We start from the raw sequence: 144,179 nt of genomic DNA, 5'->3' as shown, positions 1-144,179 counted from the left end.
CATTTGAGAACTGCCAAAATGTTTTCCAAAGTAGCTGTACCATTTTAATTTCCTACCAGCAGTGTGGAAGGGTTCCAATTTCTCCACATCCTTGTCAACATTTGCCTATCTTTTGATTTTAGCCATCCTAGTGGGTGTAAAAAGAAATCTCACTGTGGTTTTGCTTTGTATTTCCCTGTGACTAATGACGCTGAGCATCTTGTCATGTACTTATTGGCCATCTTTGAAGAAACATCTATTCAAATCCTTCGCCCATTTTAAAACTGGGCTATTTGTATTTTTATTGCTGAGCTTAAGAGTTCTTCATACTCTGCACGGGCAACAAAAGCTAAAATAGGCAAATGGGACTCTATCAAACTAAAAAGCTTCTGTACAACAAAGGAAACAATCAACAGAGTGAAGAGACAACTCGTAGAGTGGGAGAAAATATTTGCAAACTACTCATCTTACAACGGATTAATTTCCAGATTATACAAGGAACTCAAAAAACTCAATAGCCAAAATAAATAAAATAAAATAAAACAAAATAAAATGGATTTTAAAATGGTGGTAAGAACAGGTATTCATGTCTGCTTCCTGCTTCCTGATCTTAGGGGGAAGGAGTTTTCTCCAGTAAGTGTAATGTCAGCTGTGAGTTTCGTGTAGATACCTTTTATTGGGTTGACATATATTCCTTGTATTCCTAGATCGTTGAATAGTTTTATTATGAAAGGTATTGGATTTTGTCAAATGCCTTTTCTGCACCTATTGAAATAATTATACGGTCGATTATCTTTTATTCTGTTAATATGGTATATTACATTGATTTTCATATGTTGAATCACGCTTGCATTCCTGGGATAAAATCTATTTGGTCATATTGTATAATTCTTTTTGTATGATTCAGTTTGCTAGTATTTTGTTGATAATTTTTGAATCCATATTTGTAAGAGACATTGGTTTATAGTTTTCTTGTGATGTCTTTGAGCTTGGCATCAGGATACTGGGCTCATAGAATGAGTTAGGAAATGTTCCCTCCTCTTCTTTGTTTTTTTAAAAGAGTTTGTGAAGGATTGTGTTAATTCTTCTTTCAATGTTTGATAGAATTCACCTGTGATTGCCATAGAAGCCTAGACTTTTCTTTGTTTGAAGCTTTTTTTAAAAAAACTAATAATTCAATCTCTTGATTTTCTTTTTCTTCTTGAGCCAATTTTAGTAGTTTGTATTTTTAGAAATGTGTACATTTCATCTAGATTATCTAATTTGTTGGTGTATAATTGTTCATAGTATTTCCTTATAATCCTTTTCATTTCTTTGAGATTGGTGGTGATGTCCCCTCTTTCATTCTCGATTTTAGTAATTTGAGTTTTTTTCTTTTTTCCCCTTGGTCAATCTAGGTGAAGTTTTGTCAATTTGGGTGATTTTTCAAAGGAATAAAAATTCTTGGTTCTGTTGATTCTCTCTATTGATTTTCTATTCTCTATTTCATTTATTGCCACTCTAATCTTACTTCCTTTAGCTTGCTTTGGATTTAATTTGCTCCTCTTTTTAAGTATCTTAATGTGGAAAGTGAGATTATTGATTTAAGATCTTTTTTGTTAACAGGTGTTTATGCCTCTAAGCACTGCCTTCGATGCATCCTGTATGTTTCAGTGTGTCATGCTTTTGCGTTTTTGCTCTTATTTTTAGAAACTTATCTAGTGTATCACCAAATCCTCTTGTCTGTGCTTCTAGTTGCCTGTCTTCAATATCTTTTATGAAACCCTTTGGAATAGATATGTTTGGAAATTCAAATAATTTGAACTTTTAAAGGTAATATAGCACACTAATGCCCCCAGTGGACTTGGTGGCAGCACCACATAATCAGACACATTTATATTTCTGTAGCAAAACCTACAAATATTTACTTCAAGTGAGATAAAGACTGTTAAACAGCCTCAAATCAGTTCAGGTTGTTTCATTGCCAAGTGAACGTGGCTCAGCCTTATTAAAAGAAATTCAGTTGTCGGGACTTTCTGAAGTTTGGAATTGTGCATAAGGGATTGTTAATCTGTGTATCCAGAACCAAATCACTCTCCAGCTCTCCTGAGGCCACCTTGTGCAAGCCAGTGTCACCTCTCACTCAGGCTGTTGCAGAAACCTCCAGACTACTCTGTTGTTTCAGCCCTGGCCACCCTATAATCTATTAGCAACACAATACGATGAGAGTCTGTGAAAATGAAAATCATATCATGTCACAAGAAACAAGAAACAAAACCAAAAACAACAAACCAAAGCCCTTAGCCAGGCCTCTACCACCCTCTGCAATACACCTCCTGCATACCATCATGTTTCCATTCGATCTCATCTCCTCTCGACTCTCACCTCAGGACCTTTGCACTCGCTGGTTCCTGTGCCTGCAACACTCTTCGCAGATAAATACATGGCTTGCCCCTTCATTTCTTTCAGACGTTTTTGTATATGTCACCTTACTGTGGTCATTCCTGACCAGCCTATTAGAAATAGGAAACAAATTTCCTTGCTGCCTCTCTCCCCCACTGCCTGCCTTACTGCCATAGCACCTGTTACCATCTAACATACTATTTCCTTGATTTATTTTACTTATTTTCTGCCATCCCTTCTCCATCCCTCCTCCCCACAAGACTGTAACCTCCATGAGAGCAGGATATTTTGACTATTTTTGGGTGTGCTGTATCTCCCATTCCTGGCACATGTTTGGCACACGGTAGACATTCAGTAGATATGTTGAATGAATGAATAAATGAATCAGGCCTGCTCCTTGTGATCGCAGACTAGGCAAATCTATTGCATTAGTCTCCTAGGCTGCCATAACCATCTGGGTGGCTTACACAACAGAAATCTATTTTTTGCACAGTTCTGGTGGTTGGAAGTCCAAGATCAAGGTGTCAGCAGGGTTGGTTTCTTCTGAGGCCCTTCTCCTTGGCTTGCAGACGGCAACAATGTTCTTGTCTTGCAAGTCTTCTCGCTCTTCACATGGTGGCTCCTCAGTCTGTGTATGTCCAAATTGTCTCTTCTTATAAGGACACCAGCCACAGTGCATGAGGGGCCCACTCTACTCCAGTATGACCTTTGTTTAACTAATTATATCAGCAATGACCTTATTTCCAAATAAGGTAACATTCTAGGTGCTAGGGGTTAGGACTTCAACATACGTGTTTTGGGGAGGGAAGACATAATTGAGTCTATAACATCTATGAATCATTTATGATGTGAGTGGTCAGTGAGCTGGCTTCTGTATCTGTACAAAGCAGTGATATTGATCTTCCTAAGTATTCCACATTCCGTTGATTCACTCCAAACTCCCTCCCTCCAGCCCCATGACAGTCCGGAATAGAAGGTGGAAAAGTTAGGAAAACTTGTCATTTTCATTAGAAAAGCATGTGAAATGATAGCTGAAGCAGATCAATGAGACTTCTTTTTGTATAAAAAATAGTGCACTATGGCAGTCACAGGGTTACCAAATTTTAGAGGTGGACAGGATCTTAGGTGTGAAGAGAGGTGGAAAGGCAAGTGAAATCAAGACGGTAATATTACTCCCTCCAGGAGGCTCAGAAATTCTAAGCCTTACAAGTGACACTTCAGAAAGGGCCCAGTTGCCATGTGTGTTTTTCAAAATAAGGTGATAAGCAATGGTGGTAAGGGCCACTGCCTCCCTGAGGTCCCATCCCATCCCCAGCAACATTTCTCCCTCCTCCAACACACACTATTGGGACTATTTGGGACAGGGATTACTTGCACAGTATGCATACAGGGCCCTAAATCCTGCAGAGTCCACTCACCCCGACACAAAACACCTGGTATGGAAAGTTCACTGAGAGTTCAATTGCCTGCATATCCTCTCTTTGCAAAGCAATCTCACACAGGTAAATACCATTTGAGTATCTACTGAGGCAGAGGGTCCTCAAACTGTCAAAGAGGGGAAAAGGAAAATATGAAAAGGAGACCTTCCCTATCTGAACCTGTCTTGGAGGATGCACCAAAACACAGAAGAGGGAATACCTTAATCGTATTGTTGGTGGACATGGAAAATATTTTGTTATCCTTACCAGATACGTGGATGTGGATCACTGGGGCTGTGCAGCTTCTCAGCATACCTGTTGGTTTTCTGGAATGGAAAAAGAACAGATGGACGCGAGGCAGCTCTATCTGCTATTTCTAAATAAAAATGCAAGACTAAACTTGGCCTGGATCTGGCAGTTCTGTTCAGCCTGGAGGAGGGTTACGTCTCCTTCTGAAATTACACAAGTATGTCTTGTGTGATAAAAGGACTGAAGCAAATAATACCCAGCTATAGCAACATAACTCAGGGTGAGATGAAGCCTTGGGCTTTGTTTCTCCAACTGTTGACAATAATCACTATAAAAGGAATACACGAGGAAGAGCCTAGGGTGTGGTTGGAATGGATTCCGTGGTAGTTTGTTGTCACTTTATGCAGGCCGGAGTGAACAGTATTAAAATCTGGGGGGGGCAGGGGGAGGGAGGGCTTTTTAATGTAAGTTTGTTTCAAGGATCTCTGAGGGATTACAGTGCTCTTGCAGGGTCTAAGGGCTGGGAGGGTTAGAGGTAGGGAGAAGATAAGCAGGGCCGAGGTTATATTTTTAAGAATAACCAAGTCATTGAAAAGTCAGCAAATTGTTCTCAATTACCAGACAAATGGGAGTTTTAGTAGAAGTGGGCAGAAAATAATTCCTTTCTTATTCTGCATCTGACATTGTGCTGAGTGTTTTTGTGGCTTACCTCATTTTCAGTCTTTATTACTGCTCCGGAAGGTGGATCCTCTTATCACCATTACAGATGAGGAAATGGGGGCTGTAGAACTTGGTCAGGTTGGAAGGCAGCAACACAGTCAGACCCACTCTGCTAACCTGTGACACAGCATCGTCCCGGCACCTCCTGCCACTGCTGAGCACAGGGTCCCTTGTGGACCCCCAACCAATGCCAGGGAGGGAGGCTCTGCTGGGAACTGTGGCATGTCCTCCATGCCTTGTCCTCATCCCTGGTTCCCACTATCAACGCAGGAGAGATCAGCTCCTCATTTCCCACTCTCCTCCCATCTTCACTGCCCAGCAGAAATGACAAGCCTGCGCTTAAACCCTAATTCTGCCATTACTTCTAAGAAGTTATTTCACTTCTCTGCGCTTCAGTTTCTTCATTTCTAAGTAGGGTTGATGGGAGGATTAGAGATACTGTACTGGGTTGTAGAACCCAGTAAAATGGTAGTTAATTGTCATTATCAAGAAAGTGTTCCTGGAGCTCTTGCTCGGTAGGGCACAGGATGAAAGGCAGGGGCTGATTGTAAAGAGAATGATGTTATCTGTTGCGGGTGTGATGGTATCACGCCTTCACTGATTACACTGATTACCCACCCTGCTACCCCAATTCCAGGTTTTCCAGAACAATCCATTTTCTTACGCCAGTTTCACCTGCCCTTTTATGTCAATTCTGCTACACCTTAGGGATGGTAGAGTCTTTCACTGTGACAGGGCTGAACAACCCCAGTGGAGAACTGAATGAATACTCAGGGAGATCTGAGTGAGGTACACTGAAAAAGGTCCACCGATTGCACATCAAAATCCCTAAGTGCTCTGTACCGCTGATCATGGTCCACTGGAGGAAAACAGTAATCTGACTGTATTTTATTTTTATTTTTTTTTACACAGAGTCTCACTCTGTCACCTAGGCTGGAGTGCAGTGGCATGATCTTGGCTCACTACAACCTCTGTCTCCCAGGTTCAAGCGATTCTCATGCCTCAGCCTCCCAAGTGGCTGGGATTACAGGTGCATGCCACCACACTCAGCTAATTTTTGTATTTTTGAGTAGAGACGGGATTTCCCTATGTTGACCAGGCTGGTCTCGAACTCCTGACCTCAAGCAATCCACCCGCTTCAGCCTCCCAAAGTGCTGGGATTACAGGCGTGAGCCACCGCCCCCAGCCCTAGCAATGTGATTTTAAAAATCCTCAGCTCTGGTGAATGATGGCTTCACACAGTCTCTTTGTCCTTGTAAAGTATTTACATTTTAAATGAGTTGTAATAAACACCAAGGAATGAATCTTTAAAGGCCACAACAGGAAGTTTTGCAGGCTGTGCATATGGGGGATTACTTTTGGATGTAAATTCTTAAGTTATTCTAATAGGGATTTAGCAGCCCCGGTCCAGCTTTCGGGCACCTTACTACATCAATGGCACTCTTGGTTGGAGAAAAACAGCTTACCCAGGCAGATAAGCATTCCAGACTCTAGTTGTTTGATTGTTTCCACCTGTCAGCAGCAAGTTCTTTCCCTTACGGAATGAAAATGCCCTGACTCCTTTGTAGATACAAAAGATTGTTTGATCACATTCTGCTCGCCTTTGGGGCAAACCAAGGAATGCTTGGCCTTTTCTTATCTTAACATCTTTTCTAACATTCCTTATCTCTTTCGTCTTTTGCTTGACATTTGTTGTTCCCATACTGCCCCCTAACAATATTCACAGAAAAACAAAATACAGTTTCTTAATATGATCAGTCAATTTCCTGACAGGTTGCTGGTTTTTAAAGGCCTCAGGTTCATTTTCAGCGATGACTAGTGTTTTCTTCTTCTTTCACCTCCAGGTGTTAAGCCACAGATACTCTGAAGGATAAAAGTGATGTGGGTAGGAAACACAAGACGTTTCTCCCTCCTTCTCTAATAAGAGACAAGAAAAGTCACCTGGGAAAGAAAAGTGACATAAAGAAAGTCATTGTATTTGGAGAAAACTTTTATTAAATTTCTACCCAGCGCCAAGGCCTCTCCAAAAGCAATCTTGTTTGAGCCTCCCTCAGTGAGGAAACCATCTTCATCTCCATCTTACAGGTAAGAAAACTTAACCTATAGAGGTTAAGAAGCTTGTCATCAAGAATTGGTGCAACCAATACTCAAATCCAGACTGACTTTTAAATTGGGGCTCATTAAGTTGACCTACAAGTTCCATCAACCAACCAGCAATTTTGTCCTACGATTCTTTTGGCAGATATTTTCAGGCAAATGACTTACTGGCTTATGAATCTACTGAAAACAGAATCAAAATAGTAGCATCAAACAGAAGCAATCAAAGGTCCTCCTATAGGTTTCAAACATCATTCTCACCAGAAGGTCATGAAGGAAATCCTCAGTACACATATTGGGGCCTCTCCCATCTCCTCTCCACACCATCTGGCTTACTCTGATTGCTGACTTCAGCCTTGTCCAAGGGGACTGAAAGTGCCTTGGAGGAAGAAGGTAGAAGAACAATCTTCAGCTTCCCACTCCCTTTATCCCTAGACATGAACTCTCTTCTGTCATGTGTGACTTCAGCTATGAATTGAGGGATAATTGGTTTTGTTTGAGTGTTGTGCCTGTTACTACAAGTTACAATCCAAATATTTTTCAGGAATCATGGAGAAGAATTTTCTATTTAGGAAGGCTCAGTCAGGTGTAGTGACTCACACCTGTAATTCCAGCACTTTGGGAGCCTGGGTAGGAGGATATAGCTTGAGCCCAGGAGTTCAAAACCAGTCTGGGCAACATCATAGCAAGACCTTGTCCCTAAAAAAAGAAACAAATTAGCTGAGTGTGGTGGTGCATGCCTGCAACCCCAGCCACTTGGAAGCCTGAGTTAGGAGGATCACTTGAGCCCAGAAATTTGAGGCTGCAGTGAGCTATGATCATGCCACTGCACTCTAGTCTGGGCAATGGAGCAAGATCCTCTCTCTAAATTTTTTTAAAATAAGTAAATAGAAAAGTTCAACCCAAGTGAATGTATGCTTAATCTGGAAGGATGGGTGCAGCTCCATCCAGTAGACCCTTGTCAAGTAGAGCTCTAACACAGACCTGCTGATTTTTCAAGAGTAGTGGGAAGTCTCTATTTTTGTGAGAAAGTTCCAGAACTTTAAATATTACCCAGTTTCAAAACATGTTTTAAATACTATGCTTATCCATGACTGCCTTAGCTCATGCTGCCTCTTGGGACCCCGGGTTTAGGGGCCTGTCACTATAGTGTAGTTCAGGGATGTGTCCAGGAAGGGAAAGGGTGCTCTCTTAGTCTGTTTGTGTTGCTACAAAGGAATAACTGAGGTTGTATAACTTATTACTAAAAGAGGCTTATTTGGCTCCTAGTTCTGCAGGTTGTATGTGAAGCATGGCATCAGCATCTGCTCCTGGTGAGGACCTCAAGCAGCCTTCACTCTTGGCAGAAGGCAAAGGGGAATCAGTGTGTGCGGAGATCACATGGCAAGAGAGGAAGCAAGAGAGAGGAGGAGGAAGTGCCAGGTTCTTTTGAATAGTCACATCTCACGGGAACTAACTGAATGAGAACTCACTCTTTACTGTGAGGATGGCATCACACCACTCATGAGGGCTCCTCCTCCATGACCCAAACACCTTCCATTGGGCTTTACCTCAACATTGGGGATCAAATGTCAACATGAGATTTGGAGGGGACAGATGTCCAGACTGAAGCGGGTTATCTCATCTTTCTACTTCTCCTGAGCTCTCTTACTGGCCCAAAGCCCTGACATCAAGAGGGGTTGCTCTTTCTTCCATGAGTTCTGATAGAGAATGTAAAGCCATTTCCCAATGACTCAGCTGTGTGATTTCCACATAATTTGGGGCTGCAATCTGAATCTTGGACCACCCCAGCCAGTCTATTGACAGCGACTGGAAGTAATGATGCTCTCTGTAGCGTCTTTCCACAGTGGTGAATGGCTAGCTGGGTAGGGTGGCTGGCTGGTCACTCTGGCCCTGTCCTTCCCTTCCTTCTTCAACAAACAGTAGGAAGGTAAATAGCCTTTAACTTGCAGGTCTTCTTTTGCCAGGCAGTGGGGAGGGAGGATAAGTGGTGAGCGTAATTGCTTAAGACAGCAGAGTGAGCCTGAGACTCCTGGTGAGCACTTAAAGTGTCAAAGCAATGCAATAAACCCTCCTCAAACAGCAGTTTGACACAGTCACCCTTCTTGTTATGAGCAGAGATCTGAAACTTCTAAGCAGGTGTGTCACTTTATTTTTATTTTCTTAAAGGAAGGAGAGAGCAGCTAGTTCATTTGCATGATTTCTAGCAGTTCTTTTCTGAAACAGCCAGACAGAGATACATGGTTAAATGGTTGTCATGGAAACCAGAGAGCATAGCTCTCCTCCAAGGTCTAAAGGAAGGATGATGAAAAGTTTAAGTAATCACCATGGAAACCAAGAGCAGATTCAAGGCGAGTCAGATTCCCAGCACACTAACCAGCAGGTAAGTCTTCAGAAACTGGTGCCCTGGTGGAAGGGTGATGCTGACTGTCCACTGTGGCTCATAGCATCAGGGCCAGCCCAGATGCCACCTCCACGGTCATAGGTCCAGAGCGCCCCAAGGGGTCGGCCGTGAGATGAGTGTGCTCCTCCAATGCTTAGACTTTAACTCTTAATGATTCAAGGTGGATCTTGGAGCCTCTCTCACCTGCCCTTCCTTGTCTCTTACCTCCTTGCATCCACAGTATGATGGGAATCCACGGATCTGTTGTCACAAAACAGAACCCTGTTCAGATTTGCAGGTGAGAAGATGCTTAAGGCACAGCCCTGGTTTCTCTATGGACTTGACCAAGACACATCCCCTTTCATGTTCATTAATAACAAAAATGAAGCCAGAGATTCTGGCATTAAATAAACAAAAGCACTTGAAAGCACTTCCTGACTGTAGAGCTCTCTGTGCAATTGTTGGTTTCTTGTGTCACCATTTCCCCTCCTTGCCTGAGGTAAGCCTATTTGGGAATAGGTGGCTGATCTTAAGCCAAGTTTTAAAGTCTAGGAGTATGTAAAGGAGGTGCTGTGGAAGAGCTGTCACCTGAAGCGGAGACAGAACTCTCCACAGGGAGCCATGGGAATGGGGTGAGTCACCCTCCTTGCTCCTGACAGGATTATGACCCTCCAGTAACCGATTAGGGGTGGGATTCTGATGCCATGGCACATAGTGGACACACACACACTCCTGGCAATGGCAGTGATATGTGCACAGGGAGCTGTGGGGACACACTGGGGGTGGGGAGTGGATTAGATTGTTCTCACATTGCTGTAAAGAATTACCCAAGACTGGGTAATTTATAAAGGAAAGAGGTTTAATTGACTCACAGTTCAGCATGGCTGGGGAGGCCTCAGGAAACTTACAATCATCGTGGAAGGGGAAGTAGGCACATCTTAAAAGACTGGAGAAAGAACAGAGAGCAGGGGGAGGTGACACACACTTTTAAACAAGCAGATCTCATGAGAGATGTCACTATCCTGAAAACAGCATGAGGGAAATCCACCCCTATGATCCAATCACTTCTCACCAGGCCCCTCCTCCAACACTGGGGATTACAACTGGACATGAGATTTGGACAGAGGCACAAATCCAAACCATATCAAGGGGAATGGGGAGATATGAGACGGGCACAGGAGGAAACCCCTGATGGGCTTGTCCCTACCTCTGGCTTTCCCAGAGTGTGCTGCTTCCAACCACTGCTTTGGGAGAGAGATGGGTGTAGCTCTGAATTTTAACTTCACAAACACATTCATTCAATAAGTATTGATTGAGCATCTATTATGTGCCATACACTATTCTAAGCACTTGAGACACAGCAGTGTACAAAACAGACAAGAATCCCTGTCTTTGAGGGAAGACAGGCCATAAACAGCAAACACAATAGGTAAACAATATAGTGTATGAGAAGGCGATTAGATGAATGGATTTAAACAAGGGTGGAACAAGTAAGGAGGATTGGGAATGCCAAGAGCCAGGGGGTGGGCACTTTCAATAGATAATAAAGTGAGCAGAGTCAGCCTCATTGAGAAGTCACATTTGAGCAGACTTGAAAAAGGCAAGAGAGTAAGCTTTTTGGATATTTGCAGAGGGAACCTTATACACAGAGGGGAGAAACTGTGGAAAGGCCCTAAATACATTTAAAGAGACTGGAGTGGCTGGGAGTGAGTGAGCGAGAAAGAGGTCAGAGACAAGGACAGAAAGGGAAGGACTGGGGTGAGTCACACAGGCCCTAGGAGACTCTGGCTTTTAGTTTGAGTGAGATGGGGCCCATTAGTGGATCTGGAGGGCTTGGGCCTGTAGTTTTATGGGAGCTCTATGGCTGCTGTGAGAGAATAGGCTGAAGGGGCAGGATGGAAGCAGGGAGACCAGCGAGGAGGCGCTTGCTGAAATCCAGAAAAGAGAAGATCATGATTCTTACTAGATGGTAGCAGTGGTGCTGGAGAGAAGAGGGCAGGTGCCAGGCATACTATGACTGTGGAACCAACAGTAGAACGCAGGTTGTAAGAGAGAAGAAAAAGGTGGCCACTAGATTTTTGGCCTGAGCAACTGCAAGGATGGATTTAGCCCCACCTGAGATGGGGAAGATGGTGACAGGTTTGAGGGAGAAGATCTGGGTTTGGGGTTTGGACTTCATTTTGACGTCCATTATCTGTCCAAGTGCAGGTAACCATGTGCAAGCCGAGATCATTGGAAACACCAGGCTGAGATTCAGGGAGAGACCTGGGCTAGAGATATAAATTTGGAGCTGACAGATACCAATGATACTGGGAGGTATCAGCAACAGTGATGGAAGCAAGACAGCAAGACATGGAAGCAGAGATGAATGAGGACTGAACTCTGGGGGCTCCAACATCAAGTCAGGGAGATGTGGAGGGATGAGGAAGGGAGACAGAGAAGCAGCAACCAGGGGAGAGAAGGAAAACCAAGACAGGTTGGGGTTTTGAACCCAAGAGAGAGAAGCATATGAAGAAAGCCTGGGTGATTAATGGCTTCAAATGCTGATAGCAGATGAGATGAAGATTGGTAGGTGGATTTAGCAACAGGAGGGGCACTGTTGACTCTTATGAGAGTAGTTTTGGTGGCATTGTGGGGACACAGAGTAGGTTGAAGGAGTTCCTAGAGAGAATGTGGGGAGAGGAATTGGGAAGGGTGAGTCTAGGCAACTTTTGCTAGGAGTTTCACTCCAAAGGCTTTCTGAGCTTCAGTATTTTATCTTAGCATCATGTCTGGCACATGGTAAATACTCAACAAAAAGTCACTAGAGTGATGTTGATCTGGGCATGAATCCTTTCTACAGTCTGATTGTCTAGCTCTCAAGAGAGACTTGTTTAATGAAATCATAGTAGTTTAGAGCTATAAGCAATTATAGTGGCCTCAGGTTTCTGTGATATGAGAAGGAAGAAGAGATGGACAGAACCCTTTCTTTAGAATAAGGAGTCTGCATCTGAGTTGGAAGGGTCCTGAGAGCTCATACCCAATTGTCTGATTGAGCCAGAGGGGAAACTGAAGCCTAACATCACAGCTCTGTTAGTGGCTGAGCTGGGGCTAGAGTTAAGACTTTCTTGTTCTGGAGTCATTGCTTTTGATGTGTCCTAACAAATACTGGATTTTGAGCTGCTTCAGCTTAGGATTCAATTCCATTATATTTCTGGAAAACCGAATTTCTTAGTTCCAAGAAAGCCTAATGAACGTTTCCAAGAATCTTTTTGACCACTGAGTATCTCTTTCTAACACTTTGGTGACTTAAATGTCAGTGAATCAGAACTTTATAAAGGATGCTTTCCTTGAAAGATAATGTGATGTGCACTCCTAGGCCATAAACCAGAGAGCTGGAGGGGGCTCGGAGCAGACTTCTAGCAAGAAAGCAGCAAGGTGATATTCCACGGAAGGCTGACACCTTGGGCACGAGTCATTACAGATCCTCCATGATGTTCAGATATTCAGCGGCAAATGGGACTAGATTTTAAAAGGTAAAAGAAGGAGAAAACTAGGATTTCAGCCTTCTCAAAGGCTCAGAAATGCTCAGGCACCACTAGGCTGGAAGGCATCAAAAAAGAAATGGCTGGCGTCATTGTGTGGGTGGCTGACTGCTGAGTCGCTTAAAATGGTGTTAACTATTTTGTGCATTACAAATGCAACACTTGGTGAGTTCAAACCAGGCCCTTAAAGTCCAGGGGTGGGGCTGGTGAGTGGAGCTGGGAGGAGGAGGAGAGGAGGGAGAAAGGTAACTAAAAGATAGTTACAGTTAGGAAAAAAGGGAAGATAATCCCAGTGAATGAAATATCTGGAGAAGATCTCCAGCAAGAGTGACCCAAGTCATTACCATCCTCTCCATGATGAATACACAACCCTGACCTTCTCTGCCTCCTCGCCAGTGGGTGGGCCTGACCGGGCAGCAGGCAGGACCATCTATGTTTGGGCTCTTCAGGGATTCCTGTCTTCTGTTGCTGCTGCTGCTGCTGTTTCTGCTTTTGCTCAGGTAGGCAGGGAACCCAACCAAAGGCAACTCAAGCAGCTTTCTCAGGTTACACCTTCTCAATGCCCTAGGGATGAATAATAACATTTCCTTTTCCTGGGATCAGAGATTTATTCTGCTCCAGGGTCAGAATCTCCCTTTGATACTAGGCTGTCCCAGTATAAGTCCCAGAACCTGAAGGGCTTTAACAGCCCAAGTCTAGGGGAATGCAGGTGGGATCCTGGCTTTGGGGGTCAGAAAAACTGGAGTCGAGTCCCCATTCCTCCTCTTTCAGCTAAGTGACCTGGTGGGCAAATTTATCTGGGCTTAAGTTTCCTCGTCTGTAAAATGGTGATGGGCACAATTCATACCCCATGGGATACCATGAAGACCAAATCATGTAACGCATGTGAGTAGTCCTTGACCTTGGCTGCAAATGGAAGTCACTGGGAAGTGACTAAAAAATACAGATACCTGGGCTTTACCCCCTTGAATAACAGTTTTGGCTCTTGGCTGTGTATTAGAATCACTGCCAGGGCTTTTAAAAATCTCAGTGTCCAGGCCAACTAGGTCAGAATCTCTGAGCATAAAACCCAGGGAATGAGATGTTGTGAAGTCCCCCAGATGATTCCGGTGGGCACCCAAGACTGAGAGCCACTGATAAACATGAAAATTACTTAAAACTAGTAAGCCAAACACGTAAAGAATCATCATCAGTATCAACTGAAAATTAAATGTGATATAATAGTGACACTGGCTATCTGGATGGGGCTTTCCAGTATACCCTCAAAAGCTTGACAGTATGAATATGAAGTTTAATACAATAAGTGTGAAAAATTAAGAAGGTCTTCAAGAGACAAATTGTTAGGAAACATCATGGTAGATTATTGTGATTAAAGAACGCCTCATGCACACACGAGTCACCCACAGGTCTTCTCAAAGGTACACTCTGATTCAGCAGTTCTGGGGTGGGGCCTGAGGCCCTGCCTTTCTAACACATGCCCAAGTGATGCCCTTGCCGTGGGCCCCAGGGTTAAATGCACAGGCTCTGGAGACAGATGGGGTTCATGTGCCCAGCCTTCCATAGCTGAGTTGTGTGACTCAGGGTACCATTCTCCATATCTTCTGTCATCAGTGAACCTCCCCTCCCTGTCCCCGTTTGTGGAGACAGCACCCCCTCCTGTACTGTAATCCCGTGGCTCGGATAGGCACCGCCTAATATGACTGCCCTCGCTCTTCTGGGTTAGTTGAATCGTCCTTGTCCCTGAGCCAAACTGGTCCAATAGGACCCTTCCTGCGGTGGTTGAGGATCAAGAGCATCAGCCAGTCCCTGTGCAGTTCAGCAGGGCAAAGGCTCATGGCCCTCTGAGGGGAGTGGCATGCAGAGGGAATTGGGTGAGGTAAAAACAGAGATGAAGCAGCACTGGACTCCCTGTTCCGTGGAGCTGTTTTCCCGCCCATCCTGTGTTATATAAGCCATCCAAAAAATTCTCCTTTTTGTTCAAGTCAGTTTGAGCTGCGTTTCTCTCAATGCAGTGGTGCGGGGCGGGGGAAGTCCCCAAGAAATGCTTTAACTATTCTGTGTTTAGTTTTCTTACCTGTGAGATGGAGTGTATAGTAAGTGGGATGTAAATCATAAGGTTGTTATGGAGATTAAATAAAGTAATACACGTAAGGCACTTTGAACGGTGCCTGCCCTTAAGTAAGCATTCCAGTTAGGAAGATCCAGGGCTGGCCAGAGGTCTGCATCCATTTCAGGGATTCCTGGGATCCAAGGAATGGTCCATCGTAAAGGCATTAGATTCCTGGTTCAAATTTGGATCAGTCTGACCTCTTAAAGTCTACCAGGTGCTGAGGGAGTGTGTCCTCAGTCTAGTCCAGACAAACTGACTCCCACATGAATAGCACAGCCTCACCCTGCCACCCTTCCCACTCTGTCAACCCGAGATCAGCTTGGTAAAGTCCATGCCCAGACTTAGTGATTCACTGGGGGCTGTAAGATTGAGGGTGAGTCAGAAGTTGGGTTCTCCCTGGGCCTTTCTGGGAATTCACTCGCTGTAAGTCTATCTTCCAGAACCTCGACATGTCTTCAGGTCTGGGCTCTCGCTGATGCCTCTTACCTCCAGCACGCCTTTCTTAAAATTTTCTTAAAATTTCCAAATTCCACTTCATACAAATACCCCATATCAACTGTCCACATCAATATCACTGTATATTTCACATCACGTAGCACATTAGGGGTGCTCAAACGCACAGCTTGACATGACTTGCAGTGGATTTCGCTCTGATTTCAAGTCAACACACAGTGATGGAGCTCTCAGTGCATGCGAAGCCGGTGGTAGGAGTGCCCTCCCTCACTCTGCCTGCCTGGAGGCCACGTGGTGTGAAGCTTACCAAACTAAAGGCAAACTAAGCAGTGGAGGACGCTACATTTTCGAGCTGCACTGGGAGTTATTAGCAGAGTGTGGGATGCCTGTCGCAATGCTGAAACTATAAAGGTGGGAGCCATCCGAGGACCCAACACCCCGAAAGAGCACATCACACAAGCAAGACAGGCGTAAAAGCAGTACCTATTGGTAGAGCGGGGCCGTGGATGGAGCTGGAAATGACGGCTTTCATAGAATCCTAGTGTAGTTCAGCTAGAAATAAAAAAGTGAGAAAATGCTAATTAATTAGATCACCCCCCAGATTACAAGAGTTTGTAACAATGTCTAAAGCATTCTTTCAAAATGCATTTCATGAGGAAGAAAGGAACCACTTGCTCAAAAGATAGGAACATTTCAAAAAAGCACGCGTCTGTGTGGGCAGACGTGTAGGTGGCCTGGCGGAGTGTGGAGTGGGTGACGGTCTCTTCCCGTTACACTCGCTTGAGGCGAACACTAGAACAGACAATCCCCGGGTATCCTTTCTGACAGACCGTGCTCAAGTTTCTACTGCCTATTTTAGATTTTTCTGAGAAAATCTGAATGTTGCCTGCATAGCTGCAGGGCTTTTACAGAGAAAACAATGTATCCTTCCCTAGAAATCATTTTTAAATTGGAAGCTATGCTGAATCTCAAACCAGGAGGAATAAAACTGCCCTCGACCCCCGTCTTGGAAAATCAAGAGCTGGACTCGAACAAATGTGCGAGAATTCGGGAACCAGCGATTTTGGGCAGGACCCTGAGAAAGGGCCAGGGGCAGTCCTAGCTGCGTGGGACCAGATTCTGTGAGGTCTGAGGAGCTCCTCTCCTCTCCCGCCACCTTTGCCAGCGGAACTCCTTATTAGGAATACGGGTGTGGCTGGGAGCCAGTGGTTCACACCTGTAATCCCAGCACTTTGGGAGGCTGAGGCAGGAGGATTGCTTGAGCCCAGGAGTTTGAGACCAGCCTGGGCAACATAGCAAGAACCCATCTCTACAAAAATTAAAGAAATGAAAAGAATATGAGCATGTAAATTGGATAACGCCATCCTACTGCCAGAAGTGCAACATGTTAGCTGCAAAGGATGATGGACTTGTCACTTAGCTCGCAGGCGTAATGCTAGGCTCAGAGGATGCTGGGAATATAGTAGCTTTTGGTTCTAACCCTCACAGAGTTTGGAAACCAGAGACCAAAAGGAACAGGAAGAGGAAAGGTAAGTAAATTTGGAGCTAAAGGACAACAGGACTGAGGGGCCAGAGGGCCACCTGTGGAGCAGAGTGGTGCAGGTCCCTGGAGCTGTCCTGTGCCTCCTTTTCTCTGTCGGACAGGACTCCCCCAAGGTGGCTCACATGCAGTCCCCTCAGGGAGCAAGGTCATGAACACACTGCTGAGGCAAAGGGCAGAACAGGACAGCAGACCTGAGAACTCTCCTACTGGATGGCTTCTCTCTCCAAGGTCCTTTTCCACACTGCCCAGGCCAACGCCCGGCTTTATTTTCTCCCCGAGATGCACACCGGGCCTCTTGGGCGGCACTGACTCTGCATCTTGGGCTTGTTCCTTCCACCTTCTGAGGCACAAGGGTCTGACTAGGTCCAGGCAGAGGAGGCGCACTGTCTGGGACAGTGGAGTCGGGGGCTGTCAATTCAGGGGGATGAAACATCCACAAGCAACAGAAAGCACAGTTCTGTCAGGCTGAGTGGAAGAAGCCAGGCCAAAAAGGCCACATATTGTAGGATCCCATTCACATGAAATGGGACATAAAAGGGAAATCTATAGAGACAAAAAGTAGATCAGTGGGCCGGGTGCAGTGGCTCACACCTGTAATCCCAGCACTTTGGGAGGCTGAGGCAGGTGGATCAACTGAGGTCAGGAGTTCGAGACCAGCCTGGCCTACATGGCGAAACCCTGTCTCTACTAAAAATACCAAAACTAGCCGGGTGTGGTGGGAGTGCCTGTAATCCCAGCTACTCAGGAGGCTGAGGCAGGAGAATCACTTGAACCTGGGAGGCAGAGGTTGCAGTGAATAGAAATTGCACCACTGCACTCCAGCCTGGGTGACAGAGTGAGACTACACCTCAAAAAAAAAAAAAAAAAAAAAAAAAAAAAAAAAAGAAAAAGAAAAAGAAAAAAAAAGAAAAAAGTAGATCCGTGGTTGCCTGGAGTTGGGAGTGGGGACAGGCAGGAGGGAATCTTATCAGGGTTACGGAAATGTTCTAAAATTGGATTAGGGTAATATTTGCACAACTCATTACACTTACAAACTGTACACTTAAATGGGTGAATGTTATGATATAAATTGTACCTCAATAAAGTTGAAGAAAAAAGAACTCTATTCTCCATTCCAGCTATCCTTGAGAAACACGTCATATTACTATGTATGCTTGTTTATTCAGACGACTGTTTTGTTTTTTTCTTCTTTTTTCAGATTATTGTTTTCTTTTTGTACGCAGCTGTCTTAAGTCACATTTCGGTTCTATTGTAGGATTGGTACTTAATTTTCTTCTCTTCATGTTCGCTTTGTTGGCTTTCATCTTTTAGACAAATGCTATTTTCTTGGCCCAATTTTTCTTCCCCTTTAATTTTCCTTTTCACTTATCAAATGTTTGGTGATTTTTCTATGTTTTTCCTTTCATTGTATTGTATTTCCCACCACTCTTTTCTTATATAAGGCTTCATAATTAAGAAACTTCTCGGCCTGGCCGAAGCCTGATGTGTTTAGACAGAGTTAAGAGGTGTAGGCATGAGACCGTACTCCCCTGCCGGCCACTCTCATCACAACAATCCTCGGGACACTGCTCCCCTCCCGTACCTTCGGCTGGCGTGTCCACTCTGCACGTGGTTTCTGGGCTCTCTTGACATAAATGGACACTGTCTTGCTTCTTTATGCATTTGAGAAATACAAATGTAGCTTCTCAGAGCCAATAGAAGTCTCAGGGAGTCAATCTCACATTGGTAATCACGTTACTGGTCCTAAGACACTCTGGCTATTTGAGTTGCCTCTTACTCCAGCATGAGGAAGGAAACCCTATCTGCTGTCTTCAGACTCAAAAGACACCTGGGATAAGGCCCTCCCAAGCCAATCACAGCAGAAAGCTCAAAACTGATTAATTTCACTAGCTTCAGAAAACCACATGTGTATCATTCTTTATACTATTCTGTGTACACAGACCATTTTTTTTTTTGTTTTCAGCTAGGTTTGAGAAGTTATCTCTAGACCAGTGGTGACTTATTAAAGAATATTTACTATTTCTTATTTATTTGACTGACTGCTTGTGGGATATATCTGGAGAGAGACAGAGGACAGGCTGGCAAATTCTTTTTTTTTCTAGAGATAGTATTTCACTCTGTCACTCAGATTGGAGTGCAGGAGTGTGATCATAGCTCCCAGTAACCTCCAACTCCTGGGCTCAAGTGATTCTCCTGCCTTACTTAGCCTCCCAAATAGCTGAGACTACAAATCTTGACCACCGCACCTGGCTAATTTAAAGACTTTTTTTTGTAGAGATGGGGTCTTGTTATGTTATCCTCAAGAGATCCTTCCTCTTTTGCTTCCCAAAGTGCTGGGATTACAGACATGAGCCACCTCATCCTACCACAAATTCTAACTTACTTTTACTTTTTTTTTTTTTTTTAACCTGAGTAACCCAGTCTCCATGCACTTTCCAATGGATATAGTTTACATTTGGAGAGGTCACGACGTTGTTGATGGTAATGTTTGGCATGTTCTCAATTTTGGGCATCTTCTTCCAAGTTCTAAGGTGAAAAACATAAAAATCTCAAAAGATGAGAATGACTCGCCATCACACATCCTTCTCATTCTAACTAGCAGCCTTTTCTCAGGCTCTTTCAGGTCAGGAATCACCCCCTGTCCCCATAGCTTTCACTCATATGATGCTTCTCATTCTTGGAGGCCTCAGTAATCATCCTTAGGGCCTCTCTGCATATGCCAGACCATTTGACCTCTCTTTTTTCTGGACTCCAGAAAAGTCGAGCATGTAGCTGCCATGTTTGATGTGTGCTGCTCTTATTTTCTCATGAGATGTGTACAGCCTGAAGGCAAGTGTGCTGTCTTTAGAGTCCCACGAGCCCCAACAGCGAGCAGGACTCAACAAACTGACTGGGTGAGGGCTCCACACTGGGTGTGTTCCAGTAAGGGCTCGAGCAGCCTTTCAAAAGATGATATTGCACTTTTGAAGTCAGTCCCGCAAAGAAGTGGACCTTGCTTGTAGTCAACATGCATGAAGGCAAATGGTGGCATCTGTGAAGTCCCATGTCATAAAAGTTCTTGAATAATTGATTAACTCAAATGAGGGCTCTGAGACAGGCTGTCCTTTCCATGGCCAAGGCAGGAACAAAGCGGTTGGTGCAATGAGGAATGATGAACTATGGAAGATGCCGTGGATGTCCACCCAACAGGCAATCTCTGCCTTCTTCCCAACAAAATCAAGGCACAGATCTCCTAATCTCAGGGGCCTCATGTGAACCAGTTCTGGCCAGTGAAATGAAGTGAAATCAGCAGAGGAGCTCTGGGAAAACTTTTTCTTGTCTAATAAAATGTGAAATTAGTGTGATACATACACCCTCTTTCTTTCCCCTCTCTGTATGTATATGTGTGTGTGTGTGTCTGTCTCTCTGTTTTTCCTCTCCCCTGGTTGGCCCTCTTCTTCCTGATTCCAAACACAACTGAGATGTCTGGAGCTATAGCAGCCATTATGAGACCATGAGGCCACAGTGTGAAGGACAAAAAGTCAAGATGCTAAGGATGGTGAAATGAGAGGATGAACACTCAGAACTCTTGACTGCATCATTAATAAGCTAAACCCATGTGGGCAACCACCTATATCCTGACATGTTTGTTAGAAGCAAACCTTTTTATTCTCTATGAGTCATTTTTTCCTGTTACTTAATAATAGCAAACATTTATTAAGTTCTTACTATGTGTCAACCACTGTTCCAAGCACTTTATACCTTTATAGTTATGGATCCATTTATTCGGTTTTTTTTTTTTTTTTGAAACAGAGTCTTGCTCTGTGGCCCAAGCTGGAGTGCAGTGGCAGGATCTTGGCTCACTGCAACCACCACTTCCCAGGTTCAAGCAATTTTCCTGCCTCAGCCTCCCCAGTAGGTGGGATTACAGGCGCCTGCCACCACACCCAGTTAATTTTTGTATTTTTAGTAGAGACAGGGTTTCGCCATGTTGGCCAGACTGATCTCAAACTTTTGACCTAAAGTGTGTGCTCCGCCCACATCAGCCTCCCAAAGTGCTGGGATTATAGGCATGAGCCACCACGCCTGGCCTCTTGATCCGTTTACTCTTAAACACAACTCTATGAGATAAGCATTATTCATTATTCCCTTTTAAGGGATGAGGAAACTGAGGCACAGAAAGGTAAGTATCTTGCCAAAGTTAGCAAGTAGCAGGATGAGGATTCAAACCCAGGCAGTCTGGATTGCAGCTTAAAACATTCATAATGGATGGATTAACTATACACAATAGTCTATAATGGACATTCCCATGGTTCAACAAATCATTGAATTGTGGGACTGTTTCAGAGTTGTGAGGGATCCTTCGAGATGAGTGAATATATTGCAGTAGATACAAGCTGGAATAGTGATGTCTGCCTTATGGAAGCCTGTAGGCAAGATGTTTTTATACAGTTTAGCAGCAATTATGGAAATGCATTGTCTTCTTCAAGGCAGTCCCCATATTGGAAATTCCCCTAGTAATTGTTTTCCCATTTTATTAAGCATTTCATAATAAAGTTCTCTTCCTCTGCACTTTTTAATTGCTATCATGGCAGTACATTCTCTTGTTTAAATTGCTCATTACTTTTGACTACTTTTTTTTTTTGAGATGGAGTCTTGCTCTGTCGCCCCCAAGCTGGAGTGCAGTGGCACTATCTCAGCTCACCACAACCTCTGCCTCCAGAGTTCAAGCGATTCTCCTGCCTCAGCCTCCCGAGTAGCTGGGATTACAGGCGCACACCATTGCACCTGGCTAATTTTTGTAGTTTCAGTAGACATGAGGTTTCGCCATGTTGGCCAGGCCGGTCTCAAACTCCTGACCTCAGGTGATCCACCCGCCTCAGCCTCCCAAAGTGCTGGGATTACAGGTGTGAGCCACTGCACCCGGCCACCTTTGACTACTTTTTAAGTGTTACATTTGTACATTTTGATCCACTACAAAGTTATTTCTTAGTAATCTTCTGTGAACAGTAGTTTTGTCAGATACCCTTGGTTTCTAATCAACAATTACTCAGGACTCACTCCTGATTTCGCTGTAACCCTTGCTAGACTTTCTCGCCTCATGTAGGAGTGAGGGAGAGTCTATGTCAGGACTCACTGTCTTTCCAGATGAACTTCCTGTCAAGCTTCCTCAGGTCTTGGAGATGCCTTTCCATCAGGCCTCTCTTTGCCCGATGAAGTTCTTTACTGCTGAGTTTCTTGAACATTCCACACAAGTCCCTGCATCTTCTCCTCACCCATTCACATAGTCCAGAAAGTTAGTAGCTTGAGTAGATCTCAGTCTTCAGGCTTCAGAACTCTCAGGAGCTATGCTTTGTCTTGTTTCAGCTTTCAGAGGATGGCGCCTCAGAAACTAATGCTGACTACTTGACAACTTCCATTTTACCTGTGGAATTGTCCTTTTAAGATTTATTTTATTGTGTAAATTTACTTGGCTTCCATAACAATACCCCACAGCATTTAATCGCACTGGTTAAATGAAACATCTCTTTTTGAAAAGCAATTTTCAAGAAGCAGTTTAAAAAGTCTGATATCGTTACTTTATGAATTGTCTGTTCTCCAACAATAGAGCAAATAATAAGTATGTCTCCTCAGCCTGCTGCTTCCTTTGTGATACTTTGAGAATCCTTCAACTCATTTTTTTTGTCAATTAATCTTCTCCCAATTGAATTTCCCTCAAATAAATTTTTTTCTGGCCCTCTTCCACTAAGCTGTCCTTCGTAATACCATTCACCACCTCTGTTGCCTTTCTCTAGATACAGTTAATTTCTGGGAAGAGATTTCTGGGACAGAAAATGGGGCAGAAGAAAAAAGCCAGCCAAGATTACAGGCTTAATGAGATTAAGAAGATAGTGACGATGATCAGAAATCAAAGGTAACTGATTTGAAGCATGCATTTGTATTTCAAGAAAGAAAACAGAAAAATCTTTAAACTTCTTGGAATTACAGCATGGAGACATGGATTCAGTCACTTGTGAGTGAATTAATTGATGGGGACAAAGTCTCTAAAATAAGGACTTGATTGTAATTTATATTTCATTCTGATAATAGTTTCTGTATTGCCCACCAATATTTCCTTACTTTAGACAATACTCATAATCTGTGTTTTAACCTCCAGCAAGCTTGAAGCCGATTTCCCGGGAGACTTATGATACAAGCTGTTCTCTTTTGAGGGCATCTACAGGAGAGATTTAAAGTCTTTCTTCTTTTTTATTGTTATATAGATGAAAGCTTCCTATGTTGCCCAGGCTGGTCTCGAATGCCTGGCTTCGCCTCCTTATGCTCCATGGCAACAGACCTGAGCCACCGCGCCTCCCTAAAGTCTTTCTTCTATCACTTTATTTAATCTACTGTGACACTGGTTTGGTCAGATCCAGACAACAGTTCTCCATGACGCAGGGCTGGTGAATTTGGGTCATCAGCCAATTGTTCACGTTGAACTTTATCTTTCAGCTTGTCAAAAAATAATCTAAGATTTATCGAAGCACCAGCATGAATCCCTAAGGAAATAGGATGGAGGAGGTCATCAATGCAACCAGGACCTCCAGTGCTTGCCCCTGTCTGGGATGCCCTGAGAGGCGGTGCAGAGCCGTGGGTGTGGTCTGTGACAGCCCACTCCCACACGCCACAAAGTCAGGGGCATCTGGAAGACCCAGAACCACGGCCGTGAAAGGCCTCTGCCATGTGGGACTCTTGATCTTAGCAGAGGCACTGAGCAATTGTGTGTGTGTGTGTGTGTGTGTGTCGTGACAAGGGCCTGGTCATTTTAGGGCAAAGCTCTAAACAGTTCGTTCTTTTTTACCCAGATGCAACTGACAGATACTGTGAATTGTCCTGCTGTGACTCTTCAGAGGAACAACAATTCCTGAAACTGTTATTATCAGTACCTTTTCTTTTCTATTTTCTCCTTAAAGGTGTGATTGTATTATATCCTTTGAGCAAATGAGTAAACACCTCTACTCAAAGTGAAGCAAATAAAATGAGGGGAATCCCACCCGGAGGGATGTTTGTAGTGACAGGCCACAGGGCTGTTCTCAGCTGTGCCCTATTCAACAGTCTAATCCAGGACTTGGATGAATACATAGAAATACTGCTAAATTTACTGATGACACAATGCTGAGAGAGACAGCAAATCTACTGCAGGCCAATATCAGCAGTGAAAATTAGTTTAGCTTAATAAGATTAGAATGCAAAAAAGTCAATAACATGAAATTTAACATCAATGAAAGCTCTGGATTTAGGTTCAAAACAGGAATTTATAAGTAAAGGATGTGGACTATGTGGCTTGAATATGGGCCATATTATGCCAGTGGACAAGGTGGGCTATAAGGTGCTGTGTGGCATCCAGTTCGGAGCACTCGGGCCACTGTTGGGAAGAAAAAGCCAGGACAGTGAGATATCCTGAAACAAGGTCATATGAAGGACAGCTGAGAGAACTAGAAATGGTCACCTCTGAGAGGGAAAGGCTTAGTAGTCATTTTCAAACTCTTGAAAATTGGACATTTTTGGACATTATGTTTTATTTTTCTTTTGTTTCAAAATTTATTTTGATTTTTATTAAAATTATATGCACTTTTTGAAATCATACGCTTTCCCAATGGGAAAGGGGAACCCTAAAGCCTACGCCATATGAGGACAACCGTAGAAAAACAGATAAACTAGGAGATGCTTATGCAATGCAAAAACACTCCCCATTTTTCTGGAAGGATTTTCCTCAGTACTTTGCCAAACAGAAATCCATCACTTTCAGCTGAATAGTATATCTGACAAAAGTTGGTAGGGAAGGTAAGTACTGGGGAATTTGAAGTTATACCGTGACCTCCTGCTAACTGAATAGCATGTCAAAAAAAAATAAAGCATATCTCAAATAGTATTTAGCCAATGGGCAAATAAGATGCTGTTTATCAAAAGTCCTTTTATATTCGACTTTCCAGCAACACAGTCATCATGTGCAGTTGATGAGTACGTATGCTCACAAGTAGTTACCCGCACATACTCCTTCAGCCATCTCTCTAGTAATGAAGAAGTTAATGTCTTATAATTCATTTCCGAGCATTTTATAATGCTTAACTAATTATAAACTAAAAATAAAACCCCTTGAATTCAATATCTAATGAAAGACTCAGCATCCATCGACCTGCCACCCACCCATCCTCTATCTATCTTGCATTTATTCTCCATCCATCCCCCATTGATTCATCCATCCATCCATCCATCCATCTATTCACCCACTATCCATGCATCCTCTAACCATTATTCATCTATCCTCCATTCATCCTCCATCTATTCATCTATCCATCCTTCATCCATCCATCATCCACCCAACTGTCCAAGGTCTACTAGGGATTCAGAAATAAAAGCTCTAGTTTCTAGGTTCTATTAATAGTAGTGCCCACTCTAGTGAGAGAGCCAGGTTGTGAACAGAATGTTCTGATTCAGGGATAAAATCTCAGTCCCTGAGGTATGTACAAGACTTCATACAGACTGCATTGTATAGAGAGGAGAAGACCTCCCTGAGGAGAAGATGCTCAGTGGAGGCCCAGAAGGGCACTGCAGTCAGGCAAAGGAGGGAACCAGTGCAAAACCATGGGGCCATAAGGGAAGGGGATGCTTGTTTGATGCCCACCTGCTCCAGAACATGGGGGCCACGGGGATGTGAAGGCATCATCAGAGATGAACCAGGAAAAGTAAGCAGAGCCTCAGTCCTGAAAGGTTTTGTGGGTCACACTGAAGAGTTTAGGTTTTTGAGTGGGAGAGAGACATCAGCACCTCTCACAATCTTCTCTGCTACCCTCTGGTCTGAGAGAGCAGCATCATTAGAGCCATCATCCAATAGAGAAGTCACAGCAAGTTGTATACAGCTTAAAACTCTGCAATGGCACCGCCCGCCATAAGGTCCAATATCACCTGACCCCTTCACAGCTCCCTGATCTCATTCCCTCCACTCTCAACCCACACCTATCCTGCCCCAGCCACCCCAGTCCATGTGCTATTCCTTGAAGCCCTCACGTGTGTTCTCACCTTAGGGCGTATCTCTGACTCTTCTGTCTGCAAGGAGTGCCCTTCCCACACATCCTCAGGCGGCTCAGTCCCTCACCTCCTTTGGTCATATGTCAACTTCTCAGAGGCCTACCCTGGCTGCCCTATCGAGAACTCCACACACATGTGTGCACACCAGGAATTCTTGATCCCTTACCCTGCTTTATTTTTTCCCAGCACTTACCACCTTCAAAATTATTATGATATCTTTATGTTTATTGTCTTTCTCCTTCCACTAGTCTGAAGGTTCAGGTCTCTGTTTTGTTCACTGACACCCGAGCACCTAGGACACAACCTCACACGTGCAGACGCTCAATCAATGTTTGCTGAATGAACATGAGATTGGATTCGTTTTCTCTTTTTACAAAAACCACCCAGTGAAAATATGAAGAGTGATGTGCAAGGATTTGAAGTTGGGCCTGGTGAGACCATTTAGAAGTTTGTTGCTGTGATGATGCTGACAGATTGAATGAAGCAGTTGCCGTGAGGAGGGAGGGGAGGGTGGGGAGGGCATGGGCTAGAGCTATTAAAGAGAGAGAATTGTCAGGACTCGGTGGCTAAGTACAGGCTTGTGCCTCATAATGATGCTTCAGTCAGTGATGGACAGCATGTACCACAGTGGTCTCATAGATTTTGCAGCATATATAGAAACGTGAAAAATGGCATTTGATAATGGCATCGCAGATGAAGTAGGGGAAATGACTGATATTCAGCAATGGTGCTGGGACACTTGGTTTCCCATAAAAAATATACATAAATAAAAATACGTATGCAATCTAGGTTCATGTGAGTATGCTGTATGATGTTTGCACAATGATGAAATTGCCTAAAGATGCATTTCTCAGAACATATCTCCGTGATTAGCAGCACACGACTGTCTCTGCATATGGGATATAAGCAGCTAGGATGACCTAGCTGGCATGGACCACAGGGCAGTGGTGGAGCCATTCACAGAGTTGGGGGAGAGAGAAGAGATGCTATTTGGTGGATGGCAAAGACATTATGAGGTTTGTTTCACACACGCTGTCCTTTGGTTCTCCGCAGGACAACTGAGTGGACGCAGAATGTCTTTATATATTACAGTGCACATGTTGACTTTACAATTTATTTCTTTTCTTCCTGGACAGCCACCGCCAAACGCATATAATATGCCTTCAATATCTACCAAAACAAAAATAACCAACCACATTAATTTACTTCTTATCTTACAGTCATTGGCCTTCCTTCTGGTCCTGTTTGAGACTTTACAAAATCACTGTATAAGGTAAAAACCGCGTGTCTTTACCCACTGTCTGTTTTCACACTGACATCCGGAGAGTCTTATCCCACAACACCCTCAGATGCTATCTAACATTTCCTAAAATGATGATGTCCTTAGCTAGTTTACCTCAGACAGAAGCAAATTCACAGCAATCCGATTCTTAGGGAAACCACTAGATTTTTTTTTTTTAACAGAAAATAGCTGGCAAGAATCTGGTTTCTCTGTAGTTTCTCCAAGCAGTAACCTTCTCTCATGACAAACTGTACCCACTTGCTAGAAACTCAGCAACTTGGTTTTTCCCGTTCTGCGTGGCTCCCAGATGGCCACCAGCTGGCCGGAGCTATTTCCTGCATTCTAATCCCTTTCTGCGTCCTCCTGGTTCTCTTTTTGATCTCCCACGTCTGTCCCCTCCTCCTTCTAACACCCACCATACTATAGCCCGCTTTGGAAGCACCTATTTTCTAAGAAAATCTTGAGGAATTTTTTGGAGGCATTACGTCTTTTTTGTTTTGAAACTTTTGGATTGTAAGGAAAACCAGCTGCAGAGCTAGGCAGGGGCCCCAGCTCTGCTCCATCATCAGAAGGCCAGCTGTCTCTGAGCGCAGGACGAGGACCCCCGCCTTCCAGGGGTCACGGCAGATTGTTCTGTGACAAGGCCGTTGGGGGACAAATGGACCTGACATTCTCCAGAAATCGCGCTTCAGTCTTTGAGCTGCACTCCTCTTCCTTCAAAATCGTAGCAAGGAGACGCCCAGTTCCCCCGCGGACTTATGGACCAGCGAGAGCCACTGAGAGATGCATCACCGGATCCTACCTAAGCACTTTTTGTTCCATCACCCTGTGACCAGAGTATTGCACCACAATCCCAGTTGTTTGCAATAAATGGCTTGTCTTGATTTTCCAGATTATAGCTAGAAGATTGCCTCAAACGATGAATTGTAGAATGGAGCAGGATGTCTGTGTGTCTGCGTCTTCATCCGGGTTTGTCAGGCCAGTGAGTGTCGGGTCTGCGTCTTAGAGGAAAGGGCTTTGGTGGGGTCTCCATTAAAACCTCTGTACGAGGAGGGTTTCTGTAGAGGAGCATGTCTGAGTGGGTGGTGGTAGGAAATTCCCAGGTGAGGGGTGGAGGCTACTGGTATGCCAGGCTAGTGTCAATGCCTGTGTGTGCATAGGGGTCTGTGTGGGTGACTATGTGTGTGTGCACAGTGGGTCTCTGTGGGTGACTGTGTGTGCACAGGGGTTCTGTGTGTATGTGTGCACAGGGGGTCTGTGTGTGTGTGCACGCACAGGGGGTCTGTGTGGGTGACTGTGTGTGTACATGACTGTGTGTGTGCACAGGGAGTCTATGTGGGTGACTATGTGCACAGGAAATCTGTGTGGGCAAGTGTGTGTGTGCACAGGGGATCTGTGTGGGTGACTGTGCGTGTGTGTGTGCACAGGGAGTCTGTGTGTGTGTGTACAAGGGGTCTGTGTGTGTGTGTGCCCAGGGGATCTGTGTGGGTGACTGTGTGTGTGCACAAGGAACCTGTGTGGGTGACTGTGTGTGTGTGCATGGGGGTCTGTGTGTGTGTGTGCACAGGGGATCTGTGTGGGTGACTATGTGTGTGTGCACAGTGGGTCTGTGTGGGTGACTGTGTGTGTGTGCACAAGGGATCTGTATGGGTGACTGCATGTGTGTGCACAGAGTGTCTATGTGGATGATTGTGTGTGTGTGCATGGGGGTCTGTGTGTGTGTATGCACAGGGGATCTGTGTGGGTGACTGTGTGTGTGTGCACAGGGGGTCTGTCTAGGTGACTCTGTGTGTGTATACGGGGGTGTGTGCATGTGCACAGTGGGTCTGTGTGGGTGACTGTGTGTATGTGCACAAGGAACCTGTGTGGGTGACTGTGTGTGTGCACAGGGGGTCTGTGTGGGTGACTGTGTGTGCACAGGGGTTCTGTGTGTGTGTGTGTGTGGGGGGGTGTATGTGTGTAGGGGGTCTGTGAGTGTGTGCACAGGGGTTCTGTGTGGGTGACTATGTGCATGTGTGCACAGTGGGTTGGCGTGGATGATTGTGCATGTGCACATAGGGGGTCTGTGCGTGTGTGTGCACAGGGATTTGTGTGGGTGACTGTGTGTGTGTGCACAGATCTGTGTGGCTGATGTGTGTGTGCATGTGCACAGTGGATCTATTTGGTTGGCTGTGTGTGTATGCGCGCAGGGGATCTGTATAGTTGACTCCATGTGCGCACATGGGGTCTGAGTTTGTGTACAGGTGCATGTTTGTGTACCTGGAACTGTGAGGGTATGTGGGGTATGGTGGAGGTGTGTGGGTTGCTTTGGAGGGGGTATCTGTTCTGTGGTGGGTTTTGTGGGGTGATGTGAGGAGACGAGCTGGGGTGAGTGATGCAAAGGGATCTGTGGAGTATGTGTTGGGCTGTCTGCCAGGGTGTTGGGTGTACTTTGAGATGTTTTGGGGTATGTTTGGGGGTACCTGTGAAGGTGTCTGTGTGGGTGTCAGTGGGGATCTTGTGGGTGTCTATGTGGTGGTGTGTGTGGTTTGTGAGTTGTGTTGGTAGGGAGATTGTGGGGTATCTGTAGGGTATCTCTGGAGTGAGTATAGAGTTCCTATAAAGTGAGTGTACAGGTATTCATGGGGTGCCTGTAGGGCATCTGTGAGGGTCTATGCATTTGGGTTTGGGGATTTTTGTGGGGTGTTTCTGGCTATCTGTGGGTCTGCCCTGTGGACAAGTGCCTGTGAAGGTGGTCTGTGTACCTGGGGAATGACTTCTGTGGCTTTTCTGTGTGCTCTGCCTGTGGGTAGCTGTGTCTGTGAACTTAGCTCCATGAAAGCAAGAAGCCTATGATAATTCCACCAGGGGCAAACCTGGCCTTGGCGCTTCACTGTCCTAGCGTGTGTCTGGCCCTCCCATTCCTGGCCAAGGCCCACAGCCACCGCAGACGACCTGCTGATGCCTCTGCTGAAATCAGTGGCCACTGGCCAACAGCTTGGCAAGAGTGTCAGCTCCCTCCCGAGATGAAATCAGAGGTGAGTCACTCCTGATCCCAGCCTGTACAGTCACTTGCTATGTGGCTCTCACGCCGATTCCCAGGGCACCTGCAAACATCCCCGTGGGTGTCCCAGCCTGTAAACCATGCACCTGTCACCTCCAGAACAAATGTGTTGGGGCTGAGGAGGGAGTGCGTCACGCCCTTTCCTGACATCTTCCAGATGATGTAAAAGAGCAAGAGGCACTTGAATTTCAATCCGCTGTTCTCCAAAGGGACGCATTCCCTCCCTTGAAGGGAAATGAGACGTTTCAAAGATCGCACTTTAAATTTTACCCAGAAACTTAAAATAAACCAATGATTGTTCCGTTTAGAAGAATCCTAGGTCTCCGCATCCACAGACCATCGTGGGTTAATCGGTACTTATATTTGATGTACAGCGTTGGCGCTTGGTATGAACCATTAGATCCTTTCAGCATCTCCAGGAGGCAGCTTGCATTGCTCCCAGGGAAGCTGAAACTGAAGGAGGCCACAGTCCTGCATCCCAGACCAGCCTTATCTGCATGGGGTGCTCCCGGGCCCCTCTATTCAGGGGGTCTCCAAGGCCCTTGGGATTTTCTCTCAGCTAACTCATTCCAGGGGTGCACACAGAGTCCCAAGCAAAAGCAGCTGCTGGTGAGGAGGCCAGCAAGTGAGCTTCTCGTGATCCTGAGCAGTACAGCTGTACTTGCCTTGAGGGCAGCGAGATGCTATTTTAAGCAGCCCTTGAATTGCCATCACAAAGTGATTTTAGCCAGTCTTGCCTTTTTGTTTGAAAAGGGTATCATTTTGCTAACTTCAAAGCCAAAAGCCAAGGGTGTTTATTTCTTACCGTTTCCTATTCATTTCAGGAAAACCGCCTCTAGTTTCCAAGAAGCACACAGGGAGCCACTTCTTTACCGCTTGCTCCTGCAGGGTTTTGCTCCCCCAGCTCCGCCCTGCAGGTGCTGGTTTGCCTCCTGAGTCCTGTCCTCAAGACATCCTGCGCATCTCCTCCTGGTGAGTGAGCTGGGGCACTTCTCCTTCTGGATACACCTCAATTACCTCATTTGCATCTCAAGGCTCTCTGGGAGGAAACGTGGTGCAGGAACTAGTGTCTTCGGATTATGAGGGAGGACGTGGAGGCAGAGGTGAGGAGTGGTGACAGCCAAGCTGTGGGGAGCCTTTGGGCAGGAAGCGGAGCTTCGGGCTCCCAGGCACGTCCTCTCACTCTCTCCCATTGCCCTCAGCAACGAAGCACTGAGTGTCTCCAAGATACGAGGTGCTCTTCTCTCCAGCAGTGTAAGATCTGTTGGAAAGATGAGACACATCTACAAAACCTGACCATGAGGGGGTGACTGAGAAAGGCCTTGGGAGGTGCCGAGAAGGAGCATTACAGAAGGAGACTGTGTCCTGTGATCCGGGAGGCTTTTCAAAAGCAAGGGGATTCGATCTGAGCACCAAAGATGGGAGAGGAATTTGAAAAGCTGGCATGGAGGGAAGGACACATTCTCGTTGCACAGTTTGTAAGGCAAGATGCTGAGGAAGGTAAGCACAGGCAGGTTCTGAAGACAGCCCACTCCAGGGCCCACGAGGAGGCGGCTTCAGCAGGCTGGGCTGAGGCAGACAGGAGCGGAAAGAAGGTAGGGGCCGGGTGCAGTGGCTCGTGCCTGTAATCACAGCACTCTGAGAGCCCAAGGCAGGAGGATTGTTTGAGGCCAGGAGTTTGAGACCAGTCTGTGCAACATAGTGAGACCCTGTCTCTACCAAAAAGAAAAAAAAGAGTAATTAACCAGGCACAGTGTCATGTACCTGTAGTCCCAGCTACTCAAGAAGCTGAGCCCAGGAGTTCAAGGCTGTAGTGAGCTATGATGGTGCTGCTGCACTCCACATTCCAGTCTGGGTGACAGAGCTAGACCCTGTCTGAAGAAAAAAAAAAAAAAAAAAAAGGGAAAGAAAGAAAACAAAAGGGAGAGGCATCAGGAAAAGAGAATACGAGAATTCTCTGATGACAAAGTGGCTTTCACACCATAAGCAAAAATTCCCAGGGGACATACAGTGTGTTGTTTCCCTGATATTTTATTTTTTAGGGTATGTGGCAAAGACTGGTAAATTGTTCACTGAACCCATCTCCCTTTCTGTGCTGTTCAGCTTCCCCAGCTTCTGTGGCAATTAGGGTGGCCATGTGACTGACTTCTGGAGTATGAGCAGAAGTGACGCACAGCACTGCAGGCATAGCATGTAAAATCACCCTGCAGGACCACCCACTCCGTCTCTTCCCCAGAATGCTGCCCGCTGCAGAGGACCCAAAGCCCTAGGGGGGAGCCTGGGTCCCCGAATCACCCACCAAACACATGCAAGGAGCTGTTATATGAGCAGAAAGTAAATTTCTACTGTGAGAAGTCACTGAACTTGGGAGTTATTTGTTATAGCAGCTTGCCTGCCCTAATACAGACTGATTAATACTAATATGGTATATCCGATTCTCTCAACACTTTCTGTTTAGCTGAAATGTTCATCCTGACATTTGCTATGACTAGTTTAGGTTTCATTCCTCTATCCCCTGAACCGGGTAGAATGCTCTGTTGTACTCAATGCACCAACTCTGGAGGTCCACAATGGTATTGCACCATGACAGAAGAATAGCAGAGCGAAGCTGGGAGATGGACACACCAAGGGGAGCGAATGTGATGTTACAATCTGAGAAAATTAGAAAGGTGAAGAAAAAGCAAATCCCAATTCTAAACCACCTTGAGAACCTTTGCTAGTTTATTCCTTTACCCCATGGCAACAGTTACATAAAGTGATTATGTCCTTGCTTTAAAAAAAGTGCTATTCCTCTTCTTTCGAAACTACATTTAAACTTCAATATTTACCTTGATAGTTCACTTACAGGTGCCAGAAGCAGAACGGTCACACATCCCTGCAACACAATTTAAAAAAGAAAAGAAAAATAAATTTCTTGCAGAAGTAAAAACACAACATATTCCATTTACTTCCCACACACTAAAATCTTGTCCTCTCTCAGTAGAAACAACAAGCAATATTTTTCTGTGTAAAAGGAAGTGGAAAGTTTTCCAGGCTTCTCTGTTTCTCCCCAAACAGATGGGCTTTCACATTCAAGAGACACTGGAGCTGCCATAACCTTGAGTGGACATGAGCTTGGCCAGATTGCACTGTCCAAATGCCAGGACCCAGGGCCCCGGGGAGGTCCCTGATGCATGCGGCTGTGCTCTTGGAGGATCTTGGTCACTCCGGCACGTTTCTTGCAGCAATCTGCACTTGGAACAGCATTTGATATGGAGGGAAACACTAGTATAATATCAAGGTGTGTATACTTGCAAAACTTGCTGTCTCCTGTGTGAAATAAATTCTGCTAATTTGTTGGTAGGAGCTAGCTTAGTATTTTTTTGGTATCAATGTGACTGGAGACTATATCCCTGAATAAGTGCCAGGCACTGGCTCTGAACTAGCTAAATGCTTTGCATGTGTTATTTCCTTAAATCCTCACAATAATCCTATGGAGTCGGCAATTTTATTATTTCCATTTTACAGGTGAGGAGACTGAGGCAGAAAGAGGTTGAATGATGTGCCCAAGGGAACAGAAGTCATGAGTAGCAGAGCTGGGCTTGCTAAACATCATGTGGTCTTTGAGCTCAGGTCCATCAGTGCTGGAACAAGCTATGGTGTTAGTTGAATTCACAGTAGGTCATGTCATTTTCCCACCAAACTATCTCAGTCTGGGTACAAATAAAATCTCAGCCTGCTGGGTTTTTATTTTTTTTAACCTCAGTATGACATATACCAAAAATTCTGTGTCAAGTGTCTTATGTAAGATTTTTCCAGTGCATAACTATTAATGGGAATTGCATCAGCATCATTGGGTTCTGTCACTTTTTCATGCCATTATAGCACCATTTAGAAGTTCATTTAATTTCAAAAAGTCACCATATACTGTTCCCTTCCCTCCATGTCTCTCTTCCTTAGCTAACGTGTCATTTTCTCACTTCACACTCCCTCATTAGAGGCCGGCAATCTGGCTTCTCTCCCTGATCCTCCACTGACATTTTTCTCACCACTGGTTCCATTTCTAATAAATAAATCACATGGGTTTTCTCAGTCTTTCTTCTTCCTCAAGTTCCCTGAATGTTCAGCTGCTAATCACCTCTTCCCTCCAGACATCCCTTCTCCCTTGGCTTCTGCTGGCTCCTTTCCTCTCTGTTACCCCAACACTTCCTCCCTCCAGTGCTCTTCGAGTCTTACTGCTGAGCTGTCTTCCCTAAGCCAATGATATTCATGACTACATCTCTCCCTGAATCCCAAACCAGGATTTGTGGCTTCCAACAGGATGCTTGCACTTGCCGGAACTTGGCTGTTCTAAAGCCACCTCACTCTCAACATACTCAGCATCAAACCTTGGGCCTTAGCTTGGCCAGCCGGGAAGCTGAGCAGCTCCATTTGCTTGCAGCGCCTTCCATTCTCTTGGTATGCTGGGATTGGGATCCTACGTTTGGAGCTCGATAAGAATGATTGGAATGTATCTAGCCTAGTGTCTGGCATGGAAAAGGTGCTCTGTAAAACCATTTTCTCTTTCTTTTTCCTTCTGTCTCCTACCCAGTGTTTATGGAGTCACCAGGTCTGTTGAACATGGAAGGAAATGCCAGCTTTATTCAGTTCCATCCACCCCACGGCCACTCCACTGACCCCTCATCCGTCAGCCTGGAATAGTATGAAGCTTTTGAACCCATCTCCCAGCCCGCATTTCTCCAGGGAACCACCCTGTTCACTGATACCATGGCTATCACTCTGCAGCTTTCCTGCTAACCAAATCACAATGGAGCCCTGTTATCAGTTAGATTAGATCAGGGCCCTTCAGCTTGACTTTCAAAGCCTTCCATCCATGGGGCCTGTCATTCGTTCAACATTTCCACCCCCACACATGAAAATGAGAGCTCTTTCCTTTTTTTTTTTTTTGAGACGGAGTCTTGCTCTGTCACCCAGGCTGGAGTGCAGTGGCCAGATCTCGGCTCACTGCAAGCTCCGCCTCCCGGGTTCACGCCATTCTCTTGCCTCAGCCTCCCGAGTAGCTGGGACTACAGGCACCCGCCACCTCGCCCAGCTAGTTTTTTTTTGTAATTTTTAGTAGAGACGGGGTTTCACCGTGTTAGCCAGGATGGTCTCGATCTCCTGACCTCGTGATCCGCCCGTCTCAGCCTCCCAAAGTGCTGGGATTACAGGCTTGAGCCACCACACTCGGCCGAGAGCTCTTTCCTTTAGTCCACCCAGTGGCCCCACCTCTTTTCTGCCTGCTGTCTCTGTGTCTTGCTCAAGTTGTTCCATTTTTCAGATGCACTTTCCCTCCCCAGAGTTTGTTTCCTTCAGGATTAAGCTGACCCACAAAGATGGTCTTGCTCACTCAGTCCAAAATGTTCTTTATTTCTTCTGAATTCCTCTAGCGTTTACAGTCAAGATCCCACACCCTCTGACTACCGCTAATAGAATCCGCTGGGTTCTTACCGTTGTAAAGACTGTTTCAATCACTCCTGAAAATAACTTGCAGAGAGATATGTCCACCTGTTCTCGCCAGTGAGGAAACTGAGGCTCACATGGTGAACACCTCAGAACTGCGTCTGGGATTTGGTTCTGAAGACCACATCCTCACTCCTCACTGTGCTAGATTCTCTTGTATTTGTTTCTTTTTGTCTCCCAATAGGATTTAATGGCACAGATCATTTATTATGCTGTTTTGTTGCTTTTCCAATGGGCCTAGCTAAGGACTGAGAACACGATATTCATTTGATAAACACTCACTGATTTTGACTTCTGACTTCCAGACTTAATAATATTGTGACCCTCAAAAGAGGTAGGCAATTTATGTAAGCAGTGGTCACCAAAATTATTTAATCTGATAAATAACAGATAATAATCAGCACCACGCCAAAGTGACCAGTGATATCCAGGTGACAAACTGCCTAATCTTGGCTGTCTCCTTCCTTTTCCTCCTTAAAAATAAGAAAACCAAGGTAAAACGCCCAAGAGCTCATTGCTATTCTGAAATCATTTTGCTTCCAACTCTTATTTAAATCATCTCAGGGGTTTTGTTGACATTATCTGCCAAAGATTGTAATTCATCTTTCCAAAAGGAGAGAAGCATCAGCCCATCAAACAATGCCCTTCCTTCTATAGACAGCTGAGGTCTGAGGTTCCCTCCCGACTGCCAGGGCTAGTGCTTGCTACCAGGCCAGCTGCCTGCACAGGGCCCCTGGATGCATTTCTAAAGGGTCATATTTACAGTGTCGGATGGCTGGGCACTGTGGAGCTTAATGGGATTCTTAATAAAGGCAGCCTTCATTAAGACGGGAGTACAGGCAAGGTGCCCTTGCTTTTGAGGAAAGCACGACCCAGTGCAAGACGGATGCTCCCCCTTGGCTTGGAAATCACACGGGTCAAGTGCCTTGTCATGCATTAACAGCCTTTTAAGTTCCTAGGCAGATTAAGAGGAGCGGTGTAGATAAATGAAAGAAGAGGAATCATGCGATCTGTCTTGGTAGCATAAACATTGAGACACAGCAGCTGCATTTAAACATAGCAATTTGCTAAATGAGTGGTTGGCGACTTTCCAGATGGCCAGGGTGACATAGGGCTTGGATGAATCCTTTATTCAATCATGCATCTGTCTAGACAGAGACATTGAAGGCCAGGTTACAGCCACTGCAGCAGTGGCAGCAGCGGCAGCAGCTTTGAAACCCTTATATAAAACATGCTCAGTATTGCCTGTGAGGCAGCTTGGCCACAGATCAGCTGGAGAGGGTGCGGCGGCATGGTGTGCGTGCAGCCTCCAGGAATGCCGTCTTCTCAGCTGAATGACGGCCGGCTTGGACCAGGGGCTCTCTCTGTGCCCATCTTCCTACTGTGTCACTTCACACACCGACCCGAAGAGATGGGTGGCTGACCTTAGGGGACTAAGAGCAGTATCAGAGTAGAAAGCAGCAATACTGGTTGTGTTTTATGTCCCTTTTTTTAAATGTGCACTTTAAAATCATTTCACATGTGTTTTATCTTGATTTTTCTAGTTGATTTAAAAATTCCCTAAGTAGATACAAATGTATGCTTAGCTTTCAGCCATGACCCTACTGTGCCTTCCCTTTTCCCTACTCCTAGCATTCAATTCAGTCTTGGATTGAGGACTTTGTTAGAGATGATATCCTGAAGTTAGTGGCTGTAGAGGCTAGTGGGTAGACCAGATGACCACTCAGCCCCAGTTCAACTGACTGATTTAAACCAAGTCAGGTAAACTGGAGGCACCTGATGGGCCTTTGGCCTGACTCTAATAAAACAGGCAGCCAGAGGTTTGGCTGGGCTGCAACAGGGACTTACGGGAAAGGCAGCTCTACTGGTTGGTTTCCCTCTGGCAAGTTGTATCTCCAAGCCTATTTTATTTTTATTCTTTTATTAAAAGGTTTCCATAGGCAAGGGTTTCACTGTGTTTTCCAGCAGCCATTCAAGTGTTGTTACTGGAACGTTCTAATCGGTTAGTAAGCAGCTCTGCCCCGCCCCACCCCTGGAACCCTCAGGGCCAGCCATGATTCTTCGCCCTCCACACAGAGCAGCAGCTTCCCTTTACTTCTGACTCATGAGGAGCATTTTAACCTGATGAATCACCAGCAGTACTTCCTGTGACATTCTGGGGAAAACTACAGTTTGCTTAGGAAGGACTCTGAAACACTTCACTTGCTGCGGTGTTTGATCTGCACGGGGTGGAAAAATTTCAGTTCTGCTCTGTGTGGACACACCGAAGCCTTCTCACCAACAGCTCCTGGAAGTCTGCTATCATCAGGGCTGGGTCTACTCCACAGTCAGCCTGAAATGAACGAATTAAATGAACAAGGCTGTCCCCGGGAGGATACAGCATGTCCCCCCACTGATCTCACGCAGATGTCACTCCCTTTGGAACTGTTCTACTCATTTGAGCCACAAAGCACAGAGAATTATCTCAGAGATGATGTTCTCAATTCTCCCAAAGGTGGTACCTCACCAGCGCCATTCTTCAGGTATAGATAAGAAACAAATCCATACATATGAGAAATGCTTTAGGGTGTGATCGGCCTAGACTTTATCAGTGGAGGGCTTTGACAGCAAGAGTCCAGGCAAGGGTAGGGGAGTTGCCCAACTACCTAAGTTATGCCACAAGGTGAGAACAGTGAAGTCACTGAGCACTGGAACAGTTCCAAATTCATTCAAGTCCTGGCAATGAGGAAACAGCTCAGAAAGGGTAGAAAAGTCAGTGTTTTAACCTTCTACAGAAACAGTTCTCTTAGTATGTCGAATGTAATGCAGATGAATATTATCGAAAGATCTTCAACTGCATGATCTAGGGCCAGGTATGACAAATCTAAAGCTGCCCCAAGGACAGTCATGCACCTTTGTGGCATGTGGTGACAAACCAAGTTCCCCTGGACGTTGTCAGCTATTGCAGAGGTGGCTTTCCTTATGCTGAGTATGACTGGGCTCCTGATTGCCAGGATACATGGCAATTAAGAAGCGTGCAAATTGTGAAAACCTTGAAAACCAAAAGGCGATTAGGTGACAAGGCAGGCAGAGTCAGTGCTTCTGCTTTATAAATAAACTTGTTTTTTCTCTTACACAAAACCTGAGGTTATGCTAGATGCCAACATGAGCTCCTTAATGCGACGTTCACGTTAAGCCTTTTTATAATCTAATGAAAATTTGATTTTTAAAATGAGCATCAAATGAGGCCTGAAATATTGTTTGAAAATGTCACGACTTTTTAACATTTAAATATAGCTTTACACAGAGTCACCCTTGATTGACATTTTATTCCATTTCAGGGCTGTTAATTAAGAACCGTAGACACTAGCAGCAAAGATTAAAGCAGCAGAGGCCGAAAACTTCCTGAAATAAAATGCAGCCCTGATTTGCTCAGAACCCACATCAAAGCGGAAGCACGGATCCTGGCTCATGCACCTCTGGTCCACTAGGGGGCAGTGAATGATCGCGCCTCCAGCGGGCGGGCTTGTTCTACATCCACCTGAAGTGTGCAGGCCTTTTACACAAGCGAGCTGCGCTGCCGCCAAGGCAGGTGTAGGGAGTAGCCAGTTATTGCTACTAACATCGTATGCCAGAAGGATGAAGTGAAATGATTATTTGAAAAACTGAAAAATGAAAAAAGTTCATTTCTACCAATAAATTTGCATAAGGAACAGGTGGTGCTGCTGTACATACCCGCGTCCTGTTGCCTGGCTCCTGGTGGAGGGCAGTGACCAGGATAGGCTGCACCAGAAGGGCAGCCGGGGAGAGGGGTAGAGCCAGGGAGCCCCGTTTACGCAGTTGCTGGGGCTGGCAACTACCGGGCACGAGTGACCAAGGCGGGCTTCCCCTGCTCATCCTGTCCTTGTGAGGGGGTCCATTTGGGGGAGTCCCAGGCCTGGAAGCGGCGCAGCACACATCCAGGGGCACCATCCGAGCTGTAGGCTGTGTGGATGATCCCTGGAGCTGGGCAGTTCCCAGATCATCCCCGCTCCCACCACGTGGGAGCTGTAGAGAGAAAGGCAACACCTGAGCAAAATTAGGAACTGGGACCAGCTGGATTTCAATGTCTGTGTGTTCCTTTCTCATTCTTCTTCTATCCCCGCCTTGATTCAAGAATCTGGTGCCCTCCTGTCTTTGTCCAGTACAAACCTGTTCTTCTAGGATATCCGTCATTCACCTTCCACCGTGTTTGTATCACTACCTCCCAAGGGAATTTGCATTTAAGCCTATTTATTTATTTTTTGAGACAAGGTCTCCCTCTGGCACCCAGGCTAGAGTGCAACAGAGCAATCATAGCTCACCACAGCCTCAAACTCCTGAGCTTAAGCGATCCTCCCACCTCAGTCTTCTGAGTAGCTAGTATTACAGGTGCATGCCACCATGCCTAGCTAATTCTCTATTTTTTATTTTTTGTGGAGGCAGAGTCTTGCTAGGTTGCCCAGGCTGGTCTTGAACTCCTGGCCTCACGCAATCCTCCTGCCTCAGACTCCCAAAACTCTGTGTTTACAGGCATGAGCCACCTTGATTGGCAAGACTTATTTTTAATTCTGAAGCAAAATACAGAGAAAAGGTTTCTTCCTCCTGGCCCTGATTAACAAGAATCTCCCCTGCAAATGGGAAGGAAATCAGATGTGCCATTTCCCCCGGCACTCTGACTTCAGTGATTTTAGAGTGACTCTGTGTTCCTAGACCCATTTCTTCGCATAGTCACCTGGAACATCTCTTTCATTTCCTTGAGGGTCAGTGAAGACTTGTGGCAGGTGCACAGGCTATGTAGACCTGCTTGGGTTCAAATCCCAGCTCTGCCACCTCCTAGGGGCATAACCTTGGGCAAATTGCATAGCTGCTATGAGCCTCCGTTTCCCCATTGTCACAAATGGCATGGTCATAACCACCTCGTGGGGATGTCGTGAGGACTGAACGGAAAGCACTAAAAAGAGCACAAGGGCAGACAAACCAGCACTCACACCTGCTCCCTCGGCATGGCTTGCTCACCAACGCCACATTTCCTTTTCCGCTTCTCTCTTCGTTCTGCCTCCGCTTGAGACACAGATGCTCCTGTCCTTGTCCCTCCCCCTCACTTCTCCCTGAAAGGATGGCAGATGGTCTTCTGGCCCCTGACTCAGCGCCTTCCACTCTCCTTCCACCCTGCACGCCTACCTGGCCATCCCATAGAGAATCAGGTACTTGTCAGGATCCACGGAACTAAAGCAAGGAATGCAAAAACAAAACCCATCTTCAGACATTAAGAATGACAGACTCGTGTGTGTGTGTGTGTGTGTGTGTGTGTGTGAGTGTGGTGTGTGTGTGTGTGGTGGGGAATCCGACACATGTCCTCTGTGTCAGGCCCGTGTTCTATTTGTAGAACAGTCTTGGAAATAGACACTTGTTTACTTTGCCCGGATCAGGAGTGATTTCAGATTCTCTTCATTTAATCGTCTACTTCCACTGTGCAGATTTATAATTAAAATAAGAAACTTATTTATAAAACCAGAGTGGGAGCTGAGAGATGGCTGCAAGGAGCTGCTTCTGCTGTTGAGGCCTCTGTGCAGGAGGCTCTAAGTTACACTGGGAGGCCTGGAAGGAGTTGCAGGGACCTCCCAGACATGGCCACAGATCTCTCACATCGGAGAGGAGGGACAGGGCTGTTGGTACCCTAAACCCAGCATATGAGGTGGAGAGTGAGGACATTTCTCTCAGAGAGAGGCTGGTTTGCATGAGGAATTGTTGTGACCCTTTGCTTTGGGTAGGCACTTTGAGTTTGGGTGCCACCGGCTGGTGCCAGGACCAGGGTAGGCAAGCAGCTCCCCTCAGTGGAGGAAGTCTGAAGTATGGGTGGGTCTGGCAGGAGGGTGGAGACGATGGCAGGCGGAGGTGAGAAGGAGGCCAGGAAAGAGAAGAAGGAGCGGGAGGAGTGGAGAATGAGATGGCCAGAAACAAGTGGTGTGACCTTTTCCAGTGACCCCACAAACCTTCACTGATGTCTATGAAAATCACAGAATGATTTATGACGGTACGGTTGAACCTCTTGTCAAAAACCAGGGAAGGGGCTGAACGGATGCAAGAGGTGGAGGCCGTGCCAACTTCTGGAAATTAACATTGCCATGGTAAGGCTTTGACGTTGTGTGATGTTGTGTAGCTACATTAAATTTAACGCTTAATCCGTCAGTTTATATGGGACTTATTTGTTGTATTTTTATTTCCAAAGACAGAGGAATCCTCTAGAAATATTTCTTTCTTGTGTCAGTATGAGAAATCTGCATGTCTTTTAAACACATGAGTTATTATTCTCTCACAGACACTCTGAGGCCTACATTGGATGTTGTTTCCTTCTTTTTTCTGGGGTTATGGGAGCTCAAAAGGAAATGTGTTTTTTATCCCTAAAAATTGTTTAGGGTATTATGAAATATATTTTCTTCATTGACTTTATTTTCATATATGTGTGTGTGTGTGTGTATATATACATATCTCCATACCTCCATTCATAAATGTGTGTATAAATATAATCTTTTATTCTATTCTATATAAATTTCTGGAAGTATTCCCAAATCCTTTTTTAGACAGTGTTGTTATTAGTAAGCAAAAACATAAATAAATATGTTTTACCTGTCCTAGAAGTTCTGACACTTTAATCTTTTGCTGTACAGAAATATTCCTCAAGTTTTGTTGTAGTCAATTCTGCCCTGACTTCTGGCTTTAGAGTTCTGCTTTTGCAAAGGACTTTCATCACCCATGTTGTTATGAAGATATTCTCCTATATTTTCTCCTCTATATAGTTGTAAAATATTGAGATCTTTAATCTAGCTGGAATTTATTTTGATATATACTATTGTATAGGGACTTAACTGTTCCCTAAATAAATAACCAGCAGTTATTCGTTAGACTGTTCCATCCCTAATTTGAAATGTCAGTTTTGTCAAATATTTTTTTCCATGTAAACAGGTCTGTCACTGACCTGCTTGCCTCTTCTTTGCCCCAGTATTTCACTGCTTTTGTTGACTGTAACTTAACAGCATGGTTTACTATCTACAGTTCAAGTCCTTCTTCAATTTAAAGCAATTTTTTTTAGACACTCCTCTGTTGTCCAGGCTGGAGTGCAGTGATGCCATCACAGCTCACTGCACCCTTGCACTCCTGGTCTTGAGCGATCCTCCCATCTCACTCTCCATAGTAGCTGGGACCACAGGTGCATGCCATCACACACGGCTATTTTTTAAAAAAATTTTTTAGTGGAGATGGGGTCTCTCTATGTTGCCCACGCTGGTCTTGAACTCCTGGGCTCAAAGGATTCTCCCACCCCAGCTTCCCAAGATGCTGGGATTACAGGTGTGAGCCACTGCACTCCACCTCTCTCTCATTCTTTTTCAACATTTTCTTGGCCGTTATTGCATATTTACCTTTCCAGATGAACTTTAGACTCAACTTATTAAGCTCCAAAGCAATCTCATAGAGATTTTGATGAAAATTTCATTGAATTTGGCATTTAATTTTGGGATATCTTCCCAATATCCAATGTACTCATCCAGGAACATAGACACTTTCCATGTATTTGGACTTCCTTTCATGTTTTTAGAAAGGTTGTTATTAAGGTTATTTCTGAGTGTATTTAATAATCTGCCAGTCAATTTCTTCTTCAAACAGAGAGGAAGTGGGAAAGATCGTAAAAAGTCAAGTTCCCTGAGGCCAAGAAGTTTCATCATGAAGCCATATTCATCTGCAAAGATTTGACAACTTTTTCCCAGCAAAGACCAATTCAGTCCATGTGGGATATCGACATTATTAGCTAAGAAGGTCTGGACAGTTGAGTAGGTTACAAAAACAAACAAACAAATATGTGTTCTTCAGGAAGACAAATATTTGAGGCTCTCTGATGAGCTATCAAAAAGACCTGTTAGGACCAAAATTTTTTCTCTATATCTCACATTTTTACAGATTTTAAACAGAGAGTTGAGCTTCTTGCACACCATCCTTCTCCTCAACACTACTCTGTTCATAACTCTTGGTGATTTTAAAAGCCATTGTAGATAATCCTTCCAGTTTACTGGTTTCTCATGTCTTTCCCTTTACATCTCCCAGTGGTCTTGTCTCCCACCCAACTCCTGCCGCTCACAGCCATGGTCACACTTGTAGTTTTTGTCAATAGTGTAACGGGAACCCCTCCAGAATCTCCATTTCGAACATTCTACCTCCAATATTTCCTCCAATAATTCTACCTCTAATATCCTCCACACTCCGGCTCCAGCACTGGAACTTTCAGCCCCCTGGTCCTCACACATGCTCGCTATCCCTGGCCCTCTCCTGCCTCATTTTCCTTCTTACTTGGCTGAAACCCCATGACTGATTATAGCCACTTCCTCGTGTCCACCCTCAACTCCCTTGCTTTCTCTCTTTTTTTGCTCTCGTTTGGCAAAACATCACCCCTGCTTAATTCTGACTTTCCACCTACCTCAGGCCCGAATTCACGTGAAAATGTGGCTGGAGACAAACCTCAGAACTGTGCTGAGTGGTCTGACTTCAAATTCATGACCACAAACCACAAATAGGTTCTCAATGTTTCCTGGCAGCCGTCTGTCCTCTCCCACTTTCCAAGACCATTTTACTTCCTCCTTTCTCTGCAAGTCTCCAACGCCTGTTCCCCAGTTCCCATTCTCAGATGAGACCTTGCTTCCTAAGTCACCATGAAACCCAAGGCCCGGATTCCTCAGGGTAACAGTCGTTCACCTTTGGCTGCTCAACATTCAAGCCACATGCCATGATCAGCCTCAGCCACTATCACAGCTGGTCCTGGAGGCCACAGGGCTCCCTCTCTTGGACCCAGTACTCCCACTACTCCCTCCCCAACTGATACGGTTTGGCTGTGTCTCCATCCAAGTCTCATCTTGAATTGTAGCTCCCATAATTCGCACGTATTGTGGGAGGGAGTTGTGGGAGATAATTTAATCACAGGGGGCAGTTTTCCCCATACTGTTCTCATGGAAGTGAATAAGTCTCACCAGATCTGACGATTTCATAAGTGGTTTCCCCTTTTGCTTGGTTTTCATTCTCTCTCATCTGCCGCCATGTAAGATGTGCCTTTGGCTTTCCACCATGATGGTGAGGCCTCCCCAGTCACGTGGAACTGTGAGTTCATTAAATCCCATTTTTAAAAATAAATTACCTGGTATCATGTATGTCTTTATTAGCGGCGTGAGAACAGACTAATACATCAACTACATGCACTCACTTCTGTGGCCTCCTGGACTTCTGAGTTCCAGTCACCACGCAGCCAAGCTCAGGGCTGCAGCCTCACTCACTCACTCCCAGTTGGATGAATGTTGGTGCCTAGCACAGTGCCTGGCACAGCCAGACACACCCCCAAATCCATTCGTTCCTTCATTCTGCAAATATTTACTGAATCGACACTATGTGCCCAGCATTGTTGAAGGCCCTTGGGATATAGGAGATAAAGCCCTTATTATCACGTCACTTATATTCTGATGAGAGGAGGCACATCATAAATAAATTACCAAATAAATAGATTGTGTGTCGGGTGATGGAGAGTGCCATAGAGATAAATAAAGCAGGGTATGGGCTATAAGGAGCTCTGGGCCCGGGTTGGGTAGTGTGGAGAGTGTATCTGTAGAGGTCGTGAGAAAAGGTCTCTTTGAGAAGGTGACACTCCAGTGAGCCACACGGCAGGGACAGAATGGTGTGAAAAAAGCACAAGGGAGGAAGATTTTCCCCAGAACTAAAACAAAGCCCCCCTAGGTTGGGGAAAGGTAACCACTAGGAGAGGAGCCACAAGAAACAGGGAGGAAGAGAGGGCAGTGGGTGTCCAGTCTCAGCTTCCCAAAAGGGCTGCTGGGGGCAGTGAGTCCCCAAGGAGGAGTGGCTGTGTGGGCTTGAGGCAGACAGTGCCAGGGGCAGCCTTGTGCAGAGTCCTGGGTCAGAGACAGCCATAGGGCCCGAAGTCCCTGTGCGGCTCGGAATGAAGATGAGATTCCTTCCATCATGGGATCCCAGAACCATTGCACAACATCAGTGAGGGAACCCCCGAAATGACTGATATTACAGTAGGTGGTGGGAGCTCAAAATAAAAGTGAACTTGAGTTTAGGAAAGTAAAGCAAGTTCTATTTTTTGCATATCTGAAGTTAGAGACTGAGATTCACGCTTGCTACGTTACATTAAAATCAGGCACAACGCACAGCGGTTGCATCCCTGGTGTATCTTTTAGGAATCTTTGCCCCTGGATACTGGCATATTTTTCTCACAACAAGTCTGCTGAAAATGGAAAGAGTTGCCCTTCAGTGGAGATCTCTGCCCTGCTGCTGCTCACCCCGAAAGGAGTCTCCGATCCGGCTTCAAAGCGCAAAACCGCTGACTTCTCTAAGATAGACTCCGATGGCACGTCTGCCAAGAAAAAATCCCAGAAACGCATCCACCCTGAGGAAGGGAGCCCAGAAATTATTCATATCACTCTGCAGCTCTGGCAGGAGACCAGATCCTGGGAATTAGCGGCATCGGAAACGTTCCAGTGTGCTGCAGCAACAGCAATACACTTGGGGGTCGCAGTCTAAAAAGACGGAACTTTGCAAAGAGGCTATCTTTGATTTCTTTTTAAGATGCAAAGAGGCCCAGTTTAAAACTTATTATTTCCTTCTTTCTTCAGGAATTTCTCATCTCTAGCTAATCTATGTGTCGGAATATGGATGAAGGGAGCAAAGGACACCATCTCATTTGGAAGTCAGGGGAAGCAAAAGGAAGTTTTACCGAACTAGCTGCAGCTGGGTGATCCACAAGAGCATTTTGTCACATCTAATAACCTGACATTTTCCACAGAGCTTAGGACAGAGCTCCAGACGCGGGGCATGTTCGCATATGGACACTGGAAAGAACCAGGGAGCCGGGGAATTGGAGAGGCCCAGCGATGTTTGGATTGGCTCCAGATTTTGTTTCTTTGAACTTTCCTCAATTTCAAAGCATTTATGATAAGTGAGTCCATTTCTGACAGATCTTGGTATTCCAAATTCTAATGATCTTACCATCTCCGTATTGGAACTGCTTTTGATTTTTTTAAAAGAACCATTTTTTTCTCTCTCTCTCTCTCTGGAATGCAGTAGGATAAAACACAGAACAAATCTCTCGGTTTTCCCTTCAAAATGGAGAGAATCATTGACTCCCAGTTATGTAAGGTGGCAGACATAGGGATGGATGAACACTGTCTACAAGGGGCAAATTGGTATTTCTTTTTAGGTATGAAAAAGGGAAGGATCAGTCAGATTATAGATAACCCTGAAGGGTCTCTAGTTATTGATGTTAGATTCTTCTCTTCCAGACATCAGCCTTCCAAATAAAGTAAATGGCCCCTCAATGCTCTCAACTCATAACCCAGCTAAGGAAAGAACGTAGGCCATTTTTACTTAGTGTGTGCTTGACTTGAACTCAATTGATTGTGCTAAGTCAGTGAAGGGCAGCTGAGATTCTCTCATTTGTTAGAAAGCTCATTTGGGGCATCATGGTGATTGCCACATCTTGAGAGAGCCAGCCAATGTCTTCATATCACCTTGGATGAAAACCAGAAAACAACGGTGACACCATCCCTTTTGCAACTCAAGGAAGTTGGGAGGAAGTGCAGGTCATCCGTGTCCAGAAAGGCCTTAATGCACTGGGATAGGAGCAGGATTCCATCATGATCTGTTGAGGGTTGTTGAGCAAAGCATAATCAGATCTGCCCAGAGTATGTGGGCTTAGTTGCAAAGAGGAGAGACAGGGGGCAGTGAACTAATCAGCCAGGATGTGTGTAAAATGATGGGAATGCACACTGGGGCTGGGAGTACAGAAATGAGGGGACAAAAGCCACAAGAGGAGGTCAGTGATTGGAAGTGGAAGTTTGGGAGAGGAGGCACCCACAGAGAATTCCAAGGTTCCCAACTTGAATGATGAAATGGAAGCTGATCCAACTCATGGAGCTAGAAAACGCTGGAAAGACTGAAGGATTTGCAGGGAGCACAGTTATGTTTTGGCATTCCACGTTGGAAAGGCCTGTGGGACATCCTTGTGGACATGCCCCTGGTGTTTAGAGGGCAGAAGGCAGGCAGGGGCCTTCAGTGGAGATCTCTGCTCTGCGATTGCTCACACAGCAAGGGGGGGATCCCCCAGCCTGACTCAGGGTGGAACCATGGACTTCTCTAAAAGAGGTAGACTCCAGTGGCATCAAGAAGTGGGCTTAAGTCATGGCCGAAGCCATGAACATGAAAGGCCATACTTAATACTGGGAGAATGTGGTTCACAGGAAGGCCAAGGATGGCACCTGAGGCAGAGGAGGGGCAGTTCAAGCGGAACCACTGCAAGACACTGTTTCAAAAGGCAAGGCGAGACAAGTGGCATCTACCGCCTTTGATATAAAGACGGCTCAAAAGAGGGGGAAGGACTTGCCTCTTAGGAGTCACTGTGAGAGGCAGGGGGTAGTAAGGCAGGGCAGGGGTGGTGTCGTGGCACGTGGGAAAGGACCAGGGCATGAATGTCAGGAGGCCCTGTGTGCAAGGTGAGGGCAGCTCCCATTCCAGCCTTTGCTCCAGCTGTTCCTCTCTCCGGGCTGCTCTCCCCAGGTATCCCCGTGGTCCCCTGGCTCACCCTGTTGCTTCCTTACGGTCTCAGTTCGAATCACACATTCTCATTGACCTAGCCACCTCCCTTAATACTGCCCCCGACAGCCCAGCCCTTCCCACCGATGGTCACACAAGTGCATCCTTGGGCTTACTTTTCCTTTTTGTTTGCTTTTATCACTTTCTAACATACTATATAATGTATATCTTTATAGTAATTTAATTTACATCTTGATAATATTTTTATAACATACTATATAATTTATATCTATTAGGTTGGTGCAAAAGTAAAACTGCAATTACTTTTGCACCAACCTAATATAATTTTCAAAATATTTCTAACCTACTATATAATTTATATCTTTATGATAATATATGACATTATATAATAATATCTTTATATATATATCATATTTATTGTCGCTCTCCCTCTACTCAAATGATCCCTCCTTGAGAGCAGAACATCTTATTTCTTTTGTACATCGAAGGTTTCCCTGCACCCAGAAGAGCGTCTGCTCTCAGTGGTCCCCATACAGTATTTGTTGAGTGAATGAACGTTGCTGACGCTAGATGTGCTAATGTCTAGAATAGAGATAGAAAGAAAGCACTCTGGAGGCCGAGAAGAGGAAGGAATTAATTCCAGATTGGAGGACCGGCAAAGGCTCCATGAAGACTGTGACATCTGAGTCAGATCTTGGGGACCGGTAGGATTTTCATGGTCAGAAGTGGATGCTGCATGGGCTGTGACCGCGCTCCTGACTGGGGAGCTGCTCGCCTGTGCGGGGAGAGGTGAGCGGCCCAGTGGGCTGGAACAGGAGCTCCTTGAGGAGCATGGTCGGGGGCAGAGTGCAGGCCGGAAGGGATCTCCATCCACAGTCCCTGCTGCGGGCTTGGACATGTCTGGCAGACTTCAAAGCAGAGACCGTGAGAAGAGAGTTGGATATGAGGCTGGAAGCTGGGAGAAAGATCTGCGCTAGAGATACAGCCCTGGGAACCACCTGCATACCGGTGGTATCTGGAGATTACCAGAAGGAATGAGTGTAGATGGAGAAGAGAACCAGGATAGAAGCCAAGACACTCGAAGGATAAGAGGTCAGGGAGAAGGAGAGGAACCAGCAAGGATCAGTTAGATCAAATGATGGCTTTCATCAGAGGAGCTCAGATAACTGACAGCAGACCTTCAACGTGGTGTCGTTGGTGGCCCCGGAAAGAGCGGGCAGGGGAGCTTGGTGGGAGTAGACAGGGGAGATGGCGTGTGGATGATTCTGTTCCTTTGAAGAAGTTGTGCTGCAAGGAAATGGGACATTGGCTGGCCGATAAAAGGGAGATAGAGAAGAATTTTGTTTGTTCGTTCTATAAGGAAGAAACAACAGTATTTTAATTAGCTAATGGGAATGAGGCAGTGGAGAGTGGAAAGGATGGAAAGGATGGAAAGTGAAGGGAGATTTGCAAGAGGGCTCTCCTTGAGTGGGCGGGAGACGCTGGGATCTGAGATGGAGTGGAGAGATTTGCTGTGAATGCAACGTGGAAAGGCCATCTGGTGTAGCCAACCGGAGTCCGTGGTCTGGGTGTTGGTAGGTACAGAGAGGGGTGGGGGAGTGGAAGCCAGTGGAAGTTCCTGCTGGATGGTTTTGATGTTCCCAGTGAGGTGGGAAACAAGGCCAACAGCTGGGAGGAAGATGCAAGCCGGACTGCTGGGGATTTGGGAAGAGAGGAGGAAGAGCGGAATTACAGACTTGGCATGAGCACACTCAGGAGTGGTCGCTGACTGCCTGGGGGTCTCAAGGGCCCACCGGAGTTTAAAGCAGCCCCATCGCGGGCTTGCATGTGTCCCCCAGCTGTACCCATGCCCTCTCTTCACTGCTCTAATCTCCACTCCTCACTCAGCCTTTGACCTCGGTGAGGTCTAGTGCGCATGGCGTGCTTAATGAATGTTTGCTAAGTGGAACTGAGGTCTACAACACTTCAGGAAGGGCCAACGAAAAGGCAAAGGCAGACAGCTGAGGACATCCCCAGGTAGGCTAAGGGGTAAGGGGTGGGGAGTAGGGCGGTTTTCGGGGTCCTGTCCTCTCTCCTGGCCCTTTCTCTGCTACTGTGGTGGGTATGGTGTTGGAGAGAGGATGAGGGGTAGAAGAGCAAATGGAAGGGATCTTAATGCTCATCTCACTTAAACTGAACAAAACTGAATGGCCTCATTGGCCACCCAGATCTGGAGTGACCTCTGGCCCCTCGGCCCTCAGCCCTGCACCTCTAGCCAGTAACAAATCCAGCTGACTGGACCTCCTGAAAAGTTCCGGAATTGTTTCCTTCCCTACCCCAGCTGCTGTTTCAGCCTTTTTTTGGCTCCTTCAGCATTTCTTATGTGGATCATAACAATAATAACAATTGTTACTATTTACTGAGCACTTACTATATGCCAGTCACTAGCTAACTGGCTTTTACGTTTGTCCGTTCATTGAGTCCTCAAAAGAAACCCCTCATTTTGCAGATGAGGAAGCTCAGGTCCCTGAATGTCTGCAGTACTCTCCCCATCAGTCTGTCTGTCTGCTGTCTGATCCATCCTCCCATCCCCACCAGCGTGAGTGTCCTTAGACATCTACTTAGAATGTGCACAGTGTTTAGGTTGCAGAACAAAGTCCTTGGCAGGGGCATAAATGACCTTTCATTAGCAAATCCTGACTGTCTTTTCTGATCCTCTCCTGCTTCTTTCATTCAAAGGGGCCCTTCGCTCCAAAATAAGTCAGCTTTTCCAAATAATTCAATGCCTCCCAGCCCCCTTCCAACCCTATGCCCACTGCTACCCACCATGCTCATTTGGCTCCTATGGATTGAAATGTCCTTTCTGTCCCTCAGCCTGCCTCCCTGTTGTCCTCCAACCCCACCGTGACTGCCCTGGGAGGGCTTTGCTGACAGCCCCCATCGTTCTCCCAGTCTGAAGGGATGTTCCCCCTCTCTGGGTCCCCTCACACCCACTGCAAATCTCTACCCAGCTCCCAGTCCCCACATGCCAAGGTGGGTTGGCTTGTCTGTCTCCCTGAGGTGGACATCCTGAGGAAGCAGTGTTTTAAAATCTATTTTAGAGCTCATTTCATAGCCAAGTAGGACTCAAGATACAAACATTCTTTCGACACAGAACAGAAGAGGAATATCTCTAATTTAGAAGTGAAGCCGGCCGGGCGCGGTGGCTCAAGCCTGTAATCTCAGCACTTTGGGAGGCCAAGATGGGTGGATCACGAGGTCAGGAGATCGAGACCATCCTAGTGAACATGGTGAAACCTCGTCTCTACTAAAAAAATACAAAAAAATTAGCCGGGCGAGGTGGCGGGCGCCTGTAGTCCCCGCTACTCAGAAGGCTGAGGCAGAAGAATGGCGTGAACCCGGGAGGCGGAGCTTGCAGTGAGCCGAGATCGCGCCACCGCACTCCAGCCTGGGCGACAGAGCGAGACTCCGTCTCAAAAAAAAAAAAAAAAAAAAAAGAAGTGAAGCCAGTGTCTATTTGGTCTCTCACTGATATGTTTTTTAAGAAAATGCTCTAAAATTTTAAGTTTTTATTGCAACAAATGCCCTGGATTAGGTTGATGTCATGTCCCCTAGGAAAGTAAACTTTTTTTCTGTTGTTGTTAGTTTATTTTATATTCAACGAGGGCAATGTCTTGCCCTGGTTAGCAGACAAATTAGCAGTAGGTCAGGCTGGGATAAAAAATTACTTATTTATTAACGTATTTATTTGTTTAGTCAAAACATAGTTGTTGAATGCCTTCTTATGATCCAAGAGCTCTATTAGGTAGGTACATTTATCACTTATCAAAAACAGTTCTTGCCTTTTTGCTTTATTTTTTATCTAAAATTTTTAAGGCTGAGGCATGCCTTGGAGTCTGCAGTGCTGTGAAAGCAACAAAATAGGAGTTGTATTGTATCTGAAATCATATATTAAAGGTAATGATAGAGTGAGCGCCACACGTGGTAATTAGCTTACAATGTGCTCCCACAAATGCACTCAGACACCATGATTAGTGCTCCCTGGAGCCTTCAGCCCCTGAAACTAGCGATCATGGTTCTCACCAGAACTCAACTCTCCCAGGGTATTATGATAAATACCATGTTGGTTCTAATATTGCTCTAAGTGTTTAGACCTGGGTGTGAGAGGGGATGGCGCGATGAAATGGAGATAAAACACAAAGCTTATGCTTTGGTTGCTTAGCCAGAAATCGGTAAGGAATGAGCCAGTCACCCTTCAGTGAGGTTTTAGGGTGACATAGGGACAACCCCCCCAGCCCCTTCCTGCACATATATGTGCCCAGTCTGTGGGAGTTATAATGGGTTGTAAGTGCTGTTTCAAACTGATATTCTATTGGGTGTGTCTACAAGCTTAACAAGAAAGAAAGAAAAAGAAAGAGAAAAAAGAAAGAAAGAGAAAGGAAGGAAGGAAAGAAAGAGAGAGAGAGTGACAGATTTAGTCTCCACTTCACAGGAGCAGAGAAGCACCCTGAGCCTCACTCCTAGCTTCCCGGGACAGCCCTCTGACAGACGCCAGGCTGCAGATGAGGGGCTGTCAGAGAATGACATCATCAGTAGACAGTGCCATAGGCTGAGGAGACCAGTGTGTAGACAGTACTATTGGCTCCAATCCAGATGAGGCCGTGGGGAAGGGAGGGTGGTGTGGTTGGAATGCACCACCTAAGTCGGTAAACATGCAGGGTTGGGCCTGAATGCCTTGGCCTCCCCCAACAAATCCATGTGTTGAAGGCCTAAGGCCCTGTGCGACGGTCTTTGAAGACATTGCCTTGGAGTTGATGAGGTCATGAGGAAGTGGCCCTCATGTAGGATTTGTGTTCTTACAGGAGACACCAAGGAGCACTCTTTCTTTCTCCTCCCTCTCTTTCCTCCTCTTCTCTCTCTGCCCTCACTCGCTGAGGAAGGGCCACATGAGCATGCAGTGAGAAAGCGGCCATCGACGAGCCGGGAAGAGTGCCCTTGCTGGAAACAGAATGGGTGGGCACCTTGGTCTCGAATGCCCAGCCTCCAGAACTGCGGGAAAACAAGTGTCTGTTGTTTAAGCCGCCCAGTCTGTGGTGCCCTGTAGCTCCAGCAGACAAATACATTCACCAAATTGTGCACACCTCCAGGTTAGGCATCCTGTGTGCTCAGTCCACAGCAAAGGGCACACACAGAGCTCCAAGCCCCAGGAGTCGAGGGGGCAGAATAGGGTCCTCATGACTGCTTGGGTCCACGGCATCCCTAGACCCGTATGAATTTGGAATGCTGTCCATCCAGCCCCGCCTGGTCAGGAGTCCATGTAATCGTGATGATAATGAAAGCCAGCATGTGTAAAGCCCCTTTTGCATGCCAGGGAGCGACTATCACAAGAACGCCTCCCAACAATGCAGGAGGTGAGTGCTGTTTTTATTCTACCAGTTTCACAGACAAGGAAGCTGAGGCACAAAGCATTCGGACAACTTCCTGGGACTCCAAGTGAGCTTTGACTTCATAGTCTAAGCCTTTGCTTGTTCAGTTATTTAAGAAAATACTGAACAGCTATTATATGCCATGCACTGTCTAGGCTTATAGCGGGAAAGAAAGCAGATGTGGTTCCTGCCCCCATTGTGTAGTGAACAGGACCTCCAAGAGACAATTCACCATCTATACTCATGGCCTATGCTACCCACAATAAGGAAAGGAACAGGGTCATGGGGATATAGTTAGATGAGGCATTTAGGAAAGGATGGTCAGAGGAGGGGAGGTTTCAATCAAGATCTGAAAGGAAAGGCTGGCGTAATGTCTCAGACAGAGGCACAGCATGTGCCAAGGTCCTGAGACTGGAAAAAGCTGAGTGAGACAGGATCTGAGTGAGCCTGGAGCAGCTGGCACTCCCAAGTCAGGAGAAGATTGGAAGGCGATGGGTCTCGCTGGCTTTGAGGGCCAGATGTGCGGACAGAAGCCCTGGGGGCCATCAAGCATGGTTCCTGCCATTTGCAGCACACTAGGATTAGAAAAGGAAAGGGTGTCCCGCATGTGGAGTTCCTGCTATTGGGTGCTGTGTTAGGGGCCTTATCTACAGCATGCATTTCATCTCAACCACAGCTCGGGGAGGCCAGTTGTATAAGCTCTATTTTGCAAGTGAGACACCTGAGGTTGAGAATGAAGACATGACTTGCTCAGGTCCCCAGAGATGAGTAAGAAGGCTGAGAAGGGAGCCAGACCCCTCAGGCTTTGGAGGCTGCATGAGTCCACCACTCTGTCCTGCCCTTCCCAGAGCCCGGGGCTGCACTAGGGGGAGCCCAGATGCCCTGATGCTGGATGCTGGGGTCGCATGAGGGTGGTTATGGGGTAGATGCAAAGTGCAGAGGGGCTGGGAGCCTGGGCCCCGTCAGGGTATGGGGAAGCTGCAGCACCACCTCCAACCTTTGTCATGGGGTGTGAGTGGGCACTGCCCTCTGGATAGGAATCGGGGTTTTGGATGGGCTGGGGAGGAACGCGGGGTCCCATAGGGCAGGAGCTGCATGCCAGAGGGGAGAGGGCCTCCTTGTCTTATGTGAAAGGTGCTCCAGGACAGGGCAGGGCAGGGCAGCTGAACCCGGCTTGTGTCTCCTGGGCTCTGCAAGAACCCACTCAGTGACAGTTTTGCTTTTCAATCATTTCCTTCTAAATCCATTAACTTTTTTCTATATTTCTCAATATAAGAAATGATTGATAGGAGAGAGATGAATGAGAGACCTATTTCGCTGCAATTGTTGAGCAGCTGAAAGAGATTTCTATCTCATCCGGAGAAGGAGGAGGAGGAGGGGGAAAGGAAAGGCAAAATGAGCCTGGACCTTCTCTTCGTCCAGTTAAAGAAGAATTTCTGACTTGGTGAATCCACAAACGTTCCCTGAGCACCTACCAGGCACCAGTTGATATGTAGGTACCAGAGAGTAGACAGCAAATCTTAAGGACCTGGTGTCACCAACAAATGACTAAGGACCTGCACACTGGTGGCCGCAGCTCAAGGCTGAGGAATCTCCCGACGACACTCACTTCTGCTTATGATGGACATTCTAGGCAATCTTCACAATGACGTGTGAGCTGGAAAGAGTGGTAGGATTGTAGCAGGACCACCTGCTCTATGAGACTTATGGCTCGTTAGGAACCAGGTCTTATTCACTTGTGCATGTCCGTGTTCAACAACATCAGGGCATAGTGAGTGCTCAACAAATGTCGTTGGACGGATGGCTGGGGTAAGGGGCAGCACAGGGAACAGTATGGAGGCGCCAGTGTTTGACGCATTGAGGGTTCCCTGTTCAGTTAGGTTAATGCTTCCCCAGCCTCAAGGCACAGCAAGGCAAAGGCTGGGAAGGCAGAAGGGATGTGGGTGCCTCAGAAGGGTTTGGACGTTGCTGTGTTGGAGAAGGAACTGGTAACTGTTAAGAAGCAGAGTAATGTGATCACGGTTGAATTTCAGGAAATGAATCCAGTCTCATTTAAAACAGAAATTAATTTGTAACCGCATGACTCTAAAAATAATTTCACCTCCCTGGTTTCCGTGTCCTTGCTGGACGCAGGAAGCTCCCTCTTTGCTGGGGACAAAGAGGGAGCTGTGCCGTGGTTGTGACAGGCTGCCTGGAACCCTGACATTTAGTGATTGAACACAGCTGCCTCAGGAGAGCGGAGGCCAGGTTCTAATGTCCAGGGGCAGCCGTCTACAGCCAAGCCTGCTAGCCCTGCAGACACCTTTGCTTGCCAGCAGTCTGGCACCATAGGCACAGCTTCCAGGCCACCAAGCTGACATTAGAGCGCTCCTACAGCTGGGTTTCACGGTGCCTGTTTACAAATCAAGCACACTTGGAGTAGACTTCAAGCTTCCCACTTCACCTCTGTAGAAATACTTTATATTCCACAAATCCCACAAAACAGAGGCACCCAACAATGGCCTAGCAGGGTGGAGCTTGAGGCCTCCTTCCCAGCTCTCCCCATTTGGGAATATTTCTTTGGCCTGGTTCTAAATCTGCCCACAGGGCGGGTCCTTTTCCACCAGGAGGCTAACACAAATTTCAACCACCTGAGCTCTGGCTTCCAGCAGAGGGATATTCAGATCCCAGCTAAGCACTCAGTGCCCTCATCTGTGAAATGGGATCATAACAGTCCCTGCCTTATAGGAGAGAGGTGAGGATTAAATGAGATGATGTGGGAGAAAGGGATCAGTCCAGTATCTGGGGTTTGCGGTGTGCTCAGGATGTGAGCTGCTGTTTGATGTTGATAATATGAAAAGGGTTAGCTCTGCAAAGCGGAGGGTGGAAGGCCTCTTTCTCTACACTAAAGGTTCACTTGGTGCCTCCCTAATTCCCCTCTTCCTAAGCTGCAGCACAGACCCCTTCCCTCCTATGATAACTTGTCTATCTTGGAGCTGATGAAAAGAATAATTTTGTGGGTGTGAGAAAAACAACTCACTGCTTTGACTTGTTCACACAGGCACTCTCAAGTCCACAGGCCTTGCCTTTGTCTCAGTGCTAAATGGCTTTTTTCACTTTCTTTCTACCTGTCCTGCAGTTCAAAAGTGGTTCCCTGCCTCCCAATGGCATATGCCCTGCCTCAACTTCTGGTTTGTCAGTTCAGAGAGCCTCTATAAGCTCCTGCTCCAATCTCCGAACTTCTGTATGCTTAAAACACATGATAAAGTCATTGAATGTACTTTAAAAAATCAAACTGGACTGAATGTCTAAATCTAAATTTGTTGCTTTTAGAATAGTTAATATTTATTATGTTAATGATATTTATATTTTGATAAATACATGTTAATGATTTAAATATATTAATAAATGTATACATATGATATGTAACACTAACATTAATTATATTTAATAGCCTAGATGGTTTGAGGTTGTATTTAACTTTTCATTCAAGTGGTTAAATCCTAGGGAACTGGTGACTTCTGGAAGAGACAAGGTAGAGAGGAGAAAACCCTTGCAAGAAGTTGAGCTTCCAAGGAGTCCCAGGGGTGTCCTGGTGGGCAGTGCTGTGAGAACCTCAATCACTCTCCCTTCTCGTAGCCACGCCCCCCCAGACTCCAGCACTAAACGGCCTCATTTTTTCAGCCTGGACCCACTCACTCATAATTCATCCTCCTACGGTGTTGAAATTGCTCTTTAAAAAAGATTATTATTATTTTTTTGTGGGCAGTGATCAATGGCCTAGAAATTGCTTTTGCTTCAACGTTGATTTGACATTTTCCAAATTTTCTTCCCACCAAGCCACACCGCCTTTGACCTGGCCTGTTACTGAGAAGAGTCAAGCAGCGCCCAGGACCCTGCCTATTCGTTTCCATGATGTTGCCATTGATTAAAACCTCGGGGCCTCCATTCCCAGCCTGAGACTCGCTCTTCTGAGGTGCTTCAGCCGTGAGTGTGATCATCTTTCTACTGAGGATTTTATGTTTTGGATCAGTTCAGAGCACTACAGACAAAATTTTGTGGCTAATAAAATAGGAAAACTATGTTGAATGTAAAATAAGGTGTATTAAAAAGTACCAAGGCTAATGTTTTTCTAATCTGGCCCATACCTTGGCCCCAGAAGTATTCCCCAAAAGAAAACCTCGGTCTGTGTTGGGGGCAATGGCAACGTCACTGCACTAGGCCGAAGTGATAACCTGGCATGGTAGCTTCGACTGACACATGAGTTTTAGTGTTTTCTGAAAAGGGTCTCCTAACTTTATCTTCATACCACAAACATGTATCTGTTTATGTGAATTCATACATGAAAGTGGATTCCATAACACAGTGATTGTTCACTTCTCTTTTTTTTATTTTACTTTTTATTTGAGGAGTCTCGCTGTGTCTCCCAGGCTGGAATGCAGTGGCGCAGTCTCGCCTCACTGCAACCTCTGCCTCCTGGGTTCAAGCAATTCTCCTGCCTCAGCCCCCAACCTCCAGGTAGCTGGGACCACAGGTGTGCACCACCACGTTGCGTAATTTTTTTGTATTTTTGGTAGGTACGGGGTTTCACTATGTTGCCCAGGCTGGTCTCAAACTCCTGAGCTCAAACGATTTGCCTACCTCGGCTTCCCAAAGTGCTGGGATTACAGGCGTGAGCCACCACTCTTGGTCAATTGTTCATTTCTGGGTTGAAGAGCAGCGTCACTCATCTGGTCCCAGTGATCAGTTTATTGCAGTATAGCATGCTGATGACATCTGTCATCCACCTGGGGTTCTGGCTGCTGGCCTTGTCCTAAAGGGTTGAAGGGTGGAAATGAACGAGCATATGCCTTTTAAATGATCAGACATTTTCAGTTGTCTCAAGCCATTCTTGCCTGTAGGATGCCTGTTTAACATAATATAATTTTCTTTATTTTCTCCTTCAAGTGGAAAAAAATTGTTTCATAGATTTGGAGAGTCAACTTTATTCTCTCTCTCTCTAGCGAGGGCATATTCTGCATCCCAAGGGCTTTGGGGCAGCTATAATATCTGGGATAGATTATACATTTCCTGAGGGCAGAGACTGGGTTTCTGTATTCCCAGCAGCCAGCACAATGCCTGGTCTGTGACAGAGGCTCAAATATTTGTTAAGATAATAAAAGAATGGCTTTAAAAATAGAACATATCCTGGAATGGGTCATGCATTGTCATTCCTAAGCATATGTCCCCTGTGCTTTTTGTCTTTTGAATTTCTGATTCTGTCATTCAGTAAGTTCTCTGAAGAGAGGCCCTAACATAGCTACCTAAACTGATATAACCGTTAATGGGGGGAGGAAGGGAAGATTCTTTTCTATTTGTCATTCATTAAGACATACAATAAATCACATGATGGAATCACATGTAATTCATCATTCCATCTGATTTTAGAAGCAAAATGAAGCTTTATCTTGCACTACATAGAGAGATCATATATTATTTGCATTCTACAGACTAGCAAAATCCAGCATGAATATATTATATTCAAGGACACAATTTATGTAATCACACCACTTAAGAAGCAGTTTAAAATAGCAAATAAAATCAAACTGTAGCACTCAGCATCCTTATCAAATGAAAATCACATACAAAGACCCGCTTTCTTCTTTTCAACTTCAGCTGCAGGGACCAGAAATAAATAGCTCCATCTTCTCTGATCATGATTAAGGTGTCGTCAGGCATAGACAGAATGCGCAGCACGGGACCCCCATATGACAGCCTCTGCAGCCCAGCAGGCAGCACGGAGGAAACCTCTTTCTGTCGGGCCAAAGCATTAGCTCGCTCCAAATACTCTAGCTGCAGATACATGCGGAAGCCACCCTGGAGGATAAAGGACAATTCATGAAACGTCCACTGTCTTTCTGGCTTTCAAAAATTCTCCTTACCATCTGGGCATGGATAATTCCTTTCTTGGACGTAACATCATTATTAGCACATAAGCGCGGCTGCCAAAATCTTGGGGGGTAATAACTGGGGTGTGCCTGTTGAGCCAAGCCCAGAAGTCTGTTACCCAGCTGCTGGGCTTGCTTCTGCTGCCAGTTTCTTTCTCTAAAGAGGATGATGATGATGATGGTTGTTATTGAGAGTGTACCATGTTCCATGCAACACAGACCTTCCTCTCAATTCTCAAGATAACTGTGGGAGATAGGTTTTACTGTTCACCCCATTTTACAAACTGGGAAACTTAAGCTTATAAAGGTTAAATAACTCACCTACAATCATAACTAGTAAGTGGCTGGCCAGAGACATGAGTCCCCATTGGTGTGACACTCTGCAGTCCTACCCACCAGGAAGTGTGCCCCATTTTGAATCTTAGCAGTACACCTGCAGAAAAAACTCTGTGGTCAGAGTGAAGGGGTCGGGGATACTTGGGGCTTGTGAAATCTACGTTTTCTCTCCATGTTCCCCAAAAGCCCTACTTCATCAGAAGCTTTCCTTCTTTTCCCTGGAATCCTGAATATTCCTTTTCAAATCAAACGACAATGAGACAACTTGTATTTAATTTGGCGGGGAAATTGGCCGAAAGTCTGAATAGAGAGGTGTTTTTGTTGTTGTTTTTGGACGGAGTCTTGCTCCATTGCCCAGGCTGGAGTGCAATGGCGCGATCTCTGCTCCCTGCAGCCTCTGCCTCCCGGATTCAACCAATTCTCCTGCCTCGGCCTCCGGAGTAGCTGGGACTGCAGGCGCATGCCAAAATGCCCGGCTAATTTTTGTATTTTTAGTAGAGATGTGGTTTCACCACATTGGCCAGGCTGGTCTTGAACTCCTGACCTCAAGTGATCTGCCCACCTCGGCCTCCCAAAGTGCTGGGATTACGGGCGTGAGCCAGGATGCCCGGCCTGAATAGAGAGGTGTCTTACTGCTCAACTTGTCATTTTAAAACTTAATTCATTCTAGGACAATGGAAGTGCACTGATGGACATGACGATGAAGAATGTTAAAAGCAGCCTTCTTGGCCTCTTGTTATTATACATCCCAAATTTGGAAATATTAATCATGATGATGATCATATTTGCTGAGAATTTATTCTGTGGCATCCCTGTTCCAAACACTCATCTGATTATCACCAGGTGCCGCTGCCCATGGCGTTTCTTGCTCACTGGTGTGCTCTTGCTTTGGGGTGAAGTCGTGGATGCACCCTTCAATCCTTAGTTTTAGGATACCCTTCTAGGAACTTGCCTTAGTTACCGAAATTCCTAGTTGAACTACTCCAAGTATAGCCAGACATGGCAAGCATTTGAAGATTGTGAGCAAGCACGTCCCCTTGGTTCAACTTCAGGTTGGCCAAAGGTACTGAGGGCCAAAGGGTACTCCAGAAAGGAGTGGGCTTGGAAATAAATACATTGTGCAAATTCCCTGGAACTCCAAATCTGATTCACAAAAAACCCAGCTTATCCCACTGAATTCTGCTCACTGCTTCATAGTCTGTTTTCATGAAAAGTTATTCTATTTGTTAATACTCTAGAGAGAAAAAAAAACCCAAATCTGTTTATAGAAATTACTAGATTGCTGGGGAAAGGGGTATAGAAGGAGGAGGAAATCTTCATATAAATTTCACATTCAAAAATGCATAATACTCAAAGATCTCTGGAACTCCAAAACGTTAATAGGATGGTTAATTGAAATTCAGTGCAGACACCAAAGCCCTTCTCCAGTGAGAGACCTGGGCTCCTGGACCTTTTATTTTTTAAATCAAGCCCTAATTAGCAGAAGCAGCTGTGGGTTCCTCAGTGTTCATGCTTCCAGGAAGTCCCCCTCCGCCCTGGTCAGTTCCTGACGAAACACTAGTCTCTGTTTAGGGATCTCATTTTGAGTTAAACAGCAAACCAAGTTCAAAGGACAAGGATGGTGAGGATACTCACTTGGGTGTAAACTGAGACAAAAAGACGTGTGAATCATGAGAATTATTTTCAAGTATTAGCAGGATCATTCTGTAGGAAAGAGAGACTTTTTTCTGGGTGGCTATACAGGCACACCATTAGATGAACCCAGTGATCCCTGCCTCCTGGTGTTCATGGCCTATATTATTCTCATGCTCTGAGTAACTTTCTTGGAGCCAATAGAATACCTCAACGTTGAGAAGATGTCACTTCTGTGATGACATTACATGAGATCATAGTTTGTCTTGCCAGCAGACTCGCTCCCTTGCTGGCTCTGATGAAGCTGGCTGCCATACTGTTAGTTGCCCTATAATGAAGCCTACATGGCAAGGAACTAAGGGCAGCCTATGGCCAACAGCCAGCAAGGAATTGAGACCGTTAGTCCAACAACCTGCAAGGAACCGAATTCTGGCAACAGTCACGTGAGCTTGGAAGCAGATCCTTCCCCAGGCAAGCTTTCAAATGAGGCCCCCAACCTGGTGAGACCCAGCTGAGGGTCTCCCCTCTGAGGACCCAGCTAGGCCATGCCTGGATTCCTCATTTACAAACACAGTGAGACACGAGGCAGTTGGATCACTTGAGGTCAGGAGTTCAAGACCAGCCTGACCAACATGGTGAAATCTCATCTCTACTAAATACAAAAAATTAGCTGGGCGTGGTAGCGCATGCCTGTAATCCCAGCTACTTGGGAGGCTAAGGCAGGAGAATTGCTTGAACCTGGGAGGTGGAGGTTACAGTGAGCTGAGATTGCACCATTATACTCTAGCCTGGGCAACAAGAGCGAAAGACTGGCCCAAAAAAAAAAAAAAAAAAAAAAAGAAAGAAAAAGAAAAAGTGTATTGTTTTAAGCTACTAAGTTTTTGATAATTTATTATGGAGCAACGAATAACTAATACAGTGGCTGAAAAGTATAGAAATTGGGCTAGAGGGTAGAACGTCAATAAGACTAATTTCAGCTCATAGGGGAGAAAGAAATATCTAAGGTCAGAGCTTTCCAACCTTGAAATGGGCTGCTCTATAAGGTATTGAGTTATTTTTACCTGAATGCATTCAAGCACATGCTGGCTCATGGTTTAGCAGAGAAGAGAATTTGAGAACCGAAGGGGTTAAACATTAAGAAAACTCTAGCCCCAAGATCTATAATTTCATGAATGTATGTAGAAGGCAGCTTCAACAGAGCTGGTTGTGTTACATGTCTGTGTTGGGAAGTAAGGTGTTGGTTTTCTCATATATCCCAGGGTGTCTGCCTTTGAGCAGTAATGACAGTGAAATGGAGAATATGAGGTGATGCCTAGTGTCCAACACACCAGGGCATTGCGTGGTGGTAAGTCAACACCCGGGGCCAGTGTAGGGGCCATGAAGAAAGACGCTGGCTGTGCAACCAAGCTCAGCACCAGTTCCTTCTAAGTCATGCTCCAGTGGAGACATGTCACATTCCCGGGGTGGGCTGACGGTGCCAAACTTCACCATGACCACTAGACAATACCATGCACACAATATTTAACACATATTTTTGGAATAAATGTACAAACCAAAACACCCAGAGGTATGGCTTCAACAAGTGCCTAGGGTCAGAGATGGAACAGAAAGCAGAAAAGGAGTAGCATTTACACACTGGGCTCAGGCTGCCCCCAAGATCACCCTGTGACCGTGGAGCCAAGCCTGGGAGAGCTGTGTGTACCCCTGGGCACTCTGAGGTTCCAGACAGGATGGTAGCAGGGAAGGGCCATGCGGTGTTGTGAGCTGCATGGTGAGGCTATGGGCCATCAGATGGGCTCTTGTTGGCCCTGCAGCACTGTGGGCTGTGCCCAGAGAGACGCAGCCTCCTCCTTCCAGCCCAGAGCTGAGGAGGAGCACGTGCTTCTGCATGAAAGGGTATGATTCTCAGTGGGACACCCAGGGACACTGAACTCTGCCTCCACACAGTGATTCAGTCACTGGAGACACTCAGATTGAGCACCAATGGTAGGTCGAACACTGTGCCAGATGCTAAGGCTTCAGAGCTGAAAGATGCGCTTTTGTGGCATTCACTATCTAGTATGGTCACAGACAAGCAAACCAACCATGTAATAGAAAATGATAAGTTCTATATGGGTAACTGCAGACCACTATCAGTTTAAAAGGAGGAGCATCTAAGTACAGTATTTCTAGGAAAGTTAGGACACCCTCTTGGCTTCGCAAGGAAGCCACAGGGCTTGGTATGCTTCTGGGCTGCGACCACTGTTCCTCTAGATGCCACCTACATCTGAAACATCCTACACATCGTGCCCTGCCTGAATGTGTGCTTTAGCACTCCTTCCCCTTCTTGGCGCTGAATTTTGATGAAGTAAGTCAGCATTGCATAGAAAGAGCAAAGGAGATACTTTCTGGTTCTTAGCAGGTACTAGAATACAAAACCCTAGAATAGTGGAAAAGAAATGAACAAAGACCACATTTGCCTGCTTCCTTTGCAGCTAGATATGACACATGATTAATTTCTGACTAAAAAGTTGCAAATGCAAGTGTCATGGGCAGCTTCTGGGAATTGTCTGTTAAGGGAAGAGGTGAGTCTTTCCTTGACACGCCTCCCTTCCTGTTGGCTGGAATGAGAGCATGTTGTCTGGAGTCTGAGCAGTCACATTGGGCCATGAGGAGGGACACACAGGCTGAGGATGGCAGAACCACAGAGTAGAAGGGGTCTGGTCCCTGAAAATTTCACGAAGCCACTTGACCCCCGACTTCCTACATGAGAGAGGAAAAAGCTTCTGCCTCACTTAGGCCCTTGAGGTTATGTATATTCTGTCACCTGTAGTTAAAGCCAGTCCTAACTGATATAATGAGCTTTAGAGACAGACTAGAGTTCCAATCCCAAATCTATTCCTTAGTAGCTGAGGGGTTTCAAGCAAGTTACTCAGATTATTTAAACCTCATTCTTTTTAGCTATGAAATAGGGATAAGAATCCTTTTGACGGGGGCTCTTTTGATATTCTGGAGACTGATGAAATAAAATATATAAAGATCCTAAAGCAAGCAATGTGGACACACAGTTGGAAGTCAATGACTGTTTGATACATAAGTGAAGAGAGAAACGGTCTCATGGCTCCTCGGTGATGTACTGGGTAACATTTCACTGAGCAAAAATGGCCCCAGATAATGTATTGTCTGTCCTGGTCCCACACCGCCTCTCCTCGCACACGCTCCACTGGATGTGTGTAACAGGCAGCATGCGGACTCGTGCCTCTGGGCTTTTGCACATGCTGTTCCCTCTGCCTAGGAGGCCTTGCTTCTCTCTCCCTCCTTTATGGAGCGATTCCCTTCATCCCTCAAAACTCAGCCCAAGGTTCACCTTGCAGGAGGCTCCCTGACTCCTTGGTCTGGGTTGGGTGCTCCCACTGCACCCAGGCTTAATTCTACTGCAGTTCTGATCTTCCCCAGGACACAGACCATAACTTGACTGACTGCACCATGGGGGCTAAGACCAAGCCTCCCACAGTAAATATGTATTGAAAGAAGGAGGGAAGGAAGGAACGAGTGAAGGAAGGAAGGAAGGAAGGGAGGGAGGAAGGGAGGGAGGGAGGGAGGGAGGGAGGGAGGGGAGAACAGAAGGAATAAAGGAATGGGTGGATGACTAGGCAGGCAGGCATTCTAAAAGTATAGGTAATGACACTACTTTGGTTTAAAATATCTGGGATATTGCTAAAACACTGAATAATTTATCCATTTAAATAAGATGCTCCTCTCTCTTCCTATCAGGAAGTTTGTTTCATTTCACACAAATGAAGGTGCTGTGGTCTGAATGTTTGTGTTCTCCCAAAATTCATATGTTGGAATCCTACCTCCCAATATGATGGTACTGGGAGGTGGGGCCTTTGGGAGGTGATTAGGTCATGAGGGCAGATCCCTCATGAATGTGATTAGTGGCCTTATAAAAAGAGGACCCAGAGAGACCCCTCACCCCTCACCACGTGAGCACACTGTGAGACAGTGCTGCCCAGAAACGAGGAAGCAGACCCTCACCAGACAGTGAATCTGCCTTCATCTCGGACTTTCCAGCCTCCAGAACTGTTAAAAAACAAATGTTTATTGTTTATAAGCCACCAAGTCTAAGGTGTTTTGTTATAGCAGCCCGAATAGATTAAGACAGGAAGGGGCACTTTTAAAAAATATGTGTTATTTAACATTCCCTTCCCACGGCAGGTGAAATGCTAAGCACACCTAAACTCCCACTGTAGCCATGGAATCTGGGGCTCTGCCCTTGAAAAGGGCACCTGGGGACTTCACCAGCCTACAGTCTGACAAGAGTGTGTTTTTGTTCAAACTCCAGGAACAAGATCATACAGCTTTACCTTGAATACTTTTTTCCTATAATTTAAGACATAATCATGAAACCTTAACAAATAGAGCTTAAACAGCTTGTTCCTTTATGATATGTATTTTATTTTATGATATGAGTACAACCTTATTCATTAAGATTTCATATTCTAGGTTAACCAAGGTGGCAGAGAAAAAGTTTAAAATACCTCATTCCAGCAGATTGGGGTAAGGGAAATGCCCAAACTCTCTGGACAAAAATACATATAAAACCAGTGATGTAATAAAAGTCTTGTCTCCTTTTTTGTTGTTGTTGTTTTTGAGACGGAGTTTCACTTTTGTTGTCCAGGCTGGAGTGCAATGGCTCGATCTCGGCTCACTGCAACCTCCGCCTCCTGGGTTCAAGCGATTCTCCTGCCTCAGCCTCCCGAGTAGCTGGAATTACAGGCATGGGCCACCACTCCCAGCTAATTTTGTATTTTTAGTAGAGACAGGGTTTCTCTATGTTGGTCAGGCTGGTCTCGAATTCCTGACCTCACATGATCTGCCCGCCTCAGCCTCCCAAAAGTGCTGGGATTACAGGCATGAGGCCTTCTGTCCTTTTTAAGAAAAGTCTTTAAATATCTTGTTGGTCTAGTGTACTAAGTAATTTAAATATATTTTCCCATGTAAACTGTTCAGTAAATCAGACGGGTTTTAAGTAGAAATTACAGTTCAGAGCTGAGAGTGATCTTACAGATAGATGATCTGGCCTAATTGGTTCATGTGGTTAAAGTTTTAACTGTGGTTTCAATGATCCAACGTTTATAAAACCCATTTACTTTATTCTGTGACCTCATACTCTGTTTCATTATGCATTTGAAAGTTTCCAGATCCAGCAGCTGTCTTCCTCTCTTTTCATACTCCTGAAAGCAACATTAGCTATGAACATAAGCTGCATTTTCTTTAGTCTAGGAGCCAAAGTCCAAAGAATTGAATGTCTAATTAGACTTACCTAAACTCTGTCAGTTTCTAACATGTATCTCTTTTGTTCATTTCTCTGATGCAGTCACAATTTGTTTCTAATTCCATTAAGAAGTGACAATTTAAAAATAATTTAATCTTCATTGCTATTTTATAGAATTAAAAGAATTTTCACTGAAAAATCAATCTTCAAAAGGAAAATCAAATTACCCAGATGAATATTTTGAAAGTTCACCTGGCCCATTCCTACCTGAAAGGGTGCATTTAAGTTTTGTAACTCTTCAAGGGTCATTTGATATTATCTTATCAAAACAAAAAGAAAATAAATTAAAAATGTATAATGCTAATAGTAATATCTATAAAATACAATTTCTGGAAACCCATAATTTCTCTCTTTATGAGGCCAGTGAGATAAGCTGAGCCTCCAGGTAACTTTGGATATTCCAGCCCTCACTGTTGTAAGTCTCTATGCCAATTTAATTAATTCCACAACCCCAAATTCTAGGGTAGGGTTGGCTTTACTGGGTGGGTGGAAGGAGGAGGTGGAGAGGTAGTGGGAGGAGAGGGAGGTTGGATAGGCTTTGACTTGAGAAAGAAAAGAGGAAGCCTCCACACCCCCTCAAAAAAAGGATCAGGAACTAGACTGAATGAGAAAAGGGAGTCTCCAAATATTTTACTGTGTCAGATTTGAAAGACTGTCCCCCGTCAGGGGTCCTGTGTGTTAGAGCTGCCTCTGCCACATCCCATGCTCCCCAGGCCGTCTCTCACCCATGCTGAGCCAGGAGGAGGCCTTGGGGGAATTGACCTGCCATCTCTCTTTCTGGGGTAAATTTTCTGAAGCTGCGGCCATTGGACGGAGGTACTCTGGCATTAGTGAAACTGGATCTCTTTTAGTCAATAAACATCACCAGAGAATATCTCCTCCTCACCTTCAGTCTCTTAGCTACTGTCTCACCAATTTGCCTTTTATAAATGAAAATCCCCAAACATCTGGCTTAGAATGAATAAACTATCACGAGTGAGTACAGCCGAGTCAGGCTCTGATGTTGTTACACTGTCTCATGAGGCCTGATGCAAATAGCAAAGGAGGAAATTGTCTTTTCTCCCAATAGGATCATCTCCTGAAATCTCTGGGTACCAGTCTCCAAGGTGGTGGCCCTTCCTGTAAAACGCAGACCGACACCAAGGCTATTGAGAGATTCGCCATTTTCTAAAATTAAAGCATCTTTCAAATTGTGACTTGAATGATCTCACAATTACTTTTCATCGAGGAACAAAACCAAGGACCCAGCTCTAGAGTGGAGGAGACACATGTAGCCTGAAGTTTCTACTTGAAAATTCTTTGTAGGGCTCTTCTGGCAAGATCCAAACCCAGGAGGTAATTTCAAAAGTTAACTGGGAGAAAGATCTTACCAGTATTTAAATACATGCAAAAGATATTTCATCAAACTGAGAGCCATTTCCCTTATCAGACAAAAGGCATTACCACTGAGTTAATTTAACGAAGTGTTCTTTGGCCAAAGCCTCCTCTAGGATCCAAAACAGCAGATAAGAGTTTGCCAGGCTCACACACAACACGTGAGAAAAACATACTTGGGTCTGAGCTTTAATAAAAAGATCCTGTCTCTAAGAACACCTGGATGACTTCTCCTCCTGAGTTCTAGAGGTGAAATCCAGAAGGTGAAACAACTTTTTAAGGATTTGAAAATTATTTCTCTTAAGGTTAGAAAATTATAGGAAAGATATGCTCCTGTCACAGTTTTTCACATTGTATTTTTCTGAGCCCTTATAATTCTAAATATCAGATATAAATACTTTATTAGCCCATAAGTTATGTAAAACACATTTGTTTTGTAGATTTGTACAAAGGAATCAAAATGTATTGCCCTACCACAAACTTTCATTTTTTCCACTGTACCTGAATATTTTTTTGTCTTAGCTTCAATACTTCCTGAAATTTTTTACTGTGATGGATTGCCTGTCCACTAACTACCATTTTATGTGGAATTGCCCTTTTGCCTTTCTCTACCTTCATCACTGAAAAAGAAAAAACAACAACAAAAATTGCCCTACCTCCCAGGAGGGGGCTCCCCAATCCAGAAAGAGACTAACTCATCTTCTCTCAATACATTTCCTGGAAATGCTGCTGAGAGAGTGGAGTGAAAGCCATCATTAATAATAGCAATGAAGGGCATGAAATCTAAAGGGAGTGTGATTATATAATTTATAAAGGGCTTTGCAGTAATTTTCATTTAAGCATAAAATGCAACCAAAAAGCCTTTTTCCCTTCACAAATTCTCCTCAGAGCCATCCCCAACAAATATCCCACCTCACCCCACCTCCACCACCAAACAATCATGACACACCTACACCTGTCATGCCTTTGGAGCCGGCTGAGGTTTGCTGTCTGTCCTCTGGGGTCATGCTACCATCACTGCCTCCTGGCCACATCTTCTCTCACTTCCTGCTTTCCTTCTCCCACTCTCCACAAAAATAAGGAAATGGATGAAAGGTAACTACAGAAGATTTGTCAGGCTCTCGGCACAATACTATGTTAACTAAATTTCCTTTGCACTTAAGAAAACAGTTCTTAAATCTCACAGACCCCATCAAATTTTCATATGTCACGAAGGAAAGCAAAAATCCGGTGATCATTAGCCAACTTCTTTTTTAAAGGCAGCAATATAAATACGTTTTGGAGAAACACAGCTAGAAAACAGGGCCATTATTGTGCTTTTCCTTGAAAATATAAATCAGGCCTTCACATAATTGCATGTTTTTAAGGCAAATTTGGAACACAAAGCAGAGAAAACATATGTCCCTTCTGGGTACTCCTGTGCTTGGCAGGGCTTGGAAATTCCTAACTGCCATCGACAGCAAGTCACATTGTATCACTAAAAAGCTTGAATGACTTGTTTTCCTACAAATAAAAACAGAGGGAAAAGCCTGACTATTTCATATCCAAACTATCACAGCTATAGTGACAACCATAAATAATTTAGTCTGCAGTTGTGGATTCAATTTTTAAAGGTATTATCTACTGCCCAGCAATGCCTTTTGTTTCATTCAAATACAATTTCATAGAAAACTACCCGGATAATTCCCTAATATCCTATATTAGAGGGAATTCACGGAGCTATGATTCTGCTTGTCCTTACATTGCAGTTTCCCCAAAGCAAGTGGGTTTTATGATTAGAGTGGTTTTCCCATAAGGGTTCATTTGCCTGCTGGTTGCTCATTTGCATTGCAAATGAGCTCTCCTATTGTTACAACCCAGCATCTCCTTGCCTGTCACTGTAAGAGTCTCCTCTGTTGGGGTGGTTTAGGGATAATTTCACATCTACCACAAGGGAATTGACTAATTCATCGAATATAGTATCGTTTTGAAATTCTGTTTCTTGAGTGGCTGTCTCTACAGCTTTAGAAAATAGACAGATAGAATCAATGGTCTTAAGATTCTAAAAGAGAAAGTGACTCCAGAAGATTTGGGGCTTCCCCGGGGTTGAAATTCAGAGGATTCTCCAGCAGCTTGTCCTGATGAAGAGGAAAGGAGGGAAGGCTAAAGGGAGCTCGTCAGTGAATCTAGATTGTTAAACCACTTGTGTAAAAATGGAGACCAGATATTGCTTAAACAAGGGAAGGAGAGCAAAACTGGCGGGGGCGATTGTGCTGGGACCTTTCAAACCCACCCCAAGCTGAAACTTGAAAGAGAGTTGTCTCTTTAGCCATGTTAGGTGCCAAAAATTAGAAAAGTACTTTAATTTTACAATAATGAATGCAGGCTTGGACAGCACTGTCACTAACGTCTAGCCTCTGTTGAGGTTATTATGTGCCAAGCACTGAGTCTTTTACGTGCACGTTTCTATTAATCCTCTCAACAACTCTGCAAGAGAGATACAGTTATCTTCTCCATTTTATAGATCAGGAAACTGAGGCACAGAAAGGTTGATGGACTTGCCTGGCTTCCCACAGCTAGTAAGTGCTGGAACCAGGATCCCAGTAGAGGAGAGCGACGCTGCTCACCGGTCACTCAAGCCCAGCTCTCCAGCCTCTGCGTGAGGTTCCCCAGCTACCTCCAGGGAGAACACAGATGCATGAGCAGAGGGGGAGCAGCGTGGACTTGCCGGCCTCTAGTGCCCACTATCACCTCTCTTCTCATCTAGTGTAAAAATTAGTGTAAATTGTTCTAACCCAAGTTCCTGGTCCCTTAGAAATGAACCTTAAATGCCTTTACTTGAAGGTGTTCTTCCTTTATTCTTCTTTTAAAATAGTTAAAAGTAACGGTGACGGTTAAAGAGTCAGATCCTTCCCCTTCCCCCAGTGAGTATGAAAGACTTCCCACCATCAGGATATCACAGCTTATGTAAGCTTTTAAGAGGATCCAAATTTGTTGCAAGGCACGGCCCAAGCGTTTTCCAGCTCACTTCTCTAAATTAATCTGAAATGAATATATTGCTACTTTTCCAGCTGCTCAGGTATATTCCATGGCCTCTTAGTGGCTTAGAAATAAAGAGTGTTGCTTCCTCCAGCCTTACCAAACAAGCATGGCAGAGCTCATCTTGCCTGTGTACACCAGTCAGCTGGTGGAGGGGGATGTTGAGAAGGCTATTGAGGCAATGGCCACCCTAGTAGGGAAGGTTAAGGTGGATTAGCTCTGTGTCCTGAGCACTGGATATTGGAGCGGGCCTTAAGCAATGCATCTGTACCATGAGCAAGGCATTGGAGGAAGGCAGAGAAGACGAAGCTGGAAAGCACCATCCAACCCATAGAGTCATCTCCCTTTCCTTACAGAGGGGAAACAGACCCAGGGAAGTATCTTTTCTAAGGTCACATCACGGATTAGTGGCAGGAATAGAAGGCTTGTTTTTGTCTACACTAGAAATGGGATTAATTTATCCTCTTCCTGGAACAAGTTGATTGAAACTCCCTCCTTGAATTGAACACAAAATTGGGAAGAACAGGGATATTCCAAGTTGTCAACTTCCCTCCTGTAGATTCCCTCATTTCCTCTCTCCTGACTGTCCTCCACCCAGCCCTGCCCTGCCAGGAGATGCCAGGTCCCTGCCAGGTCCTGTATTGTATCTTCTTTCTAGTGGGTCTCCTGAGGGCACCTCCTTGCTGTCCACCTGTAACTTTTCCACCTGTTAGTTGCAACGAGAACAAAGGCTCTAGCCATAACCTCTGGAGTTCTAGGCACCAGATGTTCAAATAAAGATAAAAAAAAGGGAAGGCCAAGAGTTTGGGGACAGGATGAATCAGACCAAATCCAACCTTCCTGCTCATTGTTGTAAACTGTAAAAATGGCCCACAGTCTGCCATATAATTTGGGGCTTGGCTTGTGACTTTGGTGAGTGGAAAATTAGAAAACATGATGCCAAAGAGGCTTTAAAAGGTATGCACAATGGGTGTGTCCTCTAGCTCATTTGAACTCCGTGAGAACATGCCCACGCTCGTCTGCTGGAAGAGGAGAGATACATGGAGCAAGCCAAGGGGCTCCCGTTCCCAGCCAAGTTCATCTTAGGCCAGCCAATGGCCTAAACACATCTGCTGGGTTTCAGATGTGTGAGCCAGCCAGCTACAGCCAACAGAATTCTCCAGCTGATGAGCAGGCACCTGAGAAAACCAGTGAGTACTGTTGTGTGCCACTGAGGTTTTGTGGTTATGTATTATGCAGCATGACTCTGGCAATCCATAACTGATACACTGTCTGTTAACTTACATTCTAGTTGGTTCTACCACAGGCACATAGTCTGAAGCATCACCCCTTCCTTTGGTATGTGTTGTAAATCATGACTTTCAAATTTTCTCTTATATCACAACCCTCAGTAAGAATCTGTTAAACATATATATGCACACATGTTATCGATTATATATATACACACACACATACACCATATTTTGTGAAACACTATAGACCTTTAATTTGTGTAATATGCTCTTATTTTTTTCTATTCTATTCTATTTCCTTTTCTCTACCCCTAAGCTGTATCTACTATACACTAAGCCGATGTCATAACTCACTAGTGGGCAGAGAGCTGCAGTTTGAAAATCACATCACACTTTGCCACGAGACTTTATGTTAGCCATTCGACAGGTATTTTCTGTGCTCTTGGTACCCTTCTCAGTAATGGGCACAAACAAGCACTCAACAAATATTTGTTGAATTCAACTGGATTGAGGGAAGCTTACAGTTATGAACTTCCTGGTTTTGTGTCCCTAATCCCTGCATTCGAGATCTAACTTTATTTCCCAAGATTTCAGAGACATGACAAAGACGGTACCCTTCTGGGAGTGCTGTATGAGTCATTCTTCATAGTTCTAGCAAATTGAAGAATCATTTCCAATCCTGGCCCTACTGGTGGTCTGTCTGCCCACTCTTAGTGGACCTGCCCGTAGAAGCAAGGATGCGGTCCTGCGTCTGCCCTGCCTGGCTGCGTGAGGGTGAGAAGATGGAGGGCAGGTGCCATATCATATCACTCATTGCTTCTCTTATGTCAGGCTGGTGTCTGGCACACAGTAGGTGCTCAGAAAACACCTGTCAAATTGAACCGAAGTGACATCAGTCCTCCAGGTCTGTTTCTTTATCGTTAATGGAAGGAAATTCGACCAGGTTCTTTCTAGCTTTAAAAATCTAATTCTAAGTAGCGTCAACTAGATCTGACTCTCTGCAGAGGTGGAATAAACAGCTACTACATGCTGTGTTCCAGCTGTGTAAGGAAAGGCCCCTCCCCTTACAGACATGCTCCCCGCTGATGTGCCGGGCAGGCCAATTGGAGCGGCACAGCTTGGCATTAAGGTGTTCAGTCTTGCCAAAATACAAAAACGTCTGCAAAGGTACATGCAAGCTATTATCAGTCTTTTACACCAGACTGAGAAAGCAACTTCCAGAACTTTGCCTGGGAGCAGACCCTGAGAGAGGGAGGAGTACTATACGAAGGAGTTGACCTGCAGGTAGGGGAACAAGCTTGGGGTCCTCAGAGATGGAAGGAGTACGGCGACACTGAAGGTGAACTCGTACCAGCTCACAAATGGCCCAGTTCAGCTGCTTGCTGTCTCCCCTGGGCTCTTTCCCAGTGTCTCTCAGCAAAGAAGTGAGTGGTGAAGCTCAGAACCTCTTCATCTCCTCTATCCAAAGCCAATATTCTGCTCCATGAGCAATGCTGGCTCTCGTATGTTCTAAGGCAAATTAAAAATAGCTGCTGTGTGCTTATTTTTCTGCAGTGAATTTAAACGTGTGCCACTGAGGCCATTCCTTTTTACTTTGAAGTGGCATCATCCCACGTCCTCCCACACAGCCTGGATCCTGCACCAGCCCACACACACCTCACGCTGGGAGCTTCAGATCCTGTCACTATTCCAAGCTGGCAATGAGGAGCCTCGGGCCTCAGAGGCACCCCACCAAACACAGTCCAGTCACAAGCAATATGGCTTGGGTAAGTGCAGTCCCCGAACTGGCTAACCCAATTAGCAAAGGATGGAAACCAGGTGGAGTTATTTCCATGTCTTGGCTATTGTCAACAGTGCTGCTACGAACATGGGTGTGCAGACATCTCTTTGAGATCCTGATTTCAGTTCTTTTGGGTATACGTTCAGAAGTCGGATTGCTGGATCATATGGTAGTTCTATTTTTAATTCTTTGAGGAACCTCTATAAAGTTTCAGTTATGCAAGATGAATTAGTTCTAGGGATCTGCTGTATAGCATTTCACCTATAGCCAACGATACTACCAAAGTCAACAATACTGAATGCACTTACAATTTTGTTAATAGGGTAGATCTCATAGTAAGTGCTTTTAACACACACACACACACACACACACACACACACACACACACACGGCATGGGGAAAGTTTTGGAGGTCATGGATATGTTTATTACCTTTTTTGTGATGATGGTTTCATGGGTGTATGCATTTGTCCAAATTCATCAAATTGTATACATTCAATATGCACAGTTTATTATATATCTAGTTGATAAATAAAGCGAATTGATAAAGATCAATAAAAAAGCTCGATGTTGTATATCTAGTTGATAAATAAAGCTAAAAAAACACCCCAAAAAACAAAAAACCCAGCTTGACCAGAGTTAAAAACTCACTCTCAACCATGAAGTATGTCCCACAGAGCTCCCTCATCCTCTGACAGCTACCAAACCTTCCTACTTTATCCCAGCAGACTGAAAAAAGACTTGCTGGGAAAGGGAAGGTTGAAGTGGAGCCAACACAGATGACTTCTGTGTGCCCCAACTTGAGAGGGGACCAGCGATAGATTCCTCGTGAGGCTTCACCATGCTTGAAAGTGCATCACACAGGCAACAGGTTTCAGACTTTCTTGACTGTGACCATTTCACAGGACTCAAATGACTCCATCTTCACTTGGAAGCAAAAGTTTCACACTGCTTGTGCTTATCCTGGAAGCTGCACTCCGACAGTAACTGTTGGTCAGTATTTTAGATGCCAATCATATTCCAGTGATCTCACCCACAGTAGGAAGATCCTTGCCTTCAGGAAAGCCTCTTTTGAAATATTATTTGCACAGGTAACTAAGGCATAAGGAACAAAACCCAGTTCTTAACTCCTTATAATCCATTTCCACCTTACTGTTCAACATTAGTTTTATTTCTGCTGTCCATCAAGGCCCATCTCAAATGCTACCTCCTCCAAGAAGCCTTCCTTGTTCCCAAAACCACAAGTAATTTCCCCCTCTCAGTTTCCCTGTTAGGATTACGTGTCTTTTGGATACAGTCTTCCTCTCCCATTGAGTTCCTGCTTCCTAAAAATTAGCCATGAGGCCACCATCTGCACAGACTTTGCCATTTCGGTGTTATTTACTGAATATTTTTCTTTAAGTAGCCTCACTTATTTTCTATACTACCGTCTTTAGCCTCATTCTAAACAAAAGTAATCTTGAAATAATGGATTTCATGGACTTGTTATACTCTTACAGCATGTTAACATGTAAATGACATTATTAAAATTTTAAAAATCTCATTATGGTACCACCTAAAAACATCTCTTTTGAGGAAAAATTGTGCTAGCTGTGTAAAGCCTTGAGGGGCTGGATTTCGTTTAAGTTTGATTTTTCTCTAGGGCTCAGTCTATGGAATTGCTCCACAAATGTTTGCTGAATTGAAATCAAGTGCAGTGGATTACTGGAAATTATTTACACACTAACATTGTTAGCATGAATCTGATTTATCCAAAGAGGTGACTGTCACTCTGGAAAGTAAAGAATGGGATTGGACTGGAAAGGAAGTGGGCATAGGAAGGGAAGTATTGGTGGGCATGGGAAAGCCAGAGGAAGAAGCTGGCAGAAGCACACCACGTGGGTACGGGGGTGGCTGGGAGGTGTGCGAGTTTGGGGAGGGGCGTTACAGGCAGCAAAGGCGGGATGCCACCTTCTGCAGAAGGCCGCCAAGCACCTGTTCTGGACCTGGGCTTTAAACGGGGTCATTGGCAGAAGGCTAACTTCCTGGCCTTGCCTAGGGGATTCCAGCCCAGTCCCAAGGCCCCGCCTGGCAGACTGCCCTGGCCCACCGATGTGGCTGCGCCCCTACCTTTTCTGCGCTTGGGCTCCGAGCCAGGACTGTGCGGTGCGGGAGCTCCTCGGTTCCCATGGAGTGGCTGTGCGTTCTCCGCCGGGTGAGGCAGGCCCACAGCAGCCAACCCGGGGGTCGGCACTCGGCGGCCCCTGCTCGTCCACCGGCCGAGACTCAGCGGGGCAGGTTTGGGCTAGATGCATCACGGGTCCCTCAGGATCGCCGCTGTGTTCAGGGTGCTGCGCAGACCCCACCCGAGACACAGGCCCATCAGGGTCTCGGTGAGACTGGGCCCACCCAGCCCGCATGCGACTCCCTTCTGTGCAGCACAACAGCCATCTTCCCAGAGGTGGTTCCAACCACGAAAATGACTCTGGAGGGTAGGGGGATAGGCTCTCTGCCTTTACTGAACAAGATGGAAGACATCAGGCTGAAAGCCCTTTTTCACCCACTTTAGGAAGAAAAGAAAGAAAAGCAGGAGCCTGGCACGGTGGCACCTGCCTGTATTCCCAGCTACTCAGGAGGCCGAGGCAGGAGGATCACTTGAACCCAGGAGAGATCGAGACCAGCCTGGACAACATAGCAAGACTCTGTCTCAAAAGATAATCATAAAAATAATACTTTTTTCTTATTTATTCATAAATAATGAATGAAAAACAGGACAAGAAAGAGTTCTCTATCCCAGCCACTCATTTCTTAAACACTTTTAATTCTGCACATGTAATATAACAAGTAGTAAACTACTAAGAAAAAAATCCACAGTAGGTAAAGATTGTAATCACATAAAGTCTACATCAAAGTGAATCTGACATGTATTTCATAATAAGTTTGATTGTATTACATGGTAATTAGATATGTGACAGTTTAAGCAATAATCCTAATTACAGTTAATTTTACAACAGCACTTTGGGAGCTGCTCAGGAAAATTCCCAAAGGTGCCTGAGATTGCAATTCTTCCATGTGACTGTTTCTGTCTTGAGGAAACAGAGGCAACAATAGATTCTCATCTTCTATGCCCCAGCACTGTGCCCTTGCAGATCTGTGCTTAGGAGAGCATAAGGCCTACTAGTCCCTTGCTTAAACTTTCTTCGTTTAAAGATCTTGCTTGCTGGATCTTCTTGAAATAGAGAGATTAGGGGAATACTCATCTCTCTGGTTGCCAAATAGGGCCGCAGAAGTTTGCAAGCTCATTTCATCTTGCCCATAACTTGGCTCAGGGGAAAGGAAGTTGTCTCCTTTAGGGCCCAGCTATAGGTTATAAGCTGGACTGCAGGGCTTCTGTCCCCTGTCATCAGAGGACTGCCATCTTCAGGGTGCAGGATTTGTGGGTGATTAACAGTGCCCCCTTTAGGCAGGAGGCTGGGAGCATCGTGGTAAAACCTGGATGTGGCTTGGATTCTGCGTGTAGGATCCATTCTACAGGGCCCAGAAACCCTTTAAGGACTCACTTACTCTTGGTACCCTGATTTTTTTTTTTTTGAAACGGAGTCTGTCTCTGTCACCAGGCTGGAGTACAGTAGTGCCATCTCAGCTCACTGCAACCTCCACCTCCTGGGTTCAAGCAATTCTCCTGCTTCAGCCTCCCAAGTAGCTGGGGCTACAGGCAAGTGTCACCATGCCCAGCTAATTTTTGTATTTTTAGTAGAGATGGGGTTTCACCATGTTGGCCAGGATGGTGTCGAGCTCTTGACCTCATGATCCACCTGCCTTGGCCTCCCAAAGTGCTGGGATTATATAGGGGTGAGCCACCGCACCCAGTCCAGTGCCCTGATATTTTATTTCACCACGTCCAAAGAATACAGAGTCTACCTAGAGGAAAGAATCCTCTACTAATGGCAGGCCCTACACTCCAAAAGGCCAGACCAGGCTTCTCTGGGGTCAGGTACAGGGAGGATGGAGAGATGGGGTGAATTGAATGAAGCAGGATTTGGGCAGATGGGAGAGAGGTGAGGGAGTAGAGATGATTCTGGAGCATGGAGCACTTAAACGAGGTACTTGGGGCAACCAAAGTGAGAGCACTGGGACTTGGCAGGAAGGGGACTGACGGGGGAAAGAAGGATAGGAGATGGGAGCGTTATGGGTGCATCACAGTTTTAGCTGGGGCAGTCGAGTATAGAGCTACAGCTCTATGGGTTACGATATTTAATTTCCCCAACTGTCAAGTGGTGATCATCACGGTGCCTGCCTCATAGAGCGAAGAGTAAAGCAAATGTTATAACATGCGTGCAGTGTTTAGAGTAGTGCAAGGCATGTAGCAGGTGCTCCATGCATGTTGACTATTATCATTATCATTGAAGCCAGGACAGCCTCCTACTATCCTACAAGAGGCTGGTCACGAGCCCTTGACGCTCTAGCTCACAGCTGATTGGGCACAGTATAAAGGATGTCCATCAATCCAAGGACTATTGAAAAGATGGGCTGGACCAATGCAAGTCTCTCTCAGTGTCTAAACTAGCACATTTGCAAAGTATCCTGGCGGGACCGAAAGAAGCAGGTATGTGGAGTAAGCTGGGTTGTATAAACAGTGGGGCTTCAGGGTAAAAATTCTGAGCTATTTATTCTTGGATCCCTGAATATCCTTTGAATCCAAAGCCACTCTCCCTCCAGCTTAATAAGGACCAGCCCTGAAACAGCTTCTTGCTCTAAGATTTCTGTGAGATTCTTTGTTATTCCACCTGTGTCCCCACCACAAAACCCTTTGGCTTGAGTCAACTCCAGGGGATTCTGTTCCTTGCAATTCAAAAAGCCAAAATAGAAGGAACTAATTGTCTTTCTGGTAGAATGTTCACACATGATTCCTATCTTCTTATCTTTGCTTTTCTCTTTATTTTCTACAGTGAGTCTAAACAATCAGTTTATAATTTTCTATAATGAACACTTATTTTGTAGCCAGAAAAAAAAAGTATTGTTTAAATGAAAGAATTAGCCCCTCCATTTGTAGCAAGCAGAAGGTTTGCAAGAAAAAGACCAAGGAACTTTAGGTCTGATATGTGTTCAAGTGACTTTCTTTCTTTCTTTTTTTTTTTTTTTTTTCTTGAGATAGGATCTCACTGTGTTCCCAGACTGGAGTGGAGTGATGTGATCCCAGCGCCCTGCAGCCTTGACCTCCCGGGCTCAAGCTCAGCTCCCCAAAGTGGCTAGGGCCACAGGCATGCACCACCATGCCTGGCTAGTTTTTAAATCTTCTGTAGAGATAAGGTCTCACTATATTGCTCAGGCTGGCCTTGAACTCCTGGGCTCCAGCGATCCACTTGGCTTTGGCCTCCCAAAGTGCTAGGATTACAGGTGTGAGTCACTGTGCCTGGTTGAAGTGACTTTCTAACTATCCAGTCATGTGACCTTGGCCATGCTGCCTCACCCTCTGAGCCTTGCTCCTAAAATGAGAAGGTGTGCTAAGGAATCCCTAGGTTTTGTTCTGGTTCTAAATACTGTTGCTATCCCAACCGTTACCCAGCTTAGCAGAATCTGTACCCACAAAGCTGCAGCTAGTCTGTGGGGGATGGTTTACTTGGGAGTCAGCCTCTGTTCAACATTGAAAGCAGCTCCTTCAGAATGGGAGTGGGCACAGTGAGGGAGCACTGCTGGAACTCTTCACTCATGTCTTCCTCCATCATCTTACTTTGACCAGCATTTATTAAAAATATACCCTACACCAGACAATGTGCTAGCTGCCGAGACAATGAAGACAAAACCCAGGACAGAGAGGGGAGCCAACAATATTACGGTGCAGTAAGTGCCATGTCAGAGGCTGTCCTTGGAGCTCTTCAACAACACAGAGAGGAAGCCCTTACCTCTGGCTGCCAAGGTCGGGTGGGGAGGTGCTTCCCAAAGGAGAAGTCATTGGAAGGGTAAGTATTAGCTTTTCAGGCAGACAAGAGGGGCTGTTCTTCCAGGAACAGACAGAACAAGTACAACAGTGCAGAAGCAACAATAAGCTGGATGCTCTATGTAATCATGGAGCTGCTAGTGGTTAAGCATGAGGAAATTCTGGCGCCAGCCAGGAAAGAGAAAGAGATAAGACCAAAAAATGTGTAGGGGTGGGATCCTGAAGGAAAGTGCAGGTCATATTAAGGAGGTTGGATTTCATCATCCCTAAGTAAATGAAGAGCCGTCTCAGCAAGGCTTCGGAGAAAGACCATTTTCCCTGCGGCATGAAGGAGAGATTGGAAGGGAAGGAGACCCTTTGCAGCAGCCCAGGATGGAACTGCAGGGGACCTGCACCAAGGCAGGGCAGGGGGGCTGGAGACCAGCAGCAGCAGTGACTGCAGGGCTTGGGGAGAGGAAGGATGGCTCCAGGGCTCTGACTGACACAGGGGAAGAGGCTGTGAGAAAAGGAGAAAAGAAGTGCAGTTTAAGATCATTGATTCCCCTGGAGTCATCAAAGCCCCTTTTGAGATATCTGGGTAGAGAGGCTTACCAGGAAATTAGCAATAAAGGTCTGGAGCTCGGGAGAGCTATGGGAGGCACCATCACAGCAGGGTGAGGTTACTCAGAAAAGGGGTCCCTCAGGACAGACAGTGGGAAAGGGTGTCTTGTCCTCCTGCAGAAATGTTGGTGTCATTGATGTCTGTGTGCACAAGGAATCAGGCATCTGATGGCAATGGTCGAGATTAGTATTTCAGAGGTGATTGTGCACGCAGATTAACAGAAGATCAGAATTTGGGGTCTATACTGGAAAATATGAAGCCAGAGGATTTAGGAACAAGGGAGATAAGAGTCAGAGACAAGCCTTGGAGCCAGACATTGCAGCTTGCCCTAGCATGAGTGACGCATGGTGGGTGGGGGTCCCACTGATCCTAAAGGTGCAGGGCAGCCTTCCCTGGAGGCAGGATTTCTCCCTGGGTTGTCTGACTGGCTCCTCCATCTTCAGCATGCTGGGAGCTTCTGCAGCCTCATTCCCTAGGAATGGTCCCACCATCCAACGAGCCGCCCAGCCTCCCAACCAGAGTCATCTTTTACTCTCCCAGAAACGGAAGCACCATCTGACCCGCCACCGACACTCAGAAGTCCAGCCATGATTTTCTTCTTTCTCACCCTCATCCCCTTTATCTGCCCAGGACCATGTCATTAGCTACTGTCCTCTTGTTGTCTGCTGTCACTGTGACCCCCGACAGCAGTGGTTTCTGGGGCCCCCTAATTTTTGCCTTTCTCCACGATCCTTCTGGATCCCAGATCCACTTTCCTGACCCTTCCTTTCCTCATGCCACCTCCTGCTTGGAGCCTGGGGCTTCCCTCGCCCCGTGGTCAGTACGGCCTCCACTGCCTTCCACCTGCCTCTCTCAGGTTTTCTGACCTTGGGCAAATTACTTAACTTCTGTGATCTGAACTTTCTTGTCTGTGAAATGAGGTGGTTGGACCAGGTGATCTCCAAGAGCTTCCTACAATTTTTCTGCTGCACTTTAAAGACTTTTCTGATGAGTCTCCCCCACCCCAACTCACACAAACCCCAGGCTTCCAGGTCCCCTCACCCGCCCAGTCTCCCCTAAGACCTTCTGCTCGGTTTTCCCACCCAAGGCACCTCTCCACTGCAGCAGATGTGGACATGGAGGTCGAAGCCTCTGTTACAGGTCAAGGCTATGCTGGTTCAGTGGTGGGTGTGGGATACAGCCCAGGCCTCTCTATCCATCTGTACCTCTTTGTGTCTGACCAAGACTAGGTCCAGTTGGGTAGGGACAGGTCACATGATTTTATCATACTACCTAATTAAAAAAAAATCTCTGCATTCTTCATTAAATGTTTTCATGTTTTTGTGAAGGTCAGAGGCTTCCTCACCAGGAAATTTCTAATTCAGGCTTCCTTTGACAGTGTATTTAGGTTTGTACTGACATATCCAAATGCAACCATCATGGGTCATTCCTGTGCACTCTCCCCATTCCTCAGTCCTTTTACCAGGACCTGCCTGTCCCCACCTGCTCCCAATGTTTGCGTTTGCCAGACCACCCTCTTCTCTCCTTCCTGCCTTCCTATTTCTGGCTCTTGTTTTCACATCCAACACACATCCACTCCCAACACCCCATTAGGCTCTCTTATTGGGAAGATCCACTGGGCCCAGTTCTTACTGGGAAGATCCATTGGTTTAGCACCCAGCCTATCCCCAGTGGGCCTGAGCCCCACCCTTGGCTGCTGTGATCACCAGTGGCTGTGGGTGGAGCTCTCATTACCTGCTCTCCTCCTTGCCCACAGGTCCTTCACACACCTCCCCCTCCATCTCCAGCCTGCTGAAACACAGACACAGAAGGGAGACTGAAGATGTCCTGTGCAAACAGAAGTTTAAATAAAGCTAAGCAGTTCAGACAAGAGCTAATCCAAACCATCACAGGGGTGCATTTGTGTGGCGGTCAGATCAGAGCCAACACTAACATCCTCAGCTCCCTTGAATTCTGTGAATTCTGTCTGCAGAATGTGCTTACAAGGCTGGGAGACATCGGCCTGCTTCAGATCAGGAGCTGGCATGCCCTGGTTGCCCATGGCAACCCAGCTGCACGGGAGTGCTAGCGTTTGTAAATGTGTGTGGGCTTAAAATTATATTATTGATTCTGTCTGGAAGATGATAGTCTGATTTGTATATAGCTCTGAATAAATTACTCCTTATCCTTTACAGCCATTGGAGTATGAACCTCTCTCTCTTTCTCCTTTTCTTCTTCTTCTTCTTTTTTTTTTTTTTTTAGAGAGACAGCAAATTGTGTCAGCAGATGTGAAATGAAATGTTTCCCATAACAACCATACTAGAGGAATCAACATCCAGGGCACCAGCCTGGAAAGTAGTCCAGGCATTACTGAATAAATAACAAACGGATTTGGGAGAGATGGAGCCTCTATCGGGTAGTCTATTCCAAAGAGAACATACGGTGTAGTCTGAATTACAGTGAGATGCAGCCAGGAATAGAGAGACAGGCAGCTCCACCCTGGACTCCATCACTTCAACCTGAGCCCAGGCTTTCTCTTTTGTCTTCTCCCGGTGTGGTATATACTCAGGTGGACTGAATTATTGCCCCAATTTCTCCTGCTCCTTGTATCCATACTCTTTGCCCTATAACTCTGTGGATCCTCCTACAAAAGGCATCATGCATTGCCCTTGACTCTGGGCTTGGTCTTGCAGCTTGCTTTGACTAACTGGTAGAAGTGGCAGGGTGCCAGTCGCGAGCCTAGGCTTTAAAAGGTTTCAGGAGTTTCCACTTGCCCTCCTGTCATCACTATGAGAAGAGTCTGCCTCTGGTAGCTGCTATTACTTTAGCTGGGACCCAAATGAATACACATGGGGAGAAGTCACCCCCTGCAAATCCAGCCAGATCAACGGCTCTAAGACCTACTCCAGCCTAGACAAGCCACTCCAGCCAAGCAGCGGCTGGAGACATAGGAGGAATACCAGGAGACTGTACAGGCAGACACTAGTGCCTGCCATGCTGTGTTAGTTCACTTTGTGTTGGTATAAAGAAATATCTGAGACTGGGTAATTTATAGAGAAAGGTTTGTTTGGTTTACAGTTCTGCAGCCTGTACGAGAAGTGTGGTGCTGGCATCTGCATCTGGTGAGGACTCAGGAAGCTTACAATCATAGCAGAAGGCAAAGGGGGAGCAGGCATGTCACATGGTGAAAGAGGGAGCAAGACAGAGAGGAAGAAGAGGTGCCAAGCCTCCTTTAAACAACCAGCTCCCATAGGAACTAGCAGAGTAAGAACTTACTCATTACCATGGCGACTGCAGCAAGCCACTCATGAGGGATCCACCCCCATGACCCAGACACCTCCCACTAGGCCCAACCACCAACACTGGGGATCACATTTCAACATGAGTTTGGAGGGGACAAACATCAAACCATAGCACATGCTTTTCCACCCAGCAACCATTCTGCCCATCTTTCCCTGGCTGACAGAACTCTGCCTTCGAGTAGGTGTTGGGGGTCATGCCCTTCATGAAAGGAGGAGTTTCTCCCTCATCTCAGTGGGTGAATCAAGGAGCCTGAGACAAGCATGGCAACCCACTTTCCTCTCTGATTTGGGTTTAGTCATAAGCGTTTGACACAACTTTGGCCAATCAGACGTAGGTGGAAGTCTACTGGGTGACTTTTGGGGAAAGGTTTCTCTGCTCTTAAAAAGTGATAAAAAAGGAGAAAACAGAGTTCCAGTCCTGCCTCAGAGGGAGCTTCTGCATGGAGGTGCTGCAGAATCTTGCAACCAGGACGAATTTGAGGACTAAAGCTCACACAGTGAGGAATATTTCATTTAAATTACATGTTGAATTAGCCAACTTAGGAGAATTCGCTACCACCTATTTTATGTTGTAAGGTAATTAATTTTGTAAATGTTAGGCATTATGGGTCTTCTATGACTTTAAGCCAAAAACATCTGAAATGGTACTTGCGGTTTCAAGTCAACCTGTTAACTTGACCGTTAACCCATAACTTAATGGTTTCTTTTACCTTATTCGGGGAAATAGCAATTACCCAATCTGTTAAGTATATGGTTTGTCAATCTTAACACTAACTTAATATTATGTTTACAATTTGTTTCTTTCAACAGTCAAAAAAACAAATTATTCTGCCAAGCACGGAGCATGCTTTAGCTTAGTCACCACAGAAGAAACAGATCACTTCTAATTATGACATTTCATCAACACTTGGCAAGTAAGAAAGATGGGTTGAAAGACTGCATCGGAAATATTCTAGAGTTATTTTCCTGCTAACATGGAAACAAAAGGATTCAATGTGAGAAGAAAAAATAGATTCCTAATGGTCAAGAGAACAAGAAAATTAGATAGAAAGTTAAATATAAAGTACCCGGAAGTCAAAATGTTTGAAATGACACTTAGCGCCTTAATTAACCAGATTTTAAGATAATGACTGTAGAGTCTGTATCTTCAAATGGTTTGGGATGTCCTTACAGCTCTTTGAATAGTGTTCTCTTTATTCAATTAATGCTTCTGAAAGAGCTTTAATTTTACATTAATCAAAAGCCCTCGTGATATTCTCAGGATGTACTCAAATTCAAGAGTTTTTTTAAGTGCAATTAAGTTATCAAGGCAGAGGCTCTGATTACAGGGACAAAAATTTCATAGCAACAGCCCATTAAACACACTGAGCCTGATGCATTGCTGTACACCCCAGTTCATGCCAGGCTGTGGGCAAAGTGGTCAGGCTTCCCAGTGAATGGAACCGACCTCCCTCTACCTTCCTCCTGAGGAGCAAAATACTGCTTTGACAACATAAACTGTTACCTTATACTACCCATTTTTACAGCAAACAACTCTCTACCTATAATCCAAGCTAATGGAATTTTTGAAAATTCTATGAGTTTTTAAAAAGCAAGGACTGAAAATAGCTTTTTCTTACCTGTTAACAGGAGAGGTTTCTAACATTCCCAAAGCAGAACTTCTTCCTCTGCAGTTGATGGTATCAGACAGCAACACTTCCCAAGTTCTCCTTTACTGGTTAGAATCATGTACACTCAGTCCCGTGGAGCTATCACTAATGATCAGAGAGATGCCTTGGGAAGAAAATTGTGCTGTTTTTATGCTGGGAGCAGCTGATGCTAGTGAGATCTACTCGCAGTGGAGGTTCAGCTTCCACTGTCCCTGCTAGGGTTTGTTACTGGAGGACCTGGGTAGATTCCTCCTCTCTCCACTCCTCCCCGGGTAAGTGAATCCCATCACATGTGAAAGTAATTGGTACTCCTGTGGAGTTGAGGTTAGGGGAGGAAATGTCAGGGAGTCAACAAAGAGGAAAATAACTTTGCTATTGAACATACTGTCTTATCATCTTGCCCAGCCAGGGTGAAATCAATAATAATTCTGACTTACATTTGGGTGCCACCTGCCATCCAAGACTGAATCCTTATTATCCAATTCCACTCCTCCCCAACTTTCCTTATCTCAGATGCTAACTCCATTTTTCCAACTGCTTAGGGCAAAAGTTTGGAGTCATCTCCCTCCCGCTTCTCTCCCAAACACACAGTGAGTCTGTCAGCAAGTCCCTTTGGCTCTATGTCCATAGAGGTAGATTCCATCCGAATCCACCACTCCTCGTTTTCTTTCCCAATACCTCCCAGTACAAGCCACCCATGACTTTCACCTGGGCTTTGCAACAGCCTCCTAATTGGTCTCCCTCTTTCCATTTCCACCTCCCAGCAATATAGTCTATGCAGGGAGTGATCTTTTTAAAACAGAAGTTGGGCAGTGTCAAGTCTCTACTTAAAACGCTGCCATATTTCTTTTCTCATTTGAAGTCCAAACTCAGAGGCATACCCTGGTCTGTACTTCGACCTGTTGGACCTCACCTGCCACCAGTCTCCCTCATTTCTCTGGAGCCACATTGACCTGCTCTTAGGACATGCAGGGCTCCTGTGCTGTTCCCTCTGCCTGGAAGCCTCTTCCCCAAGATGGTCCCAAGATTCTCCCCTCCTCCCACACGTCCACCAGAAATGAGGTCAGTGCCACATTATGGGGAGGGCTTCTCCCACCACCCTACCTAAAATAGCAACCTCTCAGGCCTCTTTATGCCCTTAGCCTATTGTATTTTTCTTTATACTTCTGAACTCGACATGGTGATACATATTTACATGGCAGATTTATATGAAGTACATGTTTGTATTACATGCATTTTATGTTTTTTCTCATACTTCCTTACTTGTTATTATAGCATATATTTGTTTATTAGTTTATCACTTTTCTCCCTTCAGCATATTAGCTCCATGAATGTACATTTATCCCCTTTCCTGAGGAATTCCCAGAACCTAGAACTCTGCCTAACACAGTTGAAGAATGAATTGGCACTTCCCAGTTTGCCCATGGCCCCCAAATAGTTCATCTACTTAATCCCTGTAATAACTGCTGCAGGGTTGCAATCCTCACCTACATAGGAAGAAAAAAGTCCAGATAAGATGTGATGCATGTGAGATTTCATAATCAGTAAGCAATACAGCCATTTCTGTTTGGAGATAGGCCAGCCCAGCTCTCTGTCCTCAAGTGCAGGGTTCTTTAAACTTCACAAAAATGACCTCTCCCAGCCTTTTTTTTTTTTTTTTTTTTTTTTTTTTAAGTGTGGAGATGCTCTGATTTTAAATACTACATGTAAGATATCATCTAGTACAGAACTTTGATATCAATTCCTCCAGATGAAGTTCCCTGGGGTGGACATCTCTGTAGCTTTGTTTGGGTTGGTTGGTTTATTCTGCCCCGATAGCTTTATTACCTCTGTTTGGCTCACAGGAACTCTCTCCTATCACAAGCCCATTCCATTCAGTTAGGTGGAGCTGACTTCTCTCTGCCTCACTTCTTTCCTAAGTTACTATCACCACTATTAATTGGTTAATTTGCTGAACACTTCTTCAGGCTCTACATTTATGTAAAGATGTACAATTTTATATAAATGAGATCACACCATTTTGTAACCTGCTTTTTTCACTTAGCAAGATAACTAGACTGTGTTTCCATATCAATAAAAATAGACTTAAATGTGTACATAATGCTTCATTCTGAATTTCCTGAACGGTTCCGTATTGATGAGCATAACGGTTGTTGACATTTTTTCGGAGTTTTATATAGTGCTGTGCGTGGGGCCCTAAAAAGTTAAGAGAAAAAATTAGAGAACGGGCTTAGCCGGGGTAAAAAGGAACAAATATTCCTAGAAATGGGGTCAACTGCAAAAGGCGCAGTAGCACTCAGGCATCCTGTGACATGTGCTCAGCTCATAGCCCATCTATGCCCCAGCGTCCTGTCCACGAGCATTCAGCCTCCTTATACAACTCCCCCGCCAGGCCCTGCCCCTTGGCAGACAGCCTTCCTTCTGCTGTCTTGCCTGTTGTATCCTTGCAACATAACTCCCCTTTCTGTAATAAACCTGCCTTTCTAAACTCATTCCTGTCTTGGTAAATTATTTTACTCCCACCTGGCAGCCTCAGACAATCACTGACCATGACTTTTTGATGAACCATCACTACAGAAACCAGTATGTAACTTTCCCATTTGTGCAAAGATGTCATTAGCATAATTTGAAAATGGAACTCTGAAACATATTGCCAAACTGTCCCTTAGAAAGATTGTACCCAACTTACACTCTGTTATGAGTTGAATCGTGTCCCTCAAAAAGATATGTTGCATTTCCAACCTTCAGAACCTGTGAATGCCACTTTATTTGGACCTAGGGTCTTTGCAGATGTAATCAAGTTAAGATAAAGTCATGAGGGATTAGAGTGGGCCATAATCCAATATGAGTGGAATTCTTATAGGAAGAGGAGACTTTGGACACAGACACAGAAGGAAGGTAGAGAATGCCATGTGACAACAGAGGCAGAGATTAGCATGATAAATCTACAAACCAAGCAATGCCTAGGCTACCAGAAGCTGGAAGAAACAGGCAAGGATCTTTCCTTACAAGCTTCAGAGGGGCATGGCCCTGCCAAACAGAAAGAAGGACAAAAATTGATGGGAGGAAAAGTAGGTTTATTGGAGAGCCAGAAAACCGAGAAGATGCTGGACTATTGTCCTAAAGCACCATCTTAAGCCAGTACCCATTGTAGGTACTTTTCATGTTAAGGGCAGGGGAAAGAGGAGGGAATTGAGATGAAGAGCTAACCAGTAACCGCAGACAACTGGGTGCCAGCAAGGGTCTGGGGAGGTTGGGAATGTCTTTGTCCTTGGTCAGGTCTGAATGGTCCTATAAATCTTTAACAAAACATAGCTGTTTAAATATGTCTCCTTCAATCCCAAAGTGTTTTGTAAACTACATGATTGTTGTTTTTGCATATTAGTGCTCTAAAATTATCTTAGCCTATGAGCAGGAATGGGTAAAGGCCTCTTAAACAAAAATGGAGTAAAATAGTTTTGTTGTTGTTGTTGTTGCTATTACGATAACTCAGCAGCCCTTTTAAACATAGCGGGTACTCTTCATTTCACCAGTCACTCTCCCTGTGGTCTCACTCCTGGCCCCCCTTCCCTCATTTAGGTTACCTGCCAGGCCCCCTGTGATACTGTGACTTACAATAAGAAATACCTATTTTGGTCTTTGTCCAGTTTGCTGGCACGCAACTCCTGGAATGCTTTGAAGTGATAAGTGATGTGTCTTTTTGTACGTGAATGAGATGTCTGAGATGACTGCTGGGGAAGGAGGGAGGGTTCAGGATAGACTCCACATGCAGGCTGGTTGCCAGGGGAACCAATCCTCATTAGAGAATTGAGACTTTCAGCTCCATCCCCCAATCAGCGAGAAGAACTGAAGTTTGAATTAATCACCAATGGCAAATGATGTAACCAATTATGCACATGTAATGAAGTTTCCATAAAACTCAAAAGGAGAGCTTTGAAGAGGTTTCAGGTTGCTGGACATTGGAGATGCCTGGAGGAGGGTGTGCCTGAAGAAGGCCTGGCAGCTCCTTGCATCTTCCCCCATACTGTGCCCTATGTAGTCCTTCATCTGGCTCTTTCATGTGCATCGTTTGTAATATCCTTTATAATAAACTGGCATGTGTGAGTGAAGTGTTTCTCTGAGTTCTGTGAACTGTTCTAGCAAATGATCAAACTCAAGAAGGCAGTCATGGGAACTTTCAATTTGTAGCCAAGTCAGACAGAAGCTGTGAGTAACTTGGGGACTTCCTACTTCCTGTTGGCATCTGCAATGGGGGGCAGTCTTGTGGGACTGAGTGGAATCGTCCAGCGGGTTCATTTTGCCTGCTGCCTAGATTGACCCAATTTATCAAGACAAGAAAACTGCAATAGAGAAAGTTTAATTATCACAGAACCAGCTGAATGGGAGACCATAGGTTTATTATTACACAGATTAGTCTATCCAACAATTCTAAGACTAGGATTTTTCAAGGATAGTTTGGTGGGTAGGGGGCCAGGGAGCGGGGAGTGCTGATTGGTTGGGTTGAAGATGAAATCATAGGGAATTGACGCTGTCTCCTTGCGATGAGTTAGTTCCTGGGTGGGGGCCACAGGACCAGACGGTGAGTCTGGGTAGAGCCATCGGTCATCAGAAATCCAAACACCTGAAAAGACAGCCCAAATCTTAGGCTCTATAATAGCGATGTTATCTGCAGGACTAACGGGGAAGTTGCATTTCTTGTGGCTAATTTGTTAGTCCTACAAAGGCAGTCAAGTCCCCAGGCAAGAAGGGGTTTGTTTTGAGAAAGGGCTGCTACCACCTTTGTTTCAAAGTTAAACTGTAAACTAAGTTCCTCCCAAAGTTAGTTCAGCCTATGCCCAGCAATCAACAAGGTTAGAACCCTGTTGATTACAAGTGGCAAAAATCCAGCTCAATCCAGCTGTAGTCAAATCAAGAAATGAACTGTTCGTGTGGCATGGGTGGAGATGGTTTCAAGGATAGACACTCCAGTCTCATCAGATTCTTTCGTTCCTCATACATCCTCTCTCAGGTCGCCATTCTCTGGGGCTGGTTGCCGTTGTGGGACTGGGAGGAAGACCACGGGCAGCTCTGGACACATCTTCTTACAGCCTCATAGCAACAGTCCCCATGGAAGAAAATCCTGGGCCAAACCCCAACCATGGCCAGAGAGGAAAGGTACCACATTCAGATGGTACCTGGCCCAGGCAGGGCACAGAGAGCCTTCAACTGACATCAGAACCACATGGCTGAATGGGGGTGGGAGAGTATCCCCCAAAGTGAGGCATACTGCTCTGGGCTGGCAAAATTGTAAATATCATTACGTTTGCCAACTTGTCTGTATTCTTTGCTAGACTCTTAGATCTTTAAGAATAGAAGAATAGATTACTGTGTCTTTCATTTCTGTATCTAGTACAGCAGGGTGTCTGGTATGAAAGACTTTAAAAATATTTAAAAATAAATGTTAAATGAAGGATAAAGTTTAAATTGTCATAGTCATATGCCTTGAATTTTCTGGAATAGTCCCAATTTTGTGATATGTCTATGATATCTTTTTTATTAAGATTATTCTTTAAATGAATAATTTCCCTATTTTATAAAACTTTTTATAAAATTACATTCAAAAATTTATTCAGTACTTGGCCATACCCTCTGTGGTTTTCATTTAGCAAGTCTGGCCAACTCTTTTGGTTATATCTTATTTGACTTTCGAATTCCCTTTAATTGCTTTTTCTGGCCTGGTTGGTGCCACAGGAGGTTAACCCTTTGGACTGCATCTCCGTCAATACCTTGCTGGTAAGCATCCTTTGGGCTTGTCAGTGAGAGCCATTGCCAGGAGATGAGATTATGTGAGAGAGAAGGAGAAGCAAGGCTAGAGGAATTTTTCCCTTCTTGTTCCCTGTGACATGTCCCCCAAAATGACTCTGTCCCTTCCAGGGCACGGCAGCTCCCCAATAGCCCAGGTTGTCACAGGGAGAGGTGGTAACAGCTTTCTTCTCTCTCAAGTCTCTGGGAGCCTTACCCCAGGTTGATGTCCTCAGTAAGTAGTCCCTTTATTTAAGCCTCATCATCTGAAACAAATGGGGTGGATTCTGCTTCCTGCTTAGACCTTGACTAAACTACCAACTTAAGCTTCGCAGGTGCAATTTACCAATTAGATCCCCTCTCTACTTCAGTGGTTCTCACTCTTTGCTGTGCACAGGGATCACCTGGGGAGCTTTGGCACCTGTGATCTGTCTCGAGAAGTTCTGACGTAATTGGTCTGGAAAGTGGCCTCGGCATCAGGATTTAAAAAATCTCTCCAGCTCGTTTGATTGGGTAGCCAAGGCTGATAAGCACTGCTCCAGCCTCACACACCTCCTGTACAGAAAGGAGAATTCTAACACGTAGTGAAAACAACTTCCCATAACCTGCGTTTTATTTCTTACTTTCTTACAAATTATTGAAGCCTTCCTTCTAAAGGGATGTTGTTTTCTACTTATTCACAAAAGCATTTTTAAACAAAGTGGAACAATTTTAAATGCATTTACATAACTGTTTCTTCAAGAGGTTCAAAACAAAGAACAGATATTTCTAGAAAGCATAGAAATCCACTATATGTACTTGTATTTTGAATAGGGTGTGTGCAGGGGTGATGGCAGTGGCTGCTGTCATCATGGAGCTGCAGCAGGGAAGCGCAGCTGGGGCTGTCCTGGAGCCCGTGGGGGCCCTGCCCATTTTGAGTTGGGACAGGAGCTCCCCATGTGGCTACAGCCACCCAAACCACAGCTGCAGACCCAGGCCTCCTGCTCTAGGGAGCAGGAAGGAGCCCCATCCTACTGGGTGAGGCTACAGCCGCCCAAAATGCAGCTGTGGATCAAAGCCTTCCTGTGCTCTTGGGAGAACCGGGAACAGACAGGATCTGCCTTCCCAGGTGCTGCTGCAGCCGCCTCATTCGCGGCTGCAGACCTGGGCCTCTTGCCCCAGGAAGCAGGCAGGAGCTGGGGACTAGTGGGAGCCCTGCCTCTTCTGAGTTGGTGGGGCGGGAGCTCCCGGGTGCAGCTGCACTGACCTTCCAGGCACAGGACCTGGGCATCTCTGCAGCCTACACCCTCGAATGCTCCAGAAAGGACCCCTGTCCCTGCAGGCTCAGGGGTGTCTGCTCCCAGTGCCTGGCCTCTCTCTGCTCCCAGCACCCACTCCAATCTCCCAGCAGGGTTGAGACCAAGTCCCAGTAGGAGGCTGACAGAGTCCTCAGTGGAAGGAAGTGGATCTTCAGTAAGAGCCCACCCTCAGGCCAGGGAGAGCCTGAAGACTAGGTGCTAGGCTGCCAGTCTCATGGTCTGGAGTGGGGACTCCTGGTGCCTCTTCCTGGCCCTCCCATGGCCACCCATGGACCAATTGGCATGCATTCCTCCCTTCTGAGGTCCATAAAAGCCCCGGGCTCAGCCAGAGCAGGGCAGAGACTGGCCAGAGGACAAAGAGGGCAGAGAGATGATGGGACCAGAGGACCAGCTGCAGAGAAGAGCACCCTCTCCACTGACAGCTTCAGAGATGACCTGCCATCAGAAAGGGGCTACCCACTCCTCTGAGCTGTTCTAACATTAAATGAAACTCTTCACCCTTCACTTGTGTGCCTCATTCTTCCTGGATGCAGGACAACAATTTGGGCAAAGGTGCTGTGGCCACAGAGGTTCCCAACCAGAAAAAAATCAACAACACCCCAGAAATCCCCTAACAAGGGTAAGTTTTTCAGGAAGGAAAAAAGAGAATCAAAGAGCCATTGGGGGATGCCACAAGAAAAAAAAATTGCAGGATTAGTAACTGTTGAAAAACTACTATCTTACAAATATAATAATAGAGATTCTAGTGCCACATAATTAACTCATGCCAGGTCCATGGCTGATCTGGGTTTGCTGATCTTCTCTGAGAATGAACCAGATTAAAGCACTCACAGCTTCTAGCACATTGAAAAAAGCAGTGAGAAACTTTAAAATGTTCAATGTTTAAAACACCCTTGCCATTTGGCAGATTTTAAGATACAAGAGAACCTTGACCATACTCTTTAAAATGCAATTGCTTTTTAAACACACATTTGTTGATGGTGATAGAATTTAATATTTGTGAGAAAGAACTGATTCTACAAAGCTTTTCCTCATTTCGAGGGTCCCAGGAATGTTGCAGTTAAATAAACGCTGTGCCTGTACCAGTCAGTTATTGCTACATTAGCCTCTGGCATGCAGCAAACAGCATTTATTTCTCATTCACAGTTTGTGAGTCACTGGGGCAGGTCAGCTGGGGGAACTTGTTTTTCTCCTGGGACCAGTGAACAGCCCAGGTTTATTTCTTCTAACAACCCATTAGCCAAAGAAAGCCTCATGGCTATGCTCACATACAAGGGCAGGGGAAATACATTCCATCTTTAGTGGGAGGCACTGCAAGGTTACATGGCCAAGGGTGTGGATACAGGGAGAGATGAATAATTGGGACCAATAATTCACTTTACCACCAGCCCTAAAGGAAAGTCTGTCGAAGATGACTCTCAATACTGTATTTACAAGTAGAACATCTTGCTCTAGAGTGATATCACTGACAAGTTCTAGAACCCTGTAGGGCAGGTAAGATGACTTTTTGTGTCCAGACAGATGGCAGTACTCATCCATAGGCTCTCTGCCCCAGGGCAAGGTAGGTGATGCTGGCTTTTCTTGGCTGCCCTACCCCCAGAATACCAAAATGATCTCCAAAGAAGTAATCAGGGTTTGAGGGGAGGAGGAGAGCATTGAACAGGTGGTGCATGGAGAATTTCTGGGGCAGTGAAACTATCCTGTGTGATACTGTAATAGTGGATACTTGGCACTATACTTTTGTCATAACCCATAGAACTTTATAGCACAAAGAGTGAACCTTAATGTATGTAAATTTTTATAAAATCAAATGGGAGGTCAGGGATCCCATTTGGGACCCCCAAGGTGTAGAGATAGGTTAAAAACTTAAGATGCATGCACAGACACATCTGCAGTGGTGAAAAACTCAAGTCCTACACAAAACTTTGCTACCAAAATTTGAAGAAGAAGACAAATAGTATAAAATCAACATTCATGGGTGATCTGCAACTTGAATCAATAGAAATTTATTGACTGTTGTGAAATAAAGTTACATAGAATACAAGAGTCTATGCTATCAGAAATACAATGGCACTCACACCATGATCCGACTCTTGCCTCCTTGATCTCTTTTTGTATGACTTTTCCCTGTCCCCGGCCAACTCACTATGCATATGCCAACCAGTCCACCTTCTTCCAGTTCCTAGAACACCAAAATCGTTACTATCTTAAGGCCCTTGCCTTGCTGTTATCTATGCCTGGAAAGGTCTTGCTCCATCTCTCCAAGGCTGGCTCCTTCTTCTCTTGAAGTTTCATCTCAAATAGGAGCCTCTTGGTGCCTCCCTCTAGAATGGAAGCTCCATTACTGTCTTTCACTAGTGCATTATCCCCATCCCCTAAAGCCCTGCTTGGCATGTAGTAGGTGCTCAATAAATATTTGTGGACCAAAGGGGCTACTCATTTATTAATATTTATTAATATCAGGGCCCTGATGGAGTATGGCCTCTGCTTTGGAACGGTTGCTGTGAGGACAGTCAGGAAGCCCCACACTACACACACTGAACCAAGAGAGAGTCCATGTAAAGCTCCTGGGTGGTCACTCTGACAGTCTTAAGCACTCTAAGAAAGACATCAAAGCAGCTTCGTGCTCAAGTATTGACCCAGATCTGCAAAGGACGTTGGGGTGGGGAGACGCTTAGCTGATAAATAGAAAGCTACCCCTGTCTAAAGCAGGGATGGTTGGGATATGACTGCCTTGGTACAAAATGGGAGCAGGAAATAGGACAGGCCCAAACAAGGGCTCAAAAAAGGAAAAAAAACCCCAAAGCAACAACAACAACAACAACAACAAACTCTTGCTGCTGGTGGGAAACCTAGAGGGCAAGCTTCTTTTCCACACGAGCCCTGCTGGCGGCTGTGTGTGTGTGTGTGCACGTGCGTAAGAGCACGTGTGGGGGATGTAGTGAAAAGTACAGTGTGAAATGAGGAAATAAAGGATATCTTCTCAGTCAGTAGCCATGGGAGGAACGGGGAAGTACAAGGTCCTGAGAGCATAGAGATGATGGAATTTTTATATATTGGGGGAGAAACCCAAATCTAGTAATGACCATGTGTAATAAAAACTACTAGTATCATGAAAAACAGTATATTTCCACAACTAACATTAGAGGGGAAAATGAAGAAAATTAGGAAAAGTAAAACTAAAAAGAACTAACAGCAAACCCAGTATGTGAAGCATCACAGTTGCTCTGTACTGACTAAATTCTCTGAAGACAAAGACTGTCATGTTAGTTACAAAATAAAAGCCAGGCATAATTTATTTCTAGAAACAAAGTTATAAAGACAGATTGGAAATGAAAGCAAGGACATACTGAGCAAATGCAAAGGTAAAACCAAAATCAAACCAGCACCAATAGCAACATTAATATCAATTAAAATGCAATTTAAAGCCAAAAAGCATTAACCAGCCAAAGATGAATAACATATAATGGGCAATGTTAATCAATGAAGAAGCTCTGTATAAAATTCATAAACCCTAATAGAATACAAAATACAGCAGTCACATACATAAAGCAAAAAACCCAGAAATACAAGAGAAGATTAATAAAAATATATTTATTGTGGGAGGTTCCAATATTCTTTCAGAATTGGACAATTCAAGTATACAATTAAAGATATAAAGGATTTAAAAACTACAATAAACTATAATTTTTTTCTCATATTCACGTAACACACAATCATATACTTGATTAATGGCATTAAATAAAACTGTAATTGATTTCCCAAAAGCAGATTTTTAAACTTTCACTCATTCAAAGAAGAGATAAGCAATAAAATGATTTTTTAAGTCTCTAATTACTGGGACATTAAAAAATCTCTTCCACGTAATTCCTAGTTCACAGGAGAAATCAAAATTGAAATCACAAATTAAGTATCCAAAAGGGAAAAGAAAAAAACACTGTATCAAAACCTATTGGATACAGCAAAAGCTATGTTCAGGGGAAATTTTGTAGCCTTAAATAATTGTATTATTTAAAAATAAAGCAAAGCAAAAGACACAAATTCTTGACTATCCCAACATAATTGAAGCTGTTTGCATCTTATTTTTCCTTGATAATTGAGAAAATGACTAAGAATGTCCTTGTGCTTCCATTGATTTTCAGATTTTCTTCACTTGTACTATTTTCTCTTTTCATTTCTTCTCTTTGTTAGTGTCACAGTGTGTACGAATAAAGCGATCAATAATTTGTCTATCTGAAAAGTATGAAGAAAAACAGGATGAACATTTCCATGTAAGTATTTAAATGCTAAATTGAGAAATTCTAGGAAGGAAGAAAATATCTGATAATATTACTAAATACACAAATTGGATAAGAGATCAAAATAATAGCAGGCTATTATACCTAATACCTAAACAGGCACAGTTGTGTAATTATTGATTAAGAAGAGTAAACTTAATATTCAAGGGACAGAACACGAATTTCAGAATGAAACAGGCTTAAGCTTCAGTTCTGTGCTGGCAAGTGTTAGCAAATGATTTAACCTCTCCACTTCTTCGGTTGCTCATCTTTGAATACAGTCAGCAGTACTTGCAATGCACAGACGTTGGAATAGATTAGGGATACTGTGTGTGAAGCACCCAGACGGTGCCTGGCCTATCAAAAACAATAAATGGTCATCTTATCCTTTTATTACTGGGTGCATAGTAATAAACAGTGATGATAAACAATACAGATTATTGTTCCAAAATTTTCATAGAAGCCAGGGCTGTTTTTGTACCCACCAACATTGGTAAGCTTTGCTGTTCTTGAATGGTAACTGTTTGACCTTGGGAAGGCCCTTCAACTCCCTTCCCTGGCCTCCATTTCCTGATCTGTAACATTAAGGAGTCTTGTCTGGTTCTGAACATCTATGATTCCCTACTCCTAATCATATATACACATATATAATTTTTTTTTTAGATGGAGTCTCACTCTATTGCCCAGGCTGGAGTGCAGTGGTGCGATCTCAGCTCACTGCAACCTCTGCCTCCCAAGTTCAAGCAATCCTCCTGCCTCAGCCTCCCGAGTAGCTGGGATTACAGGCATGCGCCACCACACCCAGCTAATTTTTGTACTTTTAGTATAATCCCAGACTCCTGAGCTCAAGTGATCTACCTGCCTCGGCCTCCCAAAGTTCTGGGATTATAGGCAGGAGCCACTGCGCCCAGCCCCTAATCATATATATTTTTAATAGTACAGAGTGGAGCTGTAAAACTTTATTCACTCCCAGCATTTATCACCCGTGCAGCCAAAACCAAAAAGGAGTGAAAATGCAAATGATGTCATGCTCATATTCAATGTTCATGTTATCCTGCTCAATGTCATGAATGCCAGTGGAGGCCCGTAGATCAGGGATGTCTGTGTGTGCGTGTGTGTGTGCGTGTGTGTGCCTGTGTGTGTTTGTTCCTGTTTTCTCTCCAACTTTGTCTTTATTTGTTTTTGTGATTTCATGTTTAATTTTGAAGCATCCTTACCGTACTCCATACCTTGTCTCCAGTATTTTTTTAGTTGGGTATTCTTTTCATAAAGTGAAATTCACTAATCTTTTGTGTACAGTTAGATGAAGTGACACATGCATTACTGTAACCCATGACCACAGGATGATATAGATCATTCCTTCCATCTCAGAAGACCCTTCATGCCCCTTCCCAGTCAACACTCCCTACTTCAAGACAGCCACTGTTCTGGTTTCTTTCATCAAAGGTAAGTTTTCCCAGTTGCAGACCTTCAAATAAATGAAATCATACAGAAGGTATTCTTTTGTGTCTGGCTTCTTTCATTCAGCATGTTTTTGAGGTTCATACATTTTGTTGTATATATCAATAACTAACTTCTTTTTATTGAGTGGTATTTCATTATGTGAATATGTCACAGTTTATCTATTTTCCTACTGTTGGAGATTTGGGTTGCATCCAGTTTGAGACTATTAAGAATAAAGTGGTTATAAACATTCTTGCACATGTCCTTTTGTGGACATATGGTTTCCTTACTCTCGGGCAAATACCCAGAAGTGGAATTTCTGGGTCATGGAGTAGGTATATATTTATCTTTAGGAGAAGCTGCCAGACCTCTTTCCACAGCGATTGTCCTCTTTGATGGCTGGGCACAGTGCCTCATATGCCTGTAATCCCAGCACTTTGGAAGGCCAAGGCAGGTGGATCACTTGAGCCCAGGAGTTTGAGACCAGCCTGGCCAACATGGCAAAACTCTGTCTCTACTAAAAAATCAAAAAACAGTTAGCTGGGCATGGTGGTACACACCTGTAATCCCAGCTGCTTGGGAAGCTGAGGCATGAGAATTGCTTGAATCCTCAAGGCAGACGTTGCAGTGAGCTGAGATCGCGCCACTGCACTCCAGCCTGGGTGACAGAGGGAGATTCTGTCTCAAAAACAAAAACAAAACAACAACAAAGTGATTGTATCCATTACTCTTTAATATTCCCACCAATGCTATATGGGGTTCTGACTGCTTCCTCTCACTGATATTTGCTATTGTCAGTCTTTCTAGTTTTAAACAGTTTAAGCATTGTATCTATTACCAAAGAATTTATGGCAAAGAATTTATATTAATATAAGAAAAGATTCTTTCTTCTGACACCAGAGATAGACATACATGGTTCATCAAGTTTTGCATGAATTAGTAAAAAAGGATGAGAGTGTGTAAAATTTAATGTCAATTTAACTGTTCAAAAAGGCTACCTGTTGTAAGTCAAATGATACCAATCTTTATTATGTATGAATGCAGATTCATTTCCTCATGATTTTGTTTATGCTGTTGCTTCTGCCAGGAATGGTCCTGCTTCTCTTTACCATGCAGATTCATCTTTAAGACTTAAAGGATCCCTCCTCCAGGCAGCCTTTCCTCATCTCCTGTCCATCCACAGGGTTGGGAGTACCCCTCACAGGCTGCTACCATACCCAAAGATTACTTTGATTACAGAACTGGTGACATTTTAATTATGTGTTTATCTCCCATACCAGATAATGAGCTCCCCGAGAAGAAGCGTTCCTTATTTATCTTTGTATCAACTGAGCATTTATTGAGTAAATATGTTGATTCTTAATATTGAATCACAGGCTAGGAAGAAATACCTTTTGCATGGCCATTTGTGGGAGTTTCAGTTGGAGGAAGAGATGGGGAGGGAGCCATAGCTGAACAAATTCACAGAAAACTGGGTTTCAGATCATTTTACCTTTCAACTGGGGGAAAAGTGGACTGATGACACAGTCTTTACCAATAGGAAACAGTTGCCCAACGAGTAAGCTTTTGAGTGGTCTGAAGCGGACTTGGGGATTAAAATGATTTTGAAAGTAGAATAGCCACCAAAGATAACTAGTTCAACCTCCTCAAGTTATAAATAAACTGAATACCAAATAGTGGTGACACAGAGTTAGTGGAAATGAAAGGTTTGCCTTCAGCTCTCTTTCCTTTATGCTTTCACAGCTTTATTTTTTGTCATATTGGAGTTTTCTCTTCTCTGTGTTTCACCCCCTACACACACACCATCTCTCTCCCACACCCTCACCTCCTATCCAACTTTGTCCATTACTTAAGAACTAGCCTGGTCTTTTCCCTTTCTCTCTCTCTCTCTCTCTCCCCTCTCTCTCTCTCTCAAAATGTACCTGTTCTAGGCTCCTATTCCATCAAAGCCTACCACCTATAAGAGATAATTCTGTAAAATAATTTAAGCTGAGTTAATAATAATTCTGCCTAACACATCTGCCAGGTTCTTAAATTATCTGCATATGTACTCAGCTACAAAAGCTCTGCTGTGATATTCACCAGCTGAAAAGCATCAGTGCCACCCCTGACACTAGAAAATGACAAGAGGTTTTGGGCGTAAGAATTCAGAGGGAATCTTCCATTTGTTTTTCAGCTTCTAACAAAGCTGGCATTGAGGAGTGGGCCATTCTACAGCAGAGCTTGGAAAGAGGAGTGAAAATCCATGGGAAGCAGATCTTGCATCAGCCCAAGGCAGCACCCAAGAGCAAAGCTCTGGGGCATGAGCCTTTAGGCACCTGCCCCTGGTGCTGCCCCGAGGGAACCAGGAGAGCAGAAGAGCTAAGAAGAAACAAAACCTTAGCTTATTCTAAGTTACCTTGTTAGCTAACAGGTCATACCTCACCTGTCTGGGGAGGAAAGCCCCATTAGGTGGACAGAGTGTTTACCTGAAAGATCAGCTTATGGTATCTTGGTATCTTGGAGAATGTAGATCCAAGGCTGTCAGAGCACTTTGAGGAGTCCCTAGTTCACCCTCAGGGGGCGCCACTAAGGCTTGGATTGCACCTGACACAGAGACAGCAGTGCCTGCAGCCACCATGGTTTCCATGGGGGCAGAGAAATGACAGCTGCATCTGCGTTGCAAGTCCCTGGGCAGATGGGAGCATCTGCTCAGCAAAGACAAAAATCCTCTTTCTACAGGGCCCAACAGATGTGGATCCTAAAGGTAAAAAGATCTTCTTGTAAAATGCAGAGGATAATTTTATATACAAAATTGAGAGCAAGAACAGGCGGGCTGACTTGAGCTTGCCGCAGAGCTTTGCCTGGGCCCTCTGGGAAGATTGAGCCAGTGGACCCTTAGGAGCCTCTTGGTTTTCTTCTGAAGTGCCAGACTGGCCCAGAGGCATCTCTGGAGAGCAGGGAGGCATCATACTCCTTCCATGTTCCTTTCTCTCAACAGAAAATGCATACTCCTGTCTCAATAGGAGGGAAACACCTGCTTCTTGTACCTCCCTGAAACGCAACATTCAAGTTCTTAGAAGGGTCTTTAGGCTCTCAGCCCTAATGTGTGAGAGTGGAAAATACCTCCTTTCTCCCAAAACACACACACACACACACACACACACACACACACACCCCCACACACACCCCTCCCTGTCAGCCTTGCCTACAGTAGGTTTTCAGTGTTTCTTAGGGCAGGAGATCCCATAAACAAGGTTTTCAGTGAGGATTTCAGAGGTGCAAGCTCTTCTGATTGTGGCTGGGGACAGCACCTGGAGGCCCAAGAGATTCAGACGAGAAACAGAGAGCACTTGGAGGGATCCCACATGGCCAGTGGAAGTCTCAACCTCATCACAGGGCACACAATAAATTAGTAGCCCCCATATAGCCTAGAGCACAAAATGGGGTACAGAAAATGGTCAGCTGGGTACAGGAATAAATATTAGACCTTTATTGATATTCGATTTTTACTTCCTTCTCTAACAGTTTGTATATTTTATAAATGTATGTGATACATTAGTTTAGTTGGCATATGAATACATTTTATATAAATTTTTACATCTGCATTGGGTGTTGTGCCCACAAATGAGGAGGAGCGGGGAATGTGTGATCCCTCATGTAGGATGCTGAGAGGCAGGTTATAGGAAGAGCTCAGTCTCCTCTCCTCAAGCTCTCTTATTCTCTGAGTTGACATTCTACACACTCTCAGTTAGACTGACCAGTTGCCCCTAAGATGCTCCCAAATAATTCCAGTCACTTGGCTGCAAACTAGGATAAGTCTTTGTCATGTGGAGTGAAGCCACATCAATGGCATTCGCTCTCCTTGAGAGAGTGACATATAGAGATTTTCCTGTACATTAAAAAGCCTGTCACAAAAATGCACCAGCAAGAGAAAATAAAGATTAGACAAAGTACAGCAAAACAATGTGACTGTACAAACACCCAGAGGAGAAATCAATTAGCTCTAAGAAAAAGAGGAATCATCCTGCAGCAATTCAACTACAGGCAAAATGAGATCAGAAATGAGTGAAAACAGTGTGTCTCTTTTTTTAATAAGTAGGGATAAGTCACTGGGGCCTCCTTAAAGAAAAATGTCTTTTCAGTGGATTTAGGTTTGCACAACACCATGAGATTTTTTTTATTTTTTGAGGCAATGTTTTCATTTTTGTGGGCATTCAATTCCAGTGGCTAGAACTTGGAACAGTTTCTATTTGGCAAAAGCAACGTATTATGATCTGTAAGTGCATGAAATAAAACCTCATCTTACCTTTGTAAGAAACACTCTGGAGGTACTCTTTGACTTGAGAGGAAGTAAATGAGTTTAAAAGCATTAAGAAATCTGGGTAGGTTTTGTCGTAGTCACTTTGGTACGTGGTCTGTTTCTTTGTGTGCTCTTGGTTCCTCAGGAAGCTGTGCAGCACAGAAGGCACTACAGAAATACACAGGGGAGGACAAGCTGGGAGGCTGGCACCCAAGCACAGCAGTCTTACCCTTATTGTTTGAAAATGACCCCGACAGCCCCCAGCCCAGCTTTGAGCTTAGGCAGTATCCTTCATGATGCTGGTCACTAAGGCTCTGTATTAAACCAGTTCTTCCATTGACCAGGGCTAAGCAGAGCTACAGGGACTTCCAGCCTGTTGCTGCTGGAAGGGGCTGTGATGGGAGACAATGACCAGAAGGGTGAGTTTGACCGTCACTTTCAGAAGAGAAGTTTTCCCTAAACTTGACTCTTATGCAGGTCAGTGTGTTATGATGGTGAAGGAAACGGAAATATTTCACCCCAAATTACACGTCTTTGATATACTTTGAGATGGCTGTTGAGAAGGTCTGCAGACAGAGGTAGCCCTGCAAAGTTGTCTTTGAGAGTGGGGTGACCTGCATCCGTAGGGAATCTGCACTGATGCAGCCTGGCTTTCCAAGGCCTTCCCTTGTCTGGATCTAAGAAAGATTAACTAAGATCAGACTTTAGAGGTCTAAAAGAAACCTTTACCATCATTCTCTCTGAGGGCTGCTACCATTGAACAAGACCACCTTTGCTAGCCTGGCCTCCTCTTCTCCCCCTCCCATAACCTGTTTAACCAGCTCTTTCTATAACCTCAGGATAGTATAAAATCATCAACCCTCCCATCATTTCTTTGAGTTCTTATATTTTGCTTGACTTCCGTGCATGTTAATAAATTTATATGCTTTTTCTCCATTTAATCTGCCTTTTGTCAGCTGATTTTTCAGCAAACTTTCAGAGGGTAAAGAGGAAGTTTGCCTTTGGCCGCTATGATGGTGACATTCACTGCCTGCTTAATAAACAAAGGTCCTCATAGAAGCTTCTTTTTCTTTCAGGACATCTCCTGTGCACATTTGGGATGGCACAGTAAGGGACCTCCCTCCAGAGACCTAGGCATCTTCGGATGAGCATTGTGGAAGAACGATGATGTTTACAGTCATGGCTCATTGTCCATTTGGACTAATGGGGGTATGAGGTGCAGGCAACACCCAAATCACTTATATTTGATTATGAATATTGCTCATTTAATGTGAGTTCTGATATTCAAGAAACTACAATGAAAAAAGTAATAAAGTCACGATGTAAAAACCAATTTGCCCAATCTTTTTAAACCTTAAGAGCAGCTTCCAGCTCCAGGGATCCCCTTTAAGGGGTCATTGAGCAAATGGAGGGCCCAGACTGGTGAGGGGATTTGACGCTGCTACCCTGAGAAGAGTGTTTGTAGGGCCTGGAAATGCTCTAACTGGAAAAGAGAAGACTTAGGCTTAGAAGGCATATGGCAAGGTTTTCATAGAATAATAGATTTATACTAATTAACATCCATGGGAAGCAGTGGAACCAGGGGCTAGAAGTTTAGCAAGGAATATTGCAGCTGCTACACCTTCTACCCAGTTGGAGCATCGGACAACAAGGGGGCATGGGGCTACCCTGAAGTGGATACGCAGGGTCACTGTCACCCCTTGGCAAGGATGGAGTCAGGAAGATTCACACACTACATGAGGCTCTGGACGAGGTAATTTCTAGGCCACCTTCTAACCCCGAGGTGCTAAGCGTCAATTCTGTGATTATCGTCTCAGGTACTACTTGATCCCAACTCCATGCCCGGAATGAATCATGTCTCAGACTGACACCACGTTTTCTGCTTAACTAGTAGCTTGGAGGTGGCTTGGTCACGGAATTTTGAAAAACTTTCAAGGGATGCACGTGTGGATACACTTCCAGTAGAAAATTGAGACTAAATTGGATTCCCGCCTCATCGCTTTCTGTCACTTTACAGTAACTGCATCCTTCCTCTCATTTTTTAAAAGGAGGAAGTATCCCCTAATCCCAACCACTGCCCCTCCCCAGCAGGGATGACACTCATTTCTTGGCCTAAGCAGTCAGTCATCTTCCGAAATGTACTGGCTCCCCGGGTTCCAGGTTGGGAGCCGCAGCGATGAGGTTCTGACTTCATGCCAGAATCCCTGGCTTTCTTCTTGACTATTATGAAAACGGGCTGCCAGCGCCCTCTGTGTTGAGAAGTTTTGGGGCCAGGGATTAGGATCTATGAGATTGTTTTAGAAACCGCAGCTGGGCTGGGCACAGTGGCTCACACCTGTAATCCCAGCACTTTGGGAGGCTGAGGCAGGCAGATCACCTGACATCAGGAGTTTTAGACCAGTCTGGCCAACATGGCAAAACCCTGTCTCTATTGAAAATACAAAAAAATTAGCTGGGTGTAGTGGTGGGCGCCTGTAATCCCAGCTACTTGGGAGGCTGAGGCAGGAGAATCGCTTGAACCTGGGAGGTGGAGATTGCAGTGAGCCGAGATCGTGCCACTGCACTCCAGCCTGGGCGACAAGAGTGAAACTCCATCTCAAAAAAAAAAAAAAAAAAAAAAGAAAAAGAAAAAGAAACCGCAGCTCTACTCACCTAGACCCTGAGAAGCAACGGGCAAGCTTGAGTAGCATCCGTATTTGAAACTGAAATCCTGAAGCTCAGGAATTTTAGCTGGAATTTGGTAATTCCTTCGGAATTCGGTGTCTGGAGGTCGAGGAAGTAACTTGTCACATTCCAGAGACACGTGAGAACTTTTCTTAATCTTTTGAGCTGGGGTGGAATGGAAATGGAAGGCAATACTTACTCCTTGTGAACAAAGTAGCTAAACCCACTCTTGCTGTATTTAGAGGTCCGGTCAAGGTGCTCTGTATGAACACTTCAATGAAGAAATAATTTTCCGCTTTATCAGTCACAGGAAGTATATGCTCAAATGATCAGAAGTGGTCTCTAGTGAATGTATTTTTATGTCACGAGTCTGCTCAGTGGGCACAGAAGATGCTGATCACTCCACAGGGTCTGTCTGGTCCCTGGGGCAGAGGTGGGTGTCAGAGAGATTTTGGATAGGGCCAGGTTGCCATATAAAATGTGGGATGCGCAGTTAAATTTGAATTTCAGATAAATAATGACTTTTTAGTGTAAATACTTGCTATCTACTGCATGTCATTATTCAAATTTAACTGGGCATCCCATAGTTTTATTTGCTTAATCTGGCAGGCCTAGATGGGGTGGTGTATATCATCTCCATTATCTGGAAAAAAAAAAAAAAACATTCGAAGCTTATCCCTTACTGATGGAGGGTTAGGTAACATCACTGACATTAGTGGATAGCACTACTATTATTTCTTTGAAATATCTCTGCTAAAACATATTCATTAAATATCTGTGAAGCACTGAAGCCAGTGTTACAAACATTATCAGATTACAGAGGCAAGAGTTACAATCCATCTCACTTAGAATGAGTTCATTCCTGATTCTTGCTACAAAGACTTAGTTCAGAGGCGTATCATATAACACCATCTTTATTCAGAAAGACAAAGATGTCAAAAACATGGATTTCATGAGCAATGTCCAAACAGTGCAAATTACTATTGACACTGAACTCAATTCTCTTCCAAATTAGTTTTCCAATAGATCTTTTCAAAATAAATCCTAATATATATTGTATATCAAACGATTTACAACAGTACCTACTGGTATACATTTTATATCAAAGGATACATAATTGCATCTGCTGGCACCTGAGAGCATTTTTATATTGATTTTTAAAAAATGATTTCTGTCTAGACCAGCAGAGGAGGAGAGGATTCCAGTACATGTTTCCTCTTACTTCAGATAACTCAGGAGGAGAGGGCATAGGTATTTAATAGCCCCTGTAATGACCTCATAAATGGCCCAGACAGAAGGCAGGTTATAGAGGGGAGGAACTTGTGGGGCTCAAAATCAGGGCACCTCTTAAGATATTTTGAAAAACCATCTGGCACTGTTCCTGTAACTTCCATCTATAACTCAGTGCCATGATTCGAATGTGTCCCCGCAAAAGAAAACTTAATCCCTAACGCAACAGTGTTGGGAGGCGGGGCCTAATGAGAGGTGTTTGGGTCTTGGGCACTCTGCCCTCACGAGTGGATTAATGCTGTTATCGTGGGAGTGGGCTAGTTATTGCAAGAGTGGGTTCCTGATAAAAGGGTGAGTTTGGCTTCCTTTCTCCCACTTTCACGCTCTTGTCCTTCCATTTTCCACCATGGGATGATGCTCTTGCAAGCCGCCAGCATTATGCTCTCGGTTTCCCAGCCTCCAGAACCATGAAACAAATAAATTTATTTCCTTATAGATTACCCAGTCTCACATACTCTGTCAAAGCTGCACAAAACAGACTGAGGCACTTGGTTTTTTCACTAGGAGCTTTATAAGCAAAACCAAATTTCCATTGAAACACTCGATGCTTTCACCTATATCTCTTCCCTAGAGCTACCATTCCATAGTAAATGTTTGCAGTTCCTATATCAGTTCTGTGCTATTTGCCAAGGTTACACATAATTAAATCATCGTCCTACCTTAAGACAATGAGTGTGAATACAAAGATATCTACAGAACAAACAGGTAGGGAATGTGGTAATTCTTGCAACCATAACATTTGGAACTGTGGATTTCACATGGAAATATGACATCAGAATAACCTGGGAAGGGTCTCTCAGAATACCTCTGCTGACCCTTATCCCAGACATTGAGAACCTCCAGAAGTGAGCTCCAGGCACTTACACTGTGAAAACAAACCACCCGTGTGCTGAAGAATTACTGACTCAGGGCTTTGAATAGGGTGCTACAGGAGCCCAGAGAGAGTATGAGCAGGGGCTGTGTTGGAGGAAGAGGAGGACGACAGGAACTAAAAGGCAGTCACAGTAAGGAGATTTGACAACGGGTCGACACAGAAGCAAAGAGTGCCTAGTGTGTTTGTGAAACTTGGCCTTGCTTGCAGAAGGGTGGGGCATGCAGGGCAGGGAGGAGGAGCTGAGGGTAAAACAGGAGAGGCAAGCTGGGGCCAGGCTATGAAGGGTCTGGAACGTCCATTCCACATGAACAATGATGGACCGGCATAGATGTGGAATCATTGGAGATGAAGACCCAGAAAAGGCAAAAGCCAGGACCTAGACTTAGATATCTATAGAACGAACAGAGAAAGTGGTGAGTCTTACAACCAAAACCCTTGGAACTGTAGATCTCACATGCAGATAAGACATCAGAATCACCTGGGAAGAGTTTTGCAGAATACAAAGAGTCTCACTCTTCATTGATCCATCTGTACCTATCACAGTAATAGAACTCATTAAGTATTTACTAAGTTAGTGAGTGAACGTACACACCAAAAAACCTGGAAACATAATTGCTATGGATTAGCAATTAATTTCTGAAATACACTCTAGTGACTGCCTATGTGATCAATCTATGCTTAAGGTAACTCCTACTAAACTATATATTGTTCATTCCATAGCATGGGCTTAGTTCTTTTAAACTGATGCTTTTGTTGTCTTTATAAAATGTTGTGTTAATGAGCTTCACGCGTTATTTGGAAGAGAGATTCTTGATAAAAAGGGACCTAAGCAACATCTAAAACCCCCATAGTTGTGCTGAAGTATGGACAGAAATAATAACCATGAGTTAGAGCTGACCTGACCTGGTGACGCCTCCCCGCAGGGGTCCTGTTCTCAGGAGCTCAGCTCCCCTGGGTTTCTTTTCCACTGGAGTAAAACTGGAATGGTTTAGCCCAAGGAAAGAAACTGGCCCATTTAAGATTAGGTGTGGCATCTGCAGAAAGGCCCAAACCAAAAGTCAGTTTTCAGCAAGGACCATTCAAAACTATTAGGACCAGCCGGGCGTGGTGGCTCATGCCTGTAATCCAGCATTTTGGGAGGCCGAGACGGGTGGATCACGAGGTCAGGAGATCGAGACCATCCTGGCTAACACGGTGAAACCCCGCCTCTACAAAAAATAAAAAATTTAAAAAAAAATTACCTGGGTGTGGTGGCGGGTGCCTGTAGTCCCAGCTACTTGGGAGGCTGAGGCAGGAGAACGGTGTGAACCTGGGAGGCAGAGCTTGCAGTGAGCCAATATCAGGCCACTGCACTCCAGCCTGGGTGACAGAGTGAGACTCTGTCTCAAAAACAAACAAACAAACAAAACAAACAAAAAAACTTTAAGACCGTTGACACATAACCTATAGCCAAGTGGGAACTAGCTCCGCTGTCTATCAGTTGTTCTGATTCATCGAAGCCACGCTCTCTAAGCCTGAATGTGAAAAGCAGCACCTTTCAGTGCTCCTCAGTCATTTACCTTAATTCCATAATGAGGATGAAAAGCTAAGACATGGCCCTTGTGCTTCAGAAGCTTAGATTATTACAATATCATGAGTCCTACAAAAGAAGTTAAGAACCAGGGCTGTTAAAACACATGGGAGGGCCAACAATCCAAAGGTAGAGGATCAAAGAAGGCTTCCAGAAGAGAGGTGAGGCCTATAACTAGACTTAAATTATGGGTAGACATAGGCTGAGAAGGAAGCGAGACGTGCTCCACAGGGAGGAAGCAATGCGTGCAGCCAGCCCAAGGCCACGAGGCATGGAGGTATGTGGAGGGTGTGAGTCGGGACGGCTGGCAAGGTCATGAGGGTGGGGGCTGACAAGGGAGGAGGCGACGTGGCAGCCAGGACCATATTGTACAGGACTCATGTAAGGCATTTAGCTTTTATCCTGAGGACAATGAAAATTCACTGAAGGGTTTTAAGCCATAAAGTGACATCAGTTTGCACATCTGGAGACTCACTGTGGCTGTCTTATGGACAGTGGGTTAGAGGGGACAAAACTGGGAAAGCTCCTCTAGCTGCCAGGTGGTGAAAGAATTGGAGGGAACCTATGGGTAATGCAGGAAGATTGGCTGCCGGGGGAAGGAGATGAGTTGGAATGCTCATGAGGCTTTTACTTAGCACCCAATATAGGAAACTGAGGGTCTGAGGAGAGGTTTGGGAAGAGATACAAATGTGGAGGTTCTCAGGATAGTTGCTCTTTAAAGGAATCAGAAACTCTAATAGAGGCCAAACAGAAAAATGACCAGACAGAGGAGTCAAAAAAGTAGGGGGAAACTGGAAGTGTGTGGAAACACAGGAGTGCAAGGAGAACAGTGGTCCAAGAGAGACAGCAGAAACCACAGTTAATGATGCTCAAAGGCTGGGTAAGATGCAAATGGAAAAATCTCCATTGAAGGTCATTGCAGACCTTGAAAGGAGCAGTTCAGTGAATGGTCGGGGCAGACACCAGGCTAGAAGGGGTTGAAAAGTCAAAGGGTAAGCTTCCCATTAAACTCAGTGGATTGTATACCTGTATTTAGGACTCCTCTGTCCCCAAACTCCATTGGAATGATCGTAGATTAGAAATGTTCATACATTTTTAGAAAATGGAAAACAAATGTAGATATAGTAACAGATTGAGCAAAGTAGAGGAAGCTGAAGCGTAGATGGCTGCAGAGGGGAATAGCAAAGACGTGAACTAGGTAACCCACACTACAGAGAACTTACAGGCTCAAAGGTAACAGGTACAGTGGAAGGCAGTGAATGAGGCTCAGGGCTGAACACAGAGGCTTGGCTATAAACTTGAATACCAAATGGCTTCCCGGAACAACTTCATAACCCCGCTTCATTATGTGACTATTCCTTCCTAACCAGAAGTTTATTCTCTGCAAAACTGAACCAAAGAAGCTCTGGACTGAGGGACACCAGGCACAGTAAAAGGTGAGTGGAGTGAGATGCTTGGTTGAAAAAAGAGGGTTCAGTGAACGTCTGCACACCAGCCAGGAAGATCCCAACCCCTTGCTTCGCTGATCCTGCTCTCAGAATGCCAGCAGTCAGAATTACCTCTCTGGAGAGACTGATCCACAAATAATGACATTTAGGGATTTCCCCAAAAAAGATAGCTCATCCTCTAATCACCTAAGTCAAGTACCAGCTAACAAGTCCCTTCTCTGTACATAGTTTTTAATTATATTTGAGTACTTCCTTTCTAGGTTTTTGAGCCCTGGAGTTTAATATTTTGTGTGCACCCACTTTAAGAAAAACAAGAGTTCACAAAAGTGAAACTTGAGTTGAGCTTTATAATAAATCTGCCTGTGGTCCCTTACAAATATGGACAATCAATTTTCATTAGACCATTAAGACATTCAGAGAAAAATAGATACAATGCAAGAAACAGATGAAAATGCTGAAAGTATATCATAAATATCTTAAAATTCATGAGAATTATTGCATCTATAAAATAAGAACAGAATGCTGTTTTTAAAAAATAATTGGAGAGAGGAAGAAAGAGAGCTTAGAAATTAAAAATGTGAGACATGTAATAAAATTTATTAGAAGAGCTAGATTAAAAAATAAAGACGCTTTCAGCTGGGCGTGGTAGCTTACATCTGTAATCCTAGCACTTTGGGAGGCCAAGGCGGGTGGATTGCCTGACCTCAGGAGTTTAAGACCAGCCTGGGCAACATGGTGAAACCCCGACTCTACTAAAAATACAAACAAATTAGCCAGATGTGGTGATATGTGCCTGCAGTCCCAGCTACTCAGGAGGCTAAGGCATGAGAATTGCTTGAATCCAGGAGGCAGAGGCTGCAGTGAGCCAAGATCACACAACTGCATTCCAACCTGGTGGAGACTCTGTCTCCATGAAAAACAAACAAACAAACAAAACATAAAAGGTAAAGAAGTTTTCAAATAAACAGAACAAAAATACAAACAGAAAGAAGCTAGGAGAGAAAAGGTAAGATAATTCAAGGCTCAATCCAACTATCCAGTAGCTTCCTAAGAAAGGGTGTATTGGAGGAACTTTCGAAAGTATATTCTTGTCAATCTGGAAATGTCTATTTTTCTTCATTACACTTGCTTGATAGTTTGGCTGGATATAGAATTTTAGGTTGGAAATCACTTCCCTTCAACACATTTTTCCAAATGTCTTCTAGCATCCAGGATTTCTGTGTAGAAGACAGATGCCATTTTAATTTCTCATCCTTTTTTTATGTTATCCCCCTGGAAACTCTTAAGATCTCTTTATTCCTGACATTCTGAAATTCCACACTTACATGCATTAGTGACAGTCTTTTGTCATTCATTATGTCAGGCATTCAGGGGCCCTTTCAATCTAGAAACTCTGAGAATTTTTTCCTGCATTACTCCTTTAATATTTTTCTCTCCTCTCTTTTCTCTGTTCTATTCTGTCATTGTGTTTGGGAAAAAATTTGGTAAGTGTACAACAAAGTATAGAAAAAAATAGTGATGGGCATGTAGAAAACTAAATACGTAGAGAAAAACAATTAATTCTGGTAAAAATAAGAGAAAACAACAAGTAAAGGAAATAATGAAATACAACTTGGCTCAGCAGCAAACATTTACATACTCGTGTAATCACAGTATGTCATATCATAATATATACACTAGCAATTGAGTTTAAGAAGAAATGTGTAATATAATTATATTGACATGATAGATGGAGGACCAGTGAGACAGAGTTATAGGACAGCCAAATCCTCGACTTCCAAAACAGAAGTCAATAATGTCTAAAATTTATGAATGAAGGAAGAGCAGTAGAAGCATATTATTTAAAAATCACGTAAGAAGAAATAGTTAACCAGATTGAAATTGACTGCCAATGAGAAATAGGAGTAGGGATGGAGCAAGGTAGGTCAAGGAACTACTGTTGTTTCTTTATAAGCCTCTAAGTAATCATTTAAGTATACGCATACATTCGTTTAATAAAAGTAAATTTTAATTTTTAAAAACTATAAACAAGAAGTTAGGAATTCAGAACACCATGTATAAACTGACACTTGAAGAAATTTTAGCTGGGAAGGAGGTAGTTCTAACAAGAGAAGCCAGACTGCCTGGGTTCAAATCCTAGACTCCACCAGTCCTGAGCCAGGCAACCCTGGGCATGTTGCTTAACCACACTGAGTTTGAGATCCCCCTCTTTGATTGGAGGTAATAACTTCAAAGGTTGTGAAAATTAACTGCGTTAATTTATGAAAAGCTAAGGTCTTAGTAAACGCTGGCTGTTTATGAAGGGAAGCAGAGAAATGAACAGTAGCTAAAAGAAGAGATGGGGCTGAGGGAAAGCTCTGTTTTTGTTTTCATCTGGAACATGCTAGATGGGATATACTACAGTCAATGTGCATGCCGGTGGGGTGGGATTAATACTTTAGAGATAGAGGGATGACGTTGGAGAAAAGGCCAGAGAACTGGAAAGATAAAATTCTTGTTTAGGGGACAGGGAGACAGATCCGCAGCTCACAGGGATCGATGGCACTGTTGGGGCAGGAAGGGGGACATAGGATGAAAGTAGAGACACCCAGGCCTTGCGAGATGTGTCATTCTCCTCTCCTCAGGTGAACAGGGGCCTCAGCAGTCCCTGGCTTGTGTTCAGAGCCCACAGGACAGCCAGCCTTCCTCAGCTGTCACTGGGTGTCATTATTTTGTCACCAAAAGGCAGAACACCAGTACTCCAACTGCCATTTTGTCACAGGGCTTAGAGTCGTGCACCAAGGTGTGTTGCTTTGTCAGTAACTTACGAAAAGGTTTCCATCTTTGAGTTTAAAAATACAATCAATTTTCATGAATTCTCAATAAAGTAAATTTCCTGCTGATAAGCAAGAACAAAATTGCATTGAATCACCAAATATGTCATTTCTGGAAAATGTGTCGGTCTAGATGGAACTCAGTTTTGACCCCCTGAGACATGGAAGCTATGATGTCATCTCTACTTACCCTGCAAAAAACCAGTCAAAGGTGTTCCCAGCCCCAGAGCCCTAAGGGCAGAGCCAGGTGAAGCGTAAGAGAATCTAGATTCTCACAGGGGCATCTGCACAGCAGAGCTCCCATCCCAGGACACATGTGCTGTTCCAGGAAGCAGGATGAACAGCATGCTGGACTTTTCATCTCTAACAAGGGAGAGAATAAAATGGCCCTCACTTCATCCTCTCGTGGTTTCCTACTTATCTACGGAAGACACCAGCATTCCATCCACATGGAACTCCAAGGCAGACTCCTGTTACTCCCTTATCCCTGACATCTGTCAGTCACTCATCCCTATTATTCATTCATTTGTTCAGCCCATATTTATTTTCATCACCTGTGATAAGCCAGGCACTGGGGTGGGTGCTGGTGAGACAATGTGAGCCAAAGAGCCACAGCCTCTACCCTGGAAGGGGCTTATTGCTGACTGAAGTGCCCATGCCACCACCTTGCAGATCCTGCTTCCCCCCACACTGCCACAGCCCTGTGTCAAGCGACCTCACTCCTTTCTGCACTCCTCTAACAGGCTCCTCCTGTCCATCTTCCTCCTGAAGGCCATCTCCGTTCTTCACTCTGCAGCCAGCGTGAGGCTTCTGAAAGTCGACATCTGAATTGTGTCACTACCCTAATAAAAACCTCTTAATTGCTTCTGGGATGAACTCCAAACTCTTTAGTGTGCCCTGTAAAGCCCTTCCAGACTGGGCGCTCTCTGCGCACGCTGATCTCCTCCCTCAACCCTCCCTTTGCCCTTGATGCTCTGCTCTTGCTGAAGTTCTTTTAGTTCCTGAAATGTTCCTCCAGGGCTTTCAATCCTGCAACACCACTCTCCCCTCCCTCTTTGGTTGGCTCATTCCTCTTCATCCTTTGGGCCAGGCAGGGAAGCCTTTCCTGACCCCCGACCCCACACTAGGCTGGATGTCCTCCTGTATGCCCATAGCAACCCTCATTTCCCACAAGGTGCACCTTTTGATACTTGATGGTTTTTATTTGCAAAATTGCCTGTTTCCATGCCTGGACTTTGAGTTCCTTGAGGGAGAAGAACACACACATGCTGCCGAACACCGCAACTCCAGGGCCTACTACATGACCCGGCAAAAAAAAGGAAAACAAACGTGTTTACCTTTCGATCTGTCCACAAAATCTCTCTTAGTAATGGAAATAAACTGATTTGATAGTGCCTTGTTAACTTCTTTCATTGAAGCAGGGATTTTCCAAGGGAGGCTGTTCTTTAGTGTCCTCGTTTGTTGACAGTGAGGTAGCGTCCACGGGAAAACGCCCTATCAAAGCAAACACAATTTTCAGGAAAATCTATATGGGCTCACCTAATAGGATCAATAATCTGAGTGTCTGTATGCACATATTCTTCAGAATCCTTTACAACCAGCTGCCACTGCAGGTGCGTGGATGCAGGGAGCTGGTGAACAGGAGCCATTGGTTGACCTAGCCGAAACGCAGGCTCCGTACATTTCTTTGACTTTTCACATTGAAAATGAGAAAATAAGATTGAAAACTTCAAAGAGTGTGCTTCCAACCAGAAGTCTCCTACAGATAAGACCAGGGGAAGAAATAAGCCATGTGAATTCTAGTTCTGGCCATTCCCAAGGAGCACAGGCAGTGACTGCTTTCCCCTTGGGAGCCCCTGAGGAAAACCCTGCCTCACATGCAGAGGCCTCAGCAACTTCCTGGAGGACAGGGAAAGGCCAGCACTCTCTTCTCACCTCCAAAGAGATTTTAGGATGATAAAACTTGAAACCTCCACCTCCTCTTGCCATCGTCCCTCTTTCCCATGATCTTGCTTCCTATTTCCCTGAGAAAACTGAAGCCACCAGAAAAGAACTTCCACAGGCCACGAACCGTGTCCCAGCCACTGCACCTGCACTCACACATGCTGTGATGGGAGGGGAGCTGCAGGTGCTCTCAGCAAGGCCCAGCCCTGCCTGCAGCACCAGATCCCTCTCTACTGAGCCTACTCCAGCAAATCGCTCCAACAATCCTCACTTGTCTCTTGCAACTTGAATCTCTTCCTTTCTGCTGGGTCATTGCCGTCAGTATCCAAGCATGCGTTTATTCCTCCTATCTTAAAAAGAAAGCACTCTCTTCACTCTACTTCCCCTTCTAGTTACTAAGCTATTCCTAGTTTCCCTTTGCACCAAAATTCTTCAAAATAGTTAGGTATACTCACTGTCCCAAATTTGCCTCTTAAATCTCTTTTAATTTTCAAGTTCTCTCTTGATCCCCTTCTTTCCCTCACAATTTATCAACTGGAAAAACCAATATATAAAATTATAATTTATCTACTGAAGAAGTCATTTGATGTGCAGGGGTCCCCACAGTCTGGATTTTGTTGATTGCGTATGCATTTGTTGTTTAACAAGTTCCTCTGTCCCCTATATTTCCTGCAAATTGGCAGGTGGATCCAGAGACTCAAATTCACCAAACTAGAAGTCAAGTGTGTCCAATCCACGGCCCCATCCAGGACGGCTTTGAATGTGGCCCAACACAAATTCATAAACTTTCTTAAAACATTATGAGATATTTTCGCGATTTCGTTTTTTAAAGCTCATCAGCTATCATTAGTGTTAGTGTATTTTATGTGTGGCCCAAAGCAATTCTTCTTCCAATGTGGCCCAGGGAAACCAAAAGATTAGACATCCCTGAATAAATGGCGTTTCACAAGGCTGTAGGAGGCGGATAATATATGATTGTTTTTCTTGTGTAATGTTAGCCGTTGTTGACATTCAATGCCTCGATTAACAGGAGCTGCCGTCTGGCATTTGAACACTCATTGACTGAGAACACACAGGACGGTCTGCCACACTAGCTCTCATTGGCTGAGGACAAGATAGTCTGCCACACTAGCTCTCATTGGTTGAGAGCCTTCAATAGTACTTAGAGGAAGGGAAAAGTATATGGTCGTGTGTTTGTGGGTGTATAAATACTGTATAGTATTGTATACATACAGTATAATATTGTAACCAACTCTTTTACATTAATTGTAAAATATAAAGGATGACCAAGCATAGTGTCTCATGGCTGCAATCCCAGGGCTTTGGAAGGCCAAGGTGGAAAGATTGGTTGAACCCAGGAGTTTGAGAACTGCCTGGGAAACAGAGTGAGATTCCATCTCTGCAAAAAGTAAAAAATTAGCTGGGCATGGTGGCACGCACCTGTACTTCAAGCTACTCTGGAGGCTGAGGTGGGAGGATCACTTAAGTTCAAGAGTTCAGGGCTGTAGTGAACTCTGATTGATTGTGCCACTGCACTTCACCCTGGGCCACAAAGCAAGATCTTGTCTCTAATATATATGATTATATGCAATAATACATATGTTAGAGACATATTTATATATTATATAAAAATTATATACTAAATATATAATTTATTTATTATATATTATATAATAAATATATATTATAATATATATAAATTATATATAAAATATATAGAATTTTTATACATATTATATATAATAAATATAATTTATATATATAATTTTTAGAGATGAGTTTTATGTATATATCTCCAGGAGAGATATATATATATGTGTGTGTATATATATGTATAAATCTATACATATTTTTTGTCCAGGGTTGAATAGATTACAATGAATGGATAACACAAGGAACCACCAAATTGAATTGGCTATATGTGTACATTCTAATGACTTCCAAGTCCATATGTCCAGCTCATCTCTCCCCCATGAGCTCCAGACCTGTCTATTAAACTGCCAGTTTGACATATCTTCAACCAACAGGTCTTCAACTAAAACTACATGTTCCCCCAATGCCCTTCTCCACCCAACCTAGTCCTCCACCATGTTCCAGCTGAGTAAACAGCGTCTGCATATGCTCAGCTGTCCAAGTCAGAAGTTGAACATTATACTTTCCTCTTCCTTATCCTTTGCATCCTTTTAGTCATCAAATCCTGTTCATTCTATGTCTTACCATCTATTGAATGCATCAAGGTGGCTCCATCCTAGGTGGTCCCATCCCACGTGGCAGTCAAGTAAAGGATACCCTTTACTACAACCAAGCATTGCCTTTTGTGATGGGAGAAGGGAACAGAAAGCCAAGAAAACACACAGGGAGAATCAGTTATTTCCATCCAGGGGAGAAGGGCTTTCTTTAATCCGAGTCTCAAATAAATATAGGGATTCCCTTAGTGCACAGGATAAGGGCATTCTAGGTAGAGGAAACAGAATGATTTTAAAAATGGAGGTTTGAAAGTGCATGAAACATAAGGCTAAGCACAAATACTTGTACGTGGCTGTTCACAGCAGCACAATTCACAATAGCCAAAAAGTGGAAACAATCCAAAGATGCATTAATGGATGCACAGACAGACAAATTGTGGTTTATCCATGGGAGAGAATATTATTCAACTGTGATGAAGAATTGGAACTACTGATATTTGCTACATGGATGCTACATGGGTAGTCTTCATAATAGTGCTTTTCCTGTCATCTTTCTAGTCAGATAATTTCTTAGCTGATGAACCTTGAAAACGTTATGCTAAGTGAAAAGCCAGACACAAAAGGTCACCCATTCCACATAAAATAGGTGGAATTCCACACCTAGTCCACCTAAAATATCCACAAAAGGTAATCCACAGAGGTAGAAAGCAGACGGTGGGGAGTGGAGTTGGGGGTAATTGCTTAATGGGTATGAGGTCTCCTTCTAGGATGATGAAAATGGTTTGGAACAAAAAAAGAAGTGACGGCTGTCCAACAACATGTATGTACTAAATGCCACTGAATTGTTCACTTTAAAAGGTTAATTCTATATTATGTAAATTTCACTTCAACTTTTAAAAGTCCTTTTTAAAAAAAAAACTCCAGGGGATAGAACGTAAGTGGTTAGAAATAAATGTGAGATGGTAGACAGGAAATAGTCTGAAAAGAACCATGTATCCTGTAACTGTAGAAGCTGAAAGATCTTTGTGACATATTTAAACTCTCATTCTTATGGGTTGTTGATACAGTATTAAATTCAACACATATGTAGATATTATCTTACTTCATTGAGATGAGATTTGTGGCTCTTGATTCCTCTCGAAGGCTCAGTTTTGATCAAATCTTCTTTGGAGTATGATTTCCAAGTGTACTCATCATTGTATTGTGTCTGATTGAGAATAGGATCACTAAGTGAATATGTGTATCCTAATCTTCTGATACCATTTTGGCTACAAAAAAAAAAAAAAAAAACCCCAGCAGAAATTAGAGTCAGAGGTTAAATACCAAATCTCACAAAAGTACCCATGTCAAATCATTTTACCCCTTACATTTTTTAAAAAGATAGATTGACATAAGAGTTGATGCCAGAACTAATTTAATTTCAGGTTTTCCTTGAAGGAAAACAATGCTGTATTTTAGGATGGCTTTTAACAAAAGTACAGAGGCCTAAAATAAAATTTAAAAACATAACAATATGAAATTTATTTCATTAATTTTTTAAAGAGCTGAACACTCTCCAGTACAAATGGCACTTCAGTGTAACCAAATAGCTGGTGAAGAAAAGCTTCTCTCTATAGAAATCTTCTATCTGATAAAGGGAAGAGATATAAGAATTGAAATATCACTAGTTTCAAGCACCTAATGAAATAATGAATCTAGGCAATGACCAGCAGTGTCCACTCGCAGCTCCAAAAGAGGACCACCAGACACTATGAGCTTCTGAGTGAATACATGCATTGCCACATATTAAATATCTTTGCCAAAATGCAGAACTTGAATCAGATGAAGTCTTTACAATGTTGGATTACAGGAAATACATGAAAAGAGAAATCATTTAAATGGCATCATGGAGATTAAAAAAAAAAAAAAAGTCCCAGAACAATGATTCTGTTTGTTCAACAGTGAATTTGTCAGAAAAAAAAAAAAAGGTTCTCTCTCTCTCTCTCTCTTTTTTTTTAAGATTAAATGAAATAAGAGACATAATAACCAAATGAAATGTATGGACCTTTCCTGGATTCAATTTCAAACCACTGCCTTTATAAAAAAAAAGTTATGAGACAATTGGAGAGATTTGATTGCTGATTGGCCATTTGATATTAAGGAATTGGTTTTCTTAAAGGTGAGATAATAGTATTGTTACAATTTTTAAAACATTTTTTATCTTTTAGAGATACATACAAAATCTTTAGAATTGAAATGATACAACGCCTGGGATTTGCTTCCGCATACTCCAGTGGGAAGGATGAGTGGAGGGTGCAGATAACAGTAGCTAACGAGCGATGATTGCTGTTGCTGGCTCGTAGTGGGGGATTCCTTGTATGTTCCTTTGTGTATGTTCAAAATATTTCATTTTGACTTATCTTTAAAAGAGGGCTAGATAGATTCAGATTATCTCTGTAAGAAACAAATATCTGGGATGTTGGAAACAAACATCCAGATGATCATTTATTGTCATTCAGATATAAAATGGAGAGTTTCCAAAGGGAGAGGATACAGCACAAACAACTGTTTTGTTGTTGTTGTTGTTGTTGTTTTCTGTTTTTTTGTTTTTTGTTTTTTGGTTTTTTTTGAGACAGAGTCTTGCTCTGTTGCCTAGGCTGCAGCGCACTGGTACCATCATAGCTCACTGCAGCCTCAAACTGCTGGGCTCTATCTATCCTCCCACCTCAGCCTCCCAAGTAGCTAGGACTTACAGGCATGTGCCACCATGCCCAGCTGATTTATTTTTTATTTTTGTTTTTTGAGATGACGTCTCATTATGTTGCCCAGGCTGGTCTTGAACTTCTAGCCTCAAGCGATCCACCCGCCTCAAGTAGCTGGAACTACAGGTGCATGCTACAGGCTGGGATTACAGCCGTGAGCCACCACACTTAGCCACAAAAAGCTTTAAAAGAATCAATTTTCAGATCTCAATTTCTCAATATACTCTTTCCTAGAACATATCCGCCTGAGAACAAACCCGCAAATGTATGTGGGTTCTTTCTTCCTACACCCCTTGCCTGATTCTCTCTTCCCCATTTCACCACAGGCTCTTTCTATGGTGCATTGCCTCGAGGAATAAGCCTCCAACCGTGAGGGGGGCCTCCAGTGAAGGGAAACATGGTCGGAGTGATTTCAGAGACACCTCCTTGTAATCCAAGCTCCATTTGGAACCACTTGCCTGGGCTTGTGGTTCTCAATGTCATGTGTATTTCTAGAGAGTGAAGGGCTGTGCTATACCCAGGGTACTAGTTCTTTGTGGGTGGCTCTGAATTTAGGTATGTCATAGAGCATGGCTGAGAGGAATGTCTGGTTTTCTATCTCCTAACAATTACAAAACGTTCACATCCTTTTAGGGAGAGGCCTCTGAGAGAAGAGCAGAGGATGCAGAATGCTTAAAATGACTCCTTTCCTCCCACATTTAAAGATAGGCATTTATCAGCTTATCTCTAGGACATGCCATTAGCTGGAAAGAAAAGCAGCTTTGAGGTGGTAAAGCAGCACAGGTTGGTCACACTGATTACTTTAAATATAACCAGAATCTTGCCTTTTTTTTTTTTTTTTTTTTTAAGACAGAGTCTCACTCTGTCACCCAGGCTGGAGCAACCTCCACTTCCCGGGTTCAAGCAATTCTCCTGTCTCAGTCTCCCGAGTAGCTGGGACAACAGGCACATGCCACCACTCTGGGCTAATTTTTGTATTTTTAGTAGAGACGGGGTTTCACCATATTGGTCAGGCTGGTCTCGAACTCCTGACCTCAGGTGACCCACCTGCCTTGGCCTCCCAAAGTGTTGGGATTACAGGAATGAGCCACCATGCCCAGCCCAGAATCCTTTACGAGACAGCAAATTTTTAAAGATACACTAGATAAAACTGACAAATAGGAATCTTGTATTTTTTTTTCAGGTTTTATATTAATCATTCAATAAAGTATTTAAATTTTATTCTGAATCCAATCATGTTACAAAATACTCCAATACAGCCAAGTTTCATTTTATTTTATGTTGTAAAATATTTAACAATAAATGAAAGTATAGGCTGACCTGCCAGAACAATTTTAATTTTCACTATATATAACTTTCTTTCATTGAATACTAGTAAATATTTGATTTGATGTCTGATGAAATTAATAAAATTGTTTCTGTTTTTACACATAAGTATTTAATCATTCCCAAAAGGAAAGCAGCAGAATTCTATATACATGAGAATATATTTAGGAAACATCATGCTTTTTATTATACTCTTCACAAACAACTTATACATTTATCTACACATTTTATTGCATTATTTTTGGATACGTTGCAATGAAATGTATAGCTAACTGTATAAGTTACCTGGATATAATTAATCATATCAGACTCAAATCTTTTAACACTTCTCTTGTGTACTTTTAATTGTCTTCTCTACAATATGCATTCCATAATTTATTTTTCAGTGGTTTTTATAATATTCTCAAAACATATATTAACATTTATTTGAATTGAAAGTGTAACTAGATTTTATTTGGACAGGAAATAAACCTGATTTTACTTATGGATTTGAACAACAAGGACTGATTTTACCAACTAGGTAAAGATGGTATAAACTGTATAAGCTAAATGTTCAACTCCAAGATTTTGATAAAAATATATTCAAAGTATGATAAAAGCCTTTTATGAAAAAAAGTTTGTATGATAAAAATTTATTAAAATTTGTGTTTCCATTTTCCAAATCCTTTTTGAATATAGAAAATTAAACAAGTTGCCGCCAAGTGAAATAGTAACAGGTGCAATTTAATAGTCATGTGTTAAGACGTGTCTTTTCAGCATATTCTCAGAAACTGAGATAGGGAATAACTCAATGACTGGATGATAAATCATCTTATTAATTGCTTTCAGCAAAATTGAAGGAGTACTCAAACCAAGCTGTCAGCTGATCAGTCATTAAAAATCACATTGTGATTTCTGGGACATAATTCAGAAAGAGTTCAGAGTACTGAGTGACACTGCTATACTAAAACTCCTTTAATTTGCACCTACTTATTTAAATATATATATATATATGAACAAGGTTTCTTAACATTAGAAGCAGAAAAAAGTGATGCTGAGTGCAGTTGCATTCTAAAAATAACAACACTCAAAACTAGATATATGAACTAATTGAAAACTAAACAGCCACATTTATCTCATTAAGATGCAGTTGCAAAAAAATTTACTTTTTGTATTTCATAATTATGAGCATTTATAATGTATTTATTGCTTTGAGCAATTGTGTACTAAAATAATTGTGGTAACTCTATACTTAGGGTCATATAACATGTTTAAAAATTAATTTCAATTAATATACTAAAATAGTTGCAAAGAAGTATAATAGAGTGATCAATAAATTGCTTTCAAACATAAAATACATTACAGCAGGGAAAAATTCTATGGAGGAAGTGGAGTGGGAATGAGAGTTCAAGAAGAGAAAGAAATGAAATAAGTGATCAAAGAAGAGCTTATTTGTGTGTTTATTTAAAAGATCATGGCAGGTATTAATTTGCTAAAGCATTCAGAGTATTCATTGGTTTTATTGAAAAGTTTTATTTTAAAATGTCAATATGTAGGATGGGGAAGAAGTTTAATCTTTTGCAGTTATTTAAATTTATGTTGACATTTGACAAAGCCATCATACAAAGACTCTCTATAACCAGGGAACTTATACAGAGTCTTCACGCCTGAAAGCACCAAGAGCCAAATTAGGCTACAACAAACTGTAAACATTAAGGTCACATCCTTAAGGGGGGAAAAAGAAATTTTAAAAAATCAAATAAAAAATAAATTCAAGAATAATTAGAATAAATAGTCTACCCAAATGAGAAGGAACCAGAAAAATAATTCTGGCAATATGACAAAACAAGGTTCTATAACATCCCTGAAAGATCACACTAGCTTTCCAGCAACAGATCTAAACTAAAATGAAATCTTTGAAATACCAGATTAAGAATTCAAAAGGCTGATTATTAAGCTACTCAAGGAGATACCAGAAGAAGGTGAAAACCAACATAAAGAAACTAAGAAACAACTCAGGATATGAATAAAAAATTTTCTAAAGAAATAGATTTTTAAAAATCAGAACTGGAAATGAAAGACACATTTAGAGAATGACAAAATGCAGTGGAAAGTTTTAACAGACTAGAACAAGTAGAAGAAAGAATTTAAGAGCTAGAAAACAAGGCTTTTGAATTAACCCAGACAAAAATAAAGAAAAAAGAATAGAAAGAAATGAGCAAAGTCTTCAAGAAATATGGGATTATGTAGAATGGCCAAATCTAAGAGTAACTGGTGTTCTGAGGGAGAAGAGTAAGTAAAAAGTTTGGAAAACTTATATGAGGGAATAAATGAGGAAAACTTTCCTGGGCTTGCTAGAGATTTAGATATCCAAATACAAGGAGCTCAAAGAACTCCTTAGAGATTCATCACAAAAAGGACTTCACCAACACCCATAGTCATCAGGCTATCCAAAGTCAATGTGAAGGAAATAATTCTGAGAGAAGTGAGACAAAAGGATCAGGTAACCTATTAAAAAATAAAACAAAACAAAAAAACCTATCAGACTAACAGCAAATTTTTCAGCAGAAACCTTACAAACCAGAAGGGATTGGGGTCCTATTTTTAGCCTCCTTAAAGAGAGTAACTGTCAACCTAGAATTTTTTATCCAGAAAAACTAAGTTTTATAAACAAAGAAGAAATAAAGTCATTTTCAGACAAACAAATGCTGAGGGAATTTGTCACTACCAGGCCAGCCCTACGAGACATGCTAAAAGGAGTTCTAAATCCTGAAACAAAAGGTCAATATATACCAGAATAGAACTTTTTGAAAAGACCTATAAAATAACACAATGAAGAAAACAAAGCATCTAGGAAGCAATTAACATGATGACTAGAACAGTCCCTCACATCTCACTATGAACATTGAACATAAATGGCCTACATTCTCCACTTAATAGATTGGCAGAATGAATTTTAAAATATCCACAAACCACAAAATATCTGCTGTCTTCAAGAGACTGACCTAAAACATAAGGATTCATGTGAACCCAAGGAAAAAGGGTGGAAAAAGATATTCCATGCAAGTGGAAACCAAAAGCGAGCTGGAGTAGCTATTCTTATATCAGATAAAACAGACTTTAAAGCAACAACAGTAAGAAAAGACAAAGAAGGTCGTTAAATAATGATAAAAGGATTAATCCAACAAGAAGATATTACAATCCTAAATTTGTATGCATCTAACATTGGAGCTCCCAGATTCATAAAATATTTGCTGCTAGATCCAAGAAATGAGATAGACAGCAACACAATAGCAGTGGGGGACTCCAACACTCCATTGACAGCACTAGACAGATCATTGAGACAGAAAGTCAACAAAGAAACAATGGACTTAAACTACACTCTAGAGCAAATGGACCTAACAAATATTTACAAAAAATTCTACCCAAGAATTGCAGAATACACGTTTTTTCTCATCAGCACATGGGACATTCTCCAATATAGACCATACAATAGGCCACAAAACAAGTCTCAATAAATTTTAAACAAAGTCATATCAGGTATCTTCTCAGATCACAGTGGAATGAAACTAAAAATCAACTCCAAAAGGAACTCTCAAAACTATACAAATACATGGAAATTAAACAATCTGCTCCTGCATGATTTTTGGGTTAACAATGAAATCAAGATGGAAATTTTTAAAACCCTTTTAAATAAATGATAATAGTGACACAAGTTATGAAAACTTCTGGGATACGGTAAAAGCAGTGCTAAGAGGAAAGTTTATAGCACTAAATGCCTACAGCAAAAAGTCTGAAAGATCACAAATTGACAACCTAATTTCATACTTCAAGGAACGAGAGAAACAAAAACAAACTAAACCCAAAGCTAGTACAAGAAAATAAGATCAGAGCAGAACAAAATGAAATTAAACAAACAACAACAAAAAAAGATCAATGAAACAAAAAGCTTGTTCTTTGAAAAGGTAAAATTGATAGACCATAAACTAGATTAACCAGGAAAAGAAGAGAGAATATTCAAATAAACTCAATTTGAAATGGAACTAGAGACATTTCAACTGACACCACAGAATTATGAAAGATAATTCAAGACTACTATGAGCACCTCAATGCACTCAAACTAGAAAATCCAGAGGAAATGAATAAATTCTTGGAAACATACAAGCCTCCTAGATTAAATCAGGAAGAAATAGAAACCCTGAGCAGACCAATAACACACAGTGAGATTGAATCAGTAATAAAAAAAGCTGTTGACTTCAAAAAAAGCCAGAGCCAGATGGATTCACAGCTGAATTCTACCAGACGTTCAAAGAAGAATTGGTGCCAATCCTACTGAAACTATTCCAAAAGATTGAGAAAGAGGGAATCCTCTCCGACTCATTTTATGAAGTCAGTCTCACTCTGATACCCAAAACCAGGAATACTGGTCTGTAGAAAACTACAGACCAATATCCCTGATGAACATTGATGCAAAAATTCTCAACAAAATACTGACTGAATTCAATAGCACATCAAAAAGATAATATGCAATAATCAATTGGGTTTCATCCCAGGGACACAGGCATGCTTTAATATATGCAAGTCAATAAATATGATATATCATATAAATGGAATCAAAAAACAAAAATCACATGAGCATTTCAACAGATGCAGAAAAAGCATTCAATAAAATCCAGCATCCCTTTATGATAAAAACCTTCAACAAACTAGGCATCTAAGGAATATACCTGAAAATAATGAGAGCCATCTGTGACAAAACCACAATTTTCATTACACCAAATGGGGAAAAGTCGAAAGCATTTCCTTTGAGGCCTAGAACAAGAAAAGGATACCCACTTTCACCACTTCTATTCAACATAGTACTGGAAACCCTAGCCAGACCAATCAAGCAAGAGAAAGAAATAAAGTGTATCTACATTTGAAAAGAGAAAGTCAAAATATTGCTGTCTGCTGATGATATGATCGTATACCTAGAGTTTGGATAAAAGAATTCAGTAAAGTCTCAAGTTACAAAATCAACGTACACAAATCAGTAGCACTGCTATATACAACAATGACCAAACTGAGAATCAAATCAATAACTCGATCCCTTGTACAACAGCTGCCAAAAATAAAATACCAGGAATATACTTAACCAGGGAGGAGGTGAAATATCTCTACAAGGAGAACTACAAAACACTGCTGAAAGAAATCACAGGTGACACAAACAAATGGAAACACACCCCATGGATGTGTTTCACGGATCGGAAGATCAATATTATGAAAATGACTATACTGCCCAAAGCAATCTGCAGAGTCAATGCAATTCTTATTAAAATACCAACATCATTTTCACAGAATTAGGAAAAAAAATCCTGAAATTCATATGGAATCAAAAGAGAGCATAAATAGCCAAAACAATCCTGAGTAGAAAGAATAAATCTGAAGGCATCACATTACCAGACTTCAAATTATACTACGAGGCTATAGTTACCAAAAGAGCATGGTACTGGTTAAAAAAAAAAAAAAAAGGTAGGCACATTGACCAATGGAACAGAATAGAGAACTTAGAAATAAAGCCAAATACTTACAACCTAGTGATCTTTGACAAAGCATACAAAAACATAAATTTGGGAAAGGACACCATATTTAATAAATGGTGCTGGGAAAATTGGCTAGCATCTCTCACCTTGTACAAAAATCAACTCAAGATGGACAAAAGACTTAAACATAAGAGACGGGAAACCATAAAAATTCCAGGAGATAACCTAGGAAAAACTCTTCTGGACACTGGCCTAGGCAAATAATTCATGACTAAGACCCCAAAAGCAAATGCAAAATAAATAAATAAATAAATAAATAAATAAATAGAACCTAATTTAACTGAAATGCTTCTGTACAGCAAAAAGAATAATTAGATTAATCAGACAACCCACAGAATGGGAGAAAAATATTTGCAAACTGCGCAGCTAACAAAGGACTAACATCCCGAATCTACAAGGAACTCAAAGAAATCACCAAGAAAACAAATCCTATCAAAATGTTGGTAAATGACATGAACAGACATGTCTCAAAAGAAGGTATACAAATGGCCAAAAACATGTGAAAAAAAATGCTCAACATCACTGGTCATCAGGGAAATACAAATGAAAACTGCAATGAGATACCAACCTACGCCTGCAAAAAGTATTGTTGAATTTAATTATTAAAAAGAAAAAAAAACCAATAGATGTTGGCAACGATGTGGTGAAAAGGAAACACTTAAACACTGATGGTGTATATGCTTCTATGGAAAACAGTATGAAGATTTCTTGAGGAACTAACAGTAGATCTATCGTTTGGTCCAGCAATCCCACTACTAGGTATCTACCCAAAGGAAAAGAAGTCATTTTATTAAAAAGACAACTGTACGTGTATGTTTATCACAGCACAATTCACAATTTTAAAGATATAAAACCAACCTGAGTGTCCACTGATTAGTGAGTGGATCAAAAAAAATTTGGTATATATATACAACATGGAATATTACACAGCCATAAAAAAAGAATGAACTAATGTCTTTTGCAGCAACTTGGATGGAGCTGGAGGCCATTATTCTAAGTGAAGTAACTCTGGAATGAAAAACCAAATACCATACATTCTCACTGAGAAGTGGGAGCTAAGCTACAGGTACCCAAAGGCCTATAGAGTGATATAATGGACTATGGAGACTCAGAAGCAGGGAGGGAGAGGGAAGCGAGTGAGGAATAAAAAATTACATATTGGGTGCAATGTACACTACTTGGGTGATGGGTACCCTAAAATCTCAGACTTCACCATTATGCAATGCATCCATGTAACCAAAAACCACTTGTACCGCAAAAGCTATTGAAATAAAAAAAGTTAAAATTTTTACACTGAAAATTTTTGTGAGAACTTTATAAATATATAAATTCAAACATCACTGACCTAGACTCCCTAAGTTATCTATTTGTTTTTGGTTTTCATCCCCTAAACGTTTCTTCTTCAGGCAACTCTTACAGTCATATACCTGGCACTTTCATTACAATCAGATGATAAAATTTCCCAGTTAGAACGGGACTCAGTGGGATAGCTAGTAACTCAGAAATCTGGAATCTTGTAGCCTTGTACTTTTTGGAAATTTATCATATACTATGGTGGGAAAAACGAATGAAAATGACTAACTTCTTTGTGTTAGTCACTATCCTGGTGCTTTGTGTCCTCAGAACAGCCACTCTAGGCAGGTATCATTATCCCCATTTCACCAATGACAAAACTGAGCCCCAGATGGCTTGTTAACTTGTGCAAGGTAGCAGAGATAATACGGGTAAGAGCAGAGGATAGACGGCATTTCTGCCTAACTCCATAGCCATGGTCTTACCAATACTCCATTCCACTCCTCAATATCTTGAACTTTTAAGGCAAAAAGATTTTTCTTTTTTTGAGACAGAGTCTCGCTCTGTCGCACGGGCTGGAGTGCAGTGGTGTGATCTCGGCTCACTGTAACCTCCGCCTCCCGGGTTCAAGCAATTCTCGTGCCTCTGCCTCCTGAGTAGCTGGGATTACAAGTGCCCGCCACCACACCCGGCTAATTTTTGTATTTTAGGTAGAGACGGGGTTTCACCACGTTGGCCGTGCTTAAGGTGAAAAGATTCTTATTGGACACAATTCACAGAATGAAGATGATAATTGAAGGCTCTCTATGCTGATTTCACACCTACCAGTGACACAGTAAAAGATGATGGGGCGGCTGGGCGCAAGGGCTCACACCTGTAACCCCAGCACTTTGGGAGGCCGAGGGGGGTGGATCACAAGGTCAGGAGATCGAGACCATCCTGGCTAACATGAAATCCTGTCTCTACTAAAAATACAAAAAACTAGCCAGGCGAGGTGGCGGGCGCCTGTAGTCTCAGCTACTTGGGAGGCTGAGGCAGGAGAATGGTGTAAACCTGGGAGGCAGAGCTTGCAGTGAGCTGAGATTGTGCCACTGCACTCCAGCCTGGGTGACAGAGCGAGACTCCGTCTCAAAAAAAAAAAAAAAAAGAAAGATAATGGGGCTCCCCTAATCCTGCTCTCACTCACCTATTGATGAGCTTAGAAGCTCAGAAAGAAGCTGATGTTTAGAAACTCCCACTACCCTCAGCTCAGGTTGAATTGGAGAAGTTGAAGCCAATATTGTAGTATCTGGAGGAGTGGAGGTAAGAATAGGGGGACAGTGGCCTTCTTCCAGCTTCCAAGACTAGTCTTGGTGATGCTGTGATAACAAGTATTTGTTCATCCATTCACCTATTCACTCAATTGTCATTGCCTGCCTACTATATATAAGGGAATGGATTCAAGTCACATGAATGTTTAGGTAGCACAACCTTATTAACCTGTACATTAGGTCTGCTGTAAACCACGATACACAGCAACTTTATGAAAAATTAGTAGCCATTTTCTTGGTTTCCCTATAGGAGGTCTGGATACTGTTTGAGGGGAGGGGCTATCACTAATACTTGGAGGAGAGCTGTGCACACAGTAGCCCCTACCCAAGAGCATTTTTATGAGGCTTCTCTAATTACTGTCTATGTGTTTGGATTCTGAGTCATAAAAGACAAGCCAACAAATTAAAACATGTATATCAATCTAACTCAAATAGTGATCTACCGAATGAAGGCAGGCACTGCTCCTGTCTTAGGCGTGAATGCAGTCCTCATAGTGGTAGCATAGGAATCCCAGTTGGGGCCACCTGCTAAAAGTACAACAAAGCAGTTTTAAATATGGCAAACCTGAATGTTTTGATGAAACGTTGTTTTAACAATTAAGATAATTTTGCAAGAGAAAAAAAAAACATTTTGGATAATTTATCTTTAGAGTCTAAGGAATAAAGGCCAAAATACAGCCTCTAATAGGAATGAGGGAAAGCTTGACTTATTTGTGTTTCACCCCAAAATAAAAGATAGTTCTACTGTTTCTCCTGAGCATTCATGCATGCTATTTGAAAGAATTAAAGACAGACATAAAAATATAAAGAGGAAAGCAGTTCATCTGAAATTCTATCATCTTAAAAGACCCACTATTATGCTTTGGTCACCAACTTTACATGCATCATCTTAGATGTACCTATATTTGCATCATACTAGATATGATTTTACACACAGGGGATCATATGACATACATCAAGTTTTATAATGGACACCTCCTTACTTCTTTCTTTCCCTGCCATTGCCACTCTCCTTCCTATCCCTCCTCCCAGGCAGCACATGTTAACAATTGTGCCGGTTTCTTTGCATACCTATGGAGGTATCACATGCTGATTTATACATAGACATATTGGGTTTCAGTTATCTACCTTTTGTTTCACAAAAGTGGGTTCATATGCCACAAAGTCTTTTTCTTATATCTGTCACTAACAGTGTCTGATAGAAAACCCCTCCAAGTTATCTGGCGTGGTTCTAATGCATGTCTTGTAACGGTTGTGCAAAATCTTGTGGTGTATATGCTATTTAAAGCTATGAGAGTGGGGAGATCAATGAGGAAGGGAGTAGACTTGGAGCAGAAGTTCCGAGGCTGAGACCTGGAACACTCCAATGTCAAGAATTTGGAGAGAGAGAAGGAGGAACCAGTGAAGGGGCTGAAAAGCACTGTTAGCAAGGTGATGAAGAAATCAGGAGCCAGTGGCATCCTGAAAGTCAAAGAAAGTGTCCCAGAGAAGGGAGTCACATACTGCTGATGGTTCCAGGAGGATGCTGGCTGAGAACTTACCACTGGTAGTGCTATTGTTTGAATGTGTTCCCCAAATTTTGTATATTGGGAACTTAATCCCTAAATGTATATGTTGATAGCATTTGGAGGTGGGGCCTTTGAGAAGTAATTAAGATTAGATAAGGTAATCAGAGAGGGGTCCCCAGGGTGGGACTGGTGGCTTTATACAAAGAGGATGAGAGACCTGGGCTAGCACATTCTTGCCCTGTCATCATGCAATGCCCTCCACCATGTTACGATGCAGCTAATAGGCCCTCACCCAATGCCAGTGCCATGCTCTTGGACTTTCCATCCTCTAGAACCATTAGCTAAATAGTATTCTTTTCCTTATAAATTACCCAGTATGTAGTATTCTGTCATAGCAACAGAAAGTGAACTAAGGTAGATACCAGCAACAACACTATTTATTTGCCCCAACCTCCACTGTCAACGAAGTACCACCAAATTTCTCAGGAATATACATTTTAAATTTAAAATTCAGTCATTCTCTCACTCTTCATATCTAGGTAGTTACCTGCTGCTTTTTAGATGTCATGAGAACCTGGGTTGAACGCCTCTACTTTTTGAATAACACGGTGTTCTCTAGGATCTATCACTTCATCCCTAGAATACTGTAGCCAGTATGCTTAGCATAGGGAGCTCTGGCCAAATATTTATGGTTCCTGTTATGGTTCCTGTTATCTGTGAACCTCTTAATGTTCATATCCTCATCTATCCCAATCAAGTCTTGTTTATAACCTAACAGACTCTCATTTCCAATCAGGATCTGATCATCTGCAACTATTACCTGTCCTCTTAACCCTGGCTGAAGTTCTACCTCCACTTAAAAGCCCCTTAGAGAACCCAAGTCTTAGTCCCTTGTATTCCGCACTCTGTACCTGTGCTTCTATGCACGCCTAGTGTCTGCTCTCTAATCCTGCTCTACAAGAAATGACGTCATTCTCCAATATTCCTGCTTTAGTGGGCATCACTTTATGCTTGAAAGCATTTTATCCCAATAGCAGAATTCAATGTTCTTTGTTAAAAGAATTACAAGTGTGAACAAGTAAAAGGGAAGAAATTGTGAGGCATGCCACTCGTAAAAGAAGCCTTCTCTAACCTGATCTGAACTTCTGCATTGGACTTCTGGAAGGATTGGGAAGGATATCCTGCACAAAAGCCACACATAACTTCTCCCTCTTTTTTCTAAGGCAAACAACTCTAACAGTCCAGATTACATTTCTACTAGGCTCAGATATGCCTCAAAAAGCCTGGCAGAACAGCACTCCAGGCAGCACCTCCCAAGCAATCATGTGGGCAAGCACGATGTACCTCTCTGTGCTCCCAACTAGGGTCCTATCCCTTCTGAAGATAGTTTGGCAACTGGGGTCACCAATTGCCAGGTGCCTGTATCAGGAGCCGGACGGACAAGAGCAGCATGCCTCACTGTTTCCAGGAACCGAGGCCACGCAAGCTTCCCTCTTCCTGTGTTACATTTGTACAGATCAGGCACTCCCTCCTCTCCCTAATCCTTACCTGCTTGGATGCACACTTTATCTTTGGTACATCTTCCTTTAATTTCATGTTAATGATTTCCCTTACTACAACCCTTTTTGTCAGGGCTGTATTTCCATGCTTTTTACCTCCATTGGCAAAGCTTCTGAAAGTACAGTATGCTATTGGAACTGATCTTCTTCATTAACAGAAATGTTCATTGAGAAATCTGTAATCACAATATTCTGAAAATCTGTTTCTAGTATGTTCTCTGCATGTCACTACTTTCTTCTCAGTGTCTCAATGTCTTTTTCTGTAGCTCATATCCATCCTTCCTGTGATTATGTCTTCCTCATTCTTTCTTCTCTCATTTTCTGTTCCTCCTGCAAACAAGTCCCCAAGCCCTCCCATGGACCAAGCCCTGTGGGGCACTGGGACATAGAGTCTTGACCTGGCCTTGGAGAAATCACAAGCCAAGAGATGAGCTATGTATCCTATGAGCACAAGTTTAATGTGGTGCTGATGGCCTATGTGTCACAGGGAACATGAAGAGAGTGCAATTCTTTTTGCTTGGATGAGAAGATGGTGCAGCAAGGGCAGGCCCAGGGGTCATCATAGCATAGCTGGCACCTGAGCTGTGATTTAATTTAGTAGATGTTTGAAAGAGAAACACAGGACATGAAGTAAAGCAATTTACAGAGGAAGTAGCAGGAGATATGACAGTCTGAGATGAGACAGAACAAATAGCCCCATGTGAATGGAGCAAAGGGAAAGATGGCTAATGACAGGTCAGCAAAGCATCCTAAAGCCTCATTCTGCTAACCTTGACCACCCACTGGATGTGTTCACCATTAGGAAAATATAAAGCTATAAAAATATTATAAAATAGTAACTAATACGTATATTCTATCATACTTTAAAAAATATTTTCACATACGTTGTTTTATTCCCTCATTTTGTTTTAGAGATTCAAGCTATTGATAAATACAAGTTGTTTGTAATGTGCCACATGGTGACACTACAAAAAAGATAAGTCCATGTCCTAATCCCCAAAACCTGTGACTCTGATCTTATTGGGAAAAGGGGTTTTTGTGCTAGCAATTAAAGATCTTGAGATTAGGAAATCATCCTGGATTATCCTCGTGTACCCTAAATGCAATTAAAAGTGTGCTTATAAGACAGAGGCAGAGACCTGGAGTAATGAGGCCACAAGCTAGTGTTACAGAATCTCTGGCGTGTTGATTTTTCTGGCTGGAAACCTCTGTGCCTGCAGTGCCTTTGCCAGCCTTTGCCAGAGTTTTTTCTCCCGCATTGAGGTACACAGACAAGTGAAGAGTGAAGAAGAGTTTTAGTGTTAGAACAGCTCGGAGGAAGGAGTAGCTTCTCTCTGTAGGCAGGTCATCCAGTCAGGTGTTCAGCTGTCAGCAGAGAGGAGGCCCTGCAGAGCATAGTCCTCTCCATAGGCAAGTCATTTGCAGGTCTCTGAAGCTCTCGGCAGAGAGGGTAGCTCCCCTCTGTCAGCAGTGGAAAGGGTACTCCTTCCTTTCTGCAGCTAGTTGCCCCATCATCTCCAGCTATCAGCAGAGAGCATACTCCTCTGCAGACGGTGGTTCCCTTGTCTCTCCCTGCCCTCTTCATTCTCTGGCCATCCTCTTCCCTGCTCTGGCTGAGCCCAGGGTTTTTATGGACTTCAGAGGGAAGAATGTGCATGCTGATTGGTCCATGGGTGGCCATGGGCAGGCCGGAGGAGGCAGCATGAGTCCCCACTCAGGTTCCTGACTGGCAACCTGATCCCCAGTCTTCAGGCCCTCCCTGGTCAGAAGGTGGGGCCTTATTGGGCAACCCAGCCCCTTCCACCCAGGACTCTGCCTGCCTCCAGCTGCCATTCATAGCCCTGGGGCTTGGCCCCAACCCCACTCTGAGATCAGAGCCAGTGGAGAGAGGCCAGGGAGTGCGAGCAGATACCCCTGAGCCTGCAGGGATGAGGGTGGGGTGTGGCCTGGCAGTGGGAGGAGATACCCCTGAGCCTGCAGGGATGAGGGTGGGGTGTGGCCTGGCAGTGGGAGGAAATAACCCTGAGCCTGCAGGGATGGGTGGGTGAGGGTGTCCTTCCTGGGGGGTTCAAGGGTGCAGGCTGCAGAGATGCCCAGGTCCTGTGCCTGGGAGGGCAGCCACAGCTGCACCAGGGAGCTCCCGCCTGACCAACTTGGAAGAGGCAAAGCTCCCGCTTGTCCCTGGCTCCTGTCTGCTTCATGGAGTGGAAGGCCCAGGTCTGCAGCCGTGGGTTCCACAGGGAGGCTCAGAGGCACAGGGAGGCCCAGACCCACAGCGGCAGTTTGAGTGGCTGTAGCCTTGCCCAGGACGACGGGGCTCCTGCCTGCTCCATAGAGCAGGAGGCCTGGGTCTGCAGCTGTGGTTTGGGCAGCTGTAGCGGCACAGGGAGCTCCCATCCCGACTCAGAAGGGGCAACTCCCACGGGCTCCATGGAGCGTTGCAGCCCCAGCTGTGCTTCCCTACTGCAGCCAGCATGATGGCAGCAGCCACTGCCACCACTAGCAGTGCCCATGGCCACCTGAAGCTGGAAGAGGTAAGGACCACTTCTCCCCCAGGGCCTGTGGAGGGAGTGCAGACTTTTCCAGACCTTGATTTCAGGCTCTTGACCTTCAGAGCTGTGAGCAAATACATTTTTGTTGTTTGAAACCACCAGTCTGTGGGAACATACAGCAGCCACAGGAAGCTAATACAGCACCTGAGAGGCCCATCTGTAGTAATTATTCAATAGCAGTTAGTCATCAGTCACCATCAACCTCATCCTATTTTGGACCAAAGCTGGGCAGTGGTGACACATCAAGCCCACCTTTTGGAGGGTGACTCACCCAGCAGTGGGGGATGAAGTGGCACAGACTAGCCATTAGAGGCCCGAGCCTGGAGGTAAAGGGGCAAATTCACCCAGGGGAAAAAGAGCTTTGGAGGCAGAATCAAAGAGACCTGGTGATCGAACTGCAGTCTCAAGGAGGCTGCTTTCCCTTCTAAGCTGAGGAGCTAGGACCCTCTTAACTGAACTCTCAAAGTCTGGAAGGTTTGAGGAGGACAAGGAGTGCGGTTTTGCACACGTCAAGTTGGAGGCCCTGCTGCGACACCCACGTGGAACTGTCTGGTAGACAGTTAGATATTCTGGTCTGAAAAATTAGGAGGAAAGTCCAAGTCAGGGATAAAGGTAGAGAGTTGTTGGCACCTTTATGCAGCACCTGAAGCCCGGTGGCAGGATGTGGTCAAAGAGAAGGTAAGCCTAGAAGGATCAATCTTGGAAGACTCTAAGAGTTCCCAGACAAGAAGGCGATGCAATGGGGAGACAGCGGGAGAACAGGGTGGTTAGAAAGGGAAGAGAAGCATCCAAAGGGGTGCCGTCGGGATGCTAGGAGGGGATCCTCCCTCCTTTGTGTCTCCTGTTTGCCTTGTCATCATATAGAAACTGAGTGTATTAGCTATTTTCTGCACTAATTAAGTATTTTCATTTTCCACTCTTAATTCACAATGGAATGAATTGGAATGAAAATATGAACTTCACTCATTCTTGTGGGAGGCACCATTCTAGGAAATTTGTACTTGAACAATCCCTCAGTGCTCCGCAGCCACTGTGGAATTACAATTACCCAGCTATACAGCAGCAGTGGGCAATTATTGCCACAAGAGACCACGATGGAGCTGACTACTCGGTAATCATGCCACTAGCATCACAGCCAGAGTGGCTCTCCCTCCACCGACCCAAAAGCCTGAACTGGTGAACCTGCTGCATCTGCGGGTAGAATTAGGATGAAAAGCACTACCTCTGTGAGATACAAAATCTCTGTGGAAGAAAAATCAGTTGGGGTTAGAGGCGGCCGCTGAAGGCCATGGCTCCCAGCCTATGTGACAGCCCAGGGAGGGCCCCGCCTCTGCAGACACCGCTGGGACTGCAGCCAGCAGCCACTCCCTCCCCCACTTTCCTTGCTGTTTCCTAGACCCTGTATGGGGATCGGGACTCATGCAGGACTTGTTCTCTTCTGATCTTCCCGGACTTTTTCTTCTTTGCCTTTGACCCTGTTTTCCTTGGAAAATCACCAGCTCTTCCTTTTTTCCTCTCCCCTCTTAGCCAGGCGTTTCCTTGAGTGTTTAAAACTTAACCCTGCGCCTTTTCGGGAGCGGGGACTTGGCAAAGGGTACACGAAGGACTGAAAAGGGGCAACGTCATGAATACCCTGTAATTCTCCCTGACTCCCCTTCTTTTCCTCAGTTGAGTGTACTCCTAAGAGCGATGCCACACCCTTAAAGACCTAAGGCCCCTTTTTCTCAACAGGACCCTTTCCCCGGGAAAGCCCCCTCCCCACCCCGCAGACCGGCAGAGTCTGCTGTCTTACTTGGCCGGAGGTTGTGGTGGCAGAGAGAGGGATCCGGAGCCCTGGGCCCGGGCTGTTCCATTCTGCCCGAGGAGGCGGCCACGGGACCCTGGCTCCGGCTGAACTCAGCGCTGCGGGAGCCCCGGGCCGCTTTGTGACTCGTCGCTATGGAGACAAGGGTCGGGTTCCAGGGAGTTCTGCCCTGCCAACGGGTGCTGGCCACGAAGGAGGCTTAACCTGGCCAGCGTGGGAATGGGGTGCAGAGAGCAAAGAAATGTGGCTTTGATCCTATGGACGCCTTACTTTTTACATTATTTGTATAGTTCTTGCAGTGAGCTTTCCCGACCACGGTCTCCTATGTTTCCTAAGAAAAGCAAAAAGGGAAGAGATTGAAGAGAAAGTAGTAGTGTCTGATTTTCAACTGCAAACTTTCATCCATTAGCTTTCAGCTTAAGCAAATGTGGGCAAAGTGGTCACGGATCTTTGCAGTAAGAACGAACCAAGCAAGAAGACTGAGACAGAGCGAGACTCTGTCTCAAAAAAAAAAAAAAAAACGAACCAAGCAAGAAGACTGAATCCCAAGTTGTCTGGTGTAAATAGAAGCAGTTTCTGTGATAGTTCCATGCAGTCAGAAGGGTCATCCTGGCTTAGGAGAGGGGCAGAAGGGGAAACGCAGGCATGGAAACAGGAGTGGGCAAGGAGGATGTGACACTCTCCTCCTCACCAGGCCACGTTCCTGGCACCAACCATAGTGTTTGTGAGTGTCACATTAATTGTTCTTCTACTCTCATAGAGGAAGCTATGTCTTTCATCCTCTTGTGAGAGTTTTCACTGATGAAGGGGGTCTTTTATCTTCATATCCTGGGAACTACTGAAACTGTTTCAAAGAGTCAAAGACACCAATAACAGAGATTCTTGTTTTCAGGGGCAGATTAGAAAAGAAACAATTTGCTGAAACTCCCTCTGCTTACAACAAAACTGACTGAAATCAGCTGGAATCAATACGGCCAAATGGAGTTTGCACACAGCAAGCTTGCTGATGTCACAGCCTGAATTTTTACCACATGTTTCATACCAACTCCCTCCGAATTTGCACATGGGACCTACGAGGAAGCTTGAAGACAGAACCATGCATGCCTGAAGACCTCCCAGATGTCCCCTTTGCTTCCACCAATTACCTGCTAACACCAGGATCCACCCCTAAACCTTTTGTAATAAAATCACTGCTTTAAAGCCAGTACAAGCAGACAGATTTGAACTGGACTCCTGTTTCCTCAGAAGTTGACTTGCAATATGAAACTTTTCTTTTCTCAAAAACTTGGTGTCATACTGTTGATTTCTAGTGCAGTGAGCCCCTTTTGCTGGGTAACACTACCTGGTAATTTGACATACTGGGTGGTTAGTAACTACTGACTGCCTCCAGGTGACAACACAGTTATTACCCACCTGGGTGAAAAGAGAAGACAGGAAATACATATTGGAGTCAGCTGGCAACCTGTTTACAAAGCAATTCACAACAGTTCCTTATTCTTAAGGGGTTATTCTAATGTAGACCTCAGAGAAACAGTGCAGTGTAACAAAGGAGGAATTTATCAAAAGACACAGAAAAAGCATCAAGGTAAGGATCCCAAATATATATGCAAGGAATGTCTTTAAAATGAAGAGCTAAACTAGAATTTTCTGAAGGTAGAGTTCTATGCATATAATGGAATGAATACAACACATTATAAACTCTCATATTTTGAAGCAATGGAGGGTGGAACACATTAGAAGGCATAGATGTTATTAAAAGGAATGAGTCTAAATTAGGATTTAGTAGTGGCATCTAAATTTAAAAAGTAGCACCCAATAACAGATTACTGTCTGGAAATGGTAGAGCTAATTAGCATAGCATAATTTAAGAGAAATATATTTTTAAAATAGAGCAGCAAGTATATAGAATTTTGAAAGTGAATTCTTATTAATATCTTACGATTTGTCTCATTTTAGGCAAGCTGTGAAATGGTGGGGTAGGAACCAAATAGAGAGCCAAAAGATCTGTCACTGCAGCCCCTTAGGGTGAGCAGACCCTTCCCCTGAGCCCTGGTCTCCTTATCTGTCAATGAGAATACCAGCACCCACCTCGCTCTGCCGTAAACATGATGAGATCCAACAATAATTTATAAATTGTAAAATCACACAAATCTAAGGTATTGCTCTTGTTGCTATTCTGATCTTCATTCCTTTTACAGTCTTTCATTTCTGCTTCAAAGTGTATTTTTGCGTGGATCCATTTTATGGCAAGCGGTATAGCGCTATTCTTGCCTTTGAATTCTGGTTGCCTGAGGCAACTCCTCTAAATGATTAAGTAGAATATTTCCCCTGCTTTCTTCTGTCCCTCAACAAATACTGACCGTGCACTGAATATGAGCTGTACGATGGCATTGGGGCAATGCCCTTATTATTATAGTGAACGAACTTCCTAGAAGAGGAGGTGCCTGAGTTGGGTCCTCAATGGTGCTGGGAGTCAGCCAGGTGAACAGGGGGAGGTGACGCAAACTAGCTCAAGGGCCAGAGGCATGGAACAGTGTGTGTAGTCCCAAGACCTTTAGTAGTTTAATACTGCCATGTTGTAAAGTGTGTCAGGGGAAACTGAGAGCCGGCTGGGGTGGAATGCCCTGCAGGCCACCCTGAGAAGCTTGGACTTCACCTGAGCATGCTTGGGTTAAATAGTGTAGTGAAGGGTCAGGTTGGAAGTTTAAGTAAATCCTGGCCTCTCATTCCAGAAGGAGGAGAGGCAAAATTCCACATCGTTCTGCCAGAGTAAGTGAATCATTCAGAAATTAAAGCATCTACGTTACTAATTTAGGTTACTGGTATGTGTTTAGCAGAGTTTCAAATCGATCCAAAACAATTGAGAATAGTTGTATTGAATGGGTGAAATGTTAATTGGTTATTTTCAGTTGAAATGATTACAGCTGGGCGTGGTGGCTCAGGCTGGTAGTCCCAATACTTTGGGAGTCCAAGGCAAGAGGATCCTTTGAGCCTAGAAGTTCGAGACTAGCGCGGACAACATAGGGAGACCCTGTTTCTACAAAAAATGAAAAAATTAGCCAGGCATGGTGATGCACCTGTGTCGTCCCATGAGGTGGGAGGATAGAGTAAGCCCAGGAGTTCGAGGCTGCAGTGAGCTGTGGTGGTGCCACTGCACTCCAGCCTGGGTGACAGAGAAAAACCCCATCTCCAAAAACAAAAAAGGAAAAATTTGTGACAATCAATTTCTTTCTGTATGCACACATGCACCTGTGTGTGCATGTCCATGCACACGTGTGCACACACACACACACACACACACACATAGAGAACGTGATATGAAGTAGTAAAGACTGGGATGGGTGGTAAGGGTGAAGAGACAGCAAATACAGAACACTCAAGTTTAAACTGTAACAGAGAAGAAAACCTTTAACCAGGGGTGGAGGAGGGGCTCAGGTAGAGAGAGTTACTACTTAAAACAGGGAAGGAGTAACCAAATTCCTAGGCCAAGGGTCAGGAGCAGAAAGAAAGAGCTTGAAGCTACAGGAGAGAGCAGATGGGGCCCAGGCCTGGAGAAGACAGGTGTGCTGGAGAGCCACTCCCCAATCTGAGTGTGCCTACCTGCCCCTGGGCGTGTGTGAGCACACGGATTCAGATTCAGGAAGTCAGGCGGAGCCTGAGCTGCTGCATTTCTAACAAGATCCCAGGTGATTCACAGAGTTTGAGATGGACGGCTCTAGAACCTTGCTGTGCTCCAGTAACCTCAGCAGCACCTGGTTAGAAACGCAGACGTTCAGGCCCAGCCCAGAGCTGCTAAATCAGGGTCTGCAGTCTATCAAGATCTAGAGGATTACTAGGAACATTCCAGTTTGAGAAGCACTGCTCCAGGTCATACGAGAGGCAAGGTCATCTCCCGAATGAGAGGGAGAGAGGAAAGAGTTGAAGGCAAAAATTCAAAGAGCAAGCTAATAAAGAACGGGTAAAAGAATTGACAGGTGGCCACTGCCAAAAGCCCAGAAGAGGTCACAGACAATCTGCCACCTCGTCAACTGCTTTGGATACAAAGATACAAAGTGAAGCATCTCTGCCTTTGCTCTTATATCTGGACAAAAGACTTTCTATTATGATGCAGTATGCAATGCTTTGATTCGAGTATCCTTAAATAGAGATTTCTTTTAAGGAATTGTCTCACACAGTTGTGACAAGTCCAAAATCTGTGGGGTAAGACAGCAGGCTGGAGACACAGGGAAGAGTTGATGTTGCAGCTTGAGTCTGAAGGCTGTTGGCAGAATTCACTCTTGCTGGGGGAAGCCAATGTGTTATTCTAGTTCATCCTTCGACTGATTAGATGAGGCCCACCCACATCAGAGATGGCAATCTGCTTTATTCAAAATCCATGATCTAAATGTTAACCCCATCCAAAAACACCCCCACAGAAATATTCAGAATGACTGTTGACCAAAGATCTGGGCACTGTGACCCAGTCAAGTTGACACGTAAAATTAGCCATCACAGACTCAGATCTTGTTGAGTCGTCTAGGTCATAGTTGCCACTAAGAGGGGTTGTAGGTAAGTAGTCCAAGAATAATTTCAGTCCTCTTATTGGAAATTCCAGAAAAAACAATTATATAGTTACTTTCTATTAGGATAGTCTAATTTAATGGGGTAAATTCTAAGCTCTGCTTCTAACTTGCTACTTGCCAAATTTACTTATATTTCATCTAAATAAAACCATAACAGCAAGTTTAGACTATTGATTCTATCAAAACCTCATCAATCCCTTTTATGTGTGACCTCCCTCCTCGGCCAGCCCTTCTCTCCCTAATTCTTCTCTGAACTCTTTTTTTTTTTTTTTTTTTTTTTTTTTTTTTGTATTTTTTGTAGAGATGGGGTTTCACCATTTTGCCCAGGCTGATCTCAAACTTCTGGGCTCAAGCAATCCACCCACCTCAGCCTACCAAAGTGTTGGGATTACAGGTGTGAGCCACAGCGCCCAGCTGCTTCTTGGAACACTTAAGAAACGCACAGGCTGTGGCGGCCATTGGGTAATTATCAACGCCTTCCATTGTTAGTTCTTCTCTCAGGTTTATGCAAGTAGCAAACAGCAAAAGTGAACAGTCATTTTAAATCTGTTATACCAGCACTTATCCATCCAAATGAATGTTCTCTTTTCCAAAGTAATCATTTATTTGAATGCTGCTTATATTAGTTTGTTCTCACACTGCTATGAAGAAATACCCAAGACTGGGTAATTCATAAAGAAAAGAGGTTTAATTGACTCACAGTTCCGCATGGCTGGGGAGGCCTCAGGAAACTTACAATCATGGAGAAAAGCACCTCTTTCACAGGGCAGCAGGAGAGAGAACGAACGCCCAGTGAAGCGGGAAGCGCCTTATAAAACCATCAGATCTCATGAGAACTGACTCACACTCATGAGAACAGGACGAGGGAACCACCCTCATGATTCAACTATCTCCACCTGGTCCCTCCCATGATATGTGGGGATTATGGGAACTACAATTCAAGATGAGATTTGGGCGGGGACATAGCCAAACCATATTACTGCTGCTATCGCTTGAAGCATTTTTGAAATTCTTTAGAAACTCCCTTTGAAAACTGACACACATATTATTTTGAATTTCTTCAACGGGGGCATAACTTTGCTCTTTGAGGATAGATTGGATATTTGAAACAGTAAAACGGCATTCAAGCTGATAATTAAGGTAGGCGGTCAAGTTGAGCAACGTTATCTTTTAGCCAAAAATCAATCTAGTACCATCAGGCAATGAGAAAAAACAAAAACAAAAAAACCCTCCCTCTTTCTGTAAATCATTTCTGGACTTGCATTCTTGTTGGAATAAGTGACTAGCCTCCAAGATCACTGAGAGCTTGGGTAAATCAATCACTTGGATCAATCAATCCTTAAATATGTGTTTTAAAACTAAATTTTGCCAGGCATGGTGGCTCATGCCTGCAATCTCAGCACTTTGGGAGGCCGAGGCGGGTGAATCACCTGAGGTCAGGAGTTTGAGACCAGCCTGGCCAACACGGTGAAACCCCGTTTCTACCAAAAATACAAAAATTAGCTGGGCATAATGGTACACACCTGTAATCCCAGCTTCTTGGGAGGCTGAGGCAGGAGAATTGCTTGAACCCAGAAGGCGGAGATTGCAGTGAGCCGAGATCATGCCACTGCACTCCAACCTGGGCAACAAAAGCGAAACTCTGTCTCAAAAATAAAATAAAATAAAATAACTAAATTTTCCATTACATGTAATTGGTTTTTATCTCCAGAACTTGATTATAAGCATCTTAGATGTTTTCCTTTTTGAATTTATCTCAGAGCACTTGTTTTATTAGTCTTATTAGCTTATATAAGGGTCTTCTTTTACAGGAGTGGAAGCTCCTTGAAGGCAAGGGCCATGTTTAGGCACCTTTGTATGCCAGCATCTACCTGGTGTGTGCACTCAAACATGTATGTTGAATGAATGAAGATGAACTGAATGAATGAATGACTTGCTTAGGTCATTGTTGTCCCACAGATTGTATTGACCTTAAACTGTTAAAATATCAGCGTGGGCCACATTTATACTCAGTGTGAGGCCTCTTTTACCCAGGAAGATCTGCTCCTAGACTTTTCATCAATTTTAAAGATTGCCCAATATAACTGCTTTGTGATAGTTACTAATAAAATACACTAGCACAGTGTATATTTCTTATAGGCAATCAATAAAACTTTGCTGAGTGAATATTGAATGGGTGAATGCATTTGGTATAGAGTTGACTGAAAAGAAGTTTTTAATGGTGAAAGAAACCTTCCAGATCTTTAGTCCATTCCTGGGGTGATACTGATGGTTTTTCTCAATTCCACTACTTAAAAAATAAATAAATAAATAAATCTTCTTTGTCAA

General features: G+C 44.0%; 1 protein-coding gene and 1 long non-coding RNA gene across 13 annotated transcripts; one reads left to right on the top strand and one right to left on the bottom strand.

Annotated features, from left to right (window-relative positions):
- The first annotated feature begins 27,673 nt into the window (after window positions 1–27,673).
- LOC123569800 (uncharacterized) lies at window positions 27,674–33,887 on the top strand. 3 transcript variants are annotated; one of them, XR_006693593.3, is made up of 5 exons: window positions 27,674–28,170; window positions 30,070–30,205; window positions 31,056–31,203; window positions 33,289–33,511; window positions 33,739–33,887. It is a non-coding gene; the product is annotated as an uncharacterized lncRNA (long non-coding RNA). The 3 variants fall into 3 exon arrangements; XR_012426662.1 differs by lacking the exons at window positions 33,289–33,511; window positions 33,739–33,887 and adding an exon at window positions 32,335–32,587; XR_006693592.3 differs by lacking the exons at window positions 27,674–28,170; window positions 33,739–33,887 and having other exon boundaries at window positions 29,832–30,205.
- Window positions 33,888–96,417: 62,530 nt separating this feature from the next.
- Window positions 96,418–137,383, bottom strand: TEX26 (testis expressed 26). Of its 10 annotated transcripts, none has more exons than XR_012426803.1 (8): window positions 137,278–137,383; window positions 130,310–130,394; window positions 118,738–118,903; window positions 114,843–114,999; window positions 105,499–106,153; window positions 102,853–103,014; window positions 99,125–99,242; window positions 96,418–97,077 (listed from the first exon to the last, which is right to left on the bottom strand). XR_012426803.1 is itself a non-coding variant. In XM_005585590.5 (7 exons), the coding sequence occupies exons 1-7, from the start codon at window positions 137,336–137,338 to the stop codon at window positions 97,016–97,018; spliced, it is 870 nt and encodes a 289-aa protein (XP_005585647.2). In that variant the 5' UTR covers window positions 137,339–137,383; the 3' UTR covers window positions 96,418–97,015. The 10 variants fall into 10 exon arrangements, 4 of the variants coding, with proteins under 4 accessions (XP_005585647.2, XP_045232737.1, XP_045232736.1 ...); XR_012426801.1 differs by having other exon boundaries at window positions 105,499–105,675; XR_012426802.1 differs by lacking the exon at window positions 99,125–99,242.
- Between the last annotated feature and the right edge of the window lie 6,796 nt (window positions 137,384–144,179).

This window comes from Macaca fascicularis, chromosome 17, assembly GCF_037993035.2.
Source record: "Macaca fascicularis isolate 582-1 chromosome 17, T2T-MFA8v1.1".
NCBI classification, from domain to species: Eukaryota; Metazoa; Chordata; class Mammalia; order Primates; family Cercopithecidae; genus Macaca; species Macaca fascicularis.
This window is presented reverse-complemented; position numbering and strand designations above follow the sequence as displayed.

What these genes read in the sequence shown, in the direction of transcription:
- TEX26 (XM_005585590.5), bottom strand. Translation starts at nt 137,338, where the DNA reads ATGGAACAGCCCGGGCCCAGGGCTCCGGATCCCTCTCTCTGCCACCAC. An exon ending in CCACCACAACCTCCGGCCAA is followed by an intron (nt 130,395 to 137,277) that starts GTAAGACAGCAG and finishes TTGTACTTTTAG; the next exon opens with CAGGTGGCCCCAACTGGGAT. An exon ending in GCAGTGCCTGCCTTCATTCG is followed by an intron (nt 118,904 to 130,309) that starts GTAGATCACTAT and finishes TTTTTTTTGTAG; the next exon opens with CCAAAATGGTATCAGAAGAT.